The sequence below is a fragment of the Canis lupus genome, chromosome 5 (genome assembly GCF_011100685.1).
Source record: "Canis lupus familiaris isolate Mischka breed German Shepherd chromosome 5, alternate assembly UU_Cfam_GSD_1.0, whole genome shotgun sequence".
NCBI classification, from domain to species: Eukaryota; Metazoa; Chordata; class Mammalia; order Carnivora; family Canidae; genus Canis; species Canis lupus.
Genome location: NC_049226.1, coordinates 59,099,998 through 59,244,176, shown reverse-complemented (window position 1 = coordinate 59,244,176; position 144,179 = coordinate 59,099,998). Strand labels below are relative to the sequence as shown.

The following is a 144,179-nucleotide window of genomic DNA, read 5'->3' as shown; positions in this document are numbered from 1 at the left end:
GAGCTACTGCAGAGACCTTGGGAGACCTCAATCCCTTTCTTTCTTTTTGATTTTAAACACCTTTATTGATGTAGAAGGCGATGCCATATAATTCACTTGTTTAAAGCCTGCAAGTCAATGGCTGTTAGCACAGTCACAGAGTTGTGCAAACATCACCACCACCGATTTCAAAACATTTGCATCATACTCAAAAAGAAACTCTGCACCCATTACCTACAGGCCCCTCAGCCATAGGCAAACACTAATCTCTGTCCCATCCGTACATTCTCAACGTTTCACATGAACGGAATCACATTCTGAGACCTTTTGTGCTTGGCTTCTTGCGCTCAGTGTAATGTTTTCAAGCTCCATACATGTTGTAGGTGTATCAACATTTCTTTTTATGGCTGAATATTACTCTATTATATGTATCCATCACATTCTGTTTATTCATTCATCTATTGATGGACAATTGGCTGTTTTCTCCTCTCAACTATCATGAACACAAGGTTTTGTGTGGACCTGTTTTCATTTCTCTGGGGTGTGTGCATGGGAGTGGAACTGAGTTGACTTTCTTCTCAGTGTACTCAAGGACATGCACCAATTAGATTCCATCGTCTGAAATAGTGGATGTTGCTAATGATGCCTCATCAACAGCCACGCAACAGATCATCAGGGATTCCCAGCCACTTTGTGCCGGGGATTACCCTGCATTTTTCCTTTGGCCCAAACAGGAAAAGATGAATGCTCAGGTGTTTTTTTTTTTCTCCATTTTTCTTCCAGATGATGTTTATTCTTACAAGGGAAGATGGAAACTGCTGATCAGCAGAAACCCATGCATGCATTCCTGAAAGTCATCTCTTGCTCGCTCCCCAGCAGCTATGGCTTCACGTGGCGCAGCCCCCTCCTCCGCCCACCCTGCCGGCTCACCTGCTATCTGTGGCTGCTGACAGCACGTAAGGGACCACCCTGCGGTTTTGATGCTAAGCCAGACCTCCCGTCTGCCCCTGCTCAGCCCAGGCTGTGCCCCAGGGGTATAATAATCTATCTAATTATTTTCACTCTCCTGTGTGTGTGTTTGTAAACACAATGGCGGGGAAACAAAAGCTATACAGGCCCCTTCTGGCATTCTCTATTGTTATTAATTTTTTCCAGTGACTTCCACTCCCTTCCCCCAGAGATCAGAGTGGTGAGGGTGCCCAGAGGGCCCTTGGATGGGGGTTCAGACAGTTGTTCCACATTCATGGTTCTTTGGCTAATTCAGACAACAATCTTGCGCCTGACCTGTGCTAAGATTAAGTCCAGACCACCCAGTGCTGCCCTCAAAACCACATACTCCAGTGGCCAAGTGAAGCTGTGGCCAGAGCTTGCTGAGACAGGAGCAGCACAGGGCCCTGGACTCAGGTCGGGGAGGCCGGTCCTTTCTGTCGCAGAGAGCAGGACAGGGGGCAGTGTCGTTGGCAGTGGGCTATTACTTCCCTCTGCGCACTTTCTTTCCTGGCAGTTCTCAGATGGCCTCCTGTTCACCCCACCCGTGAAGGAGGGCTTCCCGGCCTAAAGCAGTGGGAGATGGCCAGACACACAGCGCGGACACTGGACAGAGGAGACGGACAGCAGTTTGCAGCAGCCACACGTACCAAGGCCAGAAGGAGGGCCTGCCCGGGGACAGGGTGGGAGCTGTGGGGCTCCAGGTGCTGCACCCAGGAGCAGAGAGCCAGCAGGGATGTGGAGCCTGTGAGGCTGGGGACTGGGAGGGGGCAGTTGTCCGGCAAAGGGGCCGAACCTGTGGGGGCCCTCCCTGCTGAGCAGTGGGTCGGCATGTCTGCCAAGAACACGGCAGCCAGAGTTAGGCCCCGGGGGCATGGTGTCTCAAGGAGGGTGAGGCAGCACAGGCCTCTATAGGCCTCAAGATATTATGCCCTTCTCTGCAAATCCGTGAAGGGTGGGTGGTCCTGGAGCTGTGGTGACAGCCTCACCTGCCAGCCCAGGCAGGAAGGGGTCCATGGGTGATGATCCCACTGCTGATGATCCCAGCAGATGGGCTAGAGGAATGTTTTTTCTCCCACAGACACATCTGAAGGCCATCCTGGGCCTGCCCTGAACACTATTTGATTCAAACGTTTAGAATCCCTCCCTGATGGGACATTTGGTTTTCTGGCACTGTCCTATTTTTAATTCTCTTGCTTCGGAGGCAGTGCCCCTCCAGAGTCCCTGTGCTCCTTACTGGCTACTGTCTACCCTGTGTTAAATCAGCTCCCTGGGTCCCAGCACAGGCTAACCTCTTGACCTCACCCCTGCCTGGGCTTGTGACACCGCTGTCCAGCTGAGTCCCTGCAAGGGAACCGTCTACTCACCCCATCAGCGGGGGGCCCCAGGCTCCCCACCTACACAGCCTGTCCTGCGTTTGTCCTCCACCTGGTATGGCTGAGGAGCTCTGAGCCTTATAGGAATAGAGACATGAAGACCCCTCCTGCTCAGTGACCTTGGGCGTATTGTTCTTCTATGCCAAGAAGATTCCTTCAGGTAGGGTTTGCTCCAGGCTGGGGCTTGAGGGCCTTCCTCCAAGGAGCGCTCCCTGGAGGCTGGCTCTATTCTCCCCAGTATTCCAAGGATGCCTTCCCAAGCTGGAATTCCTGACACACCAAGACACTCGGGCCCTTCTCCATGGTGGCATGAAATGCTCATTGCTGTCATCCCTGCAATTCACTGGTGTGTTTAGGAAAAGAACAGGATTTGTCTTGCGGACAAAAGTTCAAGGGTGTTGTCTCATCAACCAATATGTATTAAACAATCACCATATGCCACACACACTCCTAAATTCTGGGGAAACAAGAATTAACCAAAATATATGTATATATAGGAGAAAGAGAAAAACCTCTGCCCTCATGGAGCTTACATTTGTTAGGGAGACAGATAATGAGAGAATAAATAACTAAAATATATAGGTTTAAAAATTGCTTGTATGAGGGAAAGTAAAATCAAGGGTGGGAGTTGAGGTTGAGTTGAAATTTAAAATGTGCTGATCAGGGAAGGCCTGCCTATAAAGGAGGCTTCTGAGCAAAACCTGAAGGGGGTAAGGGCACCAGTCCTATGGGAAGAGAGTTCCAGGTGGAAGGAGTATACATGCAAAGGTCCTGAGGCAGGACCAATGATCAGCAGGGAAGCCTTCGTGGTGCAACTGGTGAGCAGAGGACCATATTAGGGATGAGGTCCCCTCCCCATAGTAGGATGGAATCAGGAAGCCTTTGGTTTTCATTCCAGGTGAGGTGGGTGTCACCTGAGGGATCAACAGAGGAAACACAGGAGCGGATTCACAATTGCTGAGCATCCCTGCTGCAGAGGTCTGGGGCAGAAGCAGGCAATTGGTCAGGAGCTGCATCCACGGACGGGCCCTGCCCTCACCTGCAACCCCAGCTGTCACTGCACACCTTGCCTTGGGGTGCAGCCTTTTCTGTTTTTCTGTGGTCCTTTTGTAGCTGTTTCTCGGGCCCTGGATCTTCTGCGGGACAAAGTAACATATGAGCCAGCCTGTGTCTGGAGCTGATGCTTCACTTCCTCATGGCTCCTTTCATGCTGCAGCCTTGGAAGGTACTTAATGAAGCCTTCATGCTGGCTTGTCATCTGTTCTTCTGCAAGACAGTTTTCAGGGAAGTGGTGCCCCCAACCATCAAAAGACATCATCTCCAGAAGACTTCTCAGAGGAGAACAGAGGGGAATTGGAAGGTCCTCTGTGGCAGATGCTTCTGGGGGACAGCTCTGAAGGGCTCTGGAGTCCCCTGGGCCAAAAACAGGGCTTACATGTGACAGTGAAAGCACCAGACACATACAGAATAGATCTCTGCCTCCCAACAGCCTTGCTGTTTTCATCACTCCCTTTCTGCAGGTGAGAGGCTGACATCACTCACTACACGTCCACTTGCAAACATCCCATCCAGGAGCAATATCTCTCCACTGGAGCCCGGGAGACCCCCAGCCAGGCCCGCTGTGGCTTTTTCTCTGGCTTTGGTCACATCATCCCTGTTCAGCTCCCATTCATCAGTCCTGCATTTTGCTTTGCACACTTTCTGGGGGAAAAATTCTAATTTGGCTTTGGAAGTATTACTAATATTGATTTTTATGGCTTTCTTTGTCCACTCTAGAGCATTTTTTTTCTGGGTCTCAAACAATTTGCACACCTGTGATGAGTCAGCTGGCCCGGCTGCACCCCTTGCCCACTGCCCCCTGTGCTCACAGCCGTATCATTGCTCCTTCGGGCCAGCTGACTCTGGGTTGGCTCTTTGCAGCATAGCTTCCTGGCATCTGTCCCTGCCCTCGGGAACATTCTGCCCTTCCTGGGAACATGCCTTGGAGCTTGCTGAAGTCTGGTTTCCTTCCTACGCATCCTGAGAGCTGCTTGCAAGAGGGTGGACCAGCTTCACCTGCCCCCTCACTCCCTGGGCCTCAGCACCTTCCCTGCACCCGAGTTGCCTGTGAGCATCGATTTCACACAGATGAACGGCTCCTTTTTATGGGAGTTAAAGATAATTCCTGCCACTCAGTCATCTTTAAAACTGTTCTTTAACTATCTCTGTCCCCAGTTTCATTTTTCTTAGGCATTCAATTAAATTAAGCTGCTAGCAGCCGCACATTTTAATTTTCCTGTTTTACGCTGGATAATAAATAGTGACAAGGTAACAGGATGGCCTCTTCCCTTGGCCTTCTCTTACCCCCTCACCCCTCATTTCTCTATATCTCATTCCCTGAGTGTGTCTGAGTGTCTTGCGGACCTCAGACCCCAAGGATGAGGCTGGGCCAGGCCAGCCGGCAGGGCCTTGACTATGTACCTGCTTCTTTCCCAAGCTCCATCCTGGGTTGAAAGAATAAGGTGGGAACTCAAGGATAGCAAACCTCTCTTGGTGGGTGAAAGTTGCAGGCAGGTGCATGCAGCCCTGGCTCCTGAACTCCACCCATCTCTGGCTGCCCATGGCTAGAGGACAGAGGGCAGTCATGATACAGCAGCTCTATGAGTCCAGCCCCTGGGAGCTTGTATCACTTCTCAGGCCAGCTCAGACCTTACAATTCTTGAGTGCCCGGCAGCCCAGCTCTGCGGCCCCCTGTTTGTGCAAGCTGGTCGGGATCCAGGCTCCAGTCTCTAAGACTTGCCCTTGGCAGGGGCAGGGGGCTATGCTTATTTCATGGGGAGTATTCAGGGAAGGACACATGGTTTGATAGAAAACCAACACTTAGGAAAAGAGAAGCATCATTTACTGAGTATTTCTCTAGGTCAGGGTTTACTTTAAATCCTTTACCTACAATATCTTATTTAATCTGCACCAAGTTTTAAAACCTAAGCATCATGGTTATCTTTTTAAAGAAGAGAAAATTGATGATGGTCTAAAGAATCTAGTAATGGCCTCAGGAAGTGGTGACACTAGAACTTCAAGTCTTATTCTTTTTTTTTTTTTTTTTTTTCTTTTTCTGTCAAACCATCTGTCCCTAGTTCTCTTCCCCAGGAAGGATTTATTGATATTTCCAGGATAACTCTTCTAAAAGGGTTACAATTTGACCAGTAGTTTTATGAGTTTGTCTCAGAGGCATGATTCACTATCATCCATAGGTGGAAGGCATTAATTTGAGGAAACCTCACGAGGGAAAATTCTGGAGTCTGGCTATTTGGGTTTGATCCCTGTCCCACATCTTATTAGCTATGAGTTCTTTGCCAAGCACTGGTTATTTCATCTTTAAATAGGTTCAGCTGTTCAAATAAGAAGATCCCAAAATGCAATGATTTCAAAGAGATAAACATTCACTTTATTCTCATATAACCATCACAGATAGGTAGCCTTGTTCTAGGAGCTCATCTGAGGACTGAGGTTTCTTCACCCTACTTCTCAATAATCCCTGGTCCATCCGAAGCACAGGTGATGCAATACCAGCTGGGTGTCCTTCAATTCAGTTCAGTTCTGCACTTCCTGGAGAAAGCATCAGACCCCACAGGTGATGCCTCAGTCCCATAAGACTGCCCTCCACTTCAGATGTAAATTGCATGTCCAGTTGTCACCTGTGCTTCTGACCAATGGGCTATATATCAGAGATCCCATAGCCCCCTGCGTAGGGGTTAATTTGTTAATGTGGCTCAAAGAACTCAGAGGAACATTTACATACATTTATTAGTTTGTTATAAAGAATATTATAAAGGATACAGATGAATAACCAGATGGTGAACTACAAACGGCAGAGGTCCCAAAGGGTCCCAAAAGCAAGAGTTTCTGTCTTCATGGAACTAAGATGTGCTACCCTTCCAGCAGGTGGATGTGTTCATCAATGTGGAAGTTCTCTGAACCTCAACCTTTTGGGGTTTTATGGAGGCCTTATTACATACAAATGATTGGTTCAATCATTGGCCATTGGTGATCCATTCAACCTCCAGCACCTCTCCCCTCCCAGGAAGTCAGGTGTAGGACAGAAAGTTTCAGCTTTCCATTCATGATTAGTGAGTGGAAAGCCCCCATCCTTCCTGCGACATAGGAACTTTTGCAACCATCATCTCATTAACATAACAAAAAACACCTTTATCACTCATCACTTAGGAAATTCCTAGGGCTTTAAGGGTTCTGTGCCAGGAACTGGGATGAAGACCAACTATATATTTCTTATTATGAATCACAATATCACAGCAGAGTTCTACTGCTAAGAGGAAAAGGGGGAAATAGGTGCTGGGATATAATTAACAATCTCTTGCCAAAGGTGATAATCCTGGACCTAATAGGTTTTCTGAGAGGATTAAATGGGTTGTGCATATAAAGCTTTGAGTATAAATAGCTGGCATTTGCTAAAACTTGAAATGGTTTTATTAAATATCTCTATCATCACCATTACACTATCACCAATATCACTATCATCACCATCACCACCACCATCATTACCATCATTGTCACCATCACTATCATCATGATCATCATCACCATCATCACCAACACTACCATCATTTCATCATCATCACCATCATTTCACCATCATCACCATCATAACCATTATCTTATTCATCATCTCAGGTAATGCCTTTCAAGCCAACAATGACAGTAACTGGGCTTGTATTAATATTCCTGTTTTCTAGCCACTGGCATATCTTCCTAATCATTGCTGCCTCCATTTGCTTCCAGAATTCAAGTACAAACAGAAGCCTAATTTTTCACTACATCAGATTCAGTAAATGCTACTTTGATATAATAATTCTTGCAGGTTTTACAAATGGTTTTGATCATAAGAATTCACAGTAAGCCTTGTAAATATGTGTGCAATTTTGAAATGGTATGTCTTTGACCTAGCAACTTTACTTTTGAAATTTTATGTAAAGGAAATAACTACAGAGAAGCAAAAAGATTTATCTACTGGGATATTTCTCACAGCAATATTTATAACCATTGAAAAATTGGAAACAACCTAAGTGCTGAAGAATAGAAGTTTGGTAAAATAAATTATACTACACCTGTATAATAAAATACTATACAGCTTTAAAAATTATGTTGTTTTAGAATATTCAAATATATGGAAAAAATATTCATGATATATATTTGTCAAATGAAAAAGCAGATTTCAAAACAGTATGGGAAATTAGAATCTTAGTTTGTAGAGGAAATGCATCTATCTGTGAAGAATGTGGGCTCAGGAAATGGAAAGATTTGAATCTTGGTTCTGCTATGTACCTTGGGCAAGACACTTAACTTTTGTGCCTAACTTTCCTATTTTGCAAAATATGAATTATAATAATACCCTCCTTAGAGGGAATTCAAGTAAAATTTCCTCCCCTTCCTTCAGCACAGCATACTGGGCAGGTGGTTCTTCAATCTCTATTTGGATGCTTCTGGTAAATGGGGCCCTCACCATCCCCCATACTGTCCATAACTATAGTAACTCTAACTGTCCATAACTATAGTAACTCTAACTACAAACTATTCATTGAGTGGATGGAACCCATCTTGAAATTTACATTCACCATGTTGGGACTTGTGCTTTCAATGTTATGACCAATAAAATGGTGGTGGGCAATTGATGTATGTGCAGTTGTTGTGGGGATTTGGTTTCTTTTCTGGATCTCCAGAAAATCCATGTGAATGGTTCCTGGAACCATCTGTAGGCTAGCTCTGGAGTCTTGGTTATGGAAAGAGCCCCAAAACAGGGTCCAAATGGTAGCACTTATGGAAATAAGTCATACTGCAAGATCTGAAGTCAAGTCAGAAATCAAGAAATACTCAGAAATTCAGCCCTAGCTCTGCCACTAAAGAATCATTTGATCTGTTCCCAAGGTTTCAGTTTCCTTGGCTGAGAAAAGAGATATGAAGAGAAAATAGTGGTCTCAAGCATCCTTTTAAAACAGGGTACCCCTTTATTTAAATGCCATCTGATACAGAAGGCCAATGTGCTGAATAAACAAGGAAAGATGCCATAGCCAAGATAAGGGAGGAGGGGGATGAGGGACATTCGTGCTTCTCTTTTCTACATGTGCCCAGAGACGGTAGTGTCTCTGCAGGACTCATCTGCACCTCATCTTTATTCAGCCATAACATTAACACCTGCCACACACCAGCCAAAGATGTGAACAACGTAAACACCACTGATGGGCAAGTGGACAAATACATCAACACATGTCCATACAATGGATTACTCAGTCATAAAGGAAATGAAATACTGGCATATACTACGGTGTGGACAAACCTGAAAACATTACTCTAAATGAAAGAAGCCAGTCACAAAATGTCACGCACGTATACAAAACATCCAGAATAGGTGAAGTCAGTCCTTAGAGACAGAAACAAGATTTGTGGTTGCCAGAGGCTGGGTGCAGAGGAGAGTGTGGGGTGATAGCTAATGGGTACAGGTTTCCTTTTGGGGTGATAAGAAGGTTTTGGAAGTAGAAAATGGTTGTACAACATTGTGAATGCACTAAATGTAACTTTCATTTAAATGTGGAATTGTCCACTTTAAAATGATTAACTTTATGCTTATATGAATTTTAGCTCAACAAAAAAGTCCGAAATAAAATAATGGTAACATTTACACCCAGAAGGGTAAGAATGTTCACCTAACCCACGCATGCAATCAGCAGAGCATTTTGCATTTTACAACACTTGTTTCAGCCTCCCCACCCATCTGTAGAACAAATGCTGCCCTCTCTCTGCAGCTGATCTGCCAGGGATAGACCCCAGGTCGCTAGGCTCCTAAGCTGATTTCCTTCCACCAGATAGCTGCCCATCCTCACTCTGGGACTTGTTCCTTGCTGACACACCAGTAGCTGCTCATGGCTCTGTGGAGGGACAGTGGCATCTGGCCATGGCCTGGGTAGACAGCTAGTGGTACCAGGAGTCAAATGCATAGCACCAGGCCCCTCACCAATTGATACTAAGGTGACCAGTGCTCTAAATGCACTTCACCCCTGTAGCTACAACTCAGGCTCTTGGGCGATGCCACTCCAGTTTGTAAGGTTGAAAACTGGCCCCATTCCTTCACAGATAATTACTAAATGCCCACTGTGGATACCTGTGCAGACCCCATGCTGAGTCCTGGAGCTTCAGGGGTGAACAGGTCTCATCTGGAGCCCCAGGGCAAGAAGCTCACAGCCTAACACTTAAAACAAGCTTCCTAATGAAGCCATTGTAATGTAACATCTTGAATATTCCAAGTACAGAGCAAGGGGCTGGGGTCCCACAAGATGGAAGAGAGAAGCCTCAGAGGGTGACCCTCCAAGCTGCTTCTTGAAGGAGTAGGAGTTGTCATCCACATCTCCCACACCCAGATAGATGGGGAAGGGAAGATATAGGGACTACCCCCTACTCCCAACCCCCATGCAGGTGAAGTTCCTGCCACCCCTCCATGTGAAGGCTAATGTACTATGTGGGGGGTGGAGCAGGACAATAACACATTGGGTTTGCAATTTGAGAGTTGCCCTGCCTGCACCTAGGAGACTAGATTGGGGGGGTGGAGGGTGGGTAGATTGGGTTAGGGAGACCTGGCCTGGGTGTTCAGATGAAAAAGTAACAGGTTCCTGGGTGAAGGCAGACCACTAAGAGAGGGCTGGGGTCAGGGGAGATGTCAGGGGAGGGTTCAGCAGCAGGAGCTGGTATTGACCACTTGGATGGGGAGGGCAGCAGGGGAGGCAGGAGCAGAATGTCAGGAGTGGGCAGTGATGGACAAGGGATCTTTTATTGGGATCAGGATGTGTAGGGGGTCAGGTTTGGAAATATGGCAGAAGATGTTGAGTAATGTATCTAAGGGCATCCAGGTGGAGCTGTCTTCAGGTCAGTAAAGAGACCTTCTCTGAAGCTTAGAAGGCCAGATGGTACAGGCATCCAAATCTGTGGGCAGTGATCCTGAAAACAGACAACCAGATCATGGATGGACATAGGAATCTGGCCCACAACATGCAGCAACAGTGCAAGAATCCCACCACAATCTCAGCAATCAGTCTAATGGCCAGGATGCAGTCAGTAACTGCCAGCTTCCCTAATCTTTGCTCCCTCTCCCAACTCAGGGCCAACCACAGAAAGCTGCAGGTGCTCCCCTAACCAATCACATGGGACACTCATCCTCTCTAGTTGACTGCCTCCAGAATCTCCAGGCCCAGAGCTCCCCTGCTCCTCCATATAGCTCTCCCCCTCGCTTGCCTGGATTTGGGTCCCTGGCAAATGCAAGTGATGGTAGCTGCCCCCCTTGTTATAGCAGACCCTCAGCAAGTAGAATATGCTTATTCTCATCTGAGTGGTTTTCATACAGTGTACACTTCATATACAACAGTGGTCAGTTATGTAAGTGAAGGTTGGAAGTAGACAGGTTATTGGCAGTAGCATATCCTTTGAAAAGAGCAGAGCCCAGAGGCCCAAAACCTGAGGAACCCTGGAAGTTACCAAGCTGTTAAGGACTGAGAAAAAGGATTGGCAAAAGACCTTGAGTCATGGAGCCCCATGAGTGTGCACCAGCATCTGTCCAGAGGCCTCAGGCTTACCTGGGCTGGGAGGGCAGAAACTACAGAGCCAGACTGGTGTCCTAGCCCAGCCAACATTCTCCAGACACCTTGTTGGACTCATCATGGCAATATGGCAGGATGCAGAGATTAGTGGGGCCTCCAGCTCTGCATTGACCTAAGGGAAGTCCCATCACTTGTCCACACCCATCCCCAAATCCTCACACCCTCTTCTCCGCTGGTTAGGCCTGAATTCAATAATAATCATGATTCCAGAATGTTCTCAGTGCCCAGCCCTGATGTTAGACAAGTTCTATGGGCACCAAAAGGCATGCAAACAGAATGCAGGAAGGCCAAGTCTTTCCTTTGAGGTGTTCACACACAGCCTCATCATCCACAAAGGCTCTCAGTCCTGATCATCAACAGTACCATGGACAGAGCTAACAGACTCAAGATAACAGACTTGAGGAAAGCCCAATTTATGATTTCTAAACCCATTCCAGGCAGTCAAGGGTCAGAATTAATGCCACCTAGCTTTGTAAGGACCAACCAATGGCTTTCCAAATGACCTTTGATCCTAACTAGACTTGAGTTAACTGTATCCTGGATGCAAAGTGTTGGGCTGGGGAGACTGAGGGCCTCAAAAAAGCTTACCCTAGGCCAGCAACCTCCCAATGACACCGCCTTGCAGCCCTACCCTAACTTAGCTTACAAAGACCTGTAACCCTTGCCCTCACTGGAATGCTGCCCTGTCTCCATCTTCCCACCGAAAACTCTTTATATATCCCCCTGCGGTTTGCCTAGTGGCAACTTCCCCAGCCCTCGACTTCCCCGACTTCCCCGGCTCTCTCCCTCCCCTGTGGGCTTCGGAACCTCGCCCAAGGGTGTATCCCATTAAAAGCCTATTTCGACCAAATTTGCCTGGCCTCTCTATTCCATTTCACTACCTATCGGATTAAACCTGACACAAAGGTCCTAAGAGACCATGGGGGGAGACCACCCACAAAGTGCTCCGTGCACTTCAACCTCACAGAGTTTATGAAGGCCTACTGTGTGCCAGGGCCTGTCAGGGCTACAGGGATAAACACAACACAGGTCCTCCTCAAGTGTTCTCCATCATGGGATTGGGGATTGAGGTAGGGGGTAAATGGAATCAAAATGAGCAATAAAGATGAGCTGAGTGCAGTCCCCAGTGCATTGTAGACCTCTTGTTGGGCACTATAATGTGGATCTTCCCATTCCATCCTCATGACAACTTCTGAGGTGAATGCATTGGGTCACAGTGTATGAAAGAGGAAATTGAGGTACAGAAAGGTTGGGTACCTGGCAAAGGTCATGTTTTCAGTCTATTCAGGCTGCTGTAACAAAAATATCATGGACTACTACTCAGCCACAAAAAGAAAGAAAGAAAGAAAGAAAGAAAAGAAAGAAAGAAGAAAGAAAGAAAGAAAGAAAGAAAGAAAGAAAGAAAGAAAGAAAGAAAGAAATCTTGCTATTTGCAATGATGTGGATGGAACTAGAGGGTATTATGCTGAATGAAATAAGCCAATCAGAGAAAGATAATTATCATAAGATCTTATATGCGGAATTTAAGAAACAAAATAGAGTATCATAGGGGAAGGGATGGAAAAATCAAACAAAATTAAATCAGAGGGGGAGACAAACCATAAGAGACTCTTAATCATAGGAAACAAACTAAGGATTGCTGGAGGGGAGGAGGTGTGGGGATGGGGTAACTGACATGAAAAAAGGCACATGATTCAATGAGCACTGGGTGTTCTATAAGGCCGATGAGTCACTGACCTCTACCTCTGAAACCAATAATACATTATATATTAATTACTTAAATTTAAATAAAAAAAAAACACAGAATGAGTGGATTAAACCAACAACCATTTCTTTCTCTGGAGTCTGGAAGTCCAAGATCAAGCCTCCAGCAGATCTGATGTCTAGTGAGAGCCGTTATCTGGGTTATTGGACAACTATCTTGTCACTGTGCCCTCACATGGTAGAAGGGGAAGGAGGGTCTCTGGGGCCCCTTTGATAAGGGCACTTACCCAGTCATGAAAGCTCACACTCATGACCTAATCACCTCTCAAAGTTGCCACCCCATAGTACTATCACGTTGGGGGTTAGGATTTCAACATGTGAATTTAGGGAGACACAAACATTCAGTCTATAGGAGCCTTGCTTCCAGGAAGGGGTTTTAAATCCAGGCATTGCATCCCATAGTTGGCACACAACCTGCAGACTCCACTGTACTGTGGGGCCAGCTGACCTCTCCATGGGGCCAGCCTTCAAGTGTCAAAGTAATAATGCATATTTTCAAAGTTTTTTTCAGCTTTCTTGAGATCTAATTGACATGCAACACTGTGTAAGTTGAATGCATACAATGTGCTGATTTGATACACTTACATATTGCAAAATGATTATCGCCACAGTGTTAGCTAATGCCTGCAATACCTCACATAATTGCTATTTCTTTCCTGTGATGAGAATATTTAAGATCTACTCATTTAGCAACTTTCAAGTACATGATACAGTATTGTTAGCTATAATCACTATGTTGTGCTTTTGATCCCTGGGTCTTACTAATTTTATAACTGAAAACTGGTACACTTTGGCCAATATCTCCCTCACTTTTCCACCCCAACCCCAGCCCCTGCCAACCACCACTTAACTCTCTGTTCCTTTGAGTTTGGCTTTGTTAGATCCCATGTATAGATAATATTATACAGCATGTGTCTTTCTCTGCCTGACTTATCTCACTTAGCATAATGCCCTGACGGTCCATCCACATTGTCACAAGTGGCAGGATTACCATCTTTTCTCATGGTTGAATAATATTCCTGTGCATGTGTGCGTTACATCTTCTTTATCCACTCATTCATTGATGGACACTTAGGGGGCTTCCATATCTTGGAGATTGTGAACAATGACACAATGAACATGGGAGTGCAGATATCTCTTCAAGATCCTGTTTCCATCTCCTTCAGCTAAATACCCAGAAGAGAGATTGCTGGATTCTATTTTCAATTCTGCGAGGCACCTCCATACTGTTTTCCACAGTGGCTGCAATAATTTACATTTCTACCAACAGTGCACAATGGTTCCCTTTGCTCCACAACCTCACCAACACTTGTTATTTCTTGTCTTCTTGTTGATAGTTGTTCTAATAGGTGTAAGATGATATTTCACTGTGGTTTTGATTTGCATTTCCCAGATGATTACTGATGTTGGGCATTTTTTCATGTATTTGTTGGCCATTTGGATGTCTTCCTTGGAAAAATGTCTATTCGGTTCTGCTCCTTTTTAATTGAATTATGTTTTGCTATTGAGTTGTATGAGTTCTTTATATTTTTTGGATATTAAGCCCTTATCAAATGTATGATTTGCAAATAATTTCTCATACATAGTTTGTCTGTAATATCCATTTTAATTTTCCTTTCATAGGGGAAATTGACACTCATGGTTGTAGACAATAGATGAAGTGCCACTATCAGCTACTATTCCATGCCAAGGTTTAGATGTTTTCCACCTTAAAAATAGTGAATTTTTTAAAAATCAAAATAAATTAAGAAAATAAATTGACTAAGGCTTAATCAGGCAATTTATTTAAATGTCTCTGGAAATTGAATGTACAAAAAGCATGCAAATCCAGTTGTAATCCCCACTCTTCATGAAGCACTGCTGGGGAGTTTGCTTTCCATGCAAATAAAATCCCAGAGTGAACGGAGCAAGCAACTTTCTGGGGGGCGAACTTTATTTTTCTTCATAAATTGATTTTTACCTCAAAAGACTCGGACTTCTTCACAAATAGTCCATGTGCACTTAACGACACAGCTTTATTTTTAGTCTGGTTCTCTTTCTCCTGTTTCCAAATCAAGAATTCTCTGTAGACCCACTAGCGAGTCCAGGCTGCTGGAGACAGTTCTCCCCAGCCCCAGCGGGTGAGGGAGGGGCACCTCAGGAATGGAAATTACCCAAGATTGTACTAAGAGCCCAGAACTCTTAAAACCAACCCCTCCAAGCATTCATATTCACAGCCAGGCAATGCATTTCAAATGCAAATCCCGCCGCAATCTTCAAGAATAACTGAACATTTAACTCCAAAGCCATTTCACAATTAGCCCTGTGTCCCGCAGGGAAATTCAACCATTGGCAAATTCAAACCCACTGCAGGAACAAAGGATCCCTGGAACTTTCCTTTTATCTTCAGTGGGAACAAGGGGGCTCTTAAGTGCAGTGAGCAGTTACCCATTTGGGCTGAGCTCTGGGAGGCCTGCCATCGCCCCCTCCCTGGGGCCCACCCAGGGCCAGCATTCCACTGCATTTGTGTAGCACACCTTACAAAGCGGTTTCCAGCATCGCCTCAAGTGATTGCCCCAGCAGGCTTCCTGGTAGACAGGGAGGGTGGTGCTGCCTGTGTTGGCACAATGGAGAAACTGAGGCAAGTCAGGACAGATGATCGGCTTAAGTCACAGCGGACATGGGTACCTATTATAGCCACGAAGTCGTGGGATGAACGGGATTTGAATATGCCACCTGAAAATCTGCCACTTTGGCAAAAAGAGTATTTTGAGCTGAAGGCAATTAAGAAACGGCAGAAGCAGGAGAAATTCTCTGCCCTTCCCCACCTGCCTAAGAGCAGGACATAAATTTCCCTTATAAGATGTCTTCCTCTCTCCTACCTGGAAGGGAAGGAGAACCTTTATCACCAGAGAGGACGATGGTGCCTGGATGGGTCTGCACAAAGAAACCTTGGTCAAATAACCTTGTCCCCCATCCCATTCTCCCACACCGACCACAACCCACCACCTTTAGAAGCCTGCATGCCTTTTCCTTTGCCTCGTCAGCTCTCCACAATTTATCACCCTTGGTTAAAATGTTACGTAAGCCCCTGTATCCAACTGCCTCATTGGGTCCTTAGTTCCTTCTCTATGAAGCCTGGGTATGCATGCGTAATGAATTTCTTCCCCTGTTAATCTCTCTTATCAGTTTGATTCTTGGGCCCCAGCTGTAAGCCAGCCTAACGGATGGAGGAAAAGAGTTCTCTCCCCTCAAAGGCCAGACCCTGGTATTACCTGACAGCACCTGATTGCCTTGGGATCAGCTACTGTAGGCTGGTATCACACAAAGAGTGCATTCTGTATTTCTAGAGGTTTGTACCATCTAGAGAGGTTTGTACCATCAGCAATCTTTTCCTGTAAAGGGTCAGATAATAAATATGTTTGATCTGAAAGTCATCCAGTTCCCTGTCACCATAATTCAACTCTGCCATTATGGTTTGAAAGCAGCCATAGATAATATGTAAACAAATGTATGTATGTATGGCTGTGTTTCAGTAAAACTTTATTCAAAAAGCAAATATTGTGCCAAACGATGGATTTGGCCCAAAGGGAATGGTTTGCCAACTTCTGATCTGTAGGGTGACAAAGTATGCAGAGATGAGCATCCAGTGGACCATGGCAAATTTTAAGTGAACAGACAATATAATAAAACTATGTATTTCCATCTCCATGGGTCAACAAACTATTTAAAGCTTTCCCTAAGATATGTCTTTCTGGATAACCTCCATCCCATATCTGACTGCCACCAGCCAGCACCACCAGGGACATCCCCACACCATCATATATTTCTTTTCCTCTAGGTCTCCTATTGTTACATAGGGTGCTGTGCATCTCAAATTGCCCAGGACGGCCTCAGGACAGGCCTGTGGTTCTGAGCAAGGTTACTGATAGCACCCCATTCACTATCAACAGACCTGATTTGGGTGATGAATTACATTTCCACCATGTCACTATGCAGTGAGAGGGCCAGTCGTTCATACGTCTTAGCACATGTTCAACGAATGCCTCTGATGCGTCAGCATAGTGTCAGGCCCTCGATGGACAAAGATCAGTAAGATAAATGTATATTGTATATACATTGTATGTATGTGTTGTACACCACATGTATATAATATTATATATGTACATACACTATATAATATAGTTAATAATATTATTATGCAATAATGTATATGCACTATTGTGTAAACACACACTATTCTGTGTACTCTCTCTATATATACTCTCTCTATACCATATTGCATATATATATATATATATATATATACACACACACACACACACACACACACACATGCATGACCCTTACATCATGTAACTCTGACCTGGTGGGAGAGGCAGATGGAAACAGAAGCACCATGGCAGGGGAAATTATAGTGCCATGAAAGAAAGCGGAGAAAGCTTCCTGCTGGAAGAGACATCTAAACAAAATCTTAAAGAGAGAAATTAGTCAAGAAAGGAAGAATTCAAAATGCAACCTTTCAGCTGCAGGAATGGCAATGATAAAGTTCCAGAGGTGAGAAGCACTTGTTTGCAGAAAGTACTGCCTATGATCTAGTGCTGCTGAAAAGCACAGATCTTTCAGTAAAAATACACACAGGCACATACACACACATCCACATCTCTGGTGTGAAACACTTCCTTCACACTATCCTGGATTCTTCTTTATCAATAACAGATCTCATAATTCACACTTAATTTGTTATTGTTTTAGTATCTAATTACAAACCTCTGTTAACTCTTCGTCTTGCAGTGAATAAGGCTATAACTGTGCAGGCAGATAGTAACCACTAACTGTGCAGGCAGATAGTAACCACTAACTTACTAACATAACACCTACAAACAACTTCACAAAATTGAAAGAGGAGGAGCTTCATACACTCCATCACCTTCTTGTGATCTGCCTTTTCATGTTATTGGAAGAGAGCTTGTGGGTGTCACTGTCCTATGCACCACAATCAACTCTGTAAGAGGATAAAGGGTGAGACAAGTGATGGGTGGCAGAGTCCAGATTCAAATCTGTAGTTTTCTACTATCTATAGCAACACTATAAACAGACATATAGATCAATGGAACAGAATAGAGAACCCAGAAATGGGCCTTCCACTCTATGGTCAACTAATATTTGACAAAGCAGGAAAGACTATCCTCTGGAAAAAAGGACAGTCTCTTCAATAAATGGTGCTGGGAAAATTGGACAGCCGTGTGCAAAAGAATGAAACTAGACCATTCTCTTACATCACACAAAATAAACTCAAAAATAAACTCAAAATGGATGAAAGATCTAAATGTGAAACAAGAATCCATCAAAATCCTAGAGGAGGACATGGGCAACACCCTTTTTGAACATGGCCATAGCAACTTCTTGCAAGATACATCTATGAAGGCAAGCGAAACAAAAGCAAAAATGAACTATTTGGACTTCATCAAGAGAAAAAGCTTCTGAACAGCAAAAGAAACAGTCAACAAAACTAAAAGACAACCTACAGAATGGGAGAAGATATTTGCAAATGACATATCAGATAAAGGGCTAGTATCCAAGATCTATAAAGAACTTCTTAAACTTAACAGCAAAGAAACAATCCAATCATGAAATGGGCAAAAGACATGAACAGAAATTTCAATAAGGAAGACATACACATGGCCAACAAGTACATGAAGAAATGCTCCGCATCACTTGCCATCAGGGAAATACAAATCAAAACCACAATGAGATACCACCTCACACCAGTGAGAATGGGGAACATTAACAAGGCAGGAAACCACAAATGTTGGAGAGGATGCGGAGAAAAGGGAACCCTCTTACACTGTTGGTGGGAATGTGAACTGGTGCAGCCACTCTGGAAAACTGTGTGGAGGTTCCTCAAAGAGTTAAAAATAGGGATCCCTGGGTGGCACAGCGGTTTGGCGCCTGCCTTTGGCCCAGGACGCGATCCTGGAGACCTGGGATCGAATCCCACATCGGGCTCCTGGTGCATAGAGCCTGCTTCCCCCTCTGCCTGTGTCTCTGCCTCTCTCTCTCTCTCTCTCTCTCTGTGTGTGTGTGTGACTATCATAAATAATAAATTAAAAAAATTTTTAAAAAGAGTTAAAAATAGATCTGCCCTATGACCCAGCAATTGCACTGCTGGGGATTTACCCCAAAGATACAGATGCAATGAAAGACCGAGACACCTGCACCCCAATGTTTATAGCAGCAGTGTTCACAATAGCCAAACTGGAAGGAGCCTCGATGTCCATCGAAAGATGAATGGATAAAGAAGATGTGGTCTATGTATACAATGGAATATTACTCAGCCATTAGAAAGGACAAATATCCAACATTTGCTTCAACATGGATAGAACTGGGGGGTATTATGCTGAGTGAAGTAAGTCAATCGGAGAAGGACAAACATTGTATAGTTTCATTCATTTAGGGAATATAATAAACAGTGAAAGGGATTATAGGGGAAAGGAGAGAAAATGAGTGGGATATACCAGTGAGGATGATAGAACATGAGAGATACCTAACTCTGGGAAATGAACAAGGGGTAATGGAAAGGGAGGTGGGGGGGGATGGGGTGACTGGGTGACATGCACTGAAGGGGGCAGTTGACGGGATGAACACTGGGTGTTATACTATATGTTGGCAAATCAAACTCCAATAAAAAAATATACAAAAAAATAAAGCTATAAAGAAAAACAACAACAACAAATAGCCCCAAAATGGAAAGAATTCAAATGTCCATCCATTGATGAACGGACAAACCCAATGTCATACATCCATACAGTGAACTGTTATTCAGCCATAAAAAGGAATGAAATGATTCATGCTACAACATGGATGAACTTTGGAAACATCATATGCTAAGTGAAAAAAAAAAAACTGGCACACAAAAAATCATGTGTTGTATGATTCCACTTACATGAAAAGTCCCAAACTGGCAAATCCATAAGAAAAGAAAGTAGGCTGGTGGGAACTGGAGAGAGGTGAAAGATTGCTAATGGGTACACAACTCGTTTTGGGGTGATGAGAACATTCCAAAATTAAATAGTGGTGATGGTTGCACAACTCTGTAAATTCCCTAAAAAACACTGGATGTACTGAAGTTCACTTTATGGTATGTGAATTGTATCTCAATAAAGCTTTGATCTACAGACCATCTCAAGTGTCTTAGGCTGGATCCTGTGAATGGTGATGCAGAGGAAAGGTTTTATGCAGGAGAAGACTCACTCAGCTTTGCATTTCGTTCATTCCCTTGTGTGCAAGCAAACACATGTAACGTGTTGCCGGTCTTCAAAGTACCAGCCACAGAGCCAGGCATGGGGATCTAGCAAAGAAGGAGATGCCCCTGCCCTTCTGGGGTTTGGAGTCTGATGGGTGAGACAGACTTTAAATCATTGATTATCATAGACTTATCACAGATACATGTTGAGACACTACTACATATATAAATTATTATTAATTAATAATGTGTGTAAGTACTCAAGGAAAGGCACAGGGTGTGGTGCAATTCTATATATATAACAGGAGAAACTGAAGCCTCATCAGTCTTGGGGGACGTGAATGGTTCTTTTGAGGAAATGACATTCCGAAGAGATCTAAGGAATGAACAGGCTTAACTAGGTAAAGGACCAGGAACTGGGTGAGATTAGGGCCAGATGTGGAGGGACGAGCAGGTATAAGAAGCTGGCAATGAGGGCAGCTCAGGAGTTGAACATCTGCCTTCGGCTCAGGTCATGATCCCAGGGTCCTGGGCCCGAGTCCTGCATCGGGCTCCCCATAGGGAGTCTGCTTCTCCCTCTGCCTATGTCTCTGCCTCTCTCTGTGTGTCTCTCATGAGTAAATAAATAAAATCTTTAAAAAAGAAGCTGGAGATGAAAAGAGTCCACAGGCATTTAAGGAAGCAGGAAGAATAGGAAGGTTGAAGGGGAGTGGGGGACAAGGGTCCCACAGAAGATTCAGGACTTTATCCTAAGGGCAAAAGGAAAACCTTTGTATGTAGTCCTATGTACTTGGCAAGATTACTCTGGAGACCTTGGGATCCTGGCAAGATGGTAGATCAGATATGCCTTAGTCCATTTGAGCTGCTATGACAGCACACCACAGACTGGCTGGCTTATAAAACACAGAGATTTATTTCTTACAGTTCTAGAGGCTGGACATCTAAAATTAAAGCACCAGCAGATTTGGTGTCTAATGAAGACCATCTTCTCACTGTGTCCTCATGTGGCAGAAGGGGTGAGGGAACTCTTTGGGTTCTTTTCTTATAATCCCATTCATAAGAGAGTTCCACCTCCATGACCTAATCACCTCCCAAATGCTACACTTCCAAACAGAAGGACACAAACATTCAGACCTTAGTAAAATAACCCAAGTAATAACCCCAATTATACTGGATAAAATATAACAACATGTATTTTAAGCTCGTATCTAAGCTTCCAAGAAAAGAAACACCCCTGGTTTCAGACATCACAAGAGAACCAAAAGCCAGAGTGAACAAGCTCTTAGCTAAGGCTGCTGCTCCTGAATGAAACAGGCAGGTGAAGGGGACAGGTGAGGAAGGCAGGTGAGGTGGCAGGGGAGGGGAACAGGTGGACTTGTAAATATGAGCTTGAGCTTTAACATCAAGAGATCAGCAGCAGATAAGGCTGAAAACCCACCCAAATTGGGAGATCCAGAAGTAAGACCCCAAATAAAAGTGCAACTGTTAATTGTTGCAACCTCAGAGGCATGTATGAGGAGAGACCAGGAAGTTAAGACACCTCTGCCTGGATTTAGGATAAAAAAAAAAAAAAATCTGTATGAGCAAAAAATCACTTGGAGCTTTGTTCAGGTGTTAAGGCTTATCAACACGGTCTAGGGATGCCTTTGCAATGTTTGATATCAGCAAACCCAAACCCGCCCTGGAGGGACCATCCTCCACCATCCAGAAGACCCTGAAGGGAAATACAAACCTGTGATAAAGGCGAATGTCTGGTCAGCAACCTGGGATCCACGAAGACTCATCATGACATAAGTGGGTAAGAGCACATGAGAGCATGTGAGAGGGGTAGAGAGCCTTCAGGGAAACACGAGTGTGGCTAACATAATACAAACGTATGAAGTGACAGAGACCCAGAGAAGAACTAGGATCTGTGCCCTACCACACCCTAGGCTCCTCTACCCAGCTGCCTCAACCTTCCCCCTTGAGGTTTGATGGGCATGTCACACTGCTGATTTCCTGCCTCCCCCAGCACACACCCCTCCCAGTGCCCATCTCAGGAGGTGACAAGTCCACTTCTCCAGTGACTCAGGTCCAAATCTCTGGGGTCATCCTTAACCTCCTCTCTGTTGAATACTTCACACCCAACGTCATTCACGATTAAGCAACAAAATGAAATAAATGCCCTACACGTAGAAGAGAATGTCCTGATCCTGTGAACCTTTTAAAGCAATGTTCTTGGGACACCTGGGTGGCTCAGCAGTTGAGCGTCTGCTTTGGCTCAGGATGTGGTCCTGGAGCTCTGGGATCAAGTCCAGCATCGGGCTCCTGCATGGCTGCTTCTCCTCCCTCTATGTCTCTGCCTTTCTCTGTGTCTCTCATGAATAAATAAATAAAATCTTTAAAAAATAATAAAGCAGTGTCCTTGTGTTTAAACTATGGGCTGTAATGCATTTTAGTGCTGTGAGATCATTTTTGGTGAAAATATATGAATGAAAGATAATGGAACAAAACAGAATGGGACAGGCTAGGATAGGATATGGTAGGGTAGGATAAGGGTAGGATAGGGTTGGGTAGGGTTGGGTAGGATAGAGTAGGGTCAGATGGGATGGGATAGGAATAGGATAGGATATGGTAGGATAGGATAGGATAGGATAGGATAGGATAGGATAGGATAGGATAAGATAGGAAAAGATGGATAGGATAGGATAGGATAGGATAGGATAGGATAGGATAGGATAGGATAAGGCAGGGCAGAAGAGAAGAGAAAAGAAAATGTCAGAAGGAGTTGTATAGTCAGAAGTAAGGTTTGGAACAGTGTCTTTTTCAGTTGTATGAGTGTTTACACATGTATATGGGTACTGGTCACAGAATTAAGAGGGGTGTGTGTGTGTACACATGTGTGCATATGCAATAGGTCATGAAAGCCACCATGATCGAGGATATTCATCAGAGCACATATGGCAAGCATTATACTTTATGGAAACACACCAGCAATGGTAACCCTGATGACAGAAACAAGACAAGAATGTGCATTTGTATTCCGCATTGGACTGGAGGTCCTGACCAGCACAGCAACACAAGAAAAAAAATCAACATTACAAGGATTGGAAAGGAAGAAACACAAACCATCATTATTCATAGTTGTGACTGGCACACAGAAAGCTCCAGAGAACAGAGATCAGCTCAGAGGATAAATGAGAGACCTCTGTATAGCTCCTTATTCTGAGGTTCATCCCTCGAAACTGGCAGTGTGCCTTTAGTCCAGGGACAAACAATAACCAAATAAAACACTTTTTAAAAAATATCATTTACAATAGGAAACAAATACAAGGTATTGAGAATACATCCCACAAAAGATGTGTGAGATGTTCACAGAGATAACTTTTGTTGGTAGATGTGAAAGCAATCCTAAATAGATAAAGAAAGATAGAATGCCATAAAAATTGTCAATCCTCTCCAAATAAATCTATAAAGTCAAGGCAATTTCAATAATTTTTCATAGAACTTAGTGAACATATTATGTGACTTCTATGAAAGAATAAAGTGGAAGAGTCACGAACATTTTGAGTAGAGAAAGAGCACAGGATTGGGGATGGCTCTTTTCTGGATACAGAGACCAATGTTCTAGTCACTGGGAGGGGTGGCATAGAGGACAGAGCTCAGGAACCAACCTGCCTGCCGCTGGGAAGGCGATACAGGACAGAAGCAACTCTGCAGCCCAGCCAGGTAGGAAAAGTCTCGTCATGGTGCCAAGAGAGATGATGGAATTCCGGCAACACATGACTGCTTCCCTTCAACCATTGGGATCTTTCAGAAGACAGAATGCCAGCACCCAGAAGGAAGTTGCTGAACCAGCTGCTTCCCAGACTTGCCAGTCAGATACAACCTTCCCTTCCCTGTGGTAGAGGGTGTCAAGGGTGGAAATAGGCCAGAGAATCACCAGTTTTCTCCAGTGCATAAAACATATCAGTGTGGGGGAAGAAGCATTCCACTTTGTCATATAGAAAGAAAAATTGGGGGATCCCTGGGTGACTCAGTGGTTTAGCGCCTGCCTTTGGCCCAGGGCGCAATCCTGGAATCCCAGGATCGAGTCCCATGTCAGGCTCCTGGCATGGAGCCTGCTTCTCCCTCCTCCTGTGTCTCTGCCTCTCTCTCTCTCTCTCTCTCTGTCTATCATAAATCAATCAATCAATCAATCTTTGAAAAAAATTGACACGTATTAAACCGTAAATGTGAAAAATGAACAATGCAATTTCTTTAAAAATAAACAAACAAAACACAAGAGACTATATGACATGAGACTGGTAAGGATTTTTTTAAACAAGATACAAATAATAAACCATAAAAGATCAATACATTTGGCTACATTTGAGTAAGATATGTCTTAGATTATCTTATAAAATAATCTTACATTTGATGCCATAATAAAAGGAGGAATAAGATATCTGTAATCCAGATGATTTACTCTGCTAATGCTCCCATAAAAAAATAGCATAGACTAGGGAGTTTAAATAATAGAAATTTATTTCCTTATACCTCTAGAGGCTGAAAGTCCAAGATCAAGGTGTTGGCAGGGTCAGTTTCTGGTGACAGGTCACTTCCTGGCTTGGAGATGGCTGCCTTCTTAAGTCCTCACATGGCCTTTCCTTGGTGTGCATGCATGCATAGAGGAAAAGAGGGAGGCAGGGAAGGAGGGAGGGAGGAAAGAGGGAGGTGAACGAGCTTGGTATCAGTGTTGGTGTTTCCTTTTGTTAGGACACTAACTCACCATCAAGCCCTACACTTATGACCTCATTTAACCTTAATTACTTCCTTGGTGGCCCCATTTCTAAACATAGCCAAACTGAGTATTAGGGCCTCAACATATGAATTTGGAGGGACACATATAGTCCACTGTATAGACTGAATGACTGTATTCCCCTCAAGATTCATATGTTCAAACCTAACTCCCAAAGTCATGGTGTTTGGAGATGGCACCTTTGGGAGCTGATTAGGTCACAAGGGTAGAGCCCTCATGGATAGGATTCATGCCCTTATAAAAGAGACCCCCAAGACCTCTCTTGTTCCTTTAAGCAAGTGAGGACCCAGAAGACAAGCATCTATGAATCTGGACAAGGGCTCTTACCAGACACCAAATCTGTCAGTACCTCAATCTTGGACTTTCAGCCCCGAGAATGATGAGAAATACATGTCTGTTGTTTATTAGTCTGCCTATCCGTGGTGTTCTGTTATAGCAGCCTGCATGGACTATGACAGTCTGCCACTCTGCAGCCATCAAACAACTCATATCAGACCATTATAAAACTGATACAAATTAAAAAGGAGACAAACCACCCAAAGGAAAAGAGGCACCTATGACCTGGCTGTCCCACACCAGGAGTAAGATCTCAGAAGTTCTCAGAATCTTCTCACAAACAAGCTAGTGGTCCATCATGAGAGGAATGGATGTGTAAATGATGGTGGAAGTCCCCTGTTGCAGGTAATGTACCAGGCACACACACAGCAATGAGAGGTCTTGAGCACTGACACCTCAGGGAGGAAATAGAAAGAAACAAAAGGACATTTATAGCACATGATCAAACAATGATGTGTAATTTGCAAAGATTTGTGCATATTTAATGACAAATATCAAAATCACCCGGGAACTGGATGTGAAGATGAAAAGAAGTTAGGTCATCACCGAGACATAATCGGAGGTAAAGTCAGCAAGATGTGAAGGTGGGTCAGGTGTGTGGGATAAGGGACATAAATAAAGGGGTTAATGGTAACTCCCAGGTTTCTGAACAAGCTATTGGTAGAGTTATCATTTTCCAACATGGAACCCACTAGAAAAGGAGCAGGTGGTGGACATCCCATGGGGATGAACGGGAAGGACATGGTGAGCTATTGTGAAGTCTTCTGCCTGGAAGTCATCCATGTGGAAATTCAGATGGACCATTGAAGACATTATAGCTAGGCAGAGTGGTCTGGAGTAGAGATGTGGATTTGGGGATGATAGGCTACTAGGTCCATGGGATCTACCCAGAGAGGGGTGGCTCAGTGGTTTAGTGCTGCCTTCAGCCCAGGGTGTGATCCTGGAGACCTGGGATCAAGTCCCATGTCAGGTCCCTGCTTCTCCCTCTGCCTGTGTCTCTCATGAATAAATAAATAAAATCTTAAAAAAAAATTCTGATGAGAGTCTCTCATCAGCTGACACAGAGGACCCAGGAGACAATACTCACTTCCCTGATTCAAAAGATACTTGACAACCAGCTTACCGATGAAAACCTATGTGGGTCAAACACTGGGGCTCCTGTTCAATGCACTTCCCTCAACTCCCATGTTCTGGGTACATCCTCCTTGGAGTCAGCCCTCTGCCCATTAAAGCCTGCTTGTGGATGACATCTGTCCCACCTGCCTTTTCCCTTTGCTTCCCTGTCCTATGGATCCCCTGCTGAGCCTGCAGGAGGAATGTGGGGAGAACATTTAGGGTAAAAAGGCTCTGTCTCTCGACAAGCTATGTCCAATGATGAGCAGTTATCTGATCTCTCTGAGCCTGTAGAATGGAGATTACAGTATAAGGTTATTATAATAGTCTCCCAAGCCCAGTGAATTTAAGCAAAGCCTTCTGAAATCTGTTTATGCCCTTAGCCTGGGAAAGTGCTTTGTAGAATGCTAATGCATAAGGCTATTATTATTTTTATTCCTGTGCTCTTGGATTTCTGACCTTTTTTTTTCCCTCACTTTAAAGAATTATTCCTTCCCCTCATTTTGGAGAGTTGACAGTGCCTACCTATACTTCTAGAATTCTACTATAGCTTTTCTAGCATCTGTCATCTTTGGGGATTCCATAAATTGTGTGATTATCAGACAAAATTAAAGTGTTCTCCAGGGGATCCTTGGGGATCTTAAGGGGGTGTATGGTTATAGCTGGCTGGATCTGAGATAATGTCCAGAACTGGGGAGCATGCTACATTATACTTGGCGTCTGCCTTGGGAAGGAAGCAGAATGTTCCACTGTAATGTTCTACTTAGAACTAGTCCTTCAAGGATGGGGTCTCATGAAAATGTGGTGGCTGAGGCAGCCTCTGAGTTGGGATGGCTGATGGGTTTTCCAGGAAGCCAATGAACATTGGCTTCCTCTTTCCACCCCATTTCCTTGTCACACTCTTGACTCTGGCTCAGGTCTTGATGGGGTGGCCATGGCTGGGGAATCCAGCAAGGGGAAATTGCATTGGGAAAACCTATAGTTCCTTCCAATGACCAGATCTGTAGAGCAGATCCTGGATGACATCTGTCCCACCTGCCTAAATAATACGGGGAGCACTTCCCCGTATTATTTAGTTCCTGCTAGACTATCAGTTTGCTAAGCTGCTGTAACAAAGTACCAAAAACTGAGTGGCTTAAAGCATAGAAATTAATTTTCCTCCAGTCCTGGGGGCTAGAGGTTCAAGATCCAGGTGTTGGCAGGGCTAGTTCCTCCTGAGGCTTCTTTCTCTAGCATGTGATGGCCATCCTCTCCTTGTGTCCTCATGTGGTTGTCCTTCTGTGTGTATCTGTATCTTAATCTCTCTTTCTTATAAGAACACCAGTTAGGGACACCTGGGTGGCTCAGTGGTTGAGCGTCTGCATTTGGCTCAGAGCGTGATCCTGGAGACCCGGAATTGAGTTCCACATCGGGCTCCCTACATGGAGCCTGCTTCTCCCTCTGCCTGTGTCTCTACCTCTCTCTGTGTATGTCTCTCATGAATAAGTGGATAGAATCTTAAAAAAAAAAAAAAAAAGCTAAAAAAAAAAAAAAGAACACCAGTTATATTGGATTAAGACCCACCCTAATGACTTCATTTTACCTTAATCACCTCTGTAAAGAGCCTCTACTAATGACTTCAACATATGGATTTTAGGGACATGATTCATCCCATAACAGTCAGTGTCCCTATGGAGCAAGGACTCTCAGAATCCTCCAACTGTCCACTGGGCCAATGCACCCCACAGGGACTTACCACAGTGGAGGAAGCTAGACAAGAACTGGGTCAGGTGGTCACATAATATAAGTACGTGATTGGTCTAGTTTTGTGATGTTTGTTGAATTTATCAACTTATTAAACTTTGTGAGTTTCCATGATCAATTTTCTCATTCTAAATAAATATGCAAGTTCTGTCATACTTTTTCCTAAAGAGGGCATTGAAAATTGAACAAGTTTCGGGCTTTGACAAACCCATATCCCCCCCACCCTCACTGGCTGTTCCTCTGCCTATAACTGGCTCCTCCCAAGATATTTCATGGTGAAGGTTTGGAGATAAAAAGTAAGGCATATTAATCTTCTGTGAAAGAAGTTTCCCCACAACTGGGCACAGAATAAGTGCCTCATAAGTACGAGCTTCTTAGGTTGGCTATCCCATGACATGGCTTAGGAGCAGATAGTTTGCCTGCCAAGTGAACCAGGAAGCACAAGCCGGGAGATGGAGAGGTGAGGAGGAGAGGAGCCAAAGAAAGTGTGTAGTGATGAGTGGTTTCTCCTATAGGGCTCCATCCTTCAGAGAGGACTCTGGGAAACCATGGGGACCTTGCCTGAGGACCATCCACAGATGTGCCGTCATTCAACTGCCATGAGTTGGGGGTTATTCCTGGGGGTACTATGCTCCTGTTCTTTGGAAACTGTCCATGTCAAGACGGAAGCCACAGGGTGGAGTGACAACAGCTCCTGCAATGATCAGCTCCCTCATTTAGGGGTCAGCCTCAGATCCAGTTCAGGAGAGCCTAGTGTGGAAAGTTTGATTTGCTGACTTTCTTGACATGATTCTCAGAAACCCCATGTATCTTAGAATCCCACTTCAGATCCAGGAATTCTATTTAGGAATCTGCTTATGTTGAGGTCAGCAATGGAAAGGGCAAGATGGTAAATATTTAAGGTTTTACAAGCCAAGTGGTCTCTGTGGCAACTACTCAGTTCAGCATTGTAGCATTAAAACAGCCACACATGACTCAGAAATGAATGAATGTGGCTGTATTTCTTCTTTTTTTTTTTTTTAGATTTTTAAAAATTTGAGATAGAGAGGGCGGGGGGAGAGAAAAAGAGAGCGTACGAGCAAAGGAGGGGCAGAAGGAGAAAGAAAAGAGACTTCTCGCTGAGCAAAGAGCCCTACGCAAGACTTGATCCTGGAACTCTGGGATCATGACCTGAGCCAAAGACAGATGCCCAACTGACTGAGGCGCCCTGGCTGTGTTTCAATAAAACTTTATTTACACAAACAGGGAGAGGGCTGGATTTATCCTGTGAGCCACAGTTGTCAGCCTTTGGTTTTTGTATTGATCACAAATTCCATCACAAGAAGCAAGAAGCAAACACTTATCTATTCTGCACCTTGGATTTTCCTATTTTAGGTTCCTCAAGCTTCAAGCAATTTGGCAATTTGGTGAACAATCAACTCATGTTTGTTTATTTCAGATTCTACTCAGGAAATATACCCAGAAAACATTAGACTTACCTTACAGTGCCTCTTCTTAAGACAAAACAAATTCATTTTGAAGGAAAAACAGAACAAAAACAACAACAAAAAAATAAACCTTATTGAAGCTCTTCATGCATGAGAATCTTCACTAGCTTCTGTGATGCTCTGTGCCCATAATGGCTCCTCATGTCCCTGTTCTTATTCTCTCTGGGTCTCATTCTCTGTGTCATGCCTTAAAAGAGGATAAGGACAAGGAGAAGCCAGCTGGTGCTGTTGTTCATACAATGTCATTCTCAGGATAAAGCATCCAGCTCTCCCCATCCTCTTGCCAACATTTCACTACCACTCCATGAGAGGAATAAAAGATCAATACAGGGAGGAGGTGACGGGGTCAACGCCTCCTGCCTCTGTAAGGACTGGGGCAGAAAAGCCACTGCTCTTCCTGCTTAGTCTTTCAACCTAACCTTCCCCAGTCCAAGACTAGGGAATACAGCAAAGTCTGAAGGTGCTTTGAATGGTTGAAAAACGACCTGAGCTGGAAGGAAAAAAGTTGCCGGGGGGAGTGGTGGTATTGATGGATTACAAGTTTTAGATAGGTCACACTTCATCTGTTCTGAGTTATCGGGGCTTCTTCCATGATTTCTTACCTTGGTTAAAGCAAGAAAATACTTGCCTTTTGCTGGAATAAAGACTTTCCCATAAATTTAGGCAATGTGGACTGCCTGGTCCGATCGCACCAGGACTGGGAGGCACTGCCATGGTGGGTGGCCATCTCTCTGCTGGTTGTCCTGATGTCATGGAGACCCACCCCCTGGCAGGTTTGTAATAGGAAAGTGTGAAAGGCTCCTGGGAGAGACGGCAGGCAATAACATGGTACCCCAACATTTCCAAAGTGAGCAATAGTGCCAGGACACCTCACCCCCTGGGCCCCATGCCATTGGGATGCCAGCAAGCTGAAAAGCCTTCAAAACATTCTGCATTGTGGCCAGCAGGTCTGAGCATGTTTTCTGGCAGTGCCCCAAGGTGGATTGCAGGATTTCCTCCAAGCCTATTCTGCAAGCACTCAATGAACAAAAGGTTCTCTCTCAAAAAAGAGAGAAACAGTGCATGCTTATCTTGCCTACTGCCATAACAATGCTACATAGACTGCCATCCAGAACTCAAGCTCAGTGGCATCTGCTGACCATGCGTCTACAGGTCCAGCAGAGTTTGCCTGGCCTCAGCTGGATCCTAAGCTGGCTGGGTCTTGCTGTGATCCACAGGTCTTTCACTCTGCTTGGACTAGCAGCTACCCAAGGTGTTTTTTTCTTGCAGTGAAAGAGTGCAAAGCCTACTTGTTCATGTCCTGGAATAACTCATGGGCCAAAGCAAGTCACATGGCCACAGAAGGGAGGTACATGGGTAGCCACCTCACTGACATAGGACACCACTGCAGAGGAAGAAGAGTTGAGACCCAGATTCAATTGGCCAGAGTGTGGCAGCCCGTCCTCTGAGACCCAGAGTACACAGAAGCATGGTAAGGCTCTGAGAAGCCCCATGGTGACAAAACTTGTTTCACGGAGCCTAGCATTCCCCACAGTTTTAAACATATGTCCTGTATTCAGAGAACATTTTTTATAATCTGTATAAGAAGCTTTCTGCAGAACACACGTTGAGAAGCACGGACATAATATAAATAATGTGGAATTTATAACTAGCAAGCATAGTTCCATCGGGGCTCCATGGTCTCCTGGATTGTATAAAGCTTCTCATCCCCCCTCATTCCCAGTCCCTCAAGTCTAAAAGAGGGATGCGATCTGTCCTGCCCACCTGCTAGGAATGTGAGGAGAACAGAGTGAGGTGGCAGGTGAGAGTGACTTCGGCACGTCTGTTACAGTGCAGCACACCAACGTCTGAACGAAGACGGGCACAGTTGGACTGGTCCCAAGAGCTCACCAGGAAGAAAGCCAGCAAATGGGGTTGTTTCTATGCTTGGTTTCTGATCATTCTGTCCTGCCAACATTCCAACACATATGCCACAGATTGTGACAGTATCTTTATAGGGTGTGTGACACTCCATAAACATTTCAGACTGAGAAATGTGCACTGGGCACCTAATTATTGAAGCTGTCCCCATCTCAGCAAGTAGCAGGGGTGCTTTATCTTGGTTGTGGATTCCAATCATTGTTTCTCTGTAAAAATCCCCTCTGCCTGGATCTGCATGGGTCCAGAACATCATCACAGAAGGATTTTCAGACCTCATGTCCCAAATGAGGATCTGGGGACAAGACGGCCACATGAGTCAGCTCTCACTGGGAAAGGCTGCAGTAACAAACCACCCAAGTCTCATGGCTCAGAAAGCAGACAGGTTTCTCTCTCCCTCTGGGCCAGCACAGCTCTGTTTCCTGTGTCTTTTCCTTCCCTGATGGGTCCCCTGGCCCTAGGACAGAGCAAGCCCAGCACTGGAAACCTGTGTGCCCCTGAGAGCTTCTTTGTTATGATAGCTCCTGAATCTACTCAGATTCCCTCGGCCACAGCCCATATCAGCATAGTGGAGAACACTCTTCTCTCAAGAGGGTGCAAGGAGTCACTGGTTGTGGGTAAGGGTGTGTGATCCTACAGAAAGGAAGAGACCAAGAAATCTGCCATCATGCCCCAGGAGCAGTAAACCCAGCAAATACTTCGAAAACAAAAAGGAAGATAAAGCCGGTCACCTTTTACCCTCAGGCTCTCTGCTTGCAGAGCAGAGGCTAAGTCGTCTAGCTAGGAAACCTTCATCGTCCTACAACATGTGTGAGATCTGGACTTGTAGGTAATCAGCTCAGACCCTCTCCTGCTGGGGGTCCTTGCACATCTAAAAGCTGAAGGCCCCAGACTCTGAAATACAGGATTTCAAAGATTCCTTTTCCCTTTGCCCAACCAGAGTGTGAGCTGAACCTTCTGCAGAGGCCCCCTCTGCACAGTGACACCTGACTCCTGTGCCCGGGCTAGGGGGTCAGATAGAAATCGCCAAACCACATTGAGCTGAGAGCACCTCACCTGTGGACTCTACCGAAACTGGAGCACGCCTGACTGAGGGTGAAAGACAAGCATGACCCCGAGCTATCTGTAAGTGCCTTCAACCAAAGGACTGGATTTTTTTCTCAAAATCAATAGGACTGTGGCCACTGTGGACAGTTCACTTTGCTGGCTGTAGCCCAACTACCTTTTCTAGAGGGAAGCTTCATACATGTAAAAGCATAAAGTCATGAATCTGGGAGTTAACTTAAAACCCAGAATATCACCAATCTAGGTGAAGCATGCTGTGCACCCCCTGGAAACCCACACCCTATCTCTGGTGCCGCCGAGGTGGACACTGCTCTGGGTTCACCCTAGCAGTGTCTGCCTGCATGGTGTTCTCCTGTGACTTGCTGGCTTCCATGAAGGGACACAGTCATGGTTGTTTTAACGGCTTCCTGACAGGCAGGGTGTCTCTCTCTCTCTCTCTCTCTCTCTCTCTCTCTCACACACACACACACACACACACACACACACATTCTCTCAAGCATAGTCATGGATGATTGTGTGATTGGACGCCAGAATGGAAGATTGTTTGCATGTAAATCTGGACTCCATCGTGCAAGATACATCACTCTCAGCCAATCTCTGAAACCCTTTGATCCACAGGGAAGACAACCCTGGCCTCATGGGGTTGGCAGTTCTTGAGGTCCAGAGAATAGATCCCCTTGCCTCTATCCTTAGGGCTGATGGTTCCAGGACAGACCTAAAACCAGCATGCAGAGTGGCCGCATTTCCTGACAGTACAAATACCTGCACACCTTCCTATAGAAACGAAAAGGTGTTTTCCAAGAAGCAAGTCCTCCTAAAGAATACATGTCTCATGACCCTAACAAACACTTTTAGAGCAATGTACTGTCTATAATTTGCAGCTCTGGAACAATAAATTAATTCAATGTAGAAACCTGCAGCGAGCTGCTCCGGCTGTGTGCCAGCACCTGCCCCAGCCCTGGGCACAGTGGCATGGAATGTTCTAGAGCATGTGCAAAAGACTTAAATGTACAAGAAGTCAATAGAAGACATCTCAGTGGTGATTAGGTACAGGTAAGGAAATAGCACAAGGTAGGAAGAGAGAAGAGAACCACTTCAGGATGATGGTTAGGGAAGGCCTGCCCGTGAGTGACATTTTGAAACTTGTCTACAAAACAAGGGAGTGAGCCAAGAACCTTCTAGAGGACAGAGCTGCAGAGGAAGGACCAGAAAAGGCAAAGGCTCAGTGCCTGGACCTTAGGAGGAAATGAAGCAAAGAAGAAGGCAGGGGTGAAGCATGTAGGTCTAGTAGGCTCCCAGGGAGGTTTGGATGTAATTCTGGGGGAATTAGAAACCTCTAGAAGCTGAGGAGTGTCATATGGTCTCCCCTTTAAAAGCAGGGGTCAGATTGCTTTGAGGGGAAGGTGTCCCCAGAGAGGCATGAGCAGCTGGAGGACGACTCGGTAAGGAGTGGGTGCAAGAGGCCAGCTGGGAGGAGATGCCCAGAGCCTTCTGGCACGTTCCTCGGTGTAACACAAACAGGAAGCCTGTGTGGAATCTTGTAACTACAGAGAGCACATTCCCTGGAAGATCACATTCGTGACGGGCAGGCGGGGATCCTGTCAGCCCAGCGCCTGCTGCCAAGCACCGTCCCTCCACCACCTTCAACCTGCTTCAAGCCTGGCTCACAGCGTCCAGAGAGTGTACACCGACATCGCTTTGGGCCACACGGCCTGCTTTGTTGATGTTGTTTCCAATCACAGGCCAACAACATGGAAACAGTTCCCTGTAGAGAGATAAAATATTTTAAAACAGAAGGAACAAAGGAAGGAAAAGCAGACTTGATTAAAAGGGCTCCATCTTCCAAGTTGACGCCGTCTGTAACTCTTTTGTTGTTCATCTTTATGGATACAAAATTATCATCTGAAGGAAGAATGTTAATAAAACTGACATTTCCCCATCAGTCAACTTAATTCACAATATAACATTTTCCCGATCCAATTATGTTTGCCTGATGACTGACATCCAGTTGAACATTGTTGTTCATGTGGAAAAGTGCATTAAAAAGGCCCAGTGATGATTTATCATGCAGAAGGCTGCCTCTTCCAGCAGGGAAGCGTGTCAGCACGAAGGTCTAGCAGGGGAGGCGCGCCTTGCGATGTCCCAGGTGCGCACGAGTCTTGTGTACATGTGAGGCAGTGCACTGTGGAGGAGCAGCAATGTGCAGTCCAGAGAATCCTGCCCCAGGCAGGCCCCCTGCGTGGCTCTGTGTGGATTAGGCAGCAACTCCTGCTCCCCCTCGGGAGTCCTGCTGGGTATAACCTCAGTCCCCCAGAGCATCCATGCTCAGCTCCAGGTCCACATCCTGCAGACCCCCTGTGTCTCAGCTTCCTGGAAGCATGTTGGATTCACAGAAGACTGAGCAAAGCTTGGGGGGCCAGAGGCTGTGTGCAATACCACAGCTGCACGGGGAGGGTGTGTTGGCTTCTGGTAATTGCCGGAACGAAGCACCACAGGCCTGGCGGCTTCACCAACAGAAGGCTGTTGTCTCTTGGTGTCGGAGGCTGGACGTCTGAACTCAAGCCGCTGGCAGATTGGCTCCTATCTCCTGCCTCTCTCCAGTGGTTTGCTGGCATCTTCAATGCCCCTGGGCTTCTAGATTCTTTCCCCTGATCCCTAACTCCGTTTTCACATGCTGTTCTCTTTGTGTGCACATCTATATCCAAATTTCCCCATTACATATATTGTTTTATTAAAGAAAAAATTATTCTGACACTTGTTACATCAATAAGGAAGAATTTATTGAAGACTATTGCAGCAGGGTACTTAACCAAGTACAGCAAAGACAGCTGGGGATCTGTAGCCACGAAGCGGAGTGACGGTGTCAGTGGATGGAAGGCCACCAGGAGGGGTCATGAAGGCATCGGGGATTCTTTTTTCAAAAAACAAGATTTTATTCATTTATTCATGAGAGACAGAGAAAGAGGCAGAGACACAGGCAGAGGGAGAAGTAGGCTCCCTGCAGGAGCCTGATATGGGACTCAATCTTGGACCCCGGAATCACACCCCGAGTCAAAGGCAGAGTTCAATCACTGAGCCACCCAGGTGTCCCAGCACTGGGGATTCTTGAGAAATTGATTTAGCAGGATTCTTGCTGGATTGGGTGGGCCAAGGACAGAATGGGGGCCGAGTCGAGGCCTAGTTCAGGGGGTTCAGAGGGACCTAGCTGAAATGCAGTCGAGGAAAGAATCTCTCCCGGAGGACACTAGGCACACCGGATTAGGGCTCATCTCAGTTAACTCATGTTAAATGGGTGACACCTGCAAAGACTCTAATTCCAAATTAGGTCACATTAACAGGTACCTGGAGATAAGCCCTAGCGTCTTTAGGGGACACACAGTTAACCCATAACAGAAGGCATTCTGCATTCCTTACATTTTTAAGAAAATGTTTTATTTATTTGAGAGAGAGGATAAGAGCATGAGTGGGGGAGAGGGAGAAGCAGGCTCCCTGCTCAGCAGGAGCCTGATGCAGGACTCATCCCAGGGCCCTGAGATCATGACCTGAGCTGAAGGCAGTTGCTCAAGTGATAGAACCACCCAGGTGCCCCCTCACTCCTTACCTTTAAAACAATCCATCTAGGGAGGTTATCAGCAGGTCAGGCTCCCTAGAAACAAAGCCTGAGACAAGCATTGGCCTTGGGCAGGAGTGTGGTCAGGAGAAACCTGAAAGGGAGTGAAGGAGGTGACTCAGGTTGGGTGGATGGGAGCAGGAAGATAGAATGCGGCCCTGGCCTGGTTCAAGGTCCACCTTTGTCCATGCACCCAACAGTGTTGGAGACAGTGTAACCTCTCTGTCATGTGGCTTCCCCTACAGCGGAGGGCAGTTCTCCTGCGGAGGGGGCGGTTGAGAGACCCCCAGAGCCATAATGCAGCCTGGGGGCTAGTCCCTGGCCTGGTAAGGGGGATCCAGCAGGAACTGCAGAGTAGGGGTGCAGCAGGAGAAGTGATGTTCTGGGACTCCTGCCTGCACCAGCTTCGTTACCAGCTGGGAGCTGCAGGAGATCCTTTGCAACCTGCCTGAGAACTAACACTCTCTAATGAAATCAGGCAACGGGGACAAAAACCCTAATTTTATGTCTTGTCTACCCTCCAGCTGCAGCAGCGATGTCCTGAAGAGGTTTCTATGGATCAAGTGCAGTCTCCCTGACAGTGGAAAGAGCAGCAAAAGACAGCCTTGGGTCAGGGCTCTGCTCTCTCAAAATGTTTGCTCGGAATGTCCCCGAGGGACATTGTCACCATCAACTTAAGGTCGGCCACCAGACTTGTTCCAAATTACTTTAAACTGAAAGAAATAAATACTCTTTATTCCCTTGCTGATATTAGATAGAAAGAACTTTGTTTCAAAAGGATTTTTTTCAAACCCTCCGGGAGTTGTATTGGAAATGGCATAAAAAGACCCTCTCTGTTGGATACTTTAAAAAAAAAGTCTGTGGCTTGGGTGCAAGTAGGAGGGTGGGGACGGAGGATCACTAAGAGATGAAAAGATGTTATTAATTTCTTGAAAATCTTTTTTAAAAAGTTTTCCCAGAGCATAAGGCAGAATGACCCCAAATCTTTGGAGGATGAAATTTTTGGCCAACTTAAAAAAATCCTTCACGTATTTGCACGGCTTAGTTTCCATGGGAACCTAAGAAGAACTCTATAATGCCTTGAGAACTTCTATTTTTATATTAACCCTTTATATCACACACAAAGGAAACGTAGATGGGAGGGTGAAGTAGGGAGGGGGCAGTTTAAGGATCCTTGTGTTTCATTTCAAAACCACAGAAGAGCCTGTGTGCTTGGAAAAGAAGCACGCTGACATTTATCTGAAGGCAGAAAGCAAACTGTGTATGTCCGCCCTCTAGAAGCAGAGACTGGGAAAAGGTAATTAATGTGAATATCACTCAATCTGCCTGTTCACATTTGTACTGTGACTGTGGACGCCTGTCGTCGGAGTGGCGTTCCAGGGTGGCACCTGCAAGCCCCCAGCCTGGGGTGTCTGACCCTGGAAGCAGCGTGAGATGTGAGCAAGTGTGCTGTTATTGTGGGTGTGCACTCTGGGGCATCACTGACCTGACGTCCCAGGGCCTGACGTTCAGCATCCTGAGTACACCTGGAGGAGCCTGGAAGCCATCCAACTGTGGACAAAGAATCACCTTTGAGGAAGTGACGTTAGCCTCAGTCTACATGGGGTCCTTGCCTGTTGTACAGATTCCTAGTGTGTTTACATTTGGGCTCCTTTCCTGCGCAAGAAGGAACAGTGGTATGTGATGTCATGTAGCTTCATTTACGTTCCTAAACCGTCCCAATGTTGGGGGAGAAACCACCACCACCACAACAAAAATAGCAACACGGGTGAGTAAATATGAGTGGGTTTTTTCAGGTCACATTTCCCCCCAAAATAAACCTATTTTAAAAATAATATGTGAATCAAACAGCAACAGGAAGCTGATGAAGCTAAATGTGAGCACCTGTTTTTCCTACACAAGAAACTAAAATAAACTCACTGTAATGAAAATCAAGTGCAAAGAAATGATTGCCTAATTAATTGAATGCTTAACTGATTAGCTGTGCTCCGTAAATGTCTCTGATGTCTTTTCCACTGATTGACAGTGTAAAAGAAAGACAGCAGGAGGCATCCCCCTTGACCTGGCCTGCCCAGGAGCCACCTGAAGTGGAATGCCGAGGTTCGTTGGTCGAGTGCTTTGCTCTGAAGGAGCAGCTCCCTAGCTCAGCTGCTCAGCACCTTGTGACATGGTGGCCCACACCCCCGGCTCTGGGCTAGCCTTCCTTTGCTCCTTGGAGGAGGATGCACCTGGGTGGGGGCCACCAGGGCAGTTTCAGGGTGAGTTTCTGACAGATTGCTAGATTGTTGGGACCACAGGAGGCACATAGTACGTACCTGCCATGCTGGGCCCTCGTTGCAGCTGTCATTCCAAACATGCTTCGTTGGCATTCTCTCCCCGACTGACTAAGCTCCATGAAGGCAGGGACCAAGCATGTCTGGCTCTCCCCACCATCATTCTACAGTTGGCACCTATTCAGAGACTGGCACATAATAGGAACAGAATAAATATGTGTTGATTAAGGTTAATGTTTAAGGAGAAGGGAGTAATAATTAATATGCGGTTAGTCTTCTATCACTACTGAGATAGATTGCCACAAAACAGTGGTGCGAAACAACACAGATTTATCCTTGACAGTGCTGGAAGTCAGAAGTCTTGCTGGACTAAAGTCAAGGTGCGGGCAGGGTTGCACTCCTTTCTGGAAGCTCTAGAGGAGAATCCGAGTCCCTGTCTTCTCCACCTTCCACAGGTCGCTCACACTTCCTGGCTCACGCCATCTCCCTCTATCTCCAAGGCCAGCAATAGTGAAGCCAGGCTGTCCCACACTATCCAACATCCTCTGATTCCCTTGTCCACTTCCAGGGACGCTTGTAATGATATCAGGCCCCCTTGGGCCATCCAGGATGACCTCTCAATCTCAAGGCCCGCTCATCTGCAACCTTCACATATTCACAGATACCAAGATTAAAACATAGGCACCTTTGGGAGGGTCCCTATTCACAAATGTGGTAGGTAGACTAAAAAGTCTAGAACTTTTTAGAAGAAAAAAGGAGACCTTATTGAGGTGGTGCTTTGTTCATTTTTCTTGTTGTCCACAGGGTCAAGCAGAGGGGATATATAGTAGGTGTTTGATTAATAAATGTTGTGGGATAGATTCATAACCTACACCCATCTCTTGAGAAATGACCACCTGTTCCACACTGCTATAGCAGAGTCACCAGAATAGAAAGGAAGCATGAACTGGAGCTGCACCTCTATAATTAAATTTTAGACTCCTTGGTGATAGCAACCAAACAGTAATCATATCTAGATAACATGCAGAGAGCACTTTCAAATCTGCAAAGTGGTTTTGTGAAACCTTATCCCACTGGGCCTTCATCCCCACCCTGCTGGTGTTTATTACTGGTTCTATCTTTGACAAAAAGAAATGCAAGCTCAAAGAAATGGATTAACTGAGTCAAGATCTAATGGCCAATAAATACTGGGGCCTTGTCTTCTTGATCCGCATCGCAAGCACATCCTGTTCCACAACACTGTCTCACTCTGAATGAAGAGGGGATAAAATAGCCGATCTTTGGCCATGTGATATAGACTAAAAAGGCTGACGGTGAGACCGGTTGCATACAGGAATCAGAAAAAGGTCCAGGCAGGCCAGCTATAGGAGTGAGCAATACAAGCAAAGGGGTGTCTGTGCTCTAGAACTCAAAGGCACCCTACACTCTGACCCCAACCTGCCATTTCTGGGTGACTTCCCAGCACTCCATTCAGATACTTCCACCCCAAGTGCTGTCCACTCTCCTGTCTATCCTGAATTCCCAACTTCATACGGCAACAGTCATCCTCTCCAAACCCCCAGTCATGCGGTAGAGCCACATCAGTGTTTGTGGAACCAATCTGAACATAATTTCCCTGGTTTACTCTGCTCACCGCTGACTATGTCCAAGAGGAGAAGGAAGGAGGGAAGAAGAGCAGGGAAGAAAAGAAATTGAGGACAGAACAGATTCTTAATGGTCCATGGGCTCGGCTGTTGGCTTTTCCTGACTGATTAGAATGACTAGTCAACTTCTAAAGAAAAGCCTTTGAGAATCTTCACTTCCCTGTTTTCTTTGTGGCCCCAAATCTTCTTTTTTTCAGGTTTTCTGAAAGCATATTCATAAGGAGCAGCAGGGTATAAAACCCAAGAAATGAAATTCAAACTGAGTTGCCCTCGCCTAACCTTAGTAATGTCTGAGATGGGGAATTTCCAATTACGCACGCTTCCCATCCCTTCCAGCGACACAACCATGCTGTCATTAACTTAGGACAGAAGAATACAAATTCTAACACTCTGGCAGGTATGGATCTTGCACAGGACTCAACCCAGACATTAGGCGTTCAGATGCATTGATTGTGAGTAGTAATGAAGAAAGTGAAGACATATCTCTGCCCTTAAGAAATAATTTAGTTGGGGGAAAAGGTTCCTAGCGACCCATGAAATGAGTAGAGACAATTAACGATGTATCCACCAGTGTGTAATTGTAACACACAGTGCACACAGCAGCATGGCGGGAATAAAGAAAAACAAGAGAATTAGCAAAACTCCCAAGTTATCTGAGGCCAGTCAGTAAAGGTTTCCACTGATCGATTGATTGATGATTGATTGATCAAACATGAGCCCAAAGATGACCTAGTAAATAAGATGGAAAAGATTTCTGCATGCATAGAGCACAAGGAATCACAGAAGTGTCACAAGCATCATGAATGAGAAGAAAGTGGGCACCAGGAGGAGACAAAACAACAGGTGACCTGCCCTGGGACCCCACACATAGCCTGTCACCTCATTGCCCTCATGTATTTCTTTCCCAGGGGTTATCTCCATGGTCTCCTTTCTTAAGGTATTTCTCAAATGTCACCACACCCCCACTAGAACACATCTTCACTGAGGCAGGTGCTGCTTTCCCTATGTCCTCTACTGAGACCCTACTTCCAACAAAGTTCCAACACATTGTCCACATTCACAGTTATCCACTGGATAAACAAGTGTGAATTATGAGACGTATCCTAAATGAGAGGTCTTTTCAATCCAGTAGAGACCGTACATAAACAGGAATGAGAAATTTTAAAAGCATTAAGGTATCAATGATCATTGGCTGCTGTGGCTGTTTGGTCCAGCTTTGGCTGATGGCAGCATCCGTGTTTCCTTGTCAATCAGCACTGTCACCTCTGTGTGGTCTCACATCATTCCATTTCTCATGCCATTTTTTATGGGGGCAGGGTTTATGCTACGTTAAAAATGAGATTAACCAACGGAATTTGTAGAAGGAGAAAAGTTTACCACTCACTGCTTCAACACAAATTGTTTTGTATGTTATGGTCCTCGCAATCCCCCTTAGCGCACAGAATAGATGTTCCGTTGTGGCTGAGCAGCTTCTGAGGATGCATGATGGTGGGGCTGCTGTACACTTCTCCCATTTCCTTTTTAAATCATGGGAAGAGTGCACTGAAACAAAACATCCTTTATTGCCTTGTGCCAAGAGCACTGCAGGGAGTATTTACCAAGGGGCTTTAACACAAATATTTTCAGAGATTTCCATGTGGTTGAGATCCCAGACTATTTGCACTTGAGTAGATGGGGCAATTGATCTATAAACTACTGGATTTAATAATTACTTGCAATATCCTGGGTTTTTGAGATTTCATCTCTCTTTCCCTGCAAGATATGGTACCTTCAACAATCAAATCCCTTCTTGGCAACATGTTGGCTGTTAGTTGTGAAAAGTCGGTACGATTCCAAATGCACGGTCACTGACCTTACGAGCTCCAGGACCTCATGAAGGAGATGCACACAGACTCAGCAGAGTCAGAGCCAGAAATACCAAATAGGATGCATTCTGTTGTGGGTCAGCCTAGGAAATGCATACGCTCACTCCTCTCTATTGCCTTGTCATGCACATGCACACATGTCTGTATGTGAACACACATGGACATGTGCCCAAAGAGATGAACTTGGACAAATCCAGGTCTTGATAAGACTACCACCACTAACATAAGCTCCAAATTTTTCAATTGTTTGTCATGTCAGGCAGCAGCTACTAAGTGGAACTGGAGATGAGAATACGTTAATTGTCTTTTCCCAAATAAGTAAGCCTATGTCTGACATAACTTCATTTAACATCCCATTAGGAAAGATGGCACCACCAGCCCATCCAGGGACAGCCTCATTATCTCCCTCTACAGCATGTGCCACACACACTGGCTGTGCTAAGGACCCAGTTTGCATTAGGCTGCTCTGCTGGCTCCGTGCCCTCCTTCTCCTGCAGCATCCTCTCCAAACCCCCCAGATTTGGAGACTGTGCCCCTGGAGGCTTTTGGTGAAGAAATGGACTGCACCCTGGTTCCTTCCAGAACTAGAAGGCTCCCTTTCTGTATCCTCAAAGGAGGAGACTCATAGCCTCTAAAACACCTGAAATTAGAGAAACAGACTGCATCATTCATTCACTGGATGAGCTCCTCCACTGAACCAGGTCTGTGGGGGATGTAGGGCTGGACTTCCAAGCAATTTTGCATCTCAGTTCAAACTTCAATGGTCTCCTTGCTCCAGCACAGCAAAGGCTAATTAAGTATATGTTTTAAGTATTTATCAATGCTCAAATAGAAAATAAAGCTCTCTGTGGACCTGAAACAGAAATGTTGGATGGAAGGAACCAAAGCCGGGGGCATGCCTGGCTCTGGAACCAAGAGTCCATCAGAAGTGGGAGAGTTTGATTCCTGAGGCCCCACATGGTGGGTTTACAAATGAAAAGCCAGGTTTACAAATGAAACCAAGAGCAAATTCATGGAGGCTAGAGAGAGTGGGGGAGCAGAGCAGCCACTTGGCTGATGTTTCATTGACCTATGACCTTCTCTGTGCCCCCAGCATTACCACAGGCTGGGACCTGGGAGCCTCCAATGCAGCTGGTCCAGACAAGGACTCTCAGGAGTAGAGGAAAAACAACTGCAAAACCACTACACAGTATCAGGCGGAAGGTGGAAGTGAGACCCCCATCCTCTCAGTACAAGGTTCTGGAGAGCATTTGATGTCACACTAACTGTGACAGCCAAAATACTACAGAGTCAGTGAAGACATTCACCACTGATGGAAGGCAAACATTAGAAAAACCTCAAAACACGACCCTAGAATACCTTTAAGAGCCCCAAAGAGAGAAAGAAAGCAACAATATACAAAAGGGCTACAAGATATTTGGAATCAGATAAATAGGAATTAATAACAGACCTTTTTTTAAAAAAACTCTAATCAAAGGTGCTAGAAGTGAAAAATATAGTCATTGGTATTCTTTAAATCACATTTGGTTACAAACCTGGCAGAGAAAGAGTATGCATGGTGAAGCTCATTCTGAATGAGGTGAAGCTCATTCTGAAAGGGAGATTAAGGCAGGTGGAAGACATGCTAAGGATTATAGAAGAGACACTGAGATTGCAACATGCATGAAGGAGAGAACATGGTGGCAAAGAAACAATATTTGAAGAACGCATAGCTAGAAATGTTCACTATGTGGTGAAAAGGTATGAGCTTTCAGTGAATGAGCCACACTGAGAGCTAAGCAGAGTAAATATAAGTAACTCATAATGACACTGTCATGGAACATAAAGGGGAAGGAAAGTATTGAAAGCTACCAAAAAAACACACGTGATCACAAAAGAATGGTAACTAGACAGACAGCAAATGTCTCCTCAACAACAACAGATACCAGAAGATACTGAATAAACAGCCTCCAACGGCTAAGGGTACATCTTATTCTGTGTGCTCTCCGAGGCCGCTGTTCCAGAGTAAGGGCAAAGCCAAGATACTATCAAAATGTGAAGTGAGAAGCAAGCTTTACCACCAGATCATCCAGAGAAAACCACTAAGGAGATACTTCAGCAAGAAGAAAAGTGGAACAAAGGAGGATGGCCTGCTGAAGAAAGCGCTGAACAAAGAAACTGATTAAAAAAAAATATATATATATATATATATTTCAGTGAGGGGTGCCTGGGTGGCTCAGTGGTTGAGCATCTGCCTTCAGCTCAGGGTGTGATCTTGAGGTCCTGGGATTGAGTCTTGCATCGGGCTCCCCTCAGGGAACCTACTTCTCCCTCTGTCTATGTCTCTGCCTCTCTCTGTGTGTCTCTCATGAGTAAATAAAATCTTTAAAAAACTTTTAGGTGACTCTATTTAACCTCTAATGAGAGTTTTTAAATTTGAGAATATTGCATTAAGCTTCCAGACAATAATGTATGGTGGGGGCCACCAGAGAAAGAGAAAAACACAAAAAAATTGGCTTTGTTGGAAGATAAGCAGTTATCAACCTAAAGGTATTAGCTAAGATATATGTAAAAAGAGATAATACCTTCCAAACTAGAGGAGGGGAAGAATATAAGAAAAGCCTCATTGACACAACAAAACTTGGGTAAAGAGAGAAAATAGAAAGCAATTGATCAATACTCACAATAAATGTGACAATCAAAACTACCCACAAAAATGTCAAAGACATCTCACTGGATAATAAAAAAACCCCAGTTACATGGTATTTAAAAGAAGCAGACCAAAAGCTAAATAACAGAGGAATGGTTAAAATGAACAAATGGAAAAATACGTACTAAGATATACAAAAAACATTACCCATAGTTTAAAGAACAAATCACAGTAGAAATAACAAAATATTTAGATCTCATCGACAGAAATGCCACTTGATATCAGAACACATGAGACAGAGCAGTACTTAAAAGTAAATATATAGTTTTTACTAATATTAAAAAATTTATAAAATAAATGAGCTGATCATTCAAGAACCCAATAAAATAAAAGGAGTGTCAACAAAGGAGAAGAAAGATGTAACAGAGAGCATTGAATAGACAGGAAATGACAAAACGCAGAAGACAGACAAAATATAGATGATCTATAAAGCCAAAATCAGGTCTTTGAAAGAAACTATTTAATAGTCAGCCAAGCAGAAGGTCAAAGTGAAAACAGGAGGCACAAATAAATAGAACTTAAAACTTACAGTTTGGGGTGCCTGGGGGCCTCCATCAGTTGAGCATCAACTCTTGGTTTCCACTCAGGTCATGATCTCAGGGTCACGAGATCGAGCCCTATGTCGGGGTCCACACTCAGCAAGGAGTCTGCTAGAGATTCTCTCCTTCTGCCCTTCCCCCTGTTCGCCTCTCTCTCAAATAAATAAATTGATTAATTGAAAAAAAGAGTTTAAAAACAATTAGTAACTATGGATAAACAGCATTAAAATCATAATACTACTGTGAGCGACCTTTTGCCAATATACCTGAACATTTAGGAGAGGTGGGTGGTTCACTATATAAAAATTGAAAAAAAATTACTCATGCGTAGGATCTGGTAGCTTTTATTTTATTTATTTTATTTATTTATTCATGAGAGACACACACAGAGAGAGAGGGGCAGAGACACAGGCAGAGGGAGAAGCAGGCTCCATTCAGGGAGCGCGATGTGGGACTCGATCCTGGGTCTCCAGGATCATGCCCTGGGCTGAAAGCAGACACATAACCGCTGAGCCACCCAGGCTGCCCTGATCTGGTAGCTTTTAAAGGAGAGTTTTACAAAAACTTCCAGGGCGAGCAAATGTGTTTATTACACAAATTGTTCCAGCAAATACATGAAGCAAATAAAATACAAGACTCAATTTTGGACATGAATGTAAGTCTATGGAAATGCTGGGCAAGGGCATTATGATAGAAGAGAATTACAGGCCAGCCTCACAGAGAACATAGCTGCGAAAGTCTTACATAAAATATTTCAAAATTAAATCTCACAAGGTAGTAACAAATGGTACCTTGCAGTCAAGTGGGCTGATTACTCAGGGAAATAAGAGGCAGCTCAGGTAAGAGCCCAGGGCTGTTACTGGGGGATGAGGGGGAAGGGGAGGGTCTGACTCAGCAGGGAAACAGGTGGCCTGGGTCAGGTGGTGCCTCTCACCTCCACCCCACCCTGCAGAATTCAGCATCCAGGGCAAGTATAAAAACAAGGCAAAAGAAAACAACAACAAACTAGAAACCTCCTAGCAAATCCAGAATAGAAGAAACATTCTCTACTTGATTTAAAAAATAAATAAATAATAAATAAATAAATAAATAAATAAATAAATAAATAAATAAATATAAATAAAAATAAAAAAGGAGAAAGAGGGAGGATGGGGAAGAGGAGGAGAAGGAAGAGGAGAGGGAGGAGAGAGTGAGAGGGAGGAAAAGAGAAGAAGGAGAGAAAGGGGAAGAGGGGGAGGAGGAGGAGGAGGAGGGAAGAGGGAAAGAAAATTCTAACCTTGAGTTTCCTGGTGGAACCTCTGTACACCCTAATGCTATCTCCCCCCTAGCTGTTCCTGGTGCCTTCCTGGGGCTGCTGGCCAATGCAATGTATTTGAAAAACAGAACAGAGGTAGGATCAGAAAGGAAGTGGCAAAACTGCCATTGTTTGCAGATGAATAGACTGTCTATGGAGAAATTCCAAGAGATCTCCTGCCAACCTATTAGGTAGAACTAATAAAGGGATTTAGGATGTTTTCTGGATTCAACATCAATATGCAAAAACCCAAAGTAGTTCTGTGTTAGAAAAAGCCCATCAAAAAATGTAGTAGAAAAAAAAATGACCAAAACCACAGATACTTCAAGTTACCTAGGAATGCATAAAATATAAGAAAAGATGAACTGGGAAAGATGTTGATGGGATGTTCCTGAAGGGTCTGAGAGAAGACCTGAGTAGATGAAGCAGGTCACTATGGCCATAGGTAGAAAGAGCAGATCATAAAGAAGTCAGCACTTCCTCCAATTTATAATTTTAATGAATCCCAGTAAAATTCACAAGCCAAAGTTTTGTCATGTGTGATACATAGATTCTTACTAACATTTGTGTGGAAGAACAAAACTCAAAGAATAACCATGACAATCTTGCAGGAAAATAAATGAAACAGTGCCTGCCTGGCCCTACCAGGTATCAAGACTTACCCATGGTAATTGAGAGGCTCTCATGTTTGGACAAACAATAAGATCTAGAGAATAGAATAAAAAGCCCAGGGGCACCTGGGTGGCTCAGTGGTTGAGCGTCTACCTTCTGCTCAGGTTGTGATCCCAGGGTCCTGGGATTGAGTCCCACATTGGGCTCCCCTCTGAGAGCCTGCCTTTCCCTCTGCCTATGTCTCTGCCTCTTTCTGTGTCTCTCATGAATAAATAAATAAAATCTCTTAAAAAAAAAGGAATAAAAAGCTCAGCAGTATGTATATGCATATGCAATTCTGGCATAAGTTACAAAAGGTGGCTGCTCTACCATCCGTTACTCCATCTCAGAAGACCCAGGTTTTGTCTGGGAACATGACTACTTGGAATTTCCAACTCCTGAAGTCTGGCCGATGGATGAAACCAAAACTCCAGATAGTGGCTTAGAGTACAGGACTCATGCCCTCTACCCTCTTTCCCCACTTTTCTTCCATCATGCTGCTTGGAACCTAAAGGGATGGTGGAGGTTTCATCTAAGACCATGAGGGCAAGGATCATGCCTAGAGATGGAGGAGCTGGGTTCTTGGAATCAGACCTCTAGACCAGCCTGGGAAAGGCTGGCTCAGAACTTATACACCTCCATTTGTTTCAGTCACTTTACTTGGGGTGTTGCATTTCTTACAGAAGATCTTCACCTTAGCTGAGAGAGGAGGCATTAAAACCCAGTGGGGACACTCAATCAATTGTGCAGGGACAACTGTCTACCCGTAAGAAAGGAAAACACAATTAGGTGCTCCCATCATGGACAGAAATGAACTCCAAATGGAACTGAAAACTAATATGGAAAATAAAATTTGAAGGCAAGTTGAAGAAATTAGACTCCCTTTAGCACAGCAGTGCAGGAGAGTGTGCCTTAAACAGCACCGGAGCAGAAGTCACTCAAGGAAAAGTTAATACATGGAATCTATCAAATTATAACTTCTGTGCAACAGGTGACCACAGACAAAAGACATCAGAATAAAGGAATGCCTTTTAGGAGGCGACACTAGTGATTGTAAGTCGAACTGGTGGTTTTCATCATACGTGAGAAGCTCCTGCAAATCATGAGAAAGTCACCAAGTAGCAAATGATCCAAGGCCTTCCACAGACAAGCCCCACTGGGGGTGCCCAGGGAGCTGATGAACATGTGCCCAAAATCTCAGCTTCACTAGGTATCAGGAGACAGGAGTTAAAACAGTAACGAGGTACCCACCAGATCCCACCCAGGTAAAGCAGAAAGCCTGCTGTGCTGGAGAACAGGAAGGCCGGACCTTAGGTCAGGGTGGGCAGGGAAGTCCTTGGTTGGGACCTGAGAGGTGGAGAGAGCTGGCCGTGTAAGAGTCAGGGATGATCATCAGGCAGGGGGACAGCTGGTGCACAGCCCTCGGTCAGGAGACTCTGGGGTCTCGGAAAGCTCTGTGCGTGAGCCTCCTTGTGAGCAGAGGGTAGAGCAGCGGGAACTGGGACCCCAGGCCTCTGCCCCGTGCAGGAGCTCCAGCGTGGCCTCTCTGACTCTGCAGCCCCGAGACACACCTGGATCCTGTAGACATTCATAGCACGGATGCAAGGGTGCAGTGTGCTGAGCCACTGCCAGCTCCCCAGAGGGCATCTGAACCCCTGCTGGCCCTTCCCACTATTCTCTGTCCTTCCCTCACATGGGGGTGGGCTCCAGGCCTCTTGCTATTCCAGGACGATGGCCAACGCTTCCCCCACCCCTGCTGTTCGGTTCATGCCATCTATCCACCAGCAATTCCCTTCCCACTTGACCTCCTCCTGTTGAAATCCTACCCATTCTCTCAGCTCCTGCTTGGACCCTGTGTGAGTCAGGAAGGCTCCACGAAGCTTATTTCCAGCTCCAGGTGATCTCTTTAGGCCCTGCCCACATGCTGGAGCACAGCTTGCTTCATGTCGTATGTGCAGCACAGAGGCAGCCTCTTGGTAATGGGAGCCTGAGGACCAAAGTCAGACAGTCCAGGGTTCAAGTCCTGACAGTGGGCCTGGCATTCAGCTTCTCCCATCTTCCCGTCCCTCACCTGTCAACGGGAGGAAGTAACACCACCCCCCTCACAGAGTGGAGGCTAACACCCCAAACCAAATGCCATATACCTGTGAGGGGGCAGGGCACTCAGTAATCCCTCAAAAAATGGTTGACTTCTGCCCCTTTGTGGACCGGCAGCGTCCTTTCATTCTGCCTGCTGCTATAAACGGACACAGCCTGTTTTCATCTCCTCGCACACCCACCAGTGATACAATAGTACCTGGTAATTTAAATCAAATACGAAACATTACCAAGATATGCACACATTTGTTGAATGAATGAATGAATGAATGAATGAATGAATGAATGAATAGAAAAGAATGAATGAAGAAAGGGAAAGTAGCAGAGCCTGTATCACAAACTAGCAGTCTGAGAGAACCAGCTGGTCTGACATCCCGCCAGCACCGGGACCCGCACTCCCACCTCCAGCTGCGCCCCTGCTCCCGGTGGGCCCACCCCACGCACCCTGGAGCCCCACGCCCCACAGCCACGCCGGTAAGTGACGATAGCACTTGCCCCTGTCAGCTGTTGTCACGTTCAACCCCTTTCTGTGCTCATGCTCCTCACATTTGCCTTGACATTCCGGGCTGGAATCCTCTAGGTGGCCTGACACATGTCTAAAATTCCAGCTTTTGCAGCTAAGGCAGAAATATTGGAGATCACCACATTTCTAACACACCAGTAACATCTTGCTCAGTTATTCCTGGCTCCTCTCTAGGCATTTCAACAAGAGTGCCCGGGTATGGGGGGCCCTGGCAAAGTGGGTGTCTAGTGGTGGAAATGCCAGAATGTCTTTTTGTTTCAGCCCTGGTTGGAATTTTATGTTATTTTTTTTAAGACTTTATTTATTCATGAGAGACACAGAGAGAGGCAGAGCCATAGGCAGAGGGAGAGGCAGGCTCATCCCAGAACCCCTGGATCACGACCTGAGCCGAAGGCAGATGCTCAACTGCTGAGCCACCCAGGCGCCCCTGGTTGGAATTTTAAAATGGCCCAGGTCCCCTTCTTGACCTAAGAGGTTATATGAATGTGCCTGGATGGAAAGATCATCTGGATGTGAGGCTCGCTCCACAGTTGACCACATACCTACACGGGCAGGGAGGCAGAGGTGCAGGTATTACAGAACCATAGCCCTGATTCCCTTATGAGTAGCCTCTGGTGTTTCTCTTTGGGGCTTGGTTTAGGATCTGCGTTTCCTCCCAACGATGCCCAGTGGGTTCCCTCCTGCGGCCCTGCTCCTTGTGTGCCCTGCTGGGCAGAAGTAAGAGCTCATTCGGCAGCTCCTTGGGAAGTTGAACTTGTCAGCCCAGACCACAGCCCTGATGAATGAGACACAGCCAGCCGTAAATGCCAGTGCGGGCATGAGTGATGGGCTTGGGACAAGGTCACCTCGATGGCACAAATGTGATGGTCACCACTCTCAGGGATGATGGACGCTGCTTGCAGCACATGGGAAATGAGATCTGGGGAGGGGACTGTGCACCAGAGGCAGCAACAGCATCTGTGCTTTGGGGGATCATTTGGGGCTGACATTGTGTCACAGCTGCTGCTGCCTGCTTTCCCACCAAGAGATTGAAGGTGACTCCTGCAGTATCAACACACAAAATCATTCTAGAAAAGCATTTTGGGAAGTCAGATGCAAAATATTGCTCACATTCCAAATGAACTTTGGTGACCTCACTCAGTATGTCCCAATCCCTATACACCCCCTGTTCTCTGGAGGACCACACTACCCTGCTGCTCCACCGCCCAGCCCTTCTCTGGATGCACAGACAGCCTTCAGACCCTCCAAACCAGCCTCTCATCTGAAGCCTCCTCCGTGGCTCACCCTGTGAATACCCAGCTCCACAGACATTTCTTGCCTCTCCCTCTGGGACCCACCCATGCCTGCTTTGTGGATCCCAGGTGCAAACCGGTTATGGTCTGCGAGGTGTGGGAGAGACCTGGGCTCACGCTGCCACTTGATTCCCCTCTATGCCCAGGGGATAAGAATAATAGCACACAGGGCAGGTGCAGGGGGGCGTTGAGAAGGTGCTGGATATCCTGGCAAGTAGAAAGGAATTAAATTGATAGAGGTAAAAAAAAAATTGATATAGGTAGTTCTCACTGGGCAGAATTTGCTGCTTTCTCCTATTGCTCGCCTCCCCTCTGGTGAAGGAGAAAAGACCATGCGCTTCTGTGCTGGAGGACAATGACGAGCAGAGACAGCAGGCCAGCATCTTACAGAACAGAGAATTTCGCACATTACAAAGTTCTACTTCTGTGTGAGGTGCAGGCTTTGGAATTCCTGAGGTTTACATCTCTGGCTGTACATTGGAGGCACCTGCTTTCAAAGCACAGATGCTGGGATTCCCTCCCCACACCAATGGAATCAGAATCTCTGGGCCTGGGGTCTAGATATTGGATCTTATTAACATTCCGTGATTGATTCTGAGGGTGGCCACTCCCTACAATCATGGGATTCACAAAGCAGGGGTGAGTGATTCTCTAGGCTTCCGAAAGCTGCAGAAACATCATCCCAACTAAACTGACATCCAGACCAGTGACATTGCCACTTGCTACAGCACAAAACAGTCACTGATCCACATCCCATCATGCTAAAGGAAGCCTTCTGGCTCACTCTAAAAGCATTCAGAGACGCCAGTGTCTGGGGTGAGCCCGAACCAGCCCACCCTCTCCACATTTCCAAAAGACCCCACCCCTTCTTCATTTGAATTGTCTTTGTTAACGAGGGTTATTTGTTTAAAGGCAAAGAATCTCATCTGATCATCACATGTGGCAATATCTTAGACCTTTATGGCTCTTTGGGGATATAATTTGTGTGTCATTTCGCTTTTTATTGCTTTTTATTGGCTGTGGGACTCTTGAAAAGAAAATAAGGACTATTTATCATGCATAGGGGAAATCTGCCACAGAACATAGTGGATAGCTGTCACCCAAGGGAAAGGCAGCAGGGGGGACACTGCTGGAAATTCGGGGGACATGGTGGAAATAAGTCACTGGGAGAAAATAGGGAAGGGCAAGCATATGAGGATATCTGGGCATTGCCCAATCCAGGGTGGCAGAGCCCAGCACACATCAACCTAACATGTCTCTCCAGTTAGCAAACACCCATGGAGGACTCTTAGATATTCACAAAGGCCTCCCTGATCAGTCCTCCCCGACTGTGTTCAAAGGAGAGCTCCAGACCAACTGAAGACTCCCATTCTCTACCCACTGGATGCACTCAGGAAACTGGGGGTCTTTGAAACTGACCAGACAGCAGCTCTGCTCATGAGGGTGGTGAGGACACAGATAGGCTAGAGCAGAGACGTCTGGTTGACCCAGGCTTTTGTCGTATGAGGCGGTGTGTGTAGTCTTGTTCTCTAAGTTAGACCACCCACAAGGAGCCCAGAGTCTGGAGGGCAGGTATAAGCAGGTTTCCAGGCCATACCACAATACACACTGTGGAAAGATTATGAAGAAGGGAATTTAACTTTTTTTTCTAATTGTAGTAAAATGCATGTAACCTATAATATGTCATCTTAATCATTTTTAAGTAAATGGTTCATGTAAATCCATTCACACTGTTGTGCACCCACCCATCAACACCATCCATCTCCAGAACTTTTCCATCCTCCCAAATTGAACTTCTGTCCCTATTAAACTCCAATCCCCACCTGTATTGGCCCTCCATGCCCACCATCTACTTTCATCTCTATGATTTTGACTACTCTAGATAGAAGAACGGAAATGTTTTTAATAAACATGTTATTTTAGAACAGCTTTAGATTTACAGAAAAAATGTAAAAATGATTCAGAGAGTTCCCATATACCCCACAGCTGGTTTCTCCAGTTATTGTTAGTATCGTACTTTAGTGTGCAAGTAATGAACCCACATTGATACATTTTTGTCAACTAAAGTATATACTTTATTTGAATTTCCTTGCCAAACATCCATTCTCTGTCTCAGGATCCCATCCAGGACCCCACATGACTTTTAGGCATCACATCTCCTTAGGCTTCTCTTGGCTGTGACGGTTGCTCAGACTTCACTTGTTTTTGACGATCTTGACAGTTTTTAGGAGTCCTGCATGGTATTTTGTGGAGCATTCCTCTACCGGGATTTGTCTGATGTTTTTCTCATGATTAGTTTGGGGTTATGGTTTTGGAAGGAAGACCCCAGAGGCAAAGTGCCTTTCTCATCACATCAACCTACAAGCAACATGATTTATACCTGATGATGTCAACCTCAAAACCTGGCTTAGGCATGTTCATCAGCCTTCTCTACTGTAAAGTTCCTCTTTTGTCCCTGTCTCCACACTGTCTTCTTTGGAAGAAAGTCACTATGTGCAGTCACACTTCAAGAGTGGGAAGTTGGGATCCCTGGGTGGCGCAGCGGTTTGGCGCCTGCCTTTGGCCCAGGGCGCGATCCTGGAGATCCGGGATCAAATCCCACATCAGGCTCCCGGTGCATGGAGCCTGCTTCTCTCTCTGCCTCTCTCTCTCTCTCTCTCTCTGTGACTATCATAAATGAATAAAAAATTAAAAAAAAAAGAGTGGGAAGTTATGCTCCCCCTTTTTGAGGAGGGATTTTTAATTCTCCTTTTTCTCATTATTAGAGTCTTGCATTGCAGGAGATTTTCATTTCCCATTAACACTATGCAAACACTAAACTCTGGACAAAATTTCAAAGTGAAAGAAAGGTCAATCTAAGACCCAGAATCTTAGACAGTATACAACACCCCCAAGAACCAGAACCATCGGATGGGTCCCTGGTGCTGGGACCAGAGCTGATCTCCATCACTGGGTACAATGTCCCTGTAAGGTGGTCATTCCTGATGCCATGCTCCAGCCATGCATGGATGCTTCAAGGACAGGATGCCCACCATGGGGTGGGAAAGAAGATTCCACCCTACCACACTGTTGGCATCCTACTTTATATTTACCTCTTGCACTAAAATCTTGGCTCCCTAGCCAAGCTATATAATCCTCAACAGAAAGGAAAGGAAGAGAGAGCTTATCCTGCCACTGCCAACTGTACCGTTTGCAACCTTACATCTCTGAGATGCCCCAATAGAGTATCAGCAATAGGTGACAAAGTCCATACACGCTTGGCCAATGGTCAGTCACTTGAACTATGGAAGATCTAGCTTATTATACCAGAAAATTCAGTGATTACATTTTGATTTTAGGTCACACCAACTTCTACCATCTTCTAGTCCACCTTCTCCTCAAGCAGGGCTCCCTTCTCCCAAAGAGGAGCCCAATGGGCTCCTACAGCAAGAAGCAAGAGGACCTAAGGATCCTTGCCAGGATGAGGCGACAAATAAGCACAAGAGAAAAAAGCTCACTACCAGTGTTGGGCAGGAGTCTGTTGTGAAGAGTCTATAAGGGATTGAGCTTCAATGAAGATTCAGAGGGTAAGGGGAATGAAGAAGAAAGAAGGGATAAACATGGTGACCTGTGTCCGATGAGTATCTTATCCAGGCCCAGCTGGGCTGAACATTTTCATAAGTCAGTTGCTCAACCCTTCCCACAACTGTGAAGGGGCTACCAGACGCAGGTTCTTCCAAGGCCCTCCGGCTAATGTTTTTCAAACCTCTTCTCCTATGTAAGGCCCATCTCACCATATCCACCAGGATCCCACTCTTCTTCATATAGAGAAGACAGAACAAGTTGTCACTTGTACAGAGGAACCTGAATAAGCCCAGGGCACAGCAGAAGGGGCTGCCTGGTGCTAGCATCACAGAGATGTGCTCTGAGGGTGGCTACCAGATGACATCTGCTCTTTCCCTAGATAGACTTGTCCATGACGAAGGTGGAAGTATTCTGACTGTAGTGCAAGGCTCTAGCCCCCCCGGTGCTGTCAATTCTAGGTCCAGCTAGGTCATGGGGAACCCACGGTCTAGGATATTAGAATTCAGAATGAATGTGGTGATGGGAAGGCTGGTGGGGCTCAGCAGGAGGAATGGCCCCAAAGAAGGTCACAGCCTGATGTCCTTTTGCATTAGGCTCAAGAGCAGAGACATTGAACTCCCTGGATCAGAGGAAGGGTTATGTTGGGGAAAAGAGTGCCCTGAAATGTCTGATGGCATATGGGGGTTGAAAGCTCTGTCTACCCCGATATAGATGCACTGTCTGGCATGTATCATCAATGGCTGACCCACCAGGAGTGCCTGTGCGCCATCCTCTATGCTTTCCATCTCATGGTGGCTGGTTAGCAAGCTGCTAGAACAGAACATGGGCAGGAAGTGTTTCCCTTAAATGTTTTTTTCCTTCAAAGATATTTGTAGTTCCTAAGCAAACTCACAAGAGAAGCCCCTCCTTCCTCCATGAAGCCCCCCAAAAAGGTAGAATAAAAAAGTTAGCATCGCTCTCAAAAGATTTTACCCTATTTGATTAAGTGTCACTGTTATCAGGGGAAACTTGAAGCTTCCTAGAATGTCTGACTTTTGTCATGTATATGACAAATGTACATGAGCTAGTTCTACAATTCCATCAACAGGTTGTAAGGGCCCGGATATGCTAGCCCTCCACCCGAGGGCTGGCTGGCACACAGGGCACAAACATGGTTGGTTACACCATCCTTGACACTCTCCAGACTCCTTAGCTGGACCCGCCTGCTCCCAGACCCTAAGTGGAAAGTGGTAAAAGTCAATGTGCAAATAAATGCAAGCCAAAGAGATACACTGGAATTTTTGACTTGCCAAAGATCTCTGAATTGAATCCCAGAGTTCTCTAGTGGACTGTTCTCCAGGGCAGTAGCCATCAGGCACCTGCCGCTGATCAAATAGTATAAATTAATTAACACTAAATAGGATTAGAAAGTGAAATTCTCAGCTGCAGTGGCCACCTTCCCAATGCTTGTAGCCACGTGTGGCTGGTGGCTACCATGTTGGGCAGCAGAGCAAGTTCCATCCCACAGTGCTGTCCTGGAACACCAAGGGTGTGCTCAGAGGGTGCTATGGACTTAGCAGTGGAATCTCATAAATCTGCCCAGGGGCAGCACTCCAGAGGCAGGCTGGGGCTTTCGCCAACTCCTCAAAGGCATTCACGACCCAAAGAAGACCAAGGAACCCATAGATCAGGCTTTCATAGAGTGTGATTGCAGGTAGGCAGGAAGGGGCTTCTTCCCTCAGCTGCAGACACCTACCTGTTCATCCCCAGTTGCTAAGCCAAATTCTGGCCTTTAGTGCTGTGTTCTCTTGCCCAGAAGAGCAAATCAGGCTTTGAAAGTCTTGCCTCCTGGTGAAGATATCAGATGCTGACAAAGGCCCCAAGGGCCCCGAGTGGCTGCTTCAGGAGTCCTGCACGAATGATGCTCTTTCCTGCCACACCTGGAGCAGAGGGCACAGAGTATCTTTAGGTCCCAGAGGCCCTCCTGGAGAAAGGCGGCCCAGGAACAGGAGCACCGGAGGACGAGTGCTTGCCTGTTCTCCCCTCTACTAGGAGAGAGCTCTGGAAGCCGAGGAAAGAGGAGACGGCTTATGAAGCTTTGGAGGGCCCTCTGCACACGATCCTGCCCAGAGCACATACTGCAACCAAGCTGAACTTAAGGTCATGTGTGAGGAGTTGACATTTGATGTCCTTAACTAAGGAGGCGTGAGGACGAGAAAAGGCACATTTGGCTAACATTTCCACGCCGGAGCCCTCAGGATGACTGTCCGTGGGAACGGTCCTCCTTTCTCAGTCCCAGAGGCTGGTGGGGCGGGGGACGGTCCCCAGCGTTCCTGCACACTGAGGGCGTGGAGGGTGACTGCCAACTACAGAAATGGAAACACACCGGGTCCTCGTTCCAGTCCGGGCAGCACAACGCCTGCATCATTGATTTATTTAGTCATCTTTTCAATGGTTGCCAATAACAACCTGCTTCTGTAAAAATAAGACTTAAAAAAGGCACATAAGACATTCCAAAATGCTTGCCCAGAACAGTCTGAGCTGCTCAGTAATCCCCCCTCCACCCCGAGAATGCATTCGTTGAGCACCCACCTCCGCCAAGGCAGACGTTGGAGGGCTTCAGTGCTTCGGGGCCGCTGCTCCAGCCCTGGGCTCAGGAGGGCACCCAGCCAGAGGACCGTGCTCCCCTTTCCCAGAACTGAGCGTCACCTATAATTGCCGAAGAATTCATAGGTCAGGTCTGGTCCTGACTAATAACTCCACCTGTAATTGAGAGGCTCATCCCATCTTAACTGAGATGTTCGCATTATCAAGTAGTTTGTTTAAATTGTGAATGACAAATAACAGATCACATGGACTCATTTGCTCTTCCCTGGGGCTTATCTGCTGGCTATTTTGGGGTCCCACGGTCTCAGAAGTTATTAATTTAATGCTGCTTACTCCTCAGCGTGTAAGCTGAAAGCCTGGAGTTGTACAACATTTTACATACTTAATAAATGTTGTGATTGATTTCATGTTTTTCAATCAATGTCACAGAACTGGGACTTGCAGCACTGGGGAACATTTGGCACAGGAAGAGTCCTGTGGAAAGTTTGTGTTTGGACAAGGGGACAGGAGGGGAGACAAGGCTTTTCTGGACACCCCCCCCCCTTGGGGGTAGGGGGGGAACCACAGACCCCAAAATCAAAGCTGTCCACAACTCTCTTTCGGCGGGAGCTTTCAGTACCTGTCATTCATGTCCTCTGCTTTTAAAAGGAAGAAAAGGGAACATTTAGAAACAGAGCAAAATTCTGACCCACACCAAAAATATCTGTATCAGATCCGTATTCATGACTCAGTTGGTGTGAAAAGAAGGCATCTTTGTTATCACAACTCAGTCATATGAGCACAGTCACCAAAATAGGATGTTTGGCAACCAGTCAAGTGTAATCAGTCTCTGCACAGAAATCGAATCAAGAACTGGGGAGCCCAAGCTGCTGAGCTGGCCGAGACACTCCGCCAGCTTCCTCCTGCTCCAGCCCAGCTCCAGGTTTTCAGAGGATAGAACCTGAGATTTTGTTGGAAGTGGACCAACAGATCCAGCAGTTTTCCCATAACTGCTTCTGAGTCCCCTGGGGCAGGCACTGGAGAGACCACGTCCCATGGAGACATGGGGGTTTGGGTGATTGCTGGGCTACAGCAAAACTGCTTCTCGTCTTGTGCTTCTTACCTTGTGAACTTCGTCCAACTTCTATTTACATCTTAAAGTGTCCATCCCATCCAAATTTCAGCACGTACAGATTTCCTGTGTTAACTAGCCAAGAAAGTTGAAGACTCCAAAGAGTATTGAGGGGGTCCTAGCATGGGGGAAGGAACCGATGAACCACAAAATTGATAAGAACTATTTCCCCAACTTCTAACTCCTTCCTGGTCCCCTGGCCCCCTCCTGCCACATTAGGCCCTGCACTTACCAGCTCTGGCTCCTTGCTGAGAAAGGAAATGAAGACTCAGACCTCCTGCTTGTCTTCTCTGACCATGCTTCTTATGGTCCCTGAACACAGGGGGTGAGCTGTGGGGTGAGCTGTGGCCACATAGGCTCCAGGGAGCATGGTCCACATTCACCCAGTACACCCACCACAAATGGTAGCTTTCCAGAGTGCCAGGAACAGTGAGCTTAAAAATCAGAGCTCCAACTTTGCTTGGGTTTGGGTTGTTTTGTTGTTGTTGTTTTTAGAAGATTTTATTTATTTATTTGAGAGAGAGAGAGAGAAATAGAGCAGGGGGAGAGGGAGGAGAGGGAGAAGTAGGTTCCCCACTGAGCAGGAAGCCCCACTTGGGCTCCATCCCAGGACCCTGGGATCATGACCTGAGCTGAAGGCAGATGCTTCACCATCTGAGCCACCCAGGCCCCTCTGGGTTGTTTTTAAAAGTAAAAAATCCGGGTGTGGTTTTTGTGCTCAGCCTTCATGGACAGTTTCTATCTAAACTATAGTTTATTGGGCAGCTGTGGTGGCTCAGCGGTTTAGCGCCGCCTTCAGTCCTGGGCGTGATCCTGGAGACCCGGGATAGAGTCCCACGTCAGGCTCCCTGCATGGGGCCTGTTTCTCTCTCTGCCCATGTCTCTCTCTCTCTCTCTAATAAATAAATAAACTCGAAAAATAAATAAATAAAATCTTTAAAAATAAATAAATAAATAAACAAACAAACTATAGCTTATTTAAGGAAATTAAGAAGGTTGACAGTTTGAGAGGAACAGAAAAGAGAGGACAGAGTGGTGAGACCGGGAGACGGGAGGTAACAGAGGGTTCCTGGGGTCTAGGAATTAACATGTGTTTATATATCTCCTTTTTAAAAAAGATTTCATTTTTTTACATTTATTTAACAGAGAGAGAGAGAGAGAGAGCACAAGTAGCCAGAGCGATGTGGGTCTCCATCCCAGGACTCTGGGATCATGACCTGAGCCGAAGGCCAGGTCCAGGTGCCACCAGGTGCCCCAGGGTTTGTGTATCTCCTTACAATCCCCCTTGCAAGCCTCCCCTATGCCTCCCCACCACTCCCTCTGCTCCGCGGTGCATCCATCCAGGGCCCACCTGCCTGCACACAGATGACCCCAGTCCTCTTGCTCCAGCATCTACCACCCCCTGAGCCCCATGTCCCATCCCCAAGCTCTGGGCTGGGCTCTGGGCTGGGGCCTCCTCGGGATAGTCAGGCAGCTCTCTGCATGTAGGTGCATCTGCCTTGCCACACACCTGGCCGCCTCCCACCTGCCGAATCAGGAGCCCACCCACACGAGGGGGCGGCTCCTGGCTCCAGTCCTGCCTGAACACCTTGGGCAGGCCATGTGTCCTCAGGGAGACTTGGCTTCTGCATCACCCCCACCGGGGGGATTCGTGACGACTATAATTAGAATTCTTTATCTAAGCACTCCTTATCTACAGCATCTCTGGCTCACATAGGCACTCGGTAATACACCTGTATGGTTATCATTGTGAATTACTCTACTGAGTCACCGGGGCTGAGAGCTCTGGAGAGTTCCTTCTCTGCTCCCCTTTACATTTCACATCTGGCCTGTGCTCAAGAACAGGTCTTGGTCTGCCTCTGAAGTGGCCTGTGGGTCTGTCCCCTTCATCTGTTCTCAGGGTTGATTTGTTTCCCTAACCTGTGGGCTGTGCAGGTGCAGGAGCGCCCCCTTCCCCGGGCCCCAGCCACAGCACCCCACCCCAGCCCGCTAGTCAGGAATTCCTAAGGCAAAGCTCTGGGACTCTCATAGTCACACTTGTGGGTGGGCTCTGTAGGCTCACATGTCAGCTCTTTGGAGTAAACTGACAAATGTAAAGCCCCTGCCAGCTGCCCTTAGAAAGTGCTCAGTGAGTCCTGGCCACACCTGTTCCTTACAGCTGGAGGGGCAGCTGCACACATGCAGAGGTCTTGCTGCCTGCACCATCCACACTGCCATCTCCCACCTCCTAGGGTGTTGCCACCTGCTAAAACCTGCCCCATGCCAAGCCCCTACCATTGCCGTAAAACCGTCCCAAATATGCCTAGTTAGAGATTTCTAAAGCATACGCTCCACATCCCAACTACAAACTGTTGCTCCTGGGATTTGTCTGTGCCTTCAGGAAGCTGTGCTCACCCCTACCACCACCACCACCCCACTACCTGCCACTTCCCTCACAGTCTCTGGACTCAGGAACTGCATAGCCAGGCTCAGCAAGCCTGGCCAAACAGCTAAGTCGGAGTGACCTCCACCTGGTCCCTCTGCTCCTTGACCTTGAGATTGGTGCCCACTTTCCACTCTCTCTGTCCTCTAGATGCAGTTTCTGGGAGGATGCAACACACATTGCCTGTGTGATGAACTCCAGTTGGCACCTGGGAGCCTTCCGATTCTGATGGGTTGTGTGCTAAAATATAAACAGACTCCAAGTCTGGAGCTATGACAAAAGTGGTGTCAAACCCATCTTTTCCCAAAACAAGCCGGCTGTAGCCAAAGCCATAGGACATATTGCTCATAAAATACTGGCTCTTGGCAGGGAAGCAGACTTGAGGGACAATTCTATTTTTTTAAATCAACCTTATTGAGATTTAACTTATATTAAACAAAGTCCATCATTTCAATGAGCTTTGACTAATGCTTAGGCCATCACAATCAAGATGTAGAACATTTCCACCACTCCAAAAAAGTCCTAACTACATTTTTTTAATTGAAAAACTTTTTAAGGCATGACTTCGTGGTTCAGTGGTTGAACCCTCCTTCTGCCTGTGTCTCTGCCTCTCTCTCTCTCTCTCTCTCTCTCTCTGTGTGTGTGTGTGTCATGAATAAATAAAAAAAATATTTTTTTAAAAAAAGAAAACCTTTTTATTTTAAAAGGGATAAGCAGGCTCCATGCAGGGAGCCTGATGTGGAACTCGATCCCGGGTCCCCAGGATCACACCCTGGGCCAAAGGCGGTGCCAAACCTTACTGGGCCACCGGGGCTTCCCTGAAAAATTTTTTAAAAGAGCAGTTTAAGTTAACATCTTAATTCAGCAGCAAGTACAAAGATCTCCCATAGTGCTCTGCCCCCGGCACACATGCATCCTCTCCCACCATTGCCATCCCCTACTGATACACTTATTCCAATCAGCTAACCTACACTGACACATCATTACCAAAGCCCACAGTTTATATTAGGACTCGTTCTTGGTATTGTATATTCTGTTGGTACCAACAAATGTGTAATGACATGTCTACACTATGGTACTATCTTACAGAATAGTTTCACTGCCTTAAAAATCCTTTGTGCTCTGCTGATTCATTCCACTCTCCTCCCAAAGCTCTGGCAACCACTGATCTTACTGTCTCCATAGTTTTACCTTTTCCAGAATGTCATATACTTGGAATCATACAGTACACAGCCTTTTCAGACTGGCTTCTTTCACTTGGTGATATGCATTTCAGGCTCCTCCATGTCTTTCATGACTTGATGGATGGCTTCGTTTTACTGCCAAATAATCCCTTGTCTAGATGGACCACAGTTTATCCACTTAACTACTGAAGGATTTCAGTTACTTCCAAGTTTTAGCAATTATGAATAAAGCTAAACAACAATGTGCTGGTTTCTCTGTGGCCACTCTGAATACCAAGAAACATGATTGCAGGATCATATGGTAAGAGCACGTTTAGTCCAGTAAGAAACCACCAACCTGTCTTCCAAAGTGGCTGCCCCATTTTGCATTCCCACCAGCAATGAGTGAAAGTCTCTGTTGCTCCACATCTTCCCAGCATTTGGTATTGTTGTGTTCTGGATTTGGGCCATTCTAATAGGTATGTAGTGGTATCCTGCTTTAATTTCCCTGAAGACAGATATATGGAGCATCTTTTAATGTGCTCAGTTGCCATCTGTATCTCTTCTTGGGTCTGTTAAAGTCTTTGGCCCATTTAATCAGGTTGTTTGCTTTTTTGTAGTTGGGTGTGAAGAGTTCTCTGTGTACTTTGAACAGAAACCCTTTATGCGATGTGCGTTTCTCCCATTATCTTGACAGCCTTTCACAGGACAGAGATTTTTAATTTTTATTAAATCCACCTTATCAGTTATTTCTTTCAGGATCCTGCCTTTGGTGCAGTAACGCTATGCCCAAGGCCAGCTAGGTTTTCTCCTGTGTTATCTTCCAGGGGTTTTATAGTTTTGCATTTTACATTTACATCTGGACCCATTTTTACTGGATTTTTGTGAAGATATAGGTCTAGATTTTTCTCTTTCTTTCTTTCTTTTGCCTGTGGATGTCTAATTGTTCCAACACCGTTTGTTGGAAAGACTGTCTTTGCTCCATTGTATTGCCTTTGCTCCTTTGTCAAAGATGGAGTTTGTTATACTTATATGGGTCTATATCTGGGCTTTCTATCCTGTTTCACTGATTTATTTGTCCATTTCAACAATATCACATTATCTTGATTACCGTAGCTTTATAGTAAGTCTTGGAGTTGGATAGTGTTGTTCCTCTCACTTTGTTCTTGTCATTCAGTATTGACTTGGCTATTCTGGGTCTTTTGCCTCTCTGTGTAAACTTTAGAATCACTTTGTTGCTATCCACAAAATAATTTGCTGGGATTTAGATTGGGATTACATTGGATCTATAAATCACGTTGAGAAGAACTGACATCTCGACAATATTGAATCTCTTTATATGTGAACATGGAGAATCTCTCCATTTATTTACATAATTCTTTGATTTCATTCATGGGGATCTTTCACAAATTTTGATAGATTAATATCTAACTATCTCATTTTTGGAGTGCTAATGGAAATAGTCATGTGTTTTTAATTTCATTATTGGCATATAGGAAAATGATTGGCATTTGTGTGTTAATCTTGTGCTGTGCAACCTCAGTATGATCACTTACTGGTTCCAGGAGGGTTTTTTTGTTCATTCTTTTACATTTTCTACATAGAAGATTATGTCATCTACCAACAAAGACAGTTTTATTTCTTCTTTCTCAATCTATATACTTTGTATTTCCTTTTCTTGTCTTGTTACATTAGCTAGAACTTCTAGTACAAGGTTGAAAGGAGTGATGGGAGGACATTCCTGCCTTGTTCCTGATCTTGGAACAATTCTTGAATCTGTACATTCTACAGATCACTGTGCATGAGGCACCGATGAGGTGGAGGTGGACGCCTGGCAAGTATGGCCCTATAGGCATTGTTGGAGGCACAGTATGACTTACCAGGCACCAGGCCTACACAGAGGGGAGTGTGCAGGGGGACATGTGGCTTACCAGGCATCAGCCTGCACAGAGGGTGTGCAGGGAGGCATGATGGATCAGTCATCTGACGTGCTTTGGTTAATTAGAAAGTATACAACTTGGACCCTATGGTTTTAGGGGAAAGAGACTCGGTTTTTGCTCATGGAAGTGCTAAGCAAGGCAGAGAGGAGACAAAACTGATGGGCTCTCAGAAGGCTGAAAGAGGCAGGTAGCTCCTATTGTGCGCCCAGGCAGCTCAGCCCCAGAAGAACTTTTGATACTTCTGAGGTGGATGCAGAAACGGAGGAAGGGAGTGAATGCCAGAGCTTAGCATACCAAGCAAAGAGCAAGAGGGAGCACTGTCTGTTCTCAGTCACCAGCACCTTCAGTCTCATTTAGAAGGTCAGCCAGGGTACAGAAGCTACTAGCTGAGAGGTGGTAATAAGATGGACATGTCGACCAAGTTACCAGGGCAGGCCACTGAATGCACTCACTACCATCTCTGCAGCCCCTGGGCTTGTACATAATATGGATTCTCAGGGATTAAGCAAATGTGGGGGATGGAGGAAGATGTGACAGCAAAACCAATCATTAGGAACAGTAAAATGAGATTTTTATTGGGATGGGAAAAAAGGCCATGGAGTCCCATCAAATTGCCAACATGGCTTGAGGCACCCCAGAAAAGCTTTCTTTGAGAATCATAGCAAGAGTGGCCAGAAACAAAGTCAGGAGTCATGTAGCCTGGGGTCAAATCTGGGACACTTCACTCCCATCCCTTGGCAAGTGACAATACTTTCCGGGATTATTTCTTCCTTTCTGAAGGGGGGCATTCAATGAGACACTTCATAAATAGCTGAGCACCCCACCTTCTATCATTTCTCTAGAGCAGGTACATGCCCCTGCAAATACGCGCTTTGGGAAGAGAAGGAGGAGACACACAGCAGATTCCCTCTCAATTAACTCCAGGGAATCCTTGGTTCTTGTTGATGCCCCACAGAAAAGGCTGGAAAAGGAGAGTTAGGATGGACCGCTTCCCGGGAAAATTTTAATTGTGGAGGGTGTGTGAGGGTGTAAAGGTGAGAACAGGAGACCCATCAGTGAGCCAGGCTCTGGGATAGCTGCCCTGGACACTTGACAGCTGCAGCTATGTTGGGAATATGAGTGGAGGGGAGGACACTTCCACCTCCTCCATTTTGCCTGCCCCATGCCTGGATCCTGGCGCCCACCAGACTTCTGCAGGCACGCAAACAGTCGGCACCATGTGGCCCCTTCCAGGAAGCCAGTCCGCTGGCCGGCCTTGTCAATCAATGCCGTGTGCAGGCTGTGCTGAGAACCCAGCTCAGCCCGGGTGCAGAGGAAGGACCAGCTGGTGTGGAGGAGTGAGAAGCTTCCATGTAGCTTATGTGGTGGCTGGGCAGGAGGTGGAGACAACTAGGCCAACCACATCAAATCCTGACATTCTCAGAGACAAGATCCAAGTTGAAGGGGACACTTTAGAAAAGTAAGAGGAAATTCCCAAGCAGGGCCCTGTGTGAGCATGCCTTCCAGCTTCACCACGGCCCTACACGGTCATCGTGCTAGCCCATCTTATGCATAAGGACACCTAGGCTTGGAAGTTGTCCATGAAAGCTAACATCTCAGCTCTGGAGGCAGAAGACACAGGTTCTAACTGAGGTTCGATTACCAACACTCATAGCCAAGTGACCCAAGTCCCTCAATCTCAGCATTCCTCAGTTTCTACAATTGTAAGATAGCTCAGGCCTCCACCTCCTTTAGAACTCTCTTCAAACATCCCTGGTGGACCATGTCATGGTCCAGAGGACAAGCCGCCCCTCCCTGAGCAACGAGGGGGCTTCCCTGCCCTCTCTAATGCCAGGTTAGCAACACTCCTGTTACAACTCCTTTCCTTTCTGGGAAGGAGCTTTAAAACCAGCATGCCGTGTGCTCTTTCCTTTTCACATTGCCATGATTCCAGAAATGTTCCAGAGAAAGACAACATGATGCTGACTCTTGGGGGACAATGACACAGAATAGAACCCACATGGATGGACACATAAAAGTAAATAAGAAATAAATCTTTGTGGTGTTGAGTCTTGTTATTTAGCATAATGTACTCTGCCCTGCCCCTGCCCTGACTGATAGATACAACCTGACCCCTGCCCACCCCATGCATTTGCAGCTCTGTGCCCACCCCACCTGTGCCGCAGACCCCATGCTCCTCCACACATGATTTTCCTGTAGCGTGCATAACATTTACAACACTGTATATTTTTCCTTTAGGGTGCTTATCTTCTGTCTCCCCTTAAAAGAACATAAACTCCATAAAGCAGGGATTTTTGTTTCTTGTTCATGACTATCTTTTGTACCAGGAACAGAGCTTGGCAGGTGGAGAGTACAGAGTACACACATGTGCACACACACAGAGTAAGTAAACATGGAATAGCAGAAATTAACTGAGGCCCTATCCCAAAGGAAATACATATGTATTTAATCTTCAAAATAACCCAATGTTTCAAATACTATTATGATTCCCATTTTACAAACGAGAAAAACTATGCACAGGGGTTAAGAGAACTTGCCCAAGGTCACACACTAAGTCAGCATGCAAGTCCAGACCACATTTTCAATCACTGTGTGGTTCGGCCTGTCAACAACACCTTCTCTGTTGCATCGTTGGGAAGAAGTAAAGTGCTTAAGGCATTTGAGGGAATCAGCACATGGTAGGAGCCACAGATGGCATCCTGCTGGCCTGCTGCTGCAACTTCCCTAAAGTCTGAAATCTCGGAAGAGGCAGAGTGCATGTCCCCTGGACCTCCTGACCCCAAAGCCCGTGCGTGTTCTGATATGTCAGCAGGTCTCTAACCTGACCAAGCTCCAGCATCATCTGGGAGGATTTCAAAAACTACCATTGCCTGGGCCTCGAGTACTGAGTGCAAATCTTTGCAGATAGGTCCAAACATCTGTACTTTTTAAAAAGCAATTCAGGTGAAGCAGCCTCATAGATCTTACTCAGAGGGGACCCTGAGCCACTCCTGGCTTATCACCTGCTGAGCCACTCTTCCCTGAGGCTGGATGATCAGACTGTCATCCGGCCTGGGTTTCCATCCTCATACTAAGAAGTCACCAGTTAAATGATGTGGTGGGCTTGTAGACTCCATCTCCAACCCTAGCTGAGACCCCAGCCCAGAGCCCTGGTGTTGCCAAGAGTGACAGAGAGGTGACCCTCTGTATGTCAGCCATGTAAAGGTCGAGGGTAATGGTCTACATGAAATTCTGGCTGCCCTCACAGAGGTGGTTGGAAAAGTTTCTCTCTATGGGAGCATAGCCTCCAGGTTCCCACCAATATCTGGCATTTTATTTTTCCCTGAACATTGCCCCCAATCCCTGATTAAAGACATTGATGACAAGAGTGAGCACACAATGCCAGTAAGAGTTCTTTGGGGAGATTTTCTTATTGGAGTGTGTTATGGGCCAAACTCTGTCCCCCAAAATCCTGTTTTGGAGTCCTAACCCGCAACACCTCAGAACGTGGCCTTATTTGGAAATGGGGTCATTGTAGTTGTAATAAGTTCAATGAGGTCATATCAGAATAGGGTGAACCCTTAATCCCATCTACTGGGTGTCCTAACAAAAGGGGAAATTCGGGACAGAGACATGCACAGGGAGAGTCCTGTGTGAAGGTGAAGTAAGACCCAGGAGATATGTCCATAGGCAAATGGATTCCTAAGACTCCTGGCAAACCTCCATAGGTTGAGAGAGAGGCCTGGGAGGGCTTCTCCCTCACTGTTATCAGAAGGTACAAAACCTTCAGCCTCCAGAGTGCAGGAGAAGGGATGATGTTGCTCTGAGTTGCGCAGTTTCCTCCGAGGTCATCGCAGCAGCTCCAGGACACTCCTGCAGAGCAACAGTGAGAACTTCCTACCTCTGGGGAAGGTACTGGAAGAATGCCTCGTGGACCACAGACTCTTTCATTCCTTGGACCATAACAAAACTCATCTCACACAGGAGAAAATGAAGTCAAGAAGAATGCAAGCAGGAAGCAAAAAGGTATCAACCCTGTTTCTAATCCCCACTCCCCCAGAGACAAGCCCAAAACTCCTCCTTGGACTCAATGACATCTATGCAGATGTCCTTTTGGAATCAGGTTGCAGATGACACAAACCTGATTACTACATGTGCTTTCTGGAACAGGTGAGCCTTCGGCCAGTGTCAGACCTATGAAAGCCCAGGTCATGATCTCAGAGCCAAATCCTAAAGGAAAAACTCAACTCTGAAGGCCTTTGCTCCCCCTGTTCACCTGTTTCTATGTTGTTTACAGGCCAGGGCACCACACTGGGGTTTCTCCTTGGGTGACACTGGCAGTTTCCTTCCCAGTGGTCACTGCCACTTCCTCCTACAGCAAAGCTCTCTATAGCCACATGTTTGGAAGGTAGGGAGGCTTTTTCTACCCTGGAATTGAAATGTAATTGGTCTGACCTGGTCCTTTCCCTTGTCAAGGACTGCTTTAGGTGCTGAGGTATGGCTGGTAGGGTTGAGGGAATAAGCATTTAAGAACAAATAGAATTGTATTCTATTTTTCCCCCAAGGGGTCCCATGTCTGCCTGTGAGGCTCAGAATCACTCTGGCCATTCTCCATTCCTGGAGGGCAACGTGCCTGCTATGCTGCTAATGGCAGAGTAAAAGATGAAAAGCTTCTGGGCTTGCACAATGTCACCATGATGCTGCATTAGCAGACTCTGGAGCCACCCCACCCCTGTGACTTCTTGTTTTATGGGATAACCAACAACTTACAGTGTACGCTCTCTTGGTCAGATCTCCTATTACTTGCAGTCAAAACCATCCTATGTTTCATACTTCCCAAAGCAAAAATACACAGAGCGATGATTGTGTATCATCCAGAGCAATGCTGATGAGTGAGCTGCTGTCTGTAGGCCGGGCCTTACATGGGTTCAGAGAGGGTGCTCAGAATGCATGTACACAAGGAAGGCTGATGTGAGGGGACAAGACATTGTAGACACCAAACTGATGCATTGGCATCTGCTCTGAGATCCTCCAAGACCAATTCAGAAGGTGTCTTGTTCCAGGGGACCAGGACTCTTGAATAAAGGGCCCATCAGCCAGCACTGCATCTAGGAACTAAGTCGATGAGAATCCTTTAGCAAAATGAGGGCAGGGAAATCGAGATGTTGCCAAAGGAAGAGGATTTATACTTCATGTTATCTCTTTGTTGAACACCTCAGGACCTAGCTTACAAGCCTGAAATTCACAGTGAGCTTCTTCCAAGCCGTGGGGATGTGCTTGCTGTCTGTTATGCACAGGTCATGTGGTGCATTGAATGATACTTTTACTCTAGGGGACGTGGAAGGGGAGAAGCAGGCTGATGAAAGGAGCCACTACCACACTCTCACTTTAAGCACCATCTTGTACAGGAGCAACAAGTGGCAGAAACTTGGAAACAAGAACTCTTTATCCAAAAGAGACCTGAATTCATCTAATGAGACTAGTGATAAGGCTTTAGGAAGCTGATACATACACTTTTCTTTTCTTCTATGTAGTTTCCTGGGGATGTTGTAACAAAGTACCACAAACTGGATGGCATAAAACAGCAGAAACGTATTTGCTTATACTTCTGGAGGCCAGAAGTCCAAGATCAAGCTGAGGCAGACTTGATGTCTTCCTTCTGGGTGCTCTGAGAGAGAATCCATTCCGTGCTTCTTTCTTATCTTCTGATGATTTGGCAGCATTTTTAGGCATTCTTGGCTTATAGATGCACCATCCCAATCTCTGCTTTATCTTCACATAGCATTCTTCCTGTGTGTATGTCTGTGTCCAAATTTCCCTTCTTTATAAGGGTACTAGTCATGTTGGGTTAGTACCCATCTTAATGACCACATCTCAACTTAACTACCTCTACAGACTCTATTTCCAAATAAGATCACATTCAGGGGTATGGAGGTGGATAGGGTTCTGACATATTTTTTAGGGAACTCTAATCAATTAATAATACCTCCTTAGTTCAGAATGAATGTTTGAGAAGAACATTATATATGTGTCAGAAGAATAAAGACCAAAACAGTAGCCTTTGCTTGCTAATGAAATTGAGAATGTGTAATGTCGATCAACAACCATAATGAGCTCCCCAGACTGAATTCACCCCTCTTAAATGCCTCAGGAAACTCACACTCCATGGATTATATCTCAACAAACCCCCTTTGTGGGCAGGCAAATGCAGAAGCAAAGACAAAAGCTGAGCCTGCTCCCAAATTTATCCATCAGAGAATTCCCTCCTGCAATTTGGGCAAGGATAGGTTCTATGGATAGAGTCACATGATTCAAAATAAAATACACTATAATATTTATTAATAGACTGTTCAGTGAGTCTAGACTGAGTGACAGAAACATACAAATAATTTGAAAATCTGAAATCTCAGGGGTTGGGCCATGCCTTATCACAGTTGGCATGGATGCCTGGTTGCTGGTATCCCTGATTTGGGCAGGTTCTGAAAACTGTTAAATAGATATACGGATGAATGTGTGTGAAATGGGGGTCAGTCTCAAATGGTAGTTAAATACTTTTTTTCAAGCCAAGGAGAGGGGTCTCAGAATAAATCAACCTGCCAACAACTTGATCTCAGACCTCCAGCCTCCAGAACTGTGAGTGGGAAAACAAACATCTATGGTTAAGCTCCCAGTTGGAGGACTTGCTATGGCAGCTCTAGCACATGGGTGTCATGGGTATACAGAAGACTATCCGAAGGGAAACTATACACAAGGCAAACATCCCACAGAGATAGAAGGCTATGAGCTCAAAAGTTCTGACAGAGACCACACAGGAGAGGTGAATGCAAGAGGAATCCAATGCAGAGTCACCACCTCCACCTGTATGCCCTCAAGCCCTGTCCAGTGTGGTCTGGCTTTGCTTCCTCTTGGTCTAGGAAATTGGGAATCACGAGTCAGGGCCCCTAAATCAGCCCTGGTGTTTGCATTTTCACTAATACCTGATGATTGGAGGTGAACGTGGGCAGCCCATGAAGCCAGGTCCCAGAGGGAAGCCCGCGATGGAGTCACCATGTCCCAGATTGAATGACCATCCAGAGGAAGGGACAAGTGGGAACGAGAAGAGAAACTGCCCATCAATAGTTTGGAGCACCAGGTATAGAAGGCTTGCAACATCAATTCCAAAATGCCATTTGTGACTATGGCTTTCAACCCCAACAAAGCAGGGGATTGAGGGGGAGACAGGAGGGGCCAAAGTAAGAGGGGAACTCGTGTGGTGGACCCAATCTGTCTTCACTACATTGTGTTTCTGATCATAAAAGTAACAGACAATGACCTCAGAGAACCTGGAAAGAACGTGAAGAGCAGGCATGGAGGTAAGATTTCTCATTAACCCACCTGAAGACAGCCAGCCTATTTGGGTGTGATGCTCAGTATAGACAATCCGTGTATGGTCTTGTCACTAAAAATCATGTTCTGAGAATGTCTCTCTCGTGATAAAAATAATTCCTCCAAACATCATTTCTGCAGCTCCACAACAATCCATCCTGTGAATGAGCCACAATGAATGCTCCTCTATTTATAGGAATGAGGTTCCTCCACTTGTTCCTTATTTTAAGTAACAATGCCATTAGCGTATTTATGCTTGAAACTTTGTGCCTGATTGTTCCAAAGTAGAGCTTCCCCCAGAGTGGGAGTAGCTGCGTGGTGGACACTGTTGGGCTCCTGATTCACGCTCCCGGGTCACTTACCATTTAGCAGGAAGGCATGTGGATTTGCTGCGAGCAACCCAAGGCAGGCCTGCCCCACTAAAACACAGGGCCCTCATTTCTGAAATTAGAGCAAAGTGAAACCAGTTTTGCTGAGAAAATTTCACAATAGCTTCTGAAATAATCATTTATATCTGGGAATGATATAAACAGCCAGACTTAGTAATGTCATCACGATGCCTCCAACACAGGCAACATGACCTCGTAAGGTCATAAGAAGGGATCTGCCTCTGGGGTCTACTTCTCAAGAGTCCCCACTGTGCCTTCTGTCTTGGGGCCCCATCAGCTCCTGCCTGGACATAGCTCTGGATGTGGGAGCCGCTTCATTCCTATCTCCTCAGAGTCTCTCCAAGGGTGATCCAAGATAAGAGAAAACATTTTCTTTTTGCACTTGCTAATTTCCTCCTTTATCAAAAGAAAGATTTATGTTTGTTCTCCGAATGCAAAGGTACTTGGTTTCTGAGTCAAACTGGAAGAACCCAGGTGTTTCCAGGCTCTGTTGGTAACTGAATCAACACCTTGATTATCAGCACAGCAACTAGTTTGGTGGATGCCTTCCTTATTTTCCTCTTCTCTCTTTATCCCTTGGCTGTGTGCATGGTGGGAATCAGTTCTCACTCTCCCATGGCCTTGGATGGCAACACTCAGTGTTTGTGCTTCTGAACAAACAGCCCTGACCCTGCTCAGAAAGCACCAAGTTGCTGTGGGACATCAGGAGGCTCTGCTTGGCCAGACCCCTACTGTGCTCTCCATCAGAGCTTTCAGAGGAGCAGGTTCCCTGCAGGACAACCACTTATCACTGAAAGAAAAGGAGGCCACCTCTGGGTGTAAGGAGGATACTCCAAGCCACCAAGATCTCCGCATTGTCACCACCCACATGGCTGCCACCCACATCTTGGACCAGAGTCATAGTGGTCTTACAGACCATGACCCTGGTGTCCAGAGCTCTGGATCTACATCCCGACCTTTCTGTGACCCTGAGTTGTCACCTGACCTTATGAATCCACAGCATCCTTCTCAGAGGATAAAGATCCGTAGACTTTCCTTCAGGTACAAAAGAGATAATACACACAAAGCATTCAAAATTATGCCACAGAGCAGCTCTTAGCAGACACAAACTACAGTTGTCCCCTCCACATGACCACCCAGGGCACTAACTTCCTGATGGCAAAGGAATCAACCCACTGAGGGCTCACTCCTTACCTGGCTCATGTATGCAATGAGGAAGGTACAGTCCAGTGGGGAGGGGGCTTAATGTAGAGCAGCAGTGCCTGCTTGCTTTTTTAGGGTATAAACACAGCCCAGGACATCTCTACAGCACAACAGGCCTCCAGAGAACTGGCTGCAGCCCACACCCTGGCCGCACCATCAGATCACAGGAGCCTCCCTCTGACAGACCACTTCTCCCTCCGGGCTGTCTATTCCAAGCAGCTGTGGACACTAGGAACGGCCCTCCCCTGAGTGTGATTCCGAGGTAGGCCTGGAGAAATGGCCAGGAACTCCTGGCTCAGCTGAGGGCAGGCAGATCTCACACCGACCCAAGGACAGGCCCAGCGCTGTCCTGAGATTCAGAGTGGACTTGGGTCTATTTCCTCCCGCTCCTCCCTCCCTCTTCCCCTTCCTTTTCTTTTCATCTCTTTGTTTCCTTTGTCCTTTATGTTTTGTTCTTCAAAGTATAGTTTACATAGAGTGAACTCAAAATGCAAATCATCTAAAACCAGTGTTTATAAATCTTGACAAATACACACACCATGTAAATATCATCCCCATCAAGATACTGAACATTGCCAGCACCCTAGAAAATTCCCACATTTTCCTTTCACCCAGTACCACCTCATCATCCCCGCTGTGGACAACCACTGCTCTGCTTTCTGACACCACAAATCAGTTTTCTCCCTTCTAGAATTTCCTGTAAATGGGATCACACGCTATTCAATCTTCTATACTGGCCTCTTCAGCTCACCATGCTTTTGCGATTCGTTCCCGTTGTGTGAGTTGTCGGCTGTTCTTTTATGGCTGAGGAATATCCCATGCGTGCATGTGTGCACCATCTGCTTGTCCCCTCGCCTGCTTGATGGGCATTTGGGTTGTCCCCATTTGAAGCAACTGTGAATACAGTTGCTATGAACATTCACACGCACCTTTGGATGGATGCATGTTTTCATTCTCCTGGGTAAATGCCTAGTAGTAGGGTAGCTGGATCATAGACAAGAAGAACATGGAATTCACAAAACCTGCCCAGTGGTTTTCTGGAGTAATGGCACATTCCACCCTGCCCCCAGGGGCAGCTGCAGGTTCCCACACTCCCTGTGTGGCACCAACAAGCCTCAGAGATGGGGACACTAGGCAACCATCCCACTAAGAAACCTGTTGGTTTGATAAGGGCTAATATGCCCCATCAGGGACTTTTTGTCTTAAAGACCAGAGGAATGGGCAAGAAACTGACAAACCACAAACAGATCAATGTGCTGTCAGATTCCTACTACAGATGAGCCAAGAATGTGGGGCCCCCTTTCCATCAGCTTCCATTCAGAATTCAGTCCATCTTCCAGTCAAGACTAATTAAAGCTCATGGCCATAAACATGCTTCCCTCTGAGAAGGTGTCAGGAATGAAACCAGTGCTCAAGGGCTGAGATCTCAAATGGTCCCCACCCATCCCCATTTCTACCTGGATTATCGCCTATCCTCCTTCTGTCGGCTCCCAGCTCTAGTCCTGATGATGGCAGAGAACTCACCCAGGTGTTGTTTCTATGACACAAGAATGATCATGACACCCCCTTCATTAAGTCCAACAGTGGCCCCCACAATCTTCAGAATGAAGTCCAGACACAGTAGCATGGTCCTCTGTGATCTTATGTGTGTGTTTTCCAGCTCATTGCCCCCAACAAATTCACACAAGTCCTGTAGTCTAGCCATCCAGCCAAACGCCTGCAACCACTGTCCCATGAGCTGGGCTCTCTCTCCATGGTACACATATGAATGTCCCTCCCTTTGCTCATGCACTTCTCCCCCACCACCATGTCTGCCCAGCTAATTGCTACTCTTTCGGGGTTAAGTATCCTCCAAGACGACTTTATTGACTTTCTCACATTGAATCATTCACCACTCTGGGCTGCACTGTGCATTGTATAATGCATTGGGCATACTTCTGGTTTGGTGCTTTGTACATTGCTATGATCTTTTGGTAGACCTTTCAAACAGCCTTTCCTGAGCAGGGAAATGTCTTATCATTTCTGTTTCTAATAAGCACACAGAATGGACTCAATAATTATTGCCAAATGGGTGGATGGATAGGTGAGTGAGTGATGGATGGGTGGGAAGGCAGATAGATAAGGGCGGTGGAAGGGTAGATGGGTGGGTAAGTGAATGGATGGATGGATGGATGGATGGATGGATGGATGGATGGATGGATGGGTGGATGGATGGATGATAGGAGGGTGGGTGGATGGATGGATACTCTAATCCACCAATGGGTGGAGAAGTGGATAGATGGAGGGGTGGGTGAATAGATACAGGGTGGGTGGATAAAAGGGAATGGGTGGATGGGTGGATATGAGGTGGATGGATAGATAGGGGTAGATGGGTAGATGGATGGGTGGATGGATAAGAGGGTGGGTGGATGGGTAGATAAATGGATGGGATGGTAGATGGAGGGGTAGATATACGAATAGGTGGGTGGATGGAGGAATAGATGGGAGTGATGAAACTGAAGTGAATCTAAGTGCATGTGCCACAGAGGACATGGCAATGTCCTCTTTGCACATCCATCTTGATATAGCCCTCTTGAGTGGGACTCCTCAAATACACAGAGGTCTCAGCCAAGTCATTCTCTGAAATGGTCAGACAGGAACAGAAGGATGATGAGTCTCCTGCTTCATTCCCTTCATGTGTAAACCCATCCCAAACTCCACCATTACACTAGCCTCCTTTAAATACCTCTTCTTATTTGGTCCCTTTCCAACAATGCCCTGTCCCCATTTCACCTACCACTGTCCTAACCATGGCTTCTAGAATTCTAGGAAAAGATACATTACGACTGAAGCTATTGGCTGCCAAATATTAGGAAAACATGCTAACAAATGACCCATCTCATACCATTGGAGTCAGCTGATGGACCCACAGAAACAACAAAAACAAGACTAGCAACAGCAGCAGATGTGTATTGAGCACTGGTCACATGCCAGACACCTCACTAAGGGCTTCAATCTCACCCCAGACACCAGATGAGAAGCAGCCTCCCAAATGCACATTTTTATTAGAAACTTTGGCAAAGAGATGACTCAACCTTTGGGTCAATTCAATCTTGTGACTATTGATCCTGTGGGTGTCAGGATCTGACTGTGAGAAAGGTCACCTAAGGCCCTTCTCTCCTTACTCGAAGGTAAATTAAGAGATGTCTCTCAGCTGGGGGCCACTCACCACCCCAGAGGAGAAATCAGATACAACCCACCATGTTGGACAGAGGCGAGTGCAAGGACGTTAACAAGGGACAGGAACTCCTGTCTTCTTATTTGGGCCTATGCCATGGTGTTCATGGTCAATTTATTGTGCCTGATTAGCAAACCCCTCAACAGCCCTGCCTTGGGCTCATGGGGAGCCAAGGCAGAGCGATATGGTAATTAGTGCAGCTTTTCCCAAAAGCCAAATTTATGATTAGGGGATTAAAAGGGAGCAGAGCCCATCTGTGGCCTCCCTTGTGGCAGAGGCAAGAGCTCTGTGACCTTGAAAACAGGACACAGCAGTAGTCCAAAGCCTGAAGCCATGTTCTGGGCTGCTTGGACACCTTGCCCACTGGGGACAGGTACCAACAGTGGCAGAGCTCTCTCTCCAGAGCCAAATGGTATACCAACATGCTGCAGTGTCTCCCTGAGAAACCTGGCTGTGACACCTGGCAGAGACTCCCTCCTTGACCGAACTTCAGTTAGGCTCCTCTGATCACTCTTCTAGACTAGGCCTTGACCTTGGCTTGCCTGTAGCAAGAATCCTGCTAAGTCAGTTTAGTTAGAATCCCTCCACCCTTGACATCTAAGTCTGTGGTCTGCTGTTAGAAGAATCCATGCGGACCAGTTTAGTGAGAAACCACCCTTGATAGCCTCTCTTCACAGTTTTCTGTTCATGGCCCCTCATGCTGCTCTTTGGCTGAAGACCCTACTCACCCCTGTTATATTCAGAGTTGAACCTAATCTCTCTCCCCTGGTACAATCATCTCAAATAAAATCTTCCTTCCCATTTTAACAAAAGTCAGGGTAATTTCTTCCCCACTCCCTACCATTTTCTTCCATTTACTACCCTATCTTTTCACAAACTTCATAGCAAAATCCACAAGCCCTCTCTAGCACTTCTCCCTGGTGTCTCTTGAACACATTGCAACTGTCTTCCCTGTCCTGCTAAGCTGGCTTCTGCCTGAGTCACCACGGACTCCATGTCACCAACTCCAAGGGCCAATATGGTGTTGCACTCATGCCTTTCAACATTACATATTCTCAACTCCTGAAACAACCCAGTATCTGTGTTCTTCCTCTATCCTCCTTAGTTTCCCAAGCATGTCCCTCATTATCCCCCTGAATTCTAAGTGTTTGACTACCCAGAGCTAGTACAGTCTCTTCTTTTCTCTGTTTTTCCTCTTGCCCTTGGAGACCTCAGACAGCCCAATGGCTTTAAATACCATAGAAGTGCTAATGACTCCCAGCATTTATCTCCTGACTTATCCCAGAAGTTTAAGACCTGTACATTTAACTGACAACTCCTTATTTGCATTAGGATGTCTGATAGATCTCAAACTTCTTTGCCTAAAACAAAACCATTCATTTCTACCCCAACCCCAAATACATACAAAGAAAACCAAAGCTGGGACACGAGTGGCTCAGTGGTTGAGCATCTGTCTTTGGCTCAGGTCGTGATCCCGGGGTCCTGGGATCCAGTCTCACATCAGGCTTTCTGAGGGGAGCCTGCTTCTCCCTCTGCCTATGTCTCTGCCTCTCTCTGTGTGTTTCTCATGAATAAATAAACAAAATATTAAAAAAAAAAAAAAGAAAAAAGAGGGCAGCCTGGGTGGCTCAGCAGTTTGGCACCGCCTTCGGCTCAGGGTGTGATCCTGGAGACCTGGGATCAAGTCCCACGTCAGGCTCCCTGCATGGAGCCCGTTTCTCCCTCTGCCTGTGTCTGTGCCTCTCTCTGTGTGTGTCTCTCATGAATAAATAAACAAATAACCTTTAAAAAAAAAAAACAAAGAAAACCAAAACCACACAAAAACTATGATTTCTCCAACCATTCCCATTTAAACATTCATTTGTTCGGTAAATATCTACTGAGCGCCCATTATGAGCGGGCACTGTTCTAGGTGCTAAAAACATTACACTTAATAAAAGACAATAGTTCCTTCTAGAAAATGGCAGCACCATGTACCCAGTTCCTCAAGCCAAAGGCCTAGAAACAATCATCATTTCTTTCTCTACACCAGTGACTTTTAACTGTGTGATTTCTCCCCCCAGGGGACATTAGGCAAGGTCTGGAGACAATTTGGTTGTCATACTGGAAAGAGCTGCTACTAGCATCTGATATATAGAGGTCAGGGTTGCTGCTAAAACTCTACAGTACACAGGATAGCCCTCGCACCCAACAAAGAAGGACCAGCCCAAAATGTTATAGTGCCAAGTTTGAGATACCTAGTCCATTAACATACATCATTTGCTTTGCTTCTGATCTAGACTCCAATCTCACAACTTCTCTCCGTATCCATAGCCACCAACCTGGTTCAGACTGCCACTCTCTCATCTGGTTATTATACCAGGCCATTTGGACACAGGATCTTCTTTCTTTTTTGCTAGGCCTTAACTCCTACAATCAGGAGTTGTATTTTCCTTTTCTGCATCCCTGACAACTATCAGAGGATTTGACACTTACTCATGTATATTATCATTGTCATTACCATTACCATCACCATTATCCCTATGTCATTATCACCATCATCACTATCATCATCACATCATCATCATCCTCATCACCACCACCATCACCATCACCATCATCATCCTCATTACCTTCACCATTATCACCATCATTCACTGAGTTTTAACTTTATTCAAGGCCCTGTTCTGGGTACTTAGCACACATTGTTTTCTATAATCCACTCACATCTCTCTGATTATTGCCCTCATCTTAGAATGTCTCATTAGCTGAAAGATTAGCTGCTTAAAATCCAGAATCAGGCTGCTCAGCTCTGCCAATTACCCCTTTGTATCATTAAGGTTAAGTTAGTTAACCTCACTATTTCTCAGTTACTTCACCTGCAAAATGGAGTAAACAATAGTGTTCACTTCACAGTTGTTTATAAGGATTCCAAGAGATGGTCCATGGGAAGAAATTAGCATAGTTCTTGGTGAGCAGTGAGTGCCCAAAAGGTGCTAACTAGTCCATCAGGTCACTTGAAAAACTAAGGAACCTTGGGCTTTAAGGAATTAAGTACTTTTCTCTGAGCCATAAGATTAGTGGCCAGCCCATAACTCACACCACCACACAAGGCTGCCTCCTGCTGGAAAAATGATTGAACAAAGGAACAAGTGGGCACCAAAAGTGACTGCCAGCTTCTTTGTTCTAAAGGATTCCAGAGTGGCAGGTAACATCCCTTCTTGATTACTATAAATGTTCTAGAAACACCAAAAGCCCTGAATTAGGCTCTATTGTTTTTACAACTTTGACTTTTTAGAAATCTCTCTGCTCTCCTCTCTGACCTGCTGTCATCATTTTAGAGGAAAAATGAGGCAGGAGTCCTCCTCTGTCCCCTGTCCTCCCACATGCCATCCTAATCATCCCTTCCCATTAACCTGCTATCATTCACACACCTGCTCTTAAACTCCAGGTCTCTGAGCCCAGCCTTCTAAGTGTAGAGACTGAAAGGCCATGGTATATCCATGACATTTGCTCCACCATAAATTAGCTTGTCTCCAAGTCTGGAGAAATTACTCTGAAAGTTGCCTAAAGCTCATTTCTGATTACAGGGATGGAAGCAGATATTGTTAGGGGCCTTCAGTAGCTAAGAAAGAGAAAGAGGATTGTCTCCAACAATGGGGTGTGTCTCAGCCCCCAAAGGAAGGTCTCAGCTATCTGTACTTGACCTAGGGTGGGGAAGCACAGCCCACTAGGGGCTGACCTCTCAGGCATGCTCAGAAAGCCTTTCCACAGGGGCCCGGAGAGCTGCATACAGGACAGAACAGATGTGGCTCCTTTTTGCCTCCCCACCCCCACAAACACACCATACTGTCCACGCACAACGTTCCATCTGCAAGAAGTTCTCTTCCTTCTCTTCCAATCCTTACATACCCAGCAACACTGAGCTGGGGGGGAGAGGGGTCACTTCCTCTAGGAAGACTTCCCTGAACTCCCTCCATGTATATCTTTTTATCTACTCCCATTCTTTCACGGGGCTTGCCCTGTGTTCCAAGAGGCACATCTGTTTCCACCTGATAACATCTCTTTGCTCCTTTGAAACAGCCCTGAATAACCCCTAGAAGGACAGGTATACATTCTTTGACACCTTGGTCCTCTCCTGATGACACATAGCCCTCCCCAGATCCCCTGACAGGTCCCTGAGGGAGACAGCCAATCTCAGCTGACCTCAGCTTGAAGGAAGATTTTGACACCAGAAAGTCTGGTCTGGGCTGCATAGGCAGACAGGACCAATCCTTCTAGCTTCCCCTGTCCTGTCTGTCAAATCCCTTGGCCCCATCCCACCGTCAGGGACCTCCGCCAGAAACCAGGAACTGCCCTTGTCACTCCGCTGCTCATCACCCCATGTCCATCCTTACCACTTGCCGAGTTAGCTTCATAAATAATCCTCTCATTCCCTGTATCCATCTTCTCCCAGCTCAGACTTGCATCACCTCCCACCTGGATTTTAGCCCAGAGGGTCTCTAGCTTCATCTTCTTAAATTACATCTCAACACGGCAGAACCAGAGCCATTGGAGCCTGGAGATACCACTCCCTGAGCAGGAGCCTTTCCTGCAGTGCACTGCCACAGACCAGAGTGTTCCCTGGCCTGGTGTGAAAGTCTTCTGATCTTCTCTGGTGCCATGTGGCCAAGAACTGCCACTCAGCTTCGAACTGGAATGAGCCACAGAAACCCTGCTCTGGAGATGTTTGCAAAGTCAAATCTCCCCCGCAGAGCTCTTCAGACGCCTGCCCATGGAGACACGAGACCATTCACACCTCCCCTCCAGCACCCACACAGTTCTCCTTACGGCCCTTTCTCCTTAGATAGAGGATTATTCCAGAACTTGGACTGCAGCAACCACAGCCTGAGCAGCTCTCCCTGTCCTGTGCAAATCAGTATCAACTTGAAAAGAAACATGAGGCCTCGGCTATGCTTCAAGCACCGGAGCTTGGTTCACAGCGTCCGCCTCTCCCTGGGCCATCTGTTAACAGGCCTCAGTGGCAAGCGGCATCCCCAGTCTCGGGGAAAGCTGCCTCGCTCATGGAGGGATTTGTGATGTCTTGGCAGACCTGTCGCCTTACAAAATACCATATGCCGGAAGGAAAGAAAGATGTGCTTTCTGTCTGTAGGCATTCGAGGTGATGCCTCATGGGCACAGAAAAGAGAGGTAATTTAACCAGAATGTCCCAGGCAGGTCTGCAACTCTGGCCAGCAGCACAGATGCTCTGCAGGTAACCACAGGAGGCCCCCAGAATGGGGGACAGGGCATCCAGGGTTATCGAGCACCACTTCTGTGCCAATGGCAGCTTTGGATGGATAGTGTCACATCCTTCACCTGTATCATGAGATTCACTTTGGAACAGAAGTCCTCCTGTAGACCACTGACAGCGAGAAAGGCTGGTGTTACACAGCATCCCTCCTCTGGGTTTCCCAGGCTGGCTGCAGGGCAGAGCTTCTAATTCCTGGGGTGGTGCCTGACAAGGCACCATACACCAGGGGTTTAACCAACAGACATTCATTTCTGACCATCTGGAAGCTGGAAGTCCCACAGCAAGCTCCCAGCCGGTGTGGTTTCTAGTGAGAGCGCTCTTCCTGGCTCGAGAATGACCACCTTCTCTCTGTGTCCTAACATGGTAGGAAGAAAGAGCCCTCTGTCATTAGGACACGAGCCAATAGGATCAGGGCCCACATTTCTGACCTAATTTTACCTTCCCATAGACCCTATCTCCTAAAATAGTCATGTTGGGAGTTGAGGCTTCAACATATGAGTTTGGCAGACACAACTTAGTCCTTACATAGCGAGGAGCAGCACCCCATCAGGATGGTGTCTCTGAATTAAAACAGCTCAGCAAATGGAGCTAAGAGTAGAACCTGAGGGGTGCAGGACAGGCTGGGGCCCCAGTCCCAAGACAGGAGTCAGAGGCTCAGAGCAGGGTCTACTTCCTAGAAGGAGAGTGAGAAAGCAGGCAGGAACTGGGGGACCCCCATTTAGGGATGGAGAAAGCAAGCTCTGAGAGATAGAGGCCCAGCCTCATCCTGGAGTGTCCTGTCATGAGGCTTCCTGAAGAGACCCCATGGAGGGCCTTTGCAGAGCAGAGTGGGGCCCAGTAGAGCCCCTGTGGGGGATGCCTCACACTGATGCCAGCATCCGATGAGGAAATCCTATTGAAATTTCCATGGGAAATGAAGTTAGGGAAATATAATTACTTAGAATTGACGCTATGCTCTGACAAAGGCAAGTCTGAAGAGACCTGCCTAAGCTGCGGGATTAATCCAATTAAGTGAAATGATCAAATGAACCCAAACTAGGACCTGAGAGAAAGGAAGCCTAGCTTCTGCCTGCAGATCAAAGTGCTCCAGGTGGGGCCCAGCTGCCAGCCTGCCCCAACCTGCCAGTGGCCTGGTGCCAACCAAACTGGCCCACACAGTCACTCAAGGACAGGGCCACGGCCCTGGCAGCTTCGTCCCAGGTCTTGGAAGTTGTGTCCAGCCCTGGCAATCTCATGGTAGTGAGAGGATTGGGCTTCCGTGTGCTTGGCTTTCAGAGTGTGTCCAAGAACAGATGTGGAGAATCCCACTAGTGTATCATCTTCTCAACATTTACCAAGCATTTCTTATGCTAGAAACTGGGGTAAAGGAGGAATAAGACATAAGCCCCTCTGTCCATCTATCCTACTGTGTCCCCAGTGCCTGGACCTGATCTTCACCCATGGCAGACATTCCACTAACATTGTTGAGTGAAAGAGAGTCTTGAGGCAGGAGCACGGGGAGAGGGAACATGGGTCTTCTGGGTGGAAGGGTGAGCTGCAAATAAAAAAGCCAGAGATAGGAGAAAGGCTGGTATGCTTCCCAGAAGGTCAGGGGCTTGACAGAGGAAAGCATGGGTGGCCAGGGCTGGAGGAGCCACCCTGGGGAGCATACAATCTCCCCAGACACCCACTGGGATCACCCTGGGCCACAAGGAAGCTCAGGTTCTAGCTCAGACGTCTGGAGGGGCCTAAGAAACTGCATTTCTCCAAGCCCTGGGGGAGCTGATGCTCCTTGTCCTGAAGACCATAGTCAAAGAGCTTGCAGATGGTGGTGGTGAGGAGTTTGGGTTTGTTGTAAGAGCCGCAAGAGGAGGAAAGGCAGGTGCTCCAGGTGGAGAAGGCAGGAGAGCTTTGCAGTTGCATGGGAGGTCACCCGGAAGGATTTGGTGATGTGGGAAATGGTGGAAGCCCTAGGCCACACGTGCGGGGGCCAAGGGAGCAGGCAGGGCCAGGGGAGATCCCTTGCAGTGGGTCTCCGCTGGGCTGGCTCGGCAGGACGGCTCGGGAGAATCCTTGTTGGGTCTGCAGGCGGAGAGAAGTCTGCTAGCCCGCCCAGCCTTCCAGCCTTGTCTCAACGCGTCCCTTAGAGCCAGGACCTCGGGCTAGACCCCCCAGCTCTGCCTTCGTCGTCCTCTGCCCTGTGTGACAAGATGTCCAGGCAGGTTTCCTGCTGACCCTGAGAATGAGAAGTTTTGTACTCCCCTCTTAGCCTTCCTGCTTCAGTTCACCTCTGGACAGACACATCTTCTCCAGAGAGGGAGAAGCCTCAAGGATTATTCAAGCAACCGCTTCCCTCTCCGTGCTTAATCTACGCAAACTGCATTGTTTTCTTTGCAGAGCTCCCATTAGAACAAGGGCCTGGTCTCATTACCAAATACACAATACTATTTTAATGATAATTACAGGCTTTCTGGGACCCAGCAAAGCTCACACTCCAGCAGAGGTGGGTGCTGTTTAAATGCTTGGGGAAGGGGGAGGGGAAGCAGCTGCCCCCACCCCTCCTTCCTACCCCCTACCTCCCTCCAACCCTTCAACTTCCCTCCTACCCCCTCAGCCCTCCTCCTACCCCTCTACCTCCTTCCTACCCCTCACCCCTCAACCCCCCCCAACCCCCTCTAACCCCCATCCCCTCTCCAACCCCCTCACTCTTCAACCCCCCACCCCCATTCCTCCCCACCCACCTGGGGTAAATTGTACCAACATCCACGTAATATGAACTGTTATTTGCTACCGTGAGATCTGATCTACCTGAGTGATTCTATTTAAAGCCAGGCCCAAGCCCAACACATTCTGCAGGTCCCGCCCTGCCTGCGTCTTCTGACAATGGGGCGGCGCACGTGCCCTCAACAGTGGTCTACACAGATGGCGGGAAGACCCCAACAGCTCCGTCACAGCAGCCCCGTGTTGGGGCCAAGCTGTGTAACCCTGAGCTGAGCACTGAGCCTCTCTGAGCCCGCTCAGGCCCATTTCCAGGTGAAGTAGTAAAGACGCTCTGGACCACACTCACAGAACCTGCAAACGTCCAAGTGGATAAAGGACAGGAAGCACACCCGGGGAAGTAACAGGCTCTCCCTCCCAGAGCGGTTGTGCAGATCTGTGTTAGCCCAGGGGTCTTCTGTGGCTGCCGTGACACAGAGCCACAGACGGGGGCTCAGACATGTGGTCTCCCTCAGGTCTGGAGGCTGGCATTCCGAAATCAAGGCATCATGACCATGTTCCCTCCGAGACTCGGGGTGGGACCTTCCTGCCTCCTGTGGCTTCTGGTGGTGCCAGCAAGCCTTGGCTCCAAGCTGCCCCGCCCCGGTCTCTGCCTGTCTTCTCACAGCCCGTCTCACGGCTGGATGAGGGCCACACTAAACCAGGCCAGCCTCATCTTAGCTAATTATGCCTGCAAAGGGCAAATTTCCAAATAGGGTCATATTCCGAGGCTTGAGTGGACATGAATCTTTTCAGGGTACGCTATTCCTTGGACTACAGTCATTTTTCTGTAAAATAGCATTTTGAAACGTGCCTGGTACTTGGTGCGAGCTCTGCAGGCATGGACCATCATTATTTTTAAAGTAGTTACATAATGCAAGTTGATTTTGTCATTTTTTTTTATTATACAAAATGCTAAATATTCCCTTACTGGAATGGCACTGCAGTCTAGGGGAGCCGATCGGTCTCTCCGTGCCACGACAGGACACAAACCGTGAGCTCAGACCTCGGAATGGCTGCGTTGTCCCAGGAGATGCTGGCCAGTGGCTCCAAGTCCTGCTTGAGAGGGGGCCTGGGAGTTCTGGTTCTCGTCACCATGATGCTGTGGTAAGAGCATCATTCCTGGAGACCCTGTATCGTGATTTAAATTCACTAAAGAGGGACACCTGGGTGGCTCAGGGGTTGAGCATCTGCCTTTGACTCAAGGCGTGATCCTGGGGTCCTGGGATCAAGTCCCACATCAGGCTCCCTGCATGGAGCCTGCTTGTCCCTCCGCCTGTGTCTCTGCCTCTCTCTGTGTGTGTCTATCACGAATAAATAAATAAAATCTTTAAAAATAAATAAATAAAATAGATTCACTAAAGAGAAGACAAAGCAAAGGGGCTTTCCCTCATGCCCGCCTGCTTCTCCATTGATCCCCCCCGCCCAGCCTGAGCTCCCCCCTTGTTTTCACAGATTAAAGAGATCGTGGCTGCCATGTGCATGCTTAGGGATTTCACGTAGATTAGATTCATTGTTATTACCATTATTTCCATACCTCGGCGATCGCGGACACACACACCCCAGGCTCCTCACTGCCTCTCATGTGGTGATGCAATATGATTTACCCATAAAAGCAGTAACCAGAGCCCCACCTAATTACGCCTAATTACACTTGGCAGACGCTGAAGAAAATGCCACCGTGGCTGCTTGTGTAGTTTGAAAGCCCAAAATAACCCAGGCATGTGATCTGAGTGGCGGGTGCTTGAGCATGCAGTGCTATAACGGGATTTTACCCTATAATTTTGAGAGCCACCAAGTTTTCCAAATGAGTAAAATTCTGAGGAGTGGAATAGGACGCCTCCGTCACTGTGGAGCCCAAGGAGGAAAATGGTTTACGGGGCACTTCTAACAAACGACGTAGGATGCCTCGCTCCCCGGCAGCAATAATACTGTAAGTGCACATATGAATATCAGCAACTCATCTTGGCGAGATTATTGGGGAGTATTTTACCACTGGTGCCCGGTGTCAGAAAGCACCTGATTAAAGCTGAAAGCCACATAAATGGTGGCCATTTGGGTCTTGCTGAAACGGAGGAGAGATTTTATTTTTTTCCCCCACCTCTCTTCAGCAAAATCTAAATGGAGTGCTGTGTGTAAATTGATGCCCAATGAACACTTAAACAGTTAAGTCCTGTTTTAAAACACAACGAGCTCTCAAGAAAATACAACCCCACCTGGTCTCAGAGCTGACCCTCCTTCAAAAGTGCAAGATGCCCCCATTCTTTGTTCCAAGGCAAGAGGTGCACCTGAGCAGCGTGGGTACCCACCCTGCATTGCGAGGCTGACAGGACACACAGGTGGACCCCCCTTGGGCACCACTGTCGTGGGAGTTCAGTAGAGAGTCAGGTGAACCAGAGATAACAGGTGGGAGATGCTGTAGGCACTGTGCTGCAGGATGCAGAGGTTCTGATTTTTCCATCGCTGCAGCCGCCGCTACCCTAGTTCTAACCAGACCATTACAGCAGCCCAGAGGCAGGTGCTCCGACCTCTTGTGTCACCCCCAAAATGGCTCTGATCTTCCCCACTCTCCTGCTCAGTAACCTCCCAGGGCTCCCTGGAGCCTCTGCCTGGGCCCCAGCATCAGCGATCCCCACTTCCCCGGACACCGCTACCAAACACACGTGCTTCCGCGTCTTTTGTCAGCATTTCCCACCAGCTGACATGCCCTCCATCCCCTTCCTTCTGTGCTCATTCACTCGGTCAGCTACTATTTCTTGAGTAGCAACTGTGCCCCCAGGCACTGTCTTAGGTGCATGGCATAGAGCAGCAAATGAATGAACAAATCTTCCTCCTGGATTTCTTGAGAACTGAGGCACTGGCTCTCTGTCAAGTCCTGGCCAAGGCTGGGTGTTCCCAGAGCCTTCTCTGCTGTCACATGTGCCATCTGTCTGCCACAGCCACACATGTCTCCTATGCTGGACCCTGAGCTCCAGCGGGAGGGGACTGGGTCCTTTGCGTCCATGTCTCCCCCATGGCTTACACGAGACCCCGAAACCTAGTGGGAGGTTGACCAGCATGTTTTGAATGAACAACTGGTCCACTAATGACCTGTCCTCACCAAGTGCAAGTGAGCCCCAGGTAAGTGGAACACACAACAAGGAAATGTTTATAGACCAGGTGAGAGTCAGCGGGGGTACTGGGACCCACAGTCAGGGCTGAGGAGAGCGAGGGCAGAGGTCAGGGCAGAGGCCAGTGCAGAGCCTAGTCCGGCAGGCCAGTGCTGGAGCAGGCTCTGGCCCTCCAGGGTGGCAGCTTCACATTCTTGTCCTCCTCTTCAGACGGCTGGGGCTCTAGCCTCACAAAACACGGGGTTTCTTCTCACTTCCATTCCTCTCTCTCCTCTCTCTCTCCCTGTCTCCCATCCTTCTCAAGAGCTGGGTCATCAGGAGGAGGACCCAGAGAACGGGCCGGACACACCTGGAATGCCCTGAGCCCCCCACGCAAGAGGTCGTCCTGTCCTAGGAGCAGAAGCCACTGTGCACAGGAGCCGTCATGGGAAAGCGTCTGTGGGGAGGGGGCAGCAGGGTGGCCTCCCTGGGCAGACAGGGGCAGCAGGGATTTCAGGGGAAACTAAGGGCTCCGTGGTGGCTGCAGCCGGGTTCTCCATCCTGCCCACTGGCTTCACATCTTAAACTCCTCCTAGACGGACCGGGCTCACCTCCGTGTGACCCCGTCACACCCGGAGACCCACACCCCTGAACTGCCCCCGGATGCTGACTTCCCATCGCGAGTGGAAACCCCCCAGGGGCAGAGGCGTAGCTGCACACCTTCCCCTTTTCCTCCTCTGACACTAACCCGTGCCGAGCCCCATCCATGTAAGACCTGGTGAGAGTCTCGCCCGTCTTAGAGACCAGGTGCACGACGGAGGAGCCGTTTCCATGGACGTGCGGGAGGTATGACGTGGGCCTGGAGCAGCCGGCTGTGCGTGTGTGCGGGGATCCCCCAGGCTGTCAGGGAGCAAGTGAGGGGAGCTGAGCGGGAGCCCTCGGGGTTCAGGAGGGGCGGAGCTGGGCCGCCCAGGGGAAGCTGAGGGAAGGGAATCCAGGCCTCCTGTCCAAAGAGGCGCCATACTTCAAGGAACAGGCCGCGCTAGCGGGCCTCAGGGGGCCGAGACGCCGAAGCCCCCTGTTCCCAGGCCCGCTTAATCCTCCTGTAATGTCTGAGTCAGATAACTGCCTTTGCTACATTTCAGGTGTATCCCACATGCTCCTTTGGGCTCTGAAACAAGGTAAATTACATTTAATTTGGGTCAAGAGCATATATTAACTCACATGGAAAAGCCTGAGCTACAACCCAAGAGGCCTGGACACTCAGAGGAGAGAAAGAACCAGCCGTCATTGGGGAGAAAATGCTCCCAAGATAGTCCAGTACCCCACGGTGGCTGCCAGACCCACGCCCTCCAGAGAGGCAAGCAGTGAGGGCCCCTCTGCACCCCACGGGGCGGGGGCTGAGGGGTCCTCCCAGGTCTCAGAAGTGAGAGTTTCTGCTGCGTAAGAGAAGGTCCCCAGACCTTTGTCCATACCTTAGTACGTACCTGGGGAGCACCTGCCCATGTCTGGCTATAGCTTCACCCCTGGGGAGCCCCTGCCCACAGCAGGCTCCTGTTTCATCCCTGGGGAGCACCTGCCCACACCAGGATCCACATCCTCTCATTTCAGCCTGTGGCCATGTGATTGCTTTCTCCGTCAACTCCTAAAAGTCCAGTCCTCGCCCTGGTCCCTCTCTGGCCTGCCGTGAGGAGGGATGTGACCCTTAATGGTCTGTGCACAGACGCTTACTCTGTGCATTGCCTGTGGGCACATTCTCTCCGAACACAGATTCCTGTCCTCATGAAACCCCGGACACTACTCTCTACTGAGCAAGCTGCTTCACAGAGTGATTCCGCTCAGGACGTTTTAGGAGGATTCCACACCTTCTGGTCAGATTTTATTTCTAAATCTAACACAGCACAGCATGTACATGCCCCTTGCCAAGACCTTCAAATGGCAATGATATTGAAGAAACTAGCGTTCTTCATCTGTCTGAACTGGCAGGGGCCACACCGCGCATACTAATCTGACTCTGCGTCTCAGAACTGCTTCCCTGCCTCCTTCCCACCGCCCAGTCTCCCGGCTTGTGGCTGCGGCCCGGGACACATGGCAGTGGGGGCAGGTTGAAGATGCTGTGCATGGTTAAGACCAAGGACTGTTCAAACCCCAGTCCTGCCACTTCCTGGCTTTGGAACCGAGGGCAACACTGCCATTTGCTGAACCCGGGTCCCTCCATCCGGAAGATGCTGGTGGATTGAGAGTGTCCCAGCAGCCTTCCACATGCTGTCATCGTGGTGCACAGTCACAGAGCGTCCGCAGCACTCTTAATGTTGTTATCAAATGATGTGATGTGGAGGTGATGAGTGCAAGCCCTGGGGTTGCAAATCACAGGAGGAATCAAAGTCCCAGCATGTCCACTCGCTAAATGTGTGCCCTCAGGCTGGACACACAATGGCATGGACCTCGTAGATTCACTCTGAGGATTACGTGATATAACGAATATATAATGCTTCACTAAGTGCTGGCTTATAACACAGTCTTGATAAATACCAACTATTAGGAATAATAGCCAACATTTATAGAGTACATTATGCATCGGACACTGCGCTGAGTGTGATACATCTGCTAACTTCTTGAATCCTGTTCCTTCCCCCGGAGGTAGGCATCTGATTTCAAAGGGAGTAAACTGAGTACAGAGATGAGACATCATTGCCCAGAGTCACACAGCTCAGGGTCTGGCTCCCAGGTCTGCCTGATGGGCAGGGGGTGCCAGCTGCCTTCCACAGCTGTGTCACTTCCCCAAAAAGTAGTGGACTTTGAGTGCCTCCTCCACCTGCCTTCCTGGGAGCTCTGCCCACGGAGATGTCCAGGCGTGAGCCCTCACCTGGTACATAGGTTTCAATCCCGACTCACCAGTACGTGGCAGGAGGCGGAGGGGCTTCCACCAATGCCCGGAGCAAACCCAAACAAAATGACAGATGCCACTACGTTACAGCAGATGCAAAAACAAACGTTCATATAATCCACATGCGAGGAATGTGTGTGGGGCACTTTCTCTATGGGTCTGATGACCCCAGCCCAGCGTGCAGTCTACGGCACACCCATGACTTCACGAGTCTGCAAAGTCATTGCCTCATTGGCTTTCCTCTCGGTCTTGCTCCAAACACCAAGGTATTTCAGGGAAAACAGGATGGCCCAGCTGGCCTGTAGAGTGCCCCCGGCCCAGTGACACCATTACAAGCCCTCACAGCCCTGCTGGACATTCAGTGGCAAACCTTGGTTGCATAATGTCCTCTCCACAAAGCGAATAAATGAATGGAAGCAGAGCCCACTCCTCCCTCTGTGCCAGCTTCAAACTGACGTCTGTGCTAATTGCAGAGCTGGCTGCGCTTGCTGTCAACTGTGTGCAGCCAGTGGTAAGAAATGGAAGTCCCAGCACTGGGGGAGAAGTCTGTACAGGCACACGTAGGCATGTGTACACACGTGTGTACACATATGCACACCACAGGTCCACATACACACACAGCGTGTGTACCTGCGTGCACACACACATCCCACAGGTGCACTTCACAGATGTGCATACACAGCCATGTCTACATGCACACACACATATGCACACACATACATGCCCCAGTGCACACCACAGGTACACACACCTCCCCATAGGTGCACACCACAGATGCGCACACACAGCCACACAGCCATGCCTACATGCACACACGCACATGAATGCACACATACACACCACAGGTGCACACCACAGGTACACACACACAGTCATGTCTACATGCACACACACATACACCCACCACAGTGCACACACATAGCCATGTGTACATGCACACACACACACACACACACAGGCAGAAGTTAGGAAATATCTGGAACAGATTCTCCCTCTCAGCCATCGAAAGAACCAACTCTGCCAACATCTCTATCTCCTACTCCAGAACTGAGATGGCAAATCCCTGTTGTTCTAAGGCGCCCAGCTGGGGTCCTTTGTCACAGCCACCCCAGACACCAATGCACTGCCCTGGGAAGCCACGTGCTGGAAATGGCAGCAGCTCCTCCAGCCTAGGTCCCTGCATGACTGTGCTCCCTTGAACAGGGACTTATATTAGTAAGAAACAAATTCCGATCGGGTTAAGCCCCCTGAGGATTCTGAGGTTATGGGGCAGCAGCCAGCTAGCACCAGCTCACACCCTAGGAAGTGGGGGGGACAGGTAGGACACTCAGCCTGGTTGGGGCCTGAAACCAGAAGGAATGACACTGGCAGCTGAGGAGATGCAGGGTTAGTCTGTATGATGCCCAGTGCCAGATCTCGGGGTGCCCATCTTTGTGTGTGGAAGTGAGGCCCCCAGAAATGGGGAGGCAGCAGGGGCAGAGGCAAAGCTGGGCTTGGGCCTCCACCTCCCTGGGTACCTCCCTGACCCCAGCTGCGCTCATGTCCTGAGGACACACCTGCTTTGCAGACCTTCCCTTCCAAGCTCTGGGCTGGATTTGGTGGATGGAATGTTCCAGCCAGTGGAGCATAGGCATTCGTGCCACCATTGCACACAGAAGCCCACGGACACCCTGGAGCCTTGGATCTGTCTCTGAGCTTCAGTTTCCTCCTCCATAAACGAGCAGCAGAAGGTGGCCGTGACAGAGCAGACTCTGTGCCCCACACCTCCCCACCCACCCAGCCCTGCAGACACGATCCTTCTCCCTCCGCTTCTCCTGGGAACTCTGAGCACGGGGAACATCCATGCTCGGGATAAAGAGGCCCCTCCACTCAGCCTCACCGGTGACCAGTCCTCATCCAGCAATCCTGCTGCAAGGGGACTTGGATCCAGTGTGTAGTGTTCCACACCCCAGACCCTGCACCGTCGGGTGGCGCCCACCTCAAGATGGGTCTGCACTGCCTCATAGATGTGCTTGCTGGAGAAGACAGCTCTCACGTGTGTCCACCCAGCACCAGCAGCCCAGTTTTCTCACCCAGGCTTCCTCTGGATCCTGGCCCACCCCTACTCTCTTTAGGTCAGAGAAGTGACTCCTGGCCCCACTCAGCCCCAGCTCAGCCTTCTCCACCCGACCCAGCCCTGGCTAATGTGCATATTGTTTCAGTGACCCATGTGCTCCACATGCTGCTAGAACTGTGGCCGGCAGGACTGCTAAGATGCAGGACGTGGGCAAGCCTGAAACTGGCCAGCTGCCAGGAGAGGTGGTCAGCAGAGGAAGCCATCGAGAGGGGATCCTGGCCCAAGGACATCTTGGTTGGATCCCAAATCCAACCAGGCACACTGGACGTCTAGATGCCTGCACAGATGACTCGACGCATCCCCTTTCTGGCTCAGCATTCAGCCAGGTGAGCGTGCACAGCAGCCCAGAGCACCTGGCCCACCTCTTGGGATTCATGAGAATGATCCCCCTTGGGACGGGCAGCCGGGGTGACCTGCATGCCTGGCATCCCCACCTGTGTTCACAGTAAGTGCTGTTTCACTGTCTTCTGGGCTGAAGGTTGACACAGCCAAGCCTCCAGGGACGATTTGCCTTCCGCTGTGGCCTCAGCTGCTCCTGCACGTCCTGGGAGAAGCTGCTCATTTGTGTCACTTGTGTCTTGACTTCCAGGCTCCTGCTGCCATGTTCAGGCCCCACCCACCGCTTCTCCAGCTACCCGGGGTGGGTGTGTGGGCTCATTGTGACTCCCAGCCCTGCCAGCTGACAGAAACCTCGATTTTCCAATCCAGCTAAGGGAAACCAGCTTCACTGCGCCCTATGATATTTGCCGCAAAAATGTTTTAGAAAAAGAAGCAGTGGAGCCCCCCCTCAGACCTCAGACTGAGCAGAGAGCTGGCTGCTGGGAGGTGCAGGTCAGAGGGAGCGGTCCAGAGGCCCCCCCCCCCCCCCCCGTGCAGCAGGCCTTCCAGGTGGGTCTTACCTGACTCCCTGCAGAACATGGAACCCATCCCAGAAGAGCAGGTGCTGCCTGTGACCTAGCCCCCTCAAATCTCAGCAATTCTGAGTCATCCTGGGTACCCCCCTTCCCTCACATCCAAGGCCTAACCACACAGCCACCCAGGACTTCTGGAACCTCCACCTCCCACGACCACGCCACCATACTGAGCTGAGCTGCCATCAGCCCCTGGACCATGGCGGCCTCATGAATGACCTCCCACTTCCCTTCTGGCCCCGGGGTCCCAGGATGAACAGTGCCCTCCCCAAATTCATGTCCACCTGAGACCTCACATTGTGACCTTATATGGAAACAAGATCATTCCAGATGTAATAAGTTAAGGTGAGGAGAGGCCATAGTGGACTAGAGTGGGCCCTAAACCCAATGACGTTGTCCTCGGGCCACGTGAAGACACAGGGAGACAACCATGTGACCACAAAGCAGAGGCTGGAGCCCTATGTCTGCCAGCCATGGGGCACCAGGAACCACCAGAAGCTGGAAGAGAAAGGAAGGATCCTCCCAAGAGCCTCCTGAGGGAGGGTGGCCCTGCAGACACCTTGATCTTGGACTTCTGGTCCCCAGACCATGAGAGAGTACAATTCTCTTGCTTCAAGCCACCCAGTTTGTGTTAATTTGTCATGGCAGCCCTGAGAAATGAATACAGTCTACAACCTGAGCACCACTTGGCAGGGGGAGCAAACTTTCAATCTCCCCATTTACTGCTCTGCTCAAAAACTTTCAGTGGCTTCCCATTTCACTGAGTACAGAAGTATAAACTCTTAACCCTGGTTCCAGGTGCCTGAGTGGCCTCCCTGCCACCTGCCCCCTCCTCTCCCGCTGCCCTACCGGCCCGTGTGGCCACCAAAGCAGGAGCAGTCTGTGCCTGCAAGGACATCCCCTCTCGCATGTTCTGTTAGGAAAAGTCTCAAAACAGGAAGAAAAACAAATCAGTCTAACAGACACTACTGCACCTGCCCCCTGTGTGTAAGCCATGTCCACGTTTTACTATATGTATTTTGGGTCTTTTCAAAAATTATTTGTTGCCAATGGAGTCGGAGGTCCCCAAGGTCCCTGTGCCCCAACCCTCCATCCCACCAGAAGTTTTGGCTTCTGTCCATTTGTATTTTCTCTGTCCTTCCCTTTCTTTTTCTTAACTCCTCTCCTCTTTCTGCATCTTTTTCTCTCTCAATATATATAAATAAATATATCTAAATATAAATACATACACATACATATATACACATATATATGTTTATATGATATTATTAGGAATACTTTACATGTCTATATAAATAACATAATATCATACAAGTCTTTTTTGCAACTTGCCTATTTTTTAATAGTATGACTTTGAGATCTATCCATGTTGATAAATATTGATGTAATTTATGCATTTTTATGGTGGCATGATACCCTACGGCAGGAAGTGCCATCATGTATTTATCCACACTCCTTATTCACAGATGTGCAGGTCTAGTCCACTTCACAGGAGCAAAGACAGATACAACAATACCCAAAACATATTTTGAGTATTTTCTTACATGTCTCCGTGCATGTGTGTGAAAGTTCCCTCAGCGGTATCCCTAGCAGGGATGTCATGGGCTGTAGATTATGAGTATTTTCAGTGTTACTTTATATTATCAAATCACTGTCCTAAGGGTTGTAACAATTTATACTCCCAAGGGCAGCAAATCCTCTCGCGCGTTCGTGTACTTAATTCATTCATTCAACAGATATTTATTGAACACCTATCAAGTGTGGACACAACTCTGGGCAGGGGACATAGGTCTGAATGAATGAATCATCTGTGCTGCAGAGCAGCCCTCCCAGAGCACAGGCTCCAGGGCCAGACTGTGTAGATGCACAGCTCACTGCTTGGGGGACCTTGCATGGGTCATGGAATGTTTTTGAACGTTGGTTTCCTCATCTGTAAGTGCTGATAAAATTGAAAATACATGCACAGATATAGACACACACATAGACACAAATATGCACCAGAGACACAGGTAGAGAAAGATACAGATGACGTGGACAGATAGAGACTTGGGTGTAGGTGCAGATACAAAAACACAAATACCACATGCAGATATAAATGCACGCATGGGTACAGACATGCACAACCACAAACGTCTCCTCCATGCCTCAATCTCCTACCTTACAGCAACTACCCCAAGGTTCGACATGAGTGTTACATGAGATAATACAAAGTTACTTAGCTCAGTGCTTGGCACAAAGTAATGCCCACACTGCTAACTATGATTATTTCCCTGGGGCTAATGTACTGCCACCAAAGACCACCAGGAAGGCACACAACGCACTTGTTGTCTCATTGCAATGAGGAAGCTCGTACACTTGGGGAGCCAGAGTGTCTCAGGGAGAGAGTGTTAGGAAGCACTTATTCTAGTTTGGGCTTGTATCAGGTGATTTGGGAGAGGGATTTGGGGCTTTGCTTTGGATCAGATGCTGTTCTGTGTGAACAGCAAGTGTGGGAAATTCCATGATTGAATATCTAATGACAGAGAGAAGTAGAAGTCGTCATGGGTAAGCAGTCGTGGCCACTCATGCTGCTCAAGATAGGGGTGATGGATCATTCTGTGGTTTGGACATCTTGGTTGTGTGCAGACATGGCTCTAAGGTGGCCCTGTGTGGCTTGATGTGCCACAAAATGTCTTGATAGGAAATAGATCGTGCCATCTGTCCCTCCTCCAAAGCCAGAGGATCTCATAGAAGAGCAAGAGAGCAGGACCTCCACAGAGCCTTTCCTCAGCCAGGTCCACCTGGTGGGGGCATGTGGGACAGAGTGCTATGTTCATCTGGCCAATGCAGGCACAATGCGGACAGAATGAGTGGCAAGGAGGCCCACAGTCTACAGGTCATAGATCAATCTTAGCTCAGCAAGTGCACTGGGTTGAACAGTAACCCACCCCCCCCCCAAAGTCACATCTACTCAGAACCTACAAATGTAGGTTATTTGGAAATGGGGTCTTTGCAGATGCAGTTAAGATGTGGTCATACTAGATAGGATGGGCCTTAGGCCCAATGACTGGCATCCATATAAGCAGGGGACCACGTGGAGGGACAGAGAAGGTGGCCATGTGACAATAGAGGCAGAGGTCCTGGTGATAGGTCTGCAACCTACAGAATACTAAAGACCCCAAATAGCGCTCGAGCTGGGAGAGGCCTGAAACAGATTTCCCCTCGGAGCCCTCATAGGGAACTAACACTACCATGCCTCATTTGGGACTTCTGGTCTCCAGAACCATGAGAAGATAGGTTTCTACTTTGAAGCTTCCCAGTTAGTGGTGATTGGGTATGGCAACCCCAATATGTCAGCACAGTGACCTTGAGTTGCCATTTTGCCACCTGCACACCTGGCCCTGATCTCTCAGAGGGAAAGCCATCCTCAGGTGTGGCCACAGCCCAGGCAAGGCTGGCGTCAAGGGGCCCCCAGGCCCTCTGCTGCATCTCGTCTGCTTCCCAGGCGTCTGTCTCTGGCTGAACTGGGTCCTTGGCTCCTGCCGCTCAGCCCGTCAAACACCCATAGTGTAATGACTATCATTATGTGATTGTGGTGTTGCCGGGGCCGGCGATTTGTCATTGTTAACATTTACGGAGTGTCTAGTCCATCTGCAGAAAATGATGATAATAAAAAATAGGAGAGCTCCCCTCTGACTGCCATGGGCATGCTCAGAGTGAAGATTCCGGAAAGGAAGATGTGTATGGGTGCAGTGGGGACAGGGATTGGACTATTAAAGATGGGCTGTGGTCTGAGCCCCATTTTCTAAGCCCCTTCAAACAAATCCTCCCCTAAATGCCTGAAAATATTGACCACCAATGTCAATTAACAGGTTTTGCTAAGTCACCAATCAATACTCATCACAAATTCAGACAGTGCCATATTGTGGACCAAGGCAGGGGCTGTCACACGAAGGAACCCATTTCTGTGTCTGCCCTCAGAGATAAGATGGCAGGACCAGAGCCTAAGGACAAGCTAGTACACATTCCCTTATTTTTTTTTTTTTTACATTCCCTTATTTTTGTTCAGGTTTTTTCTGCCACAGGCATGTGGAGAAGAAACCTGAGGTTGGTCTGAGTGGCCAGGAGGCTTCCTGGAAGGAAGGACTTTACCTGGTTCCTCCAGAGGATGAAACCAAGGAAAAGTGAACCACATCTCATTTCCCTGACACCTTCAAGGACTTCTATCTAAAAGGGAGGATCCTCAATCTGGAAATTTCATCAGCTGCCAGCAGATAACAGGCCCCATCTGGCCGTCAAGTTCATGGTCTCCACCTGGGAAGATGTGAAGGCTCACGGGAGTCTGGATGCAGAGTTTGGGTGTGACAGACACCAGGCAATTTGGTCACAGGTGAGGCAGCCTCTGCAGTGTCCTCCCACACACACCTCAGGTTCAGGTGAGTATCTCTCAGCTTCCCTGGGTCTTCAGAGGTCATCCCTGTCAGCCTGCAGGGATGCTCCCCATGGGGCTGGGAGACAGAGCAGTAAACCTTCCCAAGATCCACAATCGAACCCATGCAGGCTGGATTTTCTGCCTGAAGTCAGGGAGTCAGAGACCACAGGGAACTCATCCGGGGGGATGGGAGCTGCTGAAAACAGGCATGCTGGGGTTTTAAGAATGAAGTTCCCCTAAATGGGCCTTTACCACGACCCTGAACAGAGGGGCCCAGTTCAAGAAGGCAGAATGTTCTGAGTGTGTTTGGTCAGGACTCAGAGTTTCTGTGATGAACAAGGTACCTGTCGGTGTGTGTTTTTTGGGGGTGGGGGAGACCCAGTGTGTTCATGTTTGGGATTGACATCACAGACATCAGGGGAGGTTCCAGATTCCCACGACTTCAGTGAAGAGAATCCTATGGCTCCTTCCCCTCCCCCTCATCCCAATCACTGCCTCCCCCTCGGTCCCATCACCCAACCTCTAACCTGGAACTCCACAGGTAGATCAGGACTTGCTAAAGGAGGGGTGCCCCGAGCTCCCAAAGATGCCCCATCCCCCAAGTACATGGGCGGCCAGGGTCTCCCTCAGAGCTCTCTCTGGTGCATATCCAATGTCAAATAAAAACACACTCTAAACTCCGGTAAGGAGAGACCTGATTCTAAAGGATTATTGCAAGAGAGGAAAAGTGCCTATTGCTATGGGGGGAGGGGCTATGCCATGAGGGGGTGGTCTGCTGCAGTTGAGGAGGGGGCTATGGCAACAGGAGGAGGGGAGAGGTTGCAATCAGGGTACCTCCAATCATGAGGTCGCAGGCATCACAAAGTCCAGGCTGAAAGGGCCTTTTCCTTTGGAGAAGAGCAAACAGACTAGACAGAGCAGGACATGTAGACCTCAAATAAAGGGTGTGGGCAGCATGATGGGACCACAGACCAGAGAATGTTTAGCCCTGGGGTCGAGAGGGGCCATCTGCTGCTTCAGGCTGAGGGGGCCGAGGTCGAGGGGCCTGGGGCAAGGAGAGAATCTTAACCGAGTGTTACCAACAAGCATTTTGTTCCTATTGATCAGGAAGGACAAAACAGTTGAGCTAAGCATTGATGAGGCAAAGGATGAGAATTTGGAGATCTATGCCCGGCTTCACCCTAGGTAACCATGGGGACCCAACGAGAAGGTAGGTTTAGGAGCACAGGAGGGTGGGGGGTCTCTTTAATAGTCACTGTTCACCAGGATCATGGGGTTCAGGAAAGTTTCAACATTGATACCGGGCCCCGGTGCTGCTATAGAACCCTTCCCTGGTCTGAGCTCTACTCAAAATCATCAGATCCTTGTCCTGATAAATAGTTCAGAACAATCTTTCCAAGTATGGAATATGCTGCCTCCAAAATCCAAAGGGGCCATCCAAGGTTTGTGCATTTTTCCCAGCAATGAGAGGCTCACAGAGCCATAACCTATCCTTTATTTGGGGAAGGTGTCCTGGTATACTCCAGACCATGAGAAGCCTTTGCTGGACCCCTAAGCCAATCACTAATATGCCCAACTCTAGACTCAACTAGAGTCTGGCTCCTACCTTGGGAGTGTGTATGGTCATCAAGGCCTTCAACATACCTGCCATTTCTTGCTCAGAAAGTCCACTAACGTGGTATTGATGACAGGAGGGCCCATGCTCTACTCGGTGGGATTTCTCATCAGCCCCCTGAACTAGAGAGTGCTGGGGAGCAAAGACGCAGCCCTGAGCAAGACCAAGCATAGGAACTGCTGCCCATTCCTCATGAATGGAAAACACTCTGCTTCCTGCCGGTGAGCACAGAGATCCCCAGAGTCAGGAGGAACTCTGTCCCCACCAGCTCCCTTTGCACCAGGGACAGTCATCCAAACAAATGCCCATGAGTATCATTGGGGAAGACTGTATATAGCACTACTGCCATGTCCTTCCTCAGGGAACTGGGCTTCTCCTGCACCCCATGGGTCTGGGTCCAAGAACTAGCTTGGCTTTGGAAATACAGCAGGAGGTCATGTGCAAATAGGGCAACGGATCTCAAACTCCTCCCATCCTTGACCCTGTTTGATCAAAGGCTTCCCATATTCTCTTGCTGGCCACACATCATCACCATGTCCTGGAGTACCACGTTCCATTCATCCCTGACCTAGATTTCAGTGGATCAACCACCATTCTGGGCTTGTTGCCTACTAGGTAACTTGCTCCTAAGTGATGAGTGCTGCCATCTGGACTCTGTTGTTCTGGGATCCCTTACCCCCTGCACCATCTCCTCAGCCTTGCAGCACCCTCTCCATCATCTTTCTGCACCACTTCCTCAGCCCTGCACCACCTTCTCCATCATCCCCCTGCTCCCACGTCCCCATCCCTGCACCACCTTCTCCATCATCCCTCTACACCACATCCCCAGCCTGCACCACCCTCTCCATCATCCCCCTGCACTATAGCCCTATCCCTGCACCAGCAGCCCCATCGTCCCACTGCATGTACCTGCTCCTCTACAACTTCAGTATAGTTTTCAGGCAGGGAAGGAGGCTTCATCTTCTAAGGAGGGACATGCCACTCCCACAAGCCAAGAGGATTCAGGGAGCCCGAAGCTTCCAGTTGATCAGTTGCATTTCCCTAGACTTCCCACCCATCTTGAGGTCAATCTGCTTCCTCACTGGGTCCCTGCCTCTAGCAGAGGAAACTCTCAAGCCAGGAATGCAGCCCTAGAGAGGCTGTTCCTGGGAGTTCTTCCCCTGAGGTTGGGTCCTGAGGCTGGGGCTCCTCTTGGTTTCTCAGAAGCAGAGCCTAAGGTGAGGCTCAGGGTCTGTGACTAAGGACCAGCTCTCAGGGAACGGAGCAAGGAGAGCAAAGAGGGCAGAGAGATGAGCAAGAAGTTGCCTGGGCTAAAACAACTTCCATCTGACTCCACAGGAGCATTGGATTGGGGATTGCACCTGTACTGATTTTGCTTTCAGGTGAGAGGCCATCCATGTACCTCCCCCATGCCTGCCTTGGCTGAGGGCAGCCCCCCAGGATGGGGCATAAACTCTGGGACAGGGAGTGTGACCTGCCAGGCAAGGTGGCTCCATCCATCGAGAACTATTCTCCAGAGCAGGGGACAACTTGGGGCTGGGGTACCAGCCTGATGGGGCATCTACTACAGAAACAAGCATTTTCTACCAGCTTCTTACAGGATTCCCAGGGGACTGTGATCACAAACCAATCACAGGGCCTGCCCAGCCTTGTCTCAGCACAATATCCAGCTCTCTGTGGCTGCTTCCCCAGGCTGGGAGCACCGCACAGCAATTACCACGGTGTCTGGTGCTGAACCGTGTCATTTCCCACGAAAGGCCATCGAAGACAGATCCCCAGAGACCAGCTGGAGGATAAGAGAAGGTAACAAACAGGATTGATATGTTTAATCTAACACTGGGACTTTTCACAGTGGGTAGGATTCTGTTCCATTTATCAGGATTAGACAGCTCCCCAACAGACGAGCTGTCCAAATCTTCCTTTCTTCTACGGGAGGGTTATGTTATTAAATACAGGTCTCTGCACTGGAGAGCTCCCAGAAAGAAAAATGCCTTTGTCAGAGGTCTTAGATTACAGCCGGCCTTCCCTGCTGACCCTCCAAGCTTGCGCCCCCACCATGGCCTCTCTGCCCCTCTCCACATTTTCAGTTTTGAGAAGGAGAAATGGTCACTCTGTGACCTGCACCCTCCACCTGATCGCCCTGATGGCCAGAGCACCCCACGCAGACATCCTCTGCTCTCACACAGCACCATCCAGAAAAACATGCAGGAGGAGCTTTTAAAGTCACAGGGCCTCACAGATTTGAGAGCGAGATTCTGGAAGCCAGCAACAATGTTGAGATGGGCCATTCCGAGGAAGAACACCCGTGTCAGCGGACCTTACAGTCACACGGCAGCAAGGACAGCTAAATGTGTCTGTGTCATCCCCTGGGGGCATCTCCCATCTGAGTTCTATGTGTCAGGATCTCTGAGGGCAGGGCCCAGGAGTCTCCATCTTAAACAAGCCCTCAAAATGATCCTGGTGTAGTCCAGAGTCTGAGAGCCACTGGCCCAACCAATGTGGACGGAATGGGGGTTGGGGGATGATGGGCAGCACTGCCCAAAGCTTCCCGGCCCTTCCTCCCCCAAGTGCTGGGTCCTGACTTGGTTCTTGGTTCCAGGGACTTCCAGAATATCCCCATGCTCATTTCAGCTGGGAGTGGGAGCTGGGGCCTCTACACCCCCCTCACTGCCTCAAGGGGACATGTACTAGTTCTCTGAGGCTGTCGCCCCCACCCCCACCCCCGAGGCAGGGGACCTAAACAGAAATTTATGTCCTGGAAGCTGGAAGTTGGAGATCCAGGTGTGGGCAGGGTGGGTTCCTCCTGAGGCCTCTCTCTTTGGCGTGTAGATGGCCATCCTCGCCCTATGTCATCACACAGTTGTCCCTCTGTAGGAGTCTGTGTCCTGAACAATTCTTATAAAGAATTAGCCAGATTGGATTAGGGCTGACTCTGTTTCCTTAATCTCCTCTGTGAAGACCCCATCTCCCAATACAGTCACATTCCAAGGTCCCAAGGGCTAGGACTCCAACATGTGAATTTGGGATTGGTGGATGCACTCCAGCCCATTTCAAGAAGTCATGAAGAACCAGAAGGGAAGAAACAAGCTGCTCCTCAGCCTAAGTTGACATTTTATGTCCTAAGAGCCACGTCATGGGGATGATTGTTCTGATTGACAGCTGCACAGAGCTGATGGACAAACAGGGCACTGTTGGAAATGTGGGGTCTTTGGGAGAGGTGGGCAAGAGAAAGAGGTGTCCTGCTCACCCCCCACTGCTGTCTCTGTAGTCTCAGAGGTGGTTCTCCCACAGCCCTATGGCCCATCCAGGTATTTTGAGCAGAAGAGAAGCTCCTACTTTCAAGCACACTGCTCTGGGTCTCCTGGGGCCCTTACAGGTAAAATGGTTTCACCTGCCCCTGCAAACTCCTCCTGATACCCCCAGCTGGTGCCCTGCATTCTTCTTCTCCCCTGAAGACCTCCTGAGGAATACCAGATGGACATTAAACCCCCTGCTCACTCACCACAGCCCAGGGAGTGATCAGCCGGCCATGGCCTCAGATTCTCATGTGCTTGGAGCTAATCTATTGAAAAGCTCTGGCACTGGGCGTTCTCTTCATCTTTCCCACTCATTGCAAGCAGGAAAGGGTCTGCTCTGCTGTCCAAAATTTTCTCTAAGTGGGTCACTCCCAGTTCTAACCTTTGGAGGGAGAAACTGCAGACCCTTTGAGCCTGAAACCAAAGCTCTGCCTTGGCATCAAGCTCTCAGGGTGGAAGCTGGTGTTTTATCTCCATCTGCAGTCTCCTCTGGAGTGGATCTCTTGTATTAGAATCCTCAATTCACTCCAAACCTGGAAAGGCAAGAAGTGGGGGTGTTTTTTATCCCATTGGTCCCAAGGCCACCTGTTCAGTAAAGGTACCAAATCATTTCCTGGGTGCATATCCTGTACTCTGCACCTTTCCACCAGCCACTCAGCCATGTGTTGGAGGCATAGGTGGTCCTTAGACCCCAAACTTAGCTAATCGGACCTCAGGCAGAGCCAACCCATGAAATATGTTTGCCATCCCAAGGAGAAGCAGCCAGCACTGGGGAGCAGGGGAGGAACCTCCCGGGTATTTCCAGGTCCCCTACTTGAGCCTCAAGTAGAAGTCAAACCAGAGAGATACCACCTAAGTCACAAGCTATGAAGAGCTCTTGCAAAGTGCATGAGCTTGAGTGCATGCTGAGCATATTATGTGACAATTCTGTTTAACCTTTGAGCTCCATTGGAAAGACAAGAACCCAAGTAAAGAAGGGTTGATTAGACTTTTTCTTGTCTCAGGGCCCACAGCTAGGAAGTGGTGGACCCCAGGTGGGACACATTTCCAATGCTGATGCTCAGCACAGTGCATATGGTATGCAGGACTCAGTAACAACTGAGTAGGACACAGGTGCATCCCATTCACCTCTGTCTCCACCTCTTGACCTCCTACTGTCCTACCCCACAGGCCACCTTCAGTATGTGGGGGCCCAGTGCCAGCATCAGGGCCACAAGAGCCCACCAGACACAGCCCGCATGCCAGCAAGCCCAGCAGGAAGCTTGTCTCTCCTCTTTCTCCCTGAGGCCACTCTTCAAAGACAGGCCCTTGATACCTTCCTTCTGGTTCTGTTGGCTCCTCCCTCACTGCACCACCAAAGTCCTTGAAATATTCATCGACACCTACTGCCTTCACTTCCTCTCCTCAGGTCCTCAGGTATTCCTCATGCTCTCACTGAATACCTTGCCTCTAAACCCCAACCACCCTTTCTCAAAGATGACCAGTGACCTTGTGTTAGTTCCTGAGGCTGCTATGACATCAGATGGCTTAAAATAATAGAAATGTATTCTCTCACAATCCAGGAAGCCAGAAGCCCGAAACTAAGGTGTGGGCAGGGTTGGTTCCTGCTGTGGGTTCTGAGGAAGAGTTTGTCTCAGGTCTCTCTGCCTGGCTGCCGACATTCCTTGGTGTTCCTTGGCTTGTAAATGTGTCACGCAGATCTCACATGACATTCTCTTCTGTGTCCTCCTCTGTCTCTTACAAAGACACTCTCAGTGGATTTTGGGAAACCACCCTAATCCAATATCTCAACCCTTATCTTCATCATATCTGCAAAGACCCTACTTTCAGAGAAGGCCCAAAGTTGTAGGCAGACATAAATTTGGGGGAGTACACTGTTCGACCCACTGCACCCACCATGTTAGGGTTCCCCAGAAAAATGAAATATATAGAAACAGGATATAAATGTATGGAAAGAGAGAGTGGGGAAGAGATTTATTATAGGGATTGGCTCAGGTGACCAGCAAGGCTGAGTAGTCCAGGTTCTACAGTCTGCAAGCTTGAGACCTAGGATGGCTGGTGGTATCAAATAGTCTGAGTCCAGAGGCCTAAGAACCAGGAGAGCTGTTGGTATAGACTCCAATCTGTGTCTAAAGCCCTGAAAACCAGGAGCTCCAAGGGCAGGAGAAGATTGATATCCCAGATCAGACAATCAGGAAGAAGGGGTGACTTTATCCTTCCTTTGGACCCACAGTGGACTGGGTGATGCCACCTACATTAAGGAGGGCCATCCTCTGTGTTGAGTTCATCAGATGAAGAGCAGGGGTCCTCCAAAGTAGACCCCATTGGCCCTACCCACTTGTCCTGCCTAAACAAACTCCCTGACCCATGTCTTCATCTCTAAAAGGAAGCCCCACCACTCCCCCTGCCTCATGGTGTAGCCATGGCTCCCACAAAACAGTGGGCCCCCCATCTTTGGGGGCCTGACATTAGCCGTACATTTCTCTGGTCCTTTCATTGCATTTCAATGTCTTCTCCTACCTATATGCCTTGAGTTAAAAGAATAAGTTTGAAGCATATTAGAAATAAGTGAAATGTGTGTTAGGCAACCAGAGTAGTGGGTAGCACCCAGACTCTGGAGCTAACTCCCCAGATGCTGGAGGCAAACCCAGCTGTGCCCCTATCAAGGGCTCAGGGAGTTATGTGGCTTTTCTGGGCCCAGTTTCTTGTTCTGAAATATGGAAGTAGCATTCATGTCTACCACATAGGATTATAGGATAGTAAGCAAGTTAATGTCACCAAGTCCTGGGAACAGTGTCTGATATGTAATAAGTGCCTCTTAAGTGCATGTGAATAAATAAAAAATGAGTGTTTTGTCTGTCCCTCTGGTTTCAAGTGATTTTTACCTACAATCATGGTGAGGCTGTGACTAGCATCCCTGGAGAACATCCCCCACCACCACCCCCATCTTCTCCAGGCCCAGCATCCCTCATTCCCTCAGCATTGTGATGCTTAACTAGACACATCCTGTCGCCTTGGCATAAAAAGCTGCCCATGGCATTTAGGAAGGGAAAATAAATGATTTTTCTCTGTCTCTCTCTGAAGTCCTGGTGTCCCCAGGGGATGAGACACTAAAGTATTTCACAATAACTTCCCTGGGCCATGACTCAGTATAAAAACAAATACTATTTATGTGTCCAAAAGGACCCAGGAAGGTTAGCAGGGTGGGAGGAGACTCCACTTCTGAAAGAGGGAGGAGATCTTCTTTCTGGTGGTAAAGTTTTAGAGCTGATGTCATCATGCCACTCCAACCCCCGAAGTACCTAAACTCTCTCTACCCTGTGCTTGCCTTCTCCTCATGCATCCCCAAATCACTCATCTTCTGAATTCTGGAAGGGCTCCTGGAGCTGTATATCCAAACAATTGTCAACCTCAGCTCCCAAAGCCCTGATTGCTCTCCTTAATTTCTTTGAACACTTTGTGGAGGAAAACACCCACATGGTGTAGTGGCAGATGCAGGAGTGGACAGGAAACAAAGAGCCAAAGTGAGGGAACAGGCAGAAATAAATGGGAAGTTAATCGTCACAGAATATATAAGTAATATTTCTAGGTAGGATGGGGAAAAATAGGGCCACACCTCAGGGAGTGCCCAATAGATGACCACCTCAGAGAGTGCCCAATAGATGACTGGTCATCAGAGTAGGGTGTCAGGTGAACATGGACACTAACATGGACTTATATGGGCCTCAGTGTACTTCTCTATAAAATGGGCATGATAATAGCCCCAAATTATAGGATTATAGTGGAGCTTATATGAGTTAATATACTATATATAATATATAGTTAATGCCTGTGAAGAATAGTGTTAGGTATTTGTCAGGTGCTATTATTTCCATCTTCATCATCACCACCACCATCCATCAGCATCAACCGCACCAGCAGCAGCAGCAGCAGAAGAAGAAGAAGAAGAAGCACCTTCATCATCATCACCACCACCATCATCATCATCGCCACCATCACCATCACCATCATCACTATCACCCTCATTATGACCTCCATCATCACCATCATCACCACCACTATCATCATCATCACCACCATCACCATAATCGTCACCACTTTGATGATGATCTTCACCACCATCACTACCAACACCACCATCAACAACATTATCATAACCATTATATCCTAGAAGGTAGAAATTATGCTGGGCCATAAAAGATGTGTTATATTGGGATGGAAGAAAGGGAGAAGCAGTTCAGACATGTGGAATGAGAGAAGTAAGGAACAGAGGGTGGTAAGTGGGAGGATTTCTGGGGCCAGTTTCCTTGAAGGGCCAGTAGCAAAGCCTGGTGGCAAAGGTAGGATGGGGTCAAATGGCAGCAGCCTCATAGAAGCCTGGAGTCTCCCTAGCTCCTGCTCCTTCCTGACTCCAAGCCTTTTCTTTCTCTCCCTCTGATCCAAATGTTGCATCTTGGGGGAATAACCACAACTCTAACCCTGGAGTGTCACTCCCCTTTCTCGTAATATGTGTGAACACAATAGCAGAGGCCCAAGCATGCTGCCTCAGGGTCAAATCTCCTTGAGTCACCCAAATATACCTTCTCTTTAGAGGGGCATGTCTCCCACCGCAGCAACTTTCTGTCTAGCCCTCCTGGCTTAACAGAGAGGCATCCTGGGTTTCTTCTTAGAGGCTGATTAAAAAGTCCTCCTGGGCTAGGAATGAGAATGGAATGATAATTAGCTGGCAGGCCACAGTTGCCAGGCCTCTAGCTCTGGACCACTATAATCAGAATAATGTGGGAGTTGATTTGTTCTCTCCAAAATGTACCATTATTGTTAGATTTCCCACTGGCTAGCTTTGGCAATAGTCATTTATGTCTCCTGCCCACCTGGGGGGGCCTCTGATCCTTCCTCGTGAAGGGACGTGGCATCTCCCAGCTAGGCTGTAAATGCCTCATTACGGCTCTCAGCTGCACACTTGGTCTTTTGTCTCACTCTGGGTCACATTTCATTTTGGTTTAAATAATGAAACCAGCAGACCAGAGATTAGAGCCGTTAAATGATTTTGCTCCCAGGAAACAGATGCCTGTCCAAGATATAGACTCACCGACAGCTCAGTGGACTCTGCTAGCAGGGCTGGAAGAGGTGGACCAGCTGTGTGGCACGGCTCAGAGACTTATACTTGAGTCAGAAAGACCAGGAAGGCAGACATAGGCCACAGGGTAGGAGATGAGCCCTGGGCCCCCATGTGGGGTGGTAGGCACACAGCACACCTCGGTAGTCCCTCACCCACATCCAGGGTGAGTCCTATCCAGAGGCAGACATAGGATCCCAAAGGTGGAGATAGATGCCTTTCACCCTCATGTGATAGCAAGAGTGATTCTTGACCCCTTATGCTTTTCAAGTGCTTTCCCATATGTCTTCCTTTGGGCTTCCCACCACTTGGAAATTCACCGGGTCACTTTATTGCCCCTACCGTGCAGGCAAGGAAAAGGCTCAGAGGTTCTTGACCCAAACAAGGTATCAAAACCTCCTACGGCAAGCCCTGATTGCAGCCCTCTGCTCTTCCCACTTCAGTGGCCCTTCTTCTTCCAGTGGGGAAACCAGGAGTCCAGAGAGGTTGAGGACAAGCCTGAGGTTACATGTCAGTAGGAGCAAAACTCAGACCATTTGCTCTCTTCTGTCCAGGGAATGACTTAACTCCACTTCCCTTGTAGACAGAGGAACCTGTCTACTGGGAAACAGCAGTGGATCTCAGGGTCCCTCTGAACTCTCTGAGCCTCAGCTTCCTGACCTGTAAAGTGGGAGTAGTGATATCAGCCTGGCAGGACTTCTGCTGAGATTAGAGAGTGTGCACAGATGCCCCTGAGCCACTGTTAAAATTGTGACTACGGGGAGAAGAATGGCTGGCCGCAGCTGAGGCACCTCCTGCTCTCCTCTCCGGCTGGTACAAGTGCCCTGAGCAGCTCAGGATAAAACGCACTGGAGGATGTAATGAAAGTTGTGGTGGAAGTGGGGGAGTGGGGGCCAGGGAGGGATTGCACTCTGCCAGAGCTCCCCAGAGACAAGAAATTGCTCCCAGTGACTTACAAAACTTGTATGAAGAAAATAAGCACCATCATGGGCTCAGAAGGATGTGACATGAAGCAGATTGCACGTCCCATTAAGCAGATTGAAATTAGCATGTGTTGAGTGGCTAATAACAGGCTGGTGCCTTGGGCCAGACCCAGCTGAACAGGAGTTGTGCCCCCAGGAGCAGGGGCAGATCCCCACTTCCCAGAGGTCAGCCCTGATGCAGCCACACAAGGAGCCTGGCTCCCTCGGGCCACAGGGAGGTCATGGCTGCCCACTGGGGCTGGCCCAGGGCACAGGCACTCAGCTTCCCGCCTCCTTCCCAACACAACCATCATTGGAGCCTAATCCCCTTCTTCTTTTTTTCTTTTTTTTGAACTTCAGAGCTTTATTTTATTATTTCCAGAGTTTATTTCTTTGTATGTATATTTTTTATTGGAGTTCAATATGCTAACATATAGGATAACACCCAGTGCTCATCCCATCAAGTGCCCCCCTCAGTGTCTGTCACCCAGTCACCCCATCCCGCCACCCACCTCCCCTTCCCCTACCCCTTGTTCGTTTCCCAGAGTTAGGAGTCTCTCATGTTTTGTCTCCCTCTCTGATATTTCCCACTCATTTTCTCTCCTTCCCCTATAATCCCTTTCACTATTTTTTATAATCCCTATATGAATGAGACCATACAATGATTGTCCTTCTCCGATTGACTTCCTTCACTCAGCATAATACCCTCCAGTTCCATCCACACTGAAGCAAATGGTGGGTATTTGTCATTGCTAATGGCTGAGGAATATTCCATTGTATACATAGACCACAGCTTCTTTATTCATTCATCTGGGAGAGGGTCAGGAGTCCTGTCTCAGACAGGGCTGAGTGCCCTGCATCACATGGATGGGCCAGGACCCCAAACGAGGGGTCAGGGCGAACAGTGGGAGTTTGGGAGCTATGAACTCTGCACTGGGATCGTGTGGCCGTCTGGGACCACAGCATGAGCCACACCAGACACTACCACCGAAAACATTTACAATAAGATGACACGCTCAGGTCCTCACTCACCAGCCACATTTCTAGCACTCAGAAGTCACATGGACTAGAACATTCCTGTCATTGCAGGGGGTTCCCCTGGGAAGTGCTGGGGTGGAGGCAGGGCCAGTGCCCAAGGACTGCCCATCGTAGGGATGGTGCTATGGATTGAATGTTTGTGTCTCCCCAAATTCATATGCACAAACCCTAACCCCCAGAGGGTGGGGTTCTGCTCTGATAAGATTAGTGCCCTTATAAGAGACGCTAGAGTGCTTCCTGTCTCCAGGTGCACACACTGAGTAAAAGGCATGTGGGGACGCAGAGAGAAGGTGACCGTCTACAAACCAGGAAGACAGTCCTCACCAGAAACGGAATCAGCTGGAATCTTGATCCTGGACTCCCAGCCTCCAGAGCTGTGAGAAATAAGGCATGTTGTTTAAGATGCCCAGCCTGCAGTGTTTTGTTATGGTCCCTGAGCAGACTGACACAGCAAAGGTGTGGCCAACACGCAGCTTTGAAGCTGAGAGCCCAGAGCAGTTAAGAGAGAAGGAAGAAGAACGTGGGGAATCTGGGACCTTAACAAACTGGGAGCTTTAAGAAAGCAGCGGTGAGAAGATGTGCTGAATGGCACCCATGGGTTAACAGTAGGGAGGATTGTAGTGCCCATTGAATTTGGCAACAGCCTCCATAACCTTGACAAGCTCAGGATTAGCAGAATAGTAAGGATGGGGTGCAGTGTTGGAGTGGGGGCAACAGGTGGTAAAGTGAGGGTGGCTGCTCCCTTGGGAAATGCTTTACTGTCCCATTTACAAGTCAAAATACCAAGGCCTCACAAGGTGAAGGAATCCGCACAGTTAGAAAGCAGTACAGGGGGATTGACCAGCTGAGCTTGCCGCCCCACCGCGTACATTAGCCACAGTCTTGGAGAACAGGTCATCAACGAGGCTCCCTGACGTGCCAGTAGTGGAACCTGGATGCTGAGTTCTTGGGAGCTCAAGGCTGTCTGGGATGGAAGTGCTGAGCACCAGAGTTAACTCTGTCCATGGGAATAGATTGGAAGGAGACACCATCCAGAGATGCCAGGCAGCAGAGCTGAACCTGTGGGCAAGGGACAGCTCGCTAAGAGCTACGACTGTCCATGCAGTCTCTCTTGCCAGAAACCTGGAGGGCCACCCGGCTCCCCCTCTCTGATACCCAAGTCCTGCTGGGCTCACCTCCTTGCGCACCTTGAAGCTGTCTGCCTCCCTGCACCTGCCAGTCTCTACTTCCAGCTTTCAGGGCCACTCACAGCTCTCCTGCCTCCTCTGAACCAGGCTCCCCACTGCAGCCACATGCATCTCTTTAAAACCCCCCACATCACCTGAAGGCACCTGCCTCATGCTCCCTCTCCTTCTTCTCGGGCTGCTCTTCCCTCTGCACCTTCCCACCTCTGCCTTGACAGGAGCTCCCCACCCCACCCGCCTGTCTGCCTGGTTGCTGGCTCAGCCACACACCCCCTCCACAATCCCCATGGGTCAGTAGGAGGGCAGAGAGTGCAGGTGCTAACCTGGCGTGGCCTCATGCCAGCAGCGCCATCCGGGACAAGTGCACGTGTCTCCATTCCCATTTCTGGACAACAGAAATAATAATACTGCCTTCCCGACAGGGACGATTAAATTTAATGATGATTACATGAGTTAACTCGTGAACACAGCCTGGGACAAAGTAAACCTTCAAAAATACTGCCGTTATGAACCGGCAAACTCCTCCGCCAAGCATGAGCTGGCCCACCCATGAGCTAGGCTTCCGTGGAGAACTGTTCCCCCAACCCCTTGCACACACTCCTTGCCCCTCATCATCATCACCCCTCCCCTATGGCCTGTGAGCCCCACGAGGGCAGGCCTGTGTTTGCCACTTCACCCCAATTTCCTCACCCTGCAGCCAACTCCACTGGGGTGATGGCACCCAAGTAATATCCACTAAAGGAACTTGTGGTAGCCTCTCATGTTTGTTTGCTGTTCTTAACACTAAAAAAGATCAGTAGGTGTTCCTGTGCTGCAGTAAAACGAATACAGTATGGACACAAAGGAAGGCTACCCATACCACCCAACCCCCGCCAACGTGAGAGCAGGCCAAGGCCTTTCACTCAGCGCTCCTTGCGGCAGGGAGACACCACCAGCACCTGATTTATCAGGCAGAGACGCAGGCAGGCAGGGGAGTGAGGCAGCTTCGTGGTGGAAACAGGGAAGATTCCAGGTGGGCCCAGACATGCAGCCGGGGAGCCGGAGGCAGTAACGAGAAGCAGCGTCCCAGCTGATTGGTGGGGGGGACCACGCGGCTTCCTCTGGCTGCTCCAGAGTTGGAGGCGGGGTACACCTTGGAGAAGCTGCCCGTGATGCACAAAGTCCTGGCCCCTTGGGGGCTGATTATTATAGAAGTTCTTATTTTGCTTCCTGTGTTGTTACTAGAGATGGCAGTCTGACTTCCTACGAGTCTGACTCCAGCAGGTCGGCTTCCTGGGCTGGTTAGTGTATACAGGGGGCTGGTGTGCTGGCAGGTGGCTGCAGGTCATGGGTTGCAGTTCTGTTTCTGTGTGTGGTCTGGCCATGGCCCATTTGCATATTTAGTCTCTCAACAGGGAGAAGTTGAGTGTGGTCTTCTATCACGCTCCAAGAGCCTTCCCGTCTCTGCACACAGCCATCACGGACAGGCGGGTGTGCATCCTTGCTGACCTGTTCCTGGGAATTTGCTATCTCTGTTCCGAAGTCCATACTTCACGTATGTACTGCCGCTGTCATGTGTGTGGGTTATGCGTGCACATACACTGATGCCAGATCTCAGGCACTGACATCCCAGGGGTTCCCCCTCCAGAGGTCTCTCAGGGAGTTGCTGAGAGTGGTGTCTGCAGGGTCAGCTGGGCAGGCAGGTGCCTTTCTGGAGAAGGGTAAGTAAGAAAGGAGAGAGGCTGCAGAGCAGGACACTATCCCATAAGCCTGAGCCCTTCTGTAGGGTCCTGACTGCAAAGCAGAAGCACTTTCCTTTCCTCTTAATAGAGAATAATCATTGAGACCCAATTCCCATTTTGTTTTTAAATTTATACTGAAAAGAGTATTAGAAATGAAACATTAATGGAATGTGAAAAATGAACTCTGTGTTCAGCTCCCATTTACCAAATTGCTTGAGCTTGTTCGGGGGAAGGAAGAGGGGGTATAACTATGCCCAGAAACTTCACATTTCCACCCTGCACGCATGGCTGGCCGCCGCGAAGTTAAATGGATAAATATTTTATGTACTTTAATTTTCTCATCTATGGGCTTGATGTTCTGAGTCATCCTTTGTTTTATTTTCCTACTTCATAAATGTCGGAAGTGTGTATTATTTTCCTTAAGGAGGACAAAGCTCTGGGTTTCCATTCCATGGCTCTTCCCTTAAACCTATGAGGACAGAGATGCTATGACCTCTGGGTCACCCTGCCTTTCCTACCCTCCTGTACTGGTTGGGGTTCTCCAGAGAACCAGACCAACAGGGCGTATGTGTGTGTGTGTGTGTGTGTGTGTGTGTGTGTTAATTTATTACAAACAATGGGCCCATGCAACGGTGGAGGCGGCAAGTCCCAAGATCTGCAATCTGTGGTCAGCAATTGGGGGCCCAGGAGAGCTGATGGTGTAACTTTAGTTCAAGTCTGGTGGCAAGAAAAAGCCAATGACCCCATACAAAGGCAGTCAGGCAGGAGGGGTTTCCCCTTACCCGAGGGAGGGTCTGCCCTTTTCTTCTATTCAGTTCTTCAACTGATTGGATACGGCCCACCCATATTGAGTCTATAGATTTATGTTACTCTCATCCAGAGACACCCTCCCAGACACATTCAGAATCATGTCAGATCATGTGCTGAGCCTACAGCCAGTTGACCCAACACAAAATTAGCCATCTTGCCCCTTTTGCCTGTCTCTTCCTGACCCTGCATCTTGCTCTCAGGCATGTACCACGTGGAATAAGCCCCTTTTGCTACTTCTAACTGGACCCTGCAGACTCTTGCAGTGAAGTGGTCCAGTTTCCCCTAACTCATTTTAGTTTTTTTCTCCCTTGTGGCCATTCTGCCCTTTCTCAGGTGCGTTTCCTCCCTGAGATCTGGAACTCTTCAGAAGGTGTGACATGCCTGCACAGAGAGCCCATCATTTTTCAGTGGACAGCTCCTGTCTTCCCCTTAGCATTGTGGTTTTCCACAACTGGTGTCCATTTCTGTGTGATGGAGGTCCCTGCCTGATGGGGACACATACATGCAACCTCCTGATTGGACTGCCAGGACAGCAGCCCGCTCTGTCTCCATCCCAAGATGGGGTTAAGGCCCCAGTGGAGACGTGGGGAAGCTCACGCCGCACATCACCCGAACCTTCAAGGAGGGCTATCTTCCTCCAGCCCTGAGTTCTGTTTTGTTTGGCAAGAATGTTGCGTGGCCATAGCACAACCTTTTACCGTTATATGTCTCAAAAACAGTCATCGGAAAGCGATGTAGAAGCACTTTTAAAGGAATTTAAAGATATTAGACCCCCCCATAATCCCACTGCTCTAGTGCAGCTACTATTTTTACTTGGAGCAATTAGATCTTCATTTAAAATCTCCCCATTAGTGAAACGCATATGCTCTAACGGAAAATGAAATGTGTGTGCAGCCAAGCAGGACGTATTCAGGTCCCAGGTAACCACAATGCTCAGCCAAGCAGAATTTCCCTCCAGCCAAGGACAATGGACATGTGCATATAGATGGAAGGCAGCTGGCACAGGGTCTTCCAGCCTGGGGATAACCCGGCTGCGGTCCGTGCTGCCGCCCTGCCCAGGCTGGAAGCAGACCAGTCCTTTGAGAAAGGGTCTCCTTTAAGCTCGGAGGTGAAAAGCACTGCTGTGCAGTCCCTCAGGAGCCGGAGCCCCTTTCCCCATCTGCAGCCCTGTGGTAGGTGGAGGCTGCAGGGCGTGAGCCCTCCTGAGTGTCTGCACCTGGGAGGGCGCCCTCCCTCTGGAGCCTCAGCCAGCTTCTCGGGCTCCATTCCTGAGCTTCTGTAGCCTGCCCGGGTACCATGTCTCTGGATCCAACTTGGAGATGGAGCTTTCTCAATATGTCATTTGTGCTTCAGGCCCAATTCCAACCTGCTGCCTGTCAACAGCGCCACCCCTTCAATGTCCTCTGACCGTTCTCCATCCAGCCTCCTGCTTCGTCTCACCTGGATGCGGGCAAAGCCTCCTGGATGTTGAGTCTTGACCCTTCCTCTGCCTGCTCTCCCTTCGATCCCTGAGTTATCCAACCCTGACAGTGTCCCTCAGCCCTCTAGGGAGTGTGTGACAGGTGGCATTCATGGCAGGGCATACTCAGGCTGGTGCTCAGGTTCTAGGCACAGAAGGAACAGGCAGGGTGCATGAAGAAGGCACGTGGAAGTGCAATGAAGACACGCACCGGGACGTAGGTCGTCAGACACTGCTGCTTCTCACATCGTCTGGATGCTGTCTCTGAAAATCCTCACCTGCTGGTGCTCAGTTTCCTCCTCCGCTGAGTCCACGGACTGCTTCCATCTCACCCCAGTGTTTTCTATCTGATGATGCCAAACCAGGTGCCCTCCAGGCATGCCCAGGGCTGCTCCTTTCACTGTGCCTTTGCCTAAGCTCTTGATCCTACCTGCAAGGCCCCCTGGGAAACCCTGAACTTGTTGCCATCCCATCTCGGGCCAACTCTCCCCCAGGAAGCTGGGAAGGGCTGGGTACCCCACCCTTGCCTTGGTGCCCCTGCCCTATTGTATGGCACTGACCTATTCAGAAGGGTGTCCCCAGTGCGCAGCAGTGTGTCTGGGACACAACAGACGCTCAGTAAGTGTCTGTTGTACTGAGTCAGACTGAGGACGGTCTGGGTCGTTCCACCTGAGACTGGTGGGTCTGTTGTAAGGGGAGAGGGTGCTGCCGACAGGATATAGCACCGAGTGGCAGCCGCGCTGAACACAATGCCTGGTGCTAAAGGGTTGGACACATATTAGCTTTGGGTGGTCACTGCAGCTACAGCAGGGCCTCCTGCTGGCTGATCAGTCCTCGCCAATCCCAACCTCTTGCCTAAAAATCCATGTTCCTCTTAGCTGGCTCCCATGTCTGCTGGGAAGACCCACCTCTCACTGCCTCGCTGGCCCCGTGGATGGTACAATCAGCTGCCCCCCCACTCCGAGCCCGAGCATACAAGCCTTACCCATCCCTTGGGAATGTGGGAAAACCACACAACCCCCCAAATAAAGCCATGGCCCCAAGGTAGGCACATCAGAAAGGGATTCTCATGGGAAGCACGCTCACACCTAGGAGCTCAGACTTTGCAGAGAGGCTGACAAAATTCTGCCGCCTGCCAACAATCTACCCTGTTTCAAGTCTGCCAGCTGCAGGGGTCACCTCCACAGATTGCTCAGACTGCTTTGATGCCCATTACATTTCCATGTGTGCACCCCAGCATCAGCAAGCTTTGCTCCTATAGTCCCAGAACTGAGACTCTCTCCAGAAGACTGACCCCTTCTTCACCCTGGTGGGAAGGGAAGGATTCCCATCCTAGGGTCATGGGATGACTAGACACAGGACTCCAACACCAGACAGATGTTTATTAGTCACATGTACTCACTGCCCAGGGGAGGGGCCCCTGCCCCAGGAGGGGCCACAGGGGGCTGTACTCAGATATTGACTGAACCGCAGGGGCCTTGGGAAGCAGGCTTCTAGAGACCAGAGGTTAGGGTAGTTCCGGCCTCCTATGGCAGTATATGTTGGGCTTGTCTGAATAGTTCTGAAGGCTGGTGGGGAAAAGGCCCAGCACTTGGGAGCACACAGGTGCTGTGGCTGGTCCCCTGACAAGGAAGCCCATTTGGATGGGGAGCCTTATCCATGAGAGCAGCATGGAGGAGAGGAGGCTGCATCAGACTTTTCAAGGCCCTTCTGGTCTCCAAGATCAGAATAGCCATACACAGACCGTTGGGGCAGCCTCACCTGCCAGACAAGAGAAAGGAATGTGTAGGAGCTGACACTCTCCCTCTCCAAACCCCTTGGCTCTATCTACATGGCCTGAGGTTGGCGCAGGCACGGATACAGCAGCTCGGCTCTCCCACCTCCAGCTGGACACACTCAGAGGCCAGTCTTGAGCCCCAGGGCTCCCTGCAGGGTCAAGCTGAGGCTGGGATTGTGCCCCAGACTGTACCTCTGCTTCACTTCTTCCCTGTCTCTGCCATGTGCTCCCCATAGCCCCCACACCCCTCACCGGTTTTCCTGAAATATCCAAATGCTTGTCTTAGGGCCTGCTTTGGGGGAGCTGACCTCAGACAGCATGTGATCCTTTTACAAGGATTAGTGGCCCACCAAGCACTTTTACAACTCCCTTGCATTTGATTCTCAAACTAGGCCTGAAAAATAGACACACAGAGATCATTAACCTCATTCTGCAGATGACAAGGCCCAGAGAAATGTGGGAGTGGGAGGCAGGGAGGGTCCTTCCCAAAGTCCGCAGCTGATAGGGGCAGGAGCGTGATTCCAACATAGGTCTGAACTGCGCCTCTGACGTGAGGCATGTGTGTAGGATGCAGCGTTACATGAAGTTCCCACCCCCCAAAGACCCGGAGTCTGCCTCCCTGCCCACCTGCATGCCAGGATGCTCACCTCCTGTCACCAAGCTCTGTCCTGGCCCCTTACAGCTGTCCTGCTAGTCTCTTTACAGCTATCTTGCTGTTATATTCTTATCAACCTGGTTTCTGCTCATGTCTGCCGGGATGCTATAGACTCTGCATGGGCAGGAGCTCATCTCTCTGACTCACTCATGAATAGTTCCTCATGGGCAGCGCAGGGGGTACATTCAGTGAATATTTGTCGAATACATACTAGAATTAAACTCATGAAGCCAGCAGGTATCTGTGCTAGGAAACTGTGGTCACAGCATAACTGCCCTGTGGGCTTTTCTGGGGTCCATCCATTCATCTGGAGAGATGCATGGACTTGGGAGTGGAAAGAGAGACACTCCATGTAATAACCACCTGACCACATCTTGCCACATCACTGCCACCTCCCTCCAAGGAGCCAGCCACTAGTCCTTGTAGCCTGGTACTTTTGCCCAGGGGTGAAGAGAGATACTCGGGCTCCCTGGTAGATGGGCAACGTGAGGACAGGGAGGGTGATGGGCACCACCAAGCATCCATCACCTTCCCTGTCCTCACGTTGCCCATCTACCAGGGAGCCGGTAACACAAGGGAAAGACTTTCACCTTGGGAACAATAAAAGATAATCATACTTCAAATGTATTTATCACCCTCCTTCCAAGAAGGGCAAAGTTGGAGAGAAAGTGGTCCACATGAAGTAGAATAATGAAGAAAAGGTTGTAGAAGGTGCTGGTGTCATAAATGTTCATCTTAAATGAAACAAATTAACATGGCATTATAGTTACCGTTAACCATCTGTTCTCTCGAGGAGTGATTGATCACCCCTGATGGTCTGCATTTGTCTTCCAGGCAAGTCCCCTGGTTTGGCCTTGGTTGGGCTCAGTCATCGGCTCTTGCCATCCCCTCCTCCACCTTTTGCAAGACACGCACTTATTCCCTTCATTTCCACCACCTAGCCAGAAACAGCCTGAGTAAACGTTTTTAAAAACAAGAAACTTTCACCCTTCTTTAATTAGATAATTTGAAATCAGGCCAAATTGGTATGTAACTATTTTTACATGCCTTGTCATTACTCTTTGCTTGAAAAATTATTAACAGAACTAGTACTTTGGTGGTAAAGGGCGGTATTTATTCCCCCATTAAATCTATAACAATTCTACCTTGCTAAAAATAAAGGGGAAAATGAATACATTAAAAAAGCTCTTTTGCCTTTCTCAGGTAACTAATATTCACATCAAGATCAATGCATGGAGCAGCAGCCATGGCTCACAGGCCCCATTCACCTCGGACCACCCCTTACATCCCTCCTCCTGCCAGCTCTGCCAACCTTACACCTGCCCCATCTCATTCCTGGGTTCATCTCTGCTACCCTTACAACTCAATTTCCCAAGAAGTGCATTTCCTCACAGCAACTCACACTCCTTTCTTTAACGAAGATGTTTTAAATGTTGGTGAATATTTGGATACAGGTCCATAATCAAGTATTGAGAACCTACCTAATGCAAGATTTGGAACAAGTGTTAGGGACACAAAGATAAGCAGGCATGGTCCACCCCTGAGAAATACTATCAGAGCCCTAGAGCAGAGGCTTGGATGGAGGCAAAGGACCCTCTCTGGGAGGGGCCTCCAACACCAAGATCACGGACGGCTCCCAACAGCAGCCCTGGTTCCCTGCAGGCACCTGTGTCTCTGCCCCTTGCCCACTTCACAGCTGAATTCCTGGGCCCCCAATCCCAGGCCCACTTTGAGCCTTATCTCTAGGGCCCTGCGCAGAGCTTGACCCCATGTGGACCCCTGGCCTTGCTCCCTGCCTGCGCTGCTCCCTCGCACCCTCCTCAGCCACCTTGCTACCGACCTCTAGTTCTTCCCCACACTCCACTCCCTGGGATTCAATTCTATGCTGACTGCCAGGCTCTCTTCACCAGGACCAAAGGTCTTCAGGGCAAGTTTGGTCTGTTTTGCTCATCAATCTATCCCCATGCCCAGATCCATGACTGGACATGATTGATGTTTAATAAAGATTGAATGAATGAACAAATGAATCCCAAAGATGGCCAGTGAGCCAGAGGCACAGAGTGAGTAGGCACTGAACACTGCCCTAAATTCTAAACATTTATACAAGGGAAAGACCTGCCCTCTAATGCAAGTGCCCACATGGTGCTCTGGAAGTCACCATTTCTGGTGGGCAGGAAAGCAGGGAGATGTCTTGGTGGAGGTGATGGTTGGGAGAATCTTGAAGGATGTATTATTGATATTTATTAGACTGGGTTGTTTTTGCATCTTGTTACCATGTCCACCAGAGAGGCCAGTGCCTTCTTTGTCTTTGTTCTTCCTCTCTGAAACCCCTTGCACTTGGTAGGAGCTGATTATGGGGACAATGGACGATGTCAGGGGCAGGAATCAATGCATGAGTTCCTGTGACGGATTATCTTTTGAAATTACGACCATCTAGCCCCTGTCTCTTTCCCTGAACAATGTCAGGTGCAAACCTAGTGACCACACCCTAGAAAAGAGAGAGGAGACCTGGCAAAGATACTAAATTCGGGCAGAAAGTCATCTCCAGGAGAGATCTCTCCTATGAAGGGGCCTCAGCGGCTGACCCTGAGACAGCACGGCCCAGAGCCTTGTGAAGAGGAAGAGGTGTGCTGGCTTTCTGCTCCAGCCCTGCTCCCACCTCCACGAATGCCACACTCACACTGCTGCAGGGCATCAAGAAGTTCCATCCTCTCCATACTTCAAAATAACAGGAGAAATGATGAGAGACTTTTGCATACCTTCAAAGAGACAATGAGCAAAATCTAGGAGAATAATTCAAAATAATAATAATTCACATCCCATGCCTCAGATGTGTCAGAAATGGTTGATCCAGGGATGGAAAGATGCTTCAAGATGGCCCCCACTTTCCAGGAACTCCCAAGGAGCCACACAATGAGAGTAAGTTATATTAGTGAGGCCACCCCCTGCACCACCTCCACCTCCCCTGCACCAGCCCCATCTTCACCTGGGCCTCTGAGCTCAGATGCAGGCTGTGGTTAGAAACAAAATATGTTCTGCATGTTGGGTTTTGGTTTTTTCCATGTAGGGGTTTTAAAGAGCCAATAAATAAACCCCTTTCCCTGACCCAGAGTTTAAACAAAGTCAATTGAGAGAGACAGCAACCAGGCAGGTATCACTGATAAAAACTGGAAGCCCAAGCCAGCTGTGAGGCCACAGTAAGGAGCCACCAGATCTGCAGGGTAACTGTAGCCTCACCCATACCCACTCCCTCAGTAGAGTGAGAAAGAACACCAGGGCACACCCTGTAGGCCTCCCAGGGAGAGGGGAAGGGAAGGTGGAGCTGCACACACCCCTTTGCTGCCCCTCCACCCACCACCTTCCCCTTTCAGGGGAGAGCAATGGAATCACTCACCTCTGCAGAATTGAGGCGTGTCACAAGAGATGCTCCATGCTCAAACACACACATGTACAGGCACGTGTACACACAGGAAGTTTGGGCACTGTCAGAACCCCTGACTTTATGGGTCAGTAGGAAACTTTCTCTGAGCCCAAAAGGGACAGGTTCTTGTTGCATGGTCCCACTGCAAATTGACTTCTGGGTGGCTCAAATGACAACTTTAAATCAAAAGCTACTTACTTTTACTCCTTCTCTGTAGAAAGTGAGCTCTATGGGAGGAGGACTTCCTGCCGTCCACCCACAGCAGCATCAGAGCCCAGCACAGTGGCAGGGCTTCCAGGGAGGGCAACTTGCCCAGCTCACATGGAACTCTCCTGCTTTAGCTCTGAAAGTCCCACATCCTAGAAAACCTCTTAGTTCTGAACCCACCAAGATGACTAATCTCCATCAGATCATCAATGAATACTTGTTGGTTGAATGAATTCATGGCTTACAGGGTTGCACCCCTGCTCTGGAGACATTGGAAAACAAACATGAACAGGAAACTGTGGCAGATCACACCTGTGAGGTGAGTCCTAGCCCGCTTAACTCCCCGCGGGTGGAGATTTGATGCTTTGTATGCCGTTGTGCTGAAGATCCTCTTTCCACTTGGTGGTGTGCCCCAAATATGGCTGTGCTTTTTTGGGAGGGGCCTGGGGCCTGTAGATCAAAGCCCTGAGGTTGCAGAAAATTTCTGGGAAATTAACACCATCCGTTCTTTATCCTCAGCAGCTGTGAGAGCAATCATGGAGAAAAATGATGTGAGAAGAACCTACGCTGTGGATTTTATTAGAGTCAAAGTCTCCCATGTAGTGTTGATTACTGGACCAGCCCGAACATGCAGAATTATTTCTAATTCAGTTTCAAAAGTTGATTTGCTCATAAGAGAAGCTCTATAAATTTTCAGAGTGCTGACACGTGAAACTCCAATGAAAAAACAGGCAAACTAACATTTTGCAGACATTCGTGGGTAGTTGTGAACATCATGGGCATTCATGGGCATTTGTGGGCATTTATGGGTGTCCAGGGCATTTCAGACTTGGCAGAGGCTAAGGAGAGGCAGGGTTCCTTGAGGATCCTAAGGAAATCTGGGCCCCAGTTCCAGATTCAATTAAGTCCTCAGGGATCTTATTGATCACACACAAAAGAAGTGGCTTCAGAAGCTTTACCAAGTATGCCACTAGCAAATGACACACGAGAGACAAAGGGGATGCATGCAATGTGTACCCCAGTGGCCTTTGGGCCACACAGAATCACACAGAAATGGTATTCAGGATGATGTGGATGCAGCTAGGCTGTAAAGAAAGGAAATGTGCCAAGTAAAAGAGAAGGAGTTTCCAGGTGGGAGAAGCTGCTAGAGCAGAAGCCTGGAGAATGAAGTACAAGTGGCCAGTCAAGGTATGAGGAGGGATCAAAGAACAGAATGGAAGACACAGGGAGTCTGGTCCCTCTCTAGCCCATGCTCACAGTCCCACCCCCAGGGTCAGGCCTTTCCCCCCACTATATGATCTGGGCAACATTCACCAGGGCTTTCCTCCTCCTCCAAGTGGTAGGCCCTCCTTCAGTGCTGGGGTTTGAGGGATCCGTGGGGAACACTATGTGGAACAGGTGCTGAGTGGGAGGGCAGGACCAAGCAGCCACAGCTGACTGAGGAGGAAGATTAGACACGAGGCCACATGGACTTGCTCACACTCCCAGGATTCCATCTGCCGGGACCGGCCCAGGATCCACAGACCAGGGTTTGCCCAGCATGTTCTCTGCATGGTCAAGCAGCAGAAGGACCTGAAAGAGAAAGAGCCCGGACTGGGCCTCAGCTCCTCCCCCCCACTTCCCCAGGACCCCAGGCAGAGTCGTGAGTAAGAGCAGAAGGATGGCCGCCACCTGTACATCCCACCTGTGCCACGTGTGGATTTGGGCAGGGAGTGAATAGGGTGGTCAAAACAACTGCCACAAGCCTCGTGGCTCAACACAACAGAACTTCAACCTCTCCCAGTTCAGGAGAGCAGGAGGCTGAAATCTCGGTGTGGGAGCAGGGCTGGCTCCTTCTGGGAGCTCCGAGGGAGAATCTGCTCCAGACTTCTCGCAGCGTCTGGGTGTTTGCTGACCATCCTTGGCATTCCTCTGCCCCTCACACAGCCTGCTCTGTGTCTCTCCTCTGCTTCTCAGAACATCGTTCACTGGATTAGGGCCCACCCTATATCAGTATGATTTCATCTTGAAATCCTTAACGAATTATATCTGTAAGGACCCTATTTCTAAATAAGGTGATATTCTGAGGTTCCCAGTAAGCATGAATTTTGAGGACACAAAATTACACCCACTTTCGGGGCCCCCAACGTTCTGGACACCACATCTCTATTGCCTCTCTATCCCTAGGGGATATCATTCCCATCTGCCTACAAACCCGCCTTAAAAGCCTTGTTCTGGAAGAGTGATCACAAAAATATGAAACCCTTGACTGCATGTTTCTGTATCACTATAGCCCCCTTGTTCTCCCCCCTTCCAGAAAAGCCCCCCAAATCCCGTGTTCCCCATCTCCCAGTCTGCAGCCTCCATCTCTTCCCACCCCTGCCACCCCAGTGAGCACACATCAACACAGCACCCCTGAAAGGTTCATCAGCCACCTACATGCTACCAATTCTCTTTTCTCATTTTACTCAACTTCTCAACACCATTTGACACAGCTGAGAGGCTGAATATGCAAACAGATAATGGCCAGAGCTTGTGTAATAGCAGAACTCTGACCCACCAGCAGAGCTGCAGCAGCCAGCCTAGATGCCCAACCACAAACTCTGCAGCAATCAGCCCAGCCAGTAAGGGACTATAGCTTCCCCACTTTGTACCCCCTCTTCTAACTCAGGGCCAAAAAAGACAAAGCCAAATGTGCTCCCCAAACCAATTACATTACATGGGACACCCTCCACCAGCTTCCCCAGGTCCACAGCCTCCATCGGGGCCCACCAGGAGCCATCTCTATCTCAGTGAGCTCTGCTACTCCTCTGCCTGCCTTTGATGACCCTTTGCTAAAGCAAGTTCTGAGTAAATGCCCTCCATGTGTTCTCACTGGGTGCTCTTTGTTTCCACACAGTGGAGTGCTTCTTCCTTTATGAAATAATTCCTTCTTTAAGCATGCAACCCCCACATGTTTGATTTCCCATAACTCACCTGCTGCCCAGGAGAGGTTCCCTTTGCTGAATTCCCCCTCAGCTCCCCGACATTGCAGGGCTTTGTATGCAGCTCTGTCTTTCTATGCACTCTCTGCCTTGACGGTCTTACCCATGAATTCACAAGCTAACATTTCTGTAAACCAGACTGACCTGCCCTGAGTGACAAATTTACACAGCTCCCTCCTTCCCCCCACTCCCAGGATACATGCATTTGACTATCTGACAGAAGGTTTAAATCTTCATGGTTACATTAGCCAGAAGTGTCCACAGTAATGCTGCAAAAATAATGAACTACCCTCAGACTCAGGGGCTTACAGCCACCCATGTGTATTCTCATGCTCTCAGTTTCCTAGGCTGACTGGTTTGGCTGGAATCATATGCCTTGCTCTGCTTCTCTGCTTCATGCAGGTGGATCAACCCCAGGCTTTGGGCAAAGTGCAAATTCAACCACCTGTATTCATCCCAAGGCCCAGGCTGTGGGGGAAGCTCTTCCCAGGGGGACTCCTCAAACACAAGAGGCCAAATTGCGCTAATACACTTAAGCCCTCAAATTGCATTGTGTCAACCACCTTCCTTCAGTCAAAGTAAGCTTCATAGCCAAGCCTACCTGTAATAGGGTAGGTAGGTGCCCTCTACTCTCAATGAGGGAAAGAGAAGCCAATATTTCCCAAACAATAATCCAGAAAGCAAAGGCATAATGGTTGGTGAACTGTCTTGATGCCCAGACAATTATTGTATATGGAGAATACAAAGTCATACATACCTTACAAAAGTTAATAGGTTAATTTAGCAAAGTTGCAGGATACGAGATTAATATACAAAGTAAATGATGTTTCTATTAACTTAACAAACAATTGGAAAATTATATATAAGTACCTTCTACAATAGCATTAAACTTAACAAAAGATGTGTGGGACTTGTATCATTGCTGAGAGAAATTAAAGAAAGTCTAAATAAATGGAAAAAGATTACAAATTAGAAGAATTTGTATTGCTAAGGATCCATTTATCTGTGGATTTAATGTGATTCCAATCAAACTCTCAGCAGGCTTTTTGGTAGAAATTGACAAGCTGATTTTAAATTTTACATGGAAAATGTAAAAGGGCAAGAACAAATAGCTAATATACTCTTTTAAAAAAGAATAAAGTTGGAGGATTTTTCTACCTTATTCAAAACATACTGTAAAGTTACAGTAACTAAGACAGTGTGGTAATGGCAAAAGAATAGACAAAAAGACCAACAAACCAGAGCAGTGACTCCAGAAATGTGTAGCATGTGTGTATAGATAGATGTATACGTGTATTTATGTGTATATGTAAAGTATATGTGTATGTGTGTGTGCTAATTTTTTAAAGGCACCAACATGGTTCAATGACAAAAGAACGTGTTTTTAATAAATGTAACCATAATAACTGGACATCCACATATAAATAAGAAATAATTGACCTCAATCTTTTTTTAAAAAAGATTTTATTTATTTATTCATGAGAGACACAGATAGTGGTAGAAGGAGGTCCCTCGCAGGAAGCCCAATTTGAGACTCAATCCCCAGGCTTGGGATTATGCTCTGAGCCAAAGGCACTAAACCGCTGAGCTAACCAGGTGCCCCTAGTTGACCTCAATCTTATGTCATACGCAAAAATTAATTTGAGATAGACCATAAACCTAAATGTGAAAGCCCAAATCATAAAACGTCTAGGAAAAATACAGAAGATCTTTATAGTCTAGGATATACAAAGATCCTTCAGGACACAAAATTATACTACCCATTACCAAAAAAAAAAAAAAAAAAAAAAAAAAAACCACACACACACACAAAAAAAACTTGTTTTCCTTTTTAAAAAAGATCATTTATTTGAGAGAGAAAGAGCAGGGGGAGGGGCAGAGAGAGAGGCAGAGGGAATGGACTAGACTCTGTCCAGCATGGAGCTGACATGGCACTCCATCCCAGGACCCTGAGATCATGACCTGAGCCAAAACCAAGGGTCAGCCACTTAATCAACTGAGCCGCCCAGGCACTCCAGCTCTGATTTTTTCTAAATTTACGCTTTCCATTCATCAAAAGTCACTACTAAGACAACAGCAATATGAGCCACACACTGAGACAAAATATCTTCAATACATATGTCAAAGAACACACACTCAGGATTCATAAAAGACTCTGACAAATCAAGAATGACAAACATTATATGGTCTCATTCATTTGGGGAATATAAAAAATAGTGAAAGGGAATAAAAGGGAAAGGAGAAAGAATGAGTGGGAAATATCAGGGAGGGAGACAGAACATGAGAGACTAACTCTGGGAAATGAATTAGGGGTGGTGGAAGGGGAGGAGGGCGGGGGGTGGGGGTGACTGGGTGACGGGCACTGAGGGGGGCACTTGATGGGATGAGCACTGGGTGTTATTCTATATGTTGGCAATTGAATACCAATAAAAAATAAATTTATAAAAAAAAAAGAATAAAGAGACACGGGCAGCCTGGGTGGCTCAGCGGTTTAGCGCCGCCTTCAGCCCAGGGTGTGATCCTGGAGACCTGGGATCAAGTCCCACGTCGAACTCCTTGCATGGAGCCTGCTTCTCCCTCTGCCTGTGTCTCTGCCTCTTTCTGTGTGTCTCTCATGAATAATAATAATTTTTAAAAAAAGAACAAAGAGACATGACTCCCCTCCAAATGTGTAAGGCATCAGAAAAAACAAAATAACCAAATGTATAATGAGCACAGGAAAAGTTGCTCACTATCACTACTCATGGGACCAATACAAATTTCAACCACCACGAAGAACCACATGCACTCACCAGAATGGCCGCAATCATGAAGCTCATCAGCCACAAGTGGTGGTGAGCGTATGCATCAACTGGAAAATATACCTGTTACTGGCTGGCATATTAAATGTTCATATCACTTTGGAAAACCCTTCCATAGTTTCTTGTATTCATTTCTTGTGTAAATATATACATTTGCCCTAAGGCCCAGCAATTCTATTCCCAGGCATAGTCAAGATCCAACTGTGTACATGTCCATCAAAAGACTGATAAAAGAACCTATGTTCACAGCAGCTTGATTCATAATAGCAAAACCCTGGAAATAACCCAAATGATGCTTATCAATAGATGGGAAAACTGTAGTATATCCATTCAGAAGAATTCAACTCAGGACAAAAAAAAAAAAAAAAAGAACAAATTGCTGATGCATACAGTAACTTGGACGAATCTCAAGACCATTACATGGAATGAAGGAAGCCAGACACAACATAGTGCAAACTGTGATTCCATTTATGTGAAGTTCAAGAGCAAACAAAATGAATCTGTGGTGATGGAAGTCAGATCAATAGTTGCCTGCAGGGGTTAGGAAGGAAAAGTTGACTGCAAAGGGGCAGGAGGTATCTTTCTGGGGTGATGAAAATGTTCTATATCTTGATTTGGGTAAGATATAATTGTCAAAATCCAACTAACTATTCACTTAAAATTGTGCATTTCATGGTATGTAGATTATGTCTCAATAAAGCACCATTAAAATAACTTTAAAACAAACTGAGTGATGATATGCAGAAAAAGAAAAGGAAAAGGAAAAGAATGCAAGAAAGAATCACTGCAGCATGGAAGCTATTGTCTCCTCCAGCATGACACATATTCTTGGCATGGTGCTAACTGTCTCACGTGCATTATCCCATTTAGCACCTACTCTAATCCCCTGGAACAGAAAGTTTTTCTTGGGCCTGGAGACATTTGGTGACTTTCCTAAGGTCACCCAGGCTGTGTAAAGTGACAGAGCCAAAATATCAAGCAGGCATCCTGAACACAGAGTCTTCACCCCTACATTCTTCTCCATGCTCTGGCTGCTTTGCATTTATTTATGTAAATCTCCTAACAACCATGGAAGGCTACTATTATTATCCCATTCTAAAGGCAGGACAACACACTCAGAGAGTGAAGTAGTGAATCCAGGCCATGGGAGGGCTTTTACTAAAACCCACCCTGAGTGATTTCAATCTTGCATAGTGGGGCTACTTGCTACCCAGCTCCTGGCGGCCATCCCAAAGACTGTGCCGCCTGGGCAGATCCTTGGCTACTGGATGCAAACAGGAAAAACCTCCGCAGTTCTGACAGGGCAGCAAGGACCAGAGATGTCCAACGTAGAAAAGGCTATTTTCTATGGAGCAATGTTGCAGATCCACAGCTTCCAAGTAGCACCAGAAGCTCACAGATGATGCACTTATCTCTAGAGCCTTGACCACCTAAATGGTAAGCATTGGAGCTCCTGCAGGACTCCTTTTCCAGACTGGGAGCTTCAGCACATCCATGCCTGTGGGAACACAGGTGGCCTCCTGCAAGTGTCCCCTGGAGGAATGAGCAACCATGAACATTAATGTTCCTTATGTTTGGAGAATCCAACCCACTCTCAGACAGACCAGCTTCCCACCTACTCATGCAGCCAAACCAGAGGCAGGAGAGGAGCTGCAGGGAGACTGGGAGGCCTCTGGGAGGGCAGGTTTCACAAGGGAACCAGCAGCTGGCCCAGATGCATAGGTGAATCAAGGCAGAGGTATAGCAGGAATGTCATGAAGGATAAATGAACAAAACATCTTGTTCTCATTGGGATGCTTCCTCTAGCTAAGCCGACTGCATGCCTCACCCAGGGCCTCAGCCAGATGCCATCTGAGATTTGGTCAGGCAGTGACAACATCTCCTTCCTCCTCTGGGATGGGCCACAGGGCAAGGCCAAAACCAGGGCTCCTCAGACACCCCCACCTACAGCTCCCTCTACTCACAAGTTCGTTGAGAGGAAATGGCCTGGCCTGTGGAGGCCCAAGGGACACTTCTCTTATTCCTTGTTCAAGCCAGCTCTGACATGCAGGCCTCTGGGGACACTCAAGGACAGGATACAGTGTGGACACTGGTTCTTGAGGGGCCTCTGAATCTTAGCTCAGCTATGAGAGGACAGTAACTCTGGCCAGGTCTTGGCTAGGGACTGTATTTCAGGACAGGAGGTAAGGTTAGGGGTAGCAGTGTTGTTGAACAGAACTTCTAGCTGATGAGCATGTTCTATGATATGGCTGTTGAGCATTTTCTATGTGATTAGTATGCAGGAGACTTAACTGTTCATTTAATTTCACTAACACAATTTTTTATTTGCATAATGCCATTTGACTACTGGCCACCGTATTGGATGGCGTAGCCCTGGATCCCGGAGTATTCACAATGCTGCTGAGTGACTCCTCTGCTCAAGGGCTTGACTCGGCCCATGGCCCCAGTTCTTCAGCCCAGGAGAAAAACAGGCTGGTTTTGAAGATGTGCAAGAACAAGAACCAGCTCTGGTCCCCTTTGGTGATCTCAGGGGCCTAGCTTCAAACCTCTCTGAGGAGAAGCTGAGCCCAGTGTCCTGTTGGGGAGGGGGCTGTGGTGCCTTAGACAAGCCACTCCTCACACTGAGCCTCCATCCAGAGTGCCCTGTGTAGGCCTAGAAATCCTGGCCCCAGAGAGACAGTGACATCCCTGGTTCCTGGAATAAAAAGCAAGGAGTAAAATGCTGGACACAGTTCTCCTCAGCCCTCCCAACTGAAGCCAAGATGGGGCAGTGAGGGCTGGACCATGCTTGACACCTTTGCAAATAGGCCTTTAAAACAAGTCCCATGGGGACAAGAAAGCCTGAGAACCTGGGATGACCCCTCCCCTGAACCTGCCCATCCAGGATGTGGAGATGAGGCCTTGGCTAAGTGGCAAAGACCAAGGGCAGTGTGGTGTTGTGAGGGTGCCCACCCTCTGATGTGAATATCCCTGGAAAGTAAGCAGGTGCCCCTCCTTTCTGTCCTCATCTCTTGAGGACTCTGCAGGAAGCACCTGCCCTTTCTGTCACCAAGTCCCACATGACCTGAAGCTATGACAGCAGGACAGGCCTGGTCTTTAGGGATTCTTTCTCAACCAAAATTTCCAATGGCCTCTACCTGGCTTCCCTGTTCTCCCTATCATCCTTCCTCTGGGCAGACATTGACTCAGGAGAAGAAAACTTATTGCAATATATCTCCTATTCTGCTGCCTTAGCTCCAAGCCCTAGTCTCCTTGCCAATGGGACTGTTTTTCAAATTCAGGGAAGTCCCCAAACTCCTGGCATTCTTCCTACAGAGCACTGGAGGGGGGACAATCCCTCCAAATTTACCAACATGCTGTTCCAGGCCCAGCATCCTGCCTGTTAAAAAGGAGAGGGGACTGGAGGAAGAGTGGCTTTGATCCATTATTCATATCCCAGAGACGGGACTCCTGTTCAAAGTGGGAGAGACACAGCCTTTGAAACCATCACGCGCCAGCTCAGCTCTCCTGGGAGGAAGTTCAGGCTGGCCGGACTGAATCACACTGAGGAAAAGAAATGTCAAGGCGGCTGCCAGCCCAGGAAGGGGACACAACAGCTTTGGTGACGGTGGAGAGGGCCCAGGTCCAGCTGACTGTCCCTCCCTCTGCTTTGAAATGTCCAAATTATGGCCATCCCTACAGAAGAAACTCCAGCACCTCTCTGCGTATCCCCCACCCACAGCCAGGACACATTGATTTTGATAAGTGAATTTTACTCTAGGTCCTTTTTCTGTCCTGGACCCTTTTCTCTTCCAGAGCCACATCCTGAATCTGGTTCCAAGTCCACTTTTAGCCTCCATTAAGGGCAATCTGCATGTGTGTTTCCTTTTACCCAAATAAACACTTCAGACTCATATCACCTCCTTAGTCCTCAGGCCATGAGCTGGCATATGTCTCTCATCTCTCAGTAGGAACAGGACAGCAGCCTCGATGATGGAGAGCCCTGGGATTGCACTGGGCTCCCCAGCTCTGGCAGAGACTGCAGAGAAAGGGCTTTCTCCTTGTGGATTATCCTGTGGACCCAGTGACACCCAAGGCCCTGTGTTAGCAGCTACTCAGAGCAGCAGAGCCCACAGGAACAAAAAAGAAAAAGCACAGCCACAACCCAAAGGAGAGCATGACTCCGGGAAGAGGGTTCAGAACACAGAAGGGAGGACACAGAGGACAGCTTAGCAACCTCCTGTCAGCATGGAGAAGACTTGGAAGCCTCAGGGAGTTTGTGCCACAAAGAAAATGAAAGCTCACCACCCCTGCAGGGAGGCTCCTCCTCTGGGCCCCGGGAATGGGGTGGGGGTGTGGGGGGGGGCTGGGCAGGGAAGGATGGGCCTGAGCTTTGGTCTGCTTCCAGGGAAATCTCTCCCTGTGCTCAGAGGCCCCCACTCAGGAGCTCCCTCAGCACAGCCCCCACCTGGGGGACCTCACATGGATGAGCAGAATATTTTGAGCTCTGGAGAAGAGAGAAGGGTATAAGCTAGCTCAGTGAACTTAGTAAAGCAGAGCCTCCCACACCCCACATACCACACTGGTGCACCGAGCCTCCATTACCTGGGCACTGAGCCCAGTACAGATGCAGAGGGGAACCCACTGTTTCCCACTGGCACTTATGCTGATGAGTTAAGCACAAAGGTAGGGGGAGGATGTTTAAGTACTGAGCTGATAATGTGTGCAATCACTTCATATAGATAGAAAGGTAGGAGAAAGACACTGCACTTGAGGATGGAAACTGTGTTCACTGGTCTTGAATTGTGATGCTAAGCTAGTATTCTAAAGGGAAGGAGAGAAAGGGAGAAAGGTCAGCTAAGAATTAATGGAACACAAGAGGCTCAGGAAAGCCTATGCATGAAAAACAAGTTAAGGCTACAGACCTTGGGTTAAATGGAAACCCCGCAGAAACAGATCAGGGGGGAGCAGCACAAGTGTGCACGGGGAGGAAAGAAAAATCCACACCAGCTAATGCACAGCCCCCACCCCCCAGCCACTCCACAGCCTCAGAGGTTGGTGCACCATGACCATCACTCTGCTTTCTGCAAAGAGCAGAGGGGGGCACCTCCCACCCCAGGCCAGGGACTGACTGCAGCAGCTGAACCTTGCTGCTGGTGTTGCAGTCCCTGTAACTTATGTAGGGCAGCAGAACAGGAAACCCCCAAATACACCACTTTAGCATTAGGATTATTTTGAGCTGAAGACAATTGAGAAGAAGCAGATACAAGAAAAGCTCCCTGCTCTCTCTATGCCTAGAAGCAAGACATGAATTTATGAAAGTGTCCCCCTCCCCTCTGTGCCAGGAAGGACAGAAGTTAATCACCAGAGACAACACCAAACCCTGATCAGCACCAAAGACAGAACCAGAGGCATCTACACAACAGACCTTGCCAAGCACCCCTTATCTTCCACTCCCCCATGTCTTTGTCTGCCCAGAATTTGCCACCCTAGAGACTCAAAGCCCTCTTCATTTGCTTTGTCACTTCTCCTCAAATGTGTTGTTCCATTGGTAAGATTTTATATAAGCCTGAGTTCTAACCATGCCTTTGAGTTACTCCCTCTGAGAGCTCCTCCGTGTGTATGTGTGTGTGTGCACTCGTGCGCCCATGCGCACGTGTGTGATGCATGTGTTATTAAACTTCTGTTTGTTTCTCTGGTTATTCTGTCTTTGTCAGTTTAATTTGTGGGGCCCCAATAATGAAGCTGAGGTGGCTGGGGGCAGGGGGTTTCCTCCCAGACACTTGCTTCCAGCTGTTTTCACCATCTAGCTTCAAATTCAGTTTTATTCAGTGATGACTCCATGATTCTGGGCCAGGAACTACACCGAGCCCCAGGGTATTAGAAATAATTTGACATGGACCATGTCCCTGCTCAAACCTCACAGTCTGTTGGGGGAGAAAGGCAACTAGAGTGCATGAGCAATGATGGAGCTGCAGAATGGGAGGCATCCAGACCCTGTGAAGGACAGAACATCAGGACACACTTGTGGACCTGACGTTGGTCAGTCATTGAGTCTCCAGGAGCCTCTGTTTACCCACCTATAATGGGACTGGATGCACCTCATAGCACGTGGAAGCTCCTAACATCTGGCACAGAGTAAGCAGTTGTATTGGTCAGGGTGGAGTAGGCTGAGCTGTGTAAGAAACAACCCAAAACTGGTGACTTCAACTACAAAAATTTATTCCTTACTCACACTTGTGACTGCAAGTCTACTGGATAGGGGCCTTGCTCTACCCACAGAATAGCCACTATCTGGGATGCTGCTGGTCACTGTGGCTGAGGGAAGCAGAGGACAGGAAAATCACAAACTGGCTCTTCAAGCTTCCCCCTGGAGCTAAGTCATGTCCCCTCCACTCAAATACCACTAGCCAAAGTCTCACAGCCACTCCTAACTCCACTGAGACAGGCAAGTGCAATCAGCATGTGCACAGGAAGTGCAAGAGGCTATGTAAGTGGGAGCTAACAGCCCTGCACTTGGAAGTGGGGCTGGCAGCATTGCTGATGTGGCCTTGAACAGGCACATGTAGGGTCACAGCAGCCCCACTGTGACCCTTCAAGTACATCACCTTGAAGGCAGACAGGGTTCTGGCAACACAGTCATCCTTTCAGTGAATGCCCACAAGGGTCTCCTTGGGTGCCAGGCCCTGTTAAAAGCTGGGAACATAGCCACAGACAAATGAGACAGCATTTCTGTCCTCATGGGCAGCTCAGGTTCTAGTTGAGGGTATACAAGAGATGCATTCTATATGGATTCTATATACATTGACCATGTAGGGCAATGCTGTCCAGCAGAACTTCCTGGGACAATGGAAATGTTCTCTATTTATGCTGCACATCTGGCCTCTGAGAACCTGAAATGTGGCCACTGCAATGAGTAACTGGAATTGTTTCTTTCATTTAAGTTTAACTAACTTAACTTTAAATAGCCACAAGTGACCAGTGACCAACATGCAGGATGGCACAGATAGATACTCTTAAATGATAACAAACACATAGTACACATGCATCAGGAGACCGCACTGGAGGGCAGCCTAGGAGGTACTGTAGTTGAGTATGGGGCCAAAGGAAGAGGCAATCAAATAGGGACCCAAAGGGGCAGCCCAGATGGCTCAGCGGTTTAGCGCTGCCTTCAGTCCGGGGCATGATCCTGGAGACCCGGGATCGGGTCCCATGTCGGGCTCCCTGTGTGGGGCCTGCTTCTCCCTCTGCCTGTGTCTCTGCCTCTCTCTCTCTCTCACTCTCTCTCTCTCTCTCTCTGCCTCTGTGTGTGTGTGTCTCTATGAGTGAATAAATAAAGTCTTAAAAAAAACAGGGACCCAAAGGCAGTAAGGAGCAGACTGTATGGATAGCTGTGGAAAAAGCACTCCAGGCAGAGGGAATGGTGAGGCAAGGGCATAGCTGACATAGTCAAGTAAGAGTATCGAAGCCAATGTGGAGCAGAGGGAAGGAATAAGGATGGCCAGGAAGAGAGGGCACAGGGAAGGCAGCTATGATCAGCTGATCAGCTGAATGATGTCCCCCAGAGATGTCCCCATCCTAATCTCTGGAACCTGAAATATGTTCCTTACATGGTGAGAGGAGTTTGGCAGATATAATTAGGTTAATGTTTTTTGGGGTGGAGTCTCCCAAATGATGCAGGTGGTCTCAATGTAGTAGAGTCTCTTGCTAGGCAGAGGGACCAGAATCAGAAGAAGTTGGGGAGAGAGATTAGAAGAAGCTTCCCACCGGCTTGGAAGATGGGGGAAGGGGTGCAGGTGCCTGCACAAACTAGGCTCTCTCCTAGAGCTTCCAGAAGGAAACCAATCTTGTCAGTACCTTGACTCTGGGACTTCTGCCCCCCAGTACTGTGAGATAATAAATCCATGTGCTTTTGAGACACTAACTTTGCAGCACTTTGTTACAAAGCCACAGGAAGCACCACTGCCTGTCAGTCAGGTTGAGGATGAGCTGTTATTCTGAGAGAAATGTCCACTTCAGACATCTTGTGCAGATGCCACCTGTCACAGCATAGCCAGAACCACAGCCTGTCCCTCAGTCGGTCATCTGTACCCTTGGCTATCTCAAGCAGTAGGATGCAGACAGCTGGGAAATGGGGGGCACAAGTCACCACATTCTGACTGAGGAGCTGTGGCCTCTTACCCTCAAATTTCAGACCCAGTGGAGGCAGGTGGTGTCCAGGAAGCCTCCTCAGATGACCTGAGTGGCCACCATGCCCTGTCTGCTCACACACTTCCCTATGTGAGACTCTGCCACCAGGAGACGAGTTCCCCCAGCCCTCAGCAGGAAAACCCTGGTCCGACCCAGTCTCCGTGCATGTCACTCCACAACTTAGGTGGTAACAAGGGTGAGGCCAGGATGCAGCAGGGACCAAAGCTGGCCCCAAGGGGGCAGCCCCTTTGGCATCTTACCTGCCTGGGATGAGAGGCCTGGGTGCCCCTGCCCTGCTCTGCCCCCACCAGGTGCTGCCGATGAGGCTAATGACCAAGCAGGTCCTGGGGGAGCCAGTTGTGTGGAGCATGTGACCAAAGTGTTTCCCCAGATTCTGTGTGGCCCAGATGCATTACCCGTTGATCCTGCTGGGCTCCAGCCTGTCCCCCCATTTGCCCTTCACCAGCACCCTTTTAGGACTCACTGACCCTCATCTGGTCTGCTATACCAGCTGATTCTCCATATGCAGAACCTGCTAATCGAGTTCACACTTCCCTTGGGATGTCTGTGCTCAGCCAGCTGTCAGCCCACTTGAAGTCCACATATGCCTGAGCATGATATTTGGGGTCCTGCAGAGCCAGGAACTAGCACTCCCCCACTCACTCATCCATTCACCGCTACCCTCACTCAGTCTCCAAGTACTTTTTTTAAAAGATTCTATTTATATATGCATGAGAGACACAGAGAGAGGGGCAGAGACTTAGGCAGAGGGAGAAGCAGATTCCCTGCGTGGAGCCCGATGCAGGCCTCGATCCTAGGACCCTAGGATCACAACCTGAGCCAAAGCAGATACTCTACCACTGAGCCACCCAGGTACCCCTCAGTCTCCAAGTATTGATGGAGCTCACAGCAGGCACCCAGCCCAGGGCCAGAGACTGGAAGCCATGGTAGCCCAGAGAGAGTCCAGAACCCCTGAGACATCACAAGCTGGTGACAAAAATAGTAGCTGGTCAGCACTTATGGGTCTGGTGGAAAGTGCCACAGTAGAATTCCACACAAGGAAAATGACAGGCCCTGCGGGGTGAAGGCAAGCTTGCTCCCCACAGGAATTCTTGGTCAGGAGTCAGGGAGGCCCTGAGAGAAGTGGAAGGAGGGCGTCTAAAGCAGAGGCCTCCTGGGCAAGGCTGGCATCCCCGAGAGCCCGGTCCACAGGGAGTCCTCCGTCTATCCCTCTGTGCATCCATCATGGCTGGAGGCCCACACTAGGAAGGAGAGGTCTCTGCAGGGTTTCTCAGCATGCAGCCACCATGCAGAAGCAGGAGGAAGAAGACGGCTGGTCCCACCTGCTCAGAGCTGGGTCCCCTGAGGGTCCCTTTCTGCCTGGAGTCAGTACTCAGCCTGCCTTTGGGGCCGAGATGCTGTCTCAGGGCCCGGCATAGCCCAGAGCTCCTGCCCCTTCCTGGCATCACCCTTCCCACAGGAGGAAGGACGGGGGCCAGCTGGTGGTGCCTGCATGTGGTGAAGAGGGACAGGCCATCGCTTTGGCTCTGGGAAGCCCAGGGACAGCTGGCTATGTTCCTTCTCTACATCCTTATTCAGCTGATCGTGTTTGCAAGGCTCCAATAGACAGCTGGAAGTTTCCCTGGCAGAGGACCCCAGTTAGGATGTGGATTTTCCTCTGGGCCCCGGGACTAGATACCCAAGGGGCAAACCAGGGGCTGCACTGAGAAACACAGTGCATTTCTTTGGTTTCTTCCAAAAGTAATTATTTGGTCAAAGAAGAGAGGCCCAACTTTGACCCTGTCATTGTGGACATCTGGGAGGAGGTGAAGTGGACCCATAACCCTGTGGTCCTTGGATCACCTCTGCCCCCACATCACGCCCTCCTCCCAGAGAGGACTCAGGCCAGGACAAGGCTCGGCCTCAAGCCCAGTGAGCAGCGCTGGGCTGGCAACTCACAGTGAAAACTTGTTTGGTGTCCTGACACATCTCAGGCCAGTGGCCGCAGGGCCAATCATGCTCCAGCTACATTCCGAGTCCCACCAAAGGCCCAAATAAATACGCAAGACAGCACAGCCAGTCAGCAGCTGATGAATAGGAGGAGGCTGGAAATTCATCTAGCAGGCCGTGTGCTCTGTGCAGGTGTACCTCAGAGGTCCTCCTGTGCCTTTTGTCCTGACTTGGTCTATCAATCTGTGTACCACCAAAGTGCAGAAAGGCAAGTGAGCTGGAGAGACTTTGCACGCCTGGCTTCCCATGAACGAAGAGTCCCCATTGCCTTCCACTTAAAAGTACACATCTATCTAATAATGAATGACTTATTTGTTTCAGGGGAGGCCTCCCTCATATTTCTCCAAGCCCAGGGTCCCTGCTGGCACCAGCAGTGTAAGATCCTATTTCTTCTGCATACGCTCGGCTCCACTTCCCTAAGTCTGTGCCTGGCACTCGGGAGCCGTTCAGTGGCTATGTGTGAAACGAATGAGTCAACCATTCAATTGAGTGCAATTCAGTCCCTGGTGGGACCAGGAGGCGGGATTTGCCATCCAGGATCCAGGGTGTACCAAAGGGTAAGACAGGCATTCACAGCAGGAGGGGGAGTCAGTTTGGGTGCAGGGAATGGTCAGGGACGTGGTACAGGTCTGGAGGAGCCACTGTTCAGCTACGTGAATACAGATAATTCCTTGAACGTTTCTGAGGCCTGGTTTCTTCATTTGTGAAAGGAGTATAAATGCCCACCACTTAGGACCGTAGCACAAAATATGTGAGTTAATGTACCAAAAACTCCTGGCTTATAATAAATTCCCTATAAAAGGAAGACTGATACTCTACTCTCTCAACCCAAGGCATTCACCTCCTATCCTGTATTAACCATGCTTTTCATTTGCTGTATTCCTGATGCTCTGACATCTAGGGCCTTGTGAGCCTGGACAGATGGCTCCTCCAGGGTCAGCCAGTTCCTGGAGCTGGCAAATGATGGCAAATATGCAGACCAACCAACCCAGAGCCTGCACTCCACCTCCTCTTGATGCAGACAACGGAGGGCAGCCCTTTCCCCGCAGAACCTACTGAGGTCTCACACTGGACAGCCCTAAGCCTGATCACCCTGCTTTACCTGTTCCTTCCCACAGAAACCATAGTAAAGGCCCATGCCCATACTTTCCCTCCTCCCTCTGCCTCCTGGTTGACTGTGGTGCTTCCCTGTATAGCTCTACGTGGTATGGCATGCCTCTTGATTCTGGGGATCTATGATCATGTCCTGCCATTCCTGGTTGAAATAAAGCCCAGGTACCATCACAACATGCCTCCAGCTTTCTCGTCCACATGCCCAGAAGCAGACACCTTGTAGGAAGGTCTGGATGGGGCACGATGGACTGTGGGGTTCTATCTGGGATGGAGAAGGAGGCTGGGGTCCCAGGCGGAGCCCCACTTGGAAGGCCTAAGTCTCCCCTCCCTAGCCTCCACCGCCCCATGTATGGGTCTCTCCTTCCCCACCTGACACTGAGACATTAACTTCAGTAGCAGCCAGAGGAACATCAGAGTAGTAATGACTTGTTTATGACTCCTTGCTCATGTTGGGCTCCTGCTTCTTTTTCCCCCAGAAGACACTAATTCAAAAATGAAGCCCCAGGCAAAAGGAATTATCACAAAAGATGGTTGGCATGTGTGTTGCCTTTTTCTCTTTCACATCCAGCCAGGGCCATTAGAAAGGAAACATAAGCCATAAGAAATGACTCCAATATTGGGTCTGGGGGCCCAGCCCATGGGTCAGGTACCTGGGTCGGGTGCTGGTAATCAGCCTCCTACCCCTGCCCAGCCCCAACCAAGTGGAGCAGATGATCATCATCAGCTGTCTGAGAAAGTAATTGGAAGTGCAAGTGGTCCAGCATCATGCTGTGTCTATCTCACCTCCAGGGCCACAATGAGAGAGGGGGACTGCTTTCTTAAAGACTGCTTCACACAAGAGGAGGAATTTAGCAGAGCGGCATTGTTATCCAACCATGTTTTATCACTGCTCTTCTGTGAGGACAATCACCTGGAAAATCAATCAATGTATTTATTGCTTCTAGGAGCATTTGTGGTGGAAATGAACCCTCTGGAGATAAGAAAGGGTGTGCATGTAACACCGGATGGGCTGTCTGCACTGGCCCCACCAATCAGAGTGGACGCTGGGAATCTTGAGGAATAATGAGTCTGATTTGGCATTTTGGAACAGCCTTAGATACCTAATTACAGGTTTTATTTTGTTCCCTTGACACCCACTTAGAATGTTACCTTTAGCTCATGTCCCCTTATAAAATTCTCTATAGGGCAAATTCGTTACTGTAATTTGGGGAAATTTTTGCTCAATAGCATCATTATTTTCATGTAGAGGCAGATCCTGGGTGAAAATAGCTGTATACTTTAGATGGTAAGTTGCAGGTGGTTCCCTCTCCACCTCCACTCCTTTGTGGGGGATAACTAAGCAGTCCAGCTCCAGGAAAATGCACAACCAGAATCCCGCCCCCATTCTCCCCTCCCCCTGTCATGCAAAAGTCATAACCAACACCAAACCTTTCCTCTCCTTCACTGCTCAAGGCTCAGTGGCAAATGCAGCTAGTCTAGTCAGTTGTTTAGAAACCAGAACATAATCCCATGGAGGGTGAGTATGGCTGGATAGGTCCTGAGTCTGGCCCCTGAGGCTAGAATATCCACAAGCAGAATCAGCCAAGGGCTGTTAGCTTTGCTTCAGAGGGAGCTCACTGCCCTCATCTCCAGAGGAGGGGAAGGCCTTCCTCTCAGGAACATCTGCCCTTCACAGTGGAGCCAGTTTGACCTTCCTGACCCACATCTGTGAGGCTACCACATCTGCATGCTCAGAGACACTCTCTCTCTCTCTCTCTCTCTCTCTCTCATTCTGAATCAAACAGTCAAGGGCAGTCGTCATGATAGGGGGACTCTGAGTGAATTCAGAAGGCAGTCATGCAAAGGTCAGAGGCTGACTGACCATGGTGGGGTAGATGGATAGATAGGTGAGTCGTTAGGTGGGATGAATGGTGGGTGGGTGGATAAATGGATGGACAGGTGGTTGGGTGGAAGGAAGGAAGGAAGGAAGGAAGGAAGGAAGGAAGGAAGGAAGGAAGGCCATGTAGTGGATGGATGGACAGGTGAGTGGATAGATGGAATGAATGAATGGCGAGTAGGTGGATAAAAATGGATGGACAGGTGTGGTTGGAAAGAAGGAGGGAAGGAAGGGAAGGAGGAAGGAAGGAAAGATGGGTCAGTGGATGGATGGATGGATGGATGGACAGATAGATATATGGATGGATGGTGGATGGTGGATGGATGGACAGGTGGGTGAATGAACGGACGAATATCCGGGTAATGGATGGATGATGGTTAGATGGATGCATAGATGGATAAATGGATGGATGGATGGATGGATGGATGGATGGATGGATGGGCAAGAAGGTGGAGGGAGGGATGGATGGATGAAGCAATAGGAAGAGCTACTTCTCATAGTGCTTACTCTGCACCAATGGTTGGACTCAGAGCTTCACACATCTATCCTTACAAAAAAAACCTCTGAAGTGAGAGGTAAGGCAATGCTTACTGGGGTCTTCAGGGTCTCAGGTCAGGATTATTGATGAGGCATTGAGGCCATGGAGGAGTTCAGCACATTTACTCTCTTCCCTTTCCTGTCTTGGGGATACCACCCAGGTGATTTCTCTGAGAGGCATCACCTTTCATGAGAATCATGAAAGTGGAAAATGGTGAAGTGGAGAAGGGGGCTGGACATGCCATGTGGGGAGGTGTGAAGCTGCCATGAAGGGAGACGCCAGTCTCTATCCTGGTCTCCACTGGGAAATATGTCTTGAAATCAGGAAACAGCAGCACCAAGGCAGTGGGAAGGGCTAGGTATAGGGGGCACTCGTGGTGATAGATGGACTTTAGGAACAAAGAACATGTCAAGGGGGCTACCCCTTTTGGTCAGAGCATGGAGGGTTCTGGGACCAGGGGCTGCATAAACAGGATGGGAGCAGCTGTTAGGATGCCAGGCCCTTAGACATGTAGGGTCTGCACCTGTGCCAAGCTTGCAGCAGGGGTGAAGAACAGGCACAAAAGCAAAATGGATCTCCTAGCCCACCAAACCCAGGGCCACCAGCTCATCCCATTCACTCAGAACTTTTCTGGTTATATTACTAAAGTCCTCCATCTGAGGTTGCCTGGGACTGTCCCAGTTTTAAAACCAAAAGTTCTGTGTCCCAGAAACCCCCTTAATTCTGAGCAAACCAGGACAGTTGGTCATCCCACCAGGTCCCCACTCAGAGAAGGGCATTCAGGTCTTAAAGGTAACAAGCAAGGAAGTGGGACTCTTGGATGAGGAGCTAGCCCCAACACTCCGCCTTGGGAAAAAGTGCTTGATGTTCTCTGCTCCTCTGAGTGACATCTGTCCCGGCAGGTGAGCTGTGACCTCTGGTTGTCACCTGAGTCCCTGGGGGCTGGCAATGTTGATCTGCAGTTTTCCTGGGTGCTGTTGCTATTCTGTCTATCATGTGTGGGAGTGTTTCTTCATATTATGTGAACCAACTGCTGCCCATCTCTTGTGAAAACCTGAAATGTTTCCCCTGGGCTCTCAAGTCCAGCATGCTGGCTCTGAACAGGGTTGATATCTCAGTCTGGCATCTGGGGTGTAACCTGGGACACAGCTCTCTGCTGTTGCTGGAAACATGCAGACAGAGGTAGGGGGTAGGGGTGGGATGGTAGGGAGTGGGGGTGGAGGATGGGTATTGGAGCTCCTACTTCCAGGCCCTCCCTCACACTCCCTCATGTCTGCAATTATGCAGCTTCTACCAGTGGAGAAATATTCACTAATTTTTCCTGTTATCTCACTGATCCAGACGTTGGGAAAGAATGAGCAAAACGTCTGATTTAGAGAATTGTTTTCATTAGCACTTTGAGATAACAGGCGGGATGATGAGCTAGTAGGGAAGTCAATGAAACATTTCATCCATACAGTCTGTGTGGGGCCCCTTTAAGAACCTGGAGGTGAACTCCACTGAGGGAAGACAGATGATGCTGTTTAGCCTCTCTGATTATGGCCTTTGAAAATTTTCCAGGCATGTCAGGTGCTGGAGCAAGAAGAGTAGAGAGAGTTTGGGCATCTTCTAAAAAATAAAATTTCTTTTACTTTTGATTTCTATGTCTTTGTCCTTTGCCCACAAAGGTCTCAGCCATTCACCCAATAATAGCTTCTCATAGATTCCCAGGCACTGTCCCACCCAGACATTCCCCAGGTCTGGCAGCAACGTCCCAAGGCATCATCTTCTGCTGGAACCTGGTTCCCAGAGTCTTTTGTCATCAGTGCCATGGAACAGACTGTCAACCTTCCTGTCTGTGGAAGCCAAGTGGCCACTATCACAGGTGCCACTGAAATCCCAGGGCAGTTCTAGATTGCAGAGGAGCAGTTGCAGCCCAGACAGGCCCAGCACAGTCTGTAAAGCCAGCAAACATGCTTGAACCTGAAGCCCATGTACTTGACCACTGCTCTATCCTGCCTCTCTAAATGACCTGGAGCAAGTCAGCACCCAGTAAGATTGCATTCAATACAATAGAATGGAATAGAATAGATGTTTGGAGTTAGATCAGAGATGTCCTGTTTTATGTTCTGTGAGTCAATTAATTTATCAGTCATTTATTGGGTAGGCAACAGGAGTCACAGATGTGAACTTTAGAAATCTCTGGCTCTGAGAAGCCCCTAGAACACCAAGAGAAGCAGTGGGCCACAGAGCAATGGCATGTGCATGAGGGAGGGGGACAGATTTCTCCAGCAGCTCAGGCACCAGCAGGAGAGAGGATGACATTGAGGGGCTGACCTCTGGGCTGGGCTAAAAACAAAGTCACTGGCAAAAGAGGAGATAGTTATTTCAGGAGGAGACCCTGAGATGTAGAAAAGTCAGCATGTTCCGACAATGGAGTGAGGAGGAAACCTTGTAGGAAATGAAGCTACCAAGACAATCATTTATTCATGGCCCCAGTAACCATGTGAAAGGGAAGAAAAATCTTTAACCTCATAAGCATTTTTCATGATTGCATATTTAGCTAATCCTAGTTACATGCTTGGCTAGAATGATAATTTTAGCTGACTGATGTGTTCTGTCACAGACAATAATTACTCTACCCTTGATAGGCACTCGTGGAAACCCCGTGTTCTCCAAAACAACACAGTGTCAGACAATCTGCACCGTTCCTAAGAGGGCATCTCCAAGATACAGCTCATAGACCCCCAACACTTGCTTCAAATCACATCCTTCCTCTTGTAAAAACATCAAAATTAAATAACCTAATTACACCAAATTTATGATTTTTTCAGAAGAAGGTAGCATGTTGCACTAAATGTTTTAGATAAATACAATAAGAATAATCAGAGCTATCATTTTTTGAACACACACTAGAAGCCAGGACTGTACTTAGTATGTTCTTTTTCTACATATGTAAACACATGCACTCTGCAAGCATAAAGTAGACAAGTTATAATTCTTTTTACAGTTATCAACGGTCAAGTTATTGAAACTCTCAGAACTGCACTATCACATAGCTCAGAAGCAGCAAGAACAAGATTTGAGCCAGCATATGACAGACTGCAGATCCAGGACATGCACAAATTGCTGGTGGAGCGCACACCTCCACAAACACTCCAGAAAAGTGTCTCTCAGAACCCATTACAACTAAACATACTCTCACCCTGGAACTTCGGGATTCCATTTCTTGGTAAACACTTAAAAAAATGAGTTCAAAAGAATGTACTAGAAAGTTTGTAGCACCATTAACATAGTAATAAAAGGCTGGAAATGAGTTAAATGTCCAATAACAGTAGAATGGATAAATAAATTGTTCCATAGTCTTGCAATGAAATTCTTCACAGCAATGGAAAGAAATGAGGTGCTACTATATGCAGAAACATGAATGAATATCGTGTACATAATACTGAGCAAAAAAAAAAAAAGACAAAATAGTAATACTGCATGATTCACTTAAATGACATTCAGAAATAAGCAAAGCTACCCTATGGTGGTAGAAGTCAAGAGGGCTTATTTTGAGGGATAATTTTGTGAAACAGGCATGAGAGAGGCTTCTGGAGTGCAGGTAATGCCCCACACCTTGATCTTGGTGGTGGTTACATGGGTGTGTTCACTTTGTAAAACTTCAACAGGATGTTATATTTAAGATTTATACAGTTCACTCTGTGTGGTTGTACTCTAACCTAAGACAAATATTTGCAAACAAAATGATGCCAAAAAACTATACTGAAATTTAACACTTCTTAATAAAAAAAGGCCTGCTAGACTTCCACAGGGTCATCACTGAACACACTGTCTACACACAGCCTTCACTCAACAAAGATTTTTTGGAGGCTACGATGTATCAGCCCCTTTCTAGGTGCTTCAATGCAGTATTAACTTCTACTTTCATTGGGATTAATATCCTACAAGACATTCTGTGGAAGGCATAAAATATTGGGCTGAATTTCTCTTGATTCCAGAACATACTTGGTATGAATTCATCTATTTATTGTTCATATTGCATATGTCTTAAAGTTGAATCTCCTACTTTGGGGTTTTCAATATCCAAGAATGTATTCTACAAAGACAGAAATTCCATTGAAATACAAACTATACTTCAAACTTAAGAAAGGACTGATCACCATCATCATCATTATCATTATCATCATATCATTATCAATACTGCATCACCACTGT

At 47.8% G+C, this 144,179-nt stretch overlaps 1 long non-coding RNA gene across 4 annotated transcripts; it reads right to left on the bottom strand.

The window, feature by feature from the left end:
• Window positions 1–35,194: 35,194 nt before the first annotated feature.
• Window positions 35,195–81,412, bottom strand: LOC102151862. 4 transcript variants are annotated; one of them, XR_005359825.1, is made up of 11 exons: window positions 80,203–81,412; window positions 58,381–58,460; window positions 58,140–58,266; window positions 57,023–57,139; window positions 56,187–56,849; window positions 49,120–49,271; window positions 48,802–48,962; window positions 38,337–38,482; window positions 37,508–37,572; window positions 36,013–36,115; window positions 35,195–35,322 (listed from the first exon to the last, which is right to left on the bottom strand). It is a non-coding gene; the product is annotated as an uncharacterized LOC102151862 (long non-coding RNA). The 4 variants fall into 4 exon arrangements; XR_005359827.1 differs by lacking the exons at window positions 48,802–48,962; window positions 49,120–49,271; XR_005359826.1 differs by lacking the exons at window positions 56,187–56,849; window positions 57,023–57,139; window positions 58,140–58,266; window positions 58,381–58,460; window positions 80,203–81,412 and adding an exon at window positions 51,159–51,287.
• Between the last annotated feature and the right edge of the window lie 62,767 nt (window positions 81,413–144,179).